General features: G+C 42.1%; 2 protein-coding genes across 4 annotated transcripts; one reads left to right on the top strand and one right to left on the bottom strand.

Annotated features, from left to right (window-relative positions):
- Positions 1-11,111: 11,111 nt before the first annotated feature.
- AKT1 (AKT serine/threonine kinase 1) lies at positions 11,112-86,009 on the top strand. Of its 3 annotated transcripts, none has more exons than XM_032690600.1 (14): positions 11,112-11,129; positions 18,003-18,179; positions 50,297-50,425; positions 56,990-57,101; positions 59,874-60,021; positions 61,793-61,924; positions 62,091-62,156; positions 64,051-64,119; positions 64,836-64,961; positions 66,240-66,368; positions 70,635-70,849; positions 78,852-78,939; positions 83,590-83,692; positions 84,392-85,808. In XM_032690600.1, the coding sequence occupies exons 2-14, from the start codon at positions 18,134-18,136 to the stop codon at positions 84,469-84,471; spliced, it is 1,443 nt and encodes a 480-aa protein (XP_032546491.1). In that variant the 5' UTR covers positions 11,112-11,129; positions 18,003-18,133; the 3' UTR covers positions 84,472-85,808. The 3 variants fall into 3 exon arrangements, with proteins under 3 accessions (XP_032546491.1, XP_032546488.1, XP_032546489.1); XM_032690597.1 differs by lacking the exon at positions 11,112-11,129 and adding an exon at positions 11,347-11,550 and having other exon boundaries at positions 84,392-86,009; XM_032690598.1 differs by lacking the exon at positions 11,112-11,129 and adding an exon at positions 14,176-14,493.
- Positions 86,010-102,562: 16,553 nt separating this feature from the next.
- On the bottom strand, positions 102,563-104,709 carry SIVA1 (SIVA1 apoptosis inducing factor). Its single transcript, XM_032691144.1, has 4 exons — positions 104,380-104,709; positions 104,094-104,273; positions 103,271-103,427; positions 102,563-102,801 (listed from the first exon to the last, which is right to left on the bottom strand). Exons 1-4 carry the CDS (start codon positions 104,495-104,497, stop codon positions 102,744-102,746), a joined length of 513 nt encoding a protein of 170 aa, XP_032547035.1. The 5' UTR covers positions 104,498-104,709; the 3' UTR covers positions 102,563-102,743.
- Between the last annotated feature and the right edge of the window lie 12,907 nt (positions 104,710-117,616).

The raw sequence follows: 117,616 nt of genomic DNA, 5'->3' as shown, positions 1-117,616 counted from the left end.
TGGGGAGGGAGGGAATGGAAGATGAGGAAGTTGGGTGGAGAGGAAAACAAAACTCGAGTTTTTGAAAAGTCTAATTTTGTGCTGCACAACCTGCATGTTTTACCCTCTTTACCATTCGCTTTCATTTAGACTCAGCAATTTGAGGAAGCCCCTGCTGTGTAGTCAATAACAGATTGTGGATTCAATCTCAGGTCCTGCAAAGAGCAAAAATAGATGCTATTATTTGTCACATAGCAGCTCTGCTTAAACCTCCCGTAGAAAAGGGCACACTCCTGTCTAGTGAGAGCAGGCTGGCAATCCCAAAGATCACTTCAGGTATGGTGGATGGAGTGGTACCTCTGCAGGTAAGAGGCAGTATCATTCCAGCGTGAGGTGCTCTTTGTCAGCACACCGTCATCTGCAGGGGTTCCTGAGAGGTTACGTGGTGACTGGAGAACAGGCCGAACGAACGTCAAGGAGTTCAGATGCTTCTTGAGTGGTATTCAAATGCCTAGAGATATAGGGATGGGTGCAGCCTTGGCAAGATCTTAAAAGCAAGATAAGGAGGAATAATTAGGCATCTGACTGGAGCTGAAAATTCACATCTCTCCTCAGGATTGGTGAACAGCTCTGGCTAAAATAAGATGCAGTTTGAATCTTTGCCAGTTGCCTGTATTAAACTGAACCCTTCTTTTTTTTTCCTTTTTTTTTTTCACTTAAGATCAGAGATTGCTTTGTTCAATGTTGGAGCACGTCAGAAATTCTTCTGTGATCCTTGGAAGTCTAAGTCAGGGGAGCGGAGAAGAAGGAGTTCCCATGTTGCTGCATTTGGCACCGGGTGCAACCGAGTGAATGCTGCCTCCAGGTCTGGGTCTGTGATTCAGCAGGGATTTTGATAAACTAAAAACGCTGCATAGATGCAAGTACCCACCTTGCTACCTCTCCAGACCTGCTTTTAGGACATTTGTCTTGGTTAAACACAAAATCCAAAGAGAGGGGTCCTCTGCTCACAACGGGACTGGCTGTTTTCAGAGGAGTTTGCCCTTCAGGCCAGGGCCTTGCACAGAGATCAGCTTCCTTCCGTAGGCACTTGCTGGCTTTAAAATTACTTGCACCCTTCCCAGATGGGCCTGATAATGGCATAGATCTGGCTGACCCCAGGCCCACGGGATCCTAAAAGGTTGCAGGCACCATCACTACAGCCCAGAGCAGAGCCAGGAGAGGAGTTACAAGAAAAATTCCCTTTGACTTCAGCAGGAAGTGAGATTATTTGGATAATAAATGAATACAGCAAGTATAGACTAATGTGGCCAGATCTGAAATGAAAATAAAGACAATTTTAACATTCCTTTACAGTGCATGATTGAAGAATTTGGTCACATGGCAGGAAAGAAGGTCACTAAAGAGAGCTCTTTTAACAGAAGCTCATTCGTATTTTAAACTAGTCACATGCCTTTTAATTTGTATCTTCTCTGATGTGAGTCCCCACTTCCTTCATCTTTATTTACATTGATCTGTTTTCATAATTTGCTTTGAATTGCAGGCAGACTTTTCTCTATTAGCCAGTTTGAAAAGGGCAGCAGAAGCATCCCCACTCAGCTCCCGTTTGCCCTGTGGAGGAATCATTTCTCCTAATGAAAGAGCATCATGGCAATCACATTGACATGATGCATTTTATGCTGACTGGTCAAGATCAGTTTTAGAAACAAACTGTAGCATACAAATGTTTCTGCTCTTCCATTTACCTCTGCAGTCAGGCACACATCAAATGCATTCCACGTCATGTAGTGGACGAGAAAAAAGGTTTGCACCTAAAAGGGTGGGACCCACAGCCAACATTATCAGAAGTGTTTCACAGTGATGCCACTGTGGCAAAACACAGATTTTGATTGGAGAAACATATATGATGCTCGGAAGGACAGCAGTGTTTGTAAAAGCATGCAGTACCTAACGAGGAGAATTTCATCATGCAGAGCAAGGAGATGTGTCAGCGGCTACAAAGCAATGATTTAATTCATACGTGAGAATAATTTGATCTTCAGTTTTCCTCCACGTTACTTACTACACCCAAACAGCTTGTACAAGCTATCAACGGGCAGAAATTGTCAAGGAGTTATGGCTTTTTAAGATCTGACTTTCTCAGCAGTTGCAAATGCAAGAGCAGAATGCTGATTAGCTCCAAGATGACACAGGCATAAAAAAAAGGACCACAGGAATATAATAATTCAAGGCTACTTAAAATGAGATGTGTTTTTGTAAACATTACGCAAATAGTGATTTGGGGAGTCTGAGCACCGAGCTGAAAGCCAGGCTGGATGCATTTCCAGGGAATGTGCAGTTAGCACCTCGACCGTGATAAGATTACAATGAGCATTTTTGACTATTGCTAACTATAAATTTGAGCTGTGTGGGTCAACGTGGTGACTCAGCAATCAAAGTTACTTCATCCTGCTGCAGAGGACTGCAGTTTGGTTTCCAGCACCACGTTTAGGATTTCCAGGGGGAACAGGAGATGAGTCAGGGAATTAGAGCAACCTTGCATTACTTAACTAGTGCTTGTGGCTTGATCAATGGCACTGGGAAGGCTCTGCTGTAGGGAACCCCTGCAACAGTGTCGCAGTGTGCTCGCTGCTACAGAGCACTGTGGAGGCTGCCAGTGCTGTCAGATGAGGGGGGGAAATAGATGAGAGAAGAAAAAAAATATACATACAGTCAGCAAACAATGTGAAAATTTACTGTAGCATCACATGGCAGATATTATTTACCTTATTGTGCATCAACTGATGCACACGGTATCCCATCTGTGATGCAGGCAGACACAAAACTTTATATCCCATGGCTAAAAAATACTGCTATTTTCTAGGTACAGCCAATCCCTGCTAAACTGGAATGCACACAAACCCCACGACGTTCCTTAGAGCGGGAGCGTGTCCTCGCCGGTCAGCTGCAACATCGGGCAGGTAATTAACAAATGCCTGGATAAAACGAGCGCAGTCTTGTTTATCAATCAACATCCTATTAATTAGCTCACGTGTCAATTTTAATTGAAGTGATTTGTATTAATAATGGTTGTCTATGCAAGTTGTGTGGCATACCTGCAGGGATCTGTGCTTGCTCCTGGGCTTAACTTTCGGCAAATATTCTATCCTAGGAAATATCTTCACAATTTCAGAACACTGATTTTCTGAGAGCTAAATACCTGTGTAACTGATGGCTATTTAATAATAGTACCTGTGTCTGGGAAACCATCACCTGATAACTACATCCAAAATGAAAACAGAATAACAGTGTTATGTAAGAAACTCTCTGGCTGAATCCATGTAATAAAAAAGCTCCAATGACACACATAAGGGGGTAACATTATTTGCAAATTATAATAATAGCTTTCCACATCTGTTCCCATGAAGAGGGAAAACTGTGTGGCTGCTGGTATTTTATTCAAGGTTTGACTCGATCTGTACTGCTTTACATTTTGCAAAAAAACCCACAAAACTCTATTACTCTCATCATTTTACCTTTTCTTATCCTGTTCAAGGCAATGCTGTAGCTCAGGTTACTCAGAGGTTGTCATCATCCCAGGATCAGGCTGAGCATCTTCTGGAACTGAATTATCCCAGGTGTGCTTTCAATTTAAAAATGACTCTACTAGGACAAATATTAGGACAATCACAGCTGCTTCTGTGCTACTGAACATGATTGTTATTTTATCATTTATAGGCTTGTCAGAGCTCCCTGGTGCTGCGCAGTGTCCTCGCACATCACAAGAGGCAACATCTGCCCCAAGGAACTTGTAATAAAAAACTGCAGAATGGGCTGGGAGAAGGGAATTAATCAATGATTGACTTTCTCTGCATTAAATACAGGTGTGTCTGAGGTTTGGAGATTCAATGACTTGGCTAGGTTACGCGGAGAGTCTATAAAAGAACTGGGAATTGAAAGTAGCCCTCTTCCATCTAAATCCAGACATGTTGAGTCATCAGTCAATAACAAGACTGATTTCCATGGCAGTACTGTTTGGAGGCTTTAATCAGGTTTCATGTCCTATTATGCTGGGTACTGTGTAAATATAGAATAACAGATACTCTCTGCAGGCATGTCCTTAAACAGATCCCTGCTGATTTCAGTGGAACTCTACACGTCCAGAAGGATACCCTGGGGTAGATCTGATTTTCTAAATAGGGATGAGACCCAGTAGGTGGGAGTAGAACCTGCAGGATTTATGGGGAACAGATTATAGCTAACAGGATCACGGGGGTGCCCGTGTAAGGTGCACAGTTAGCAACTTCATTGATCCCTTGTATTATTTTGGAAAAGGGTAAATCACAAACGGAAAATCACAAACTTTTTCAGTGGTACTCTGGTACCTATATTCTTTGAAGTATCTCAGTACTGGTGTTTTACTGAAATGCAAGGTTTTCCTGCCCAAGCATAAATCAAAACCACTTAAAACAACTGCAGCAAAGCTCTTTTCCATTTTTTTTTAACATGGTCTTTAGCAAAGAGTAACCTCTTTGCTGACTTAAAAAGTGGGACTGTGAAAGGTAAATGGGTAATAAAGATGCTATAATGGGAGAACCGTGAGCATGTTTGGAGGACATCTGCTGAGATGTTATCGGCGGCAAAGAAGCCCTGCCCATTCGGTGACATCATTCTCTCCGGCTGCCAGCCTGTCCTGGCAGGCTCAGGGGCTGCAGCGGGAACGCTGTGTGAGAGCCAGGCTGGATGCGGCAGTGGGCTTGATTCCCTCTGGGCTGGCAACCCATAACTGGCTGAGGAGCAGCCACTTCTCCAGCCGAATGCAGATGACAAGGCTGAGGCCAGTGGAGGCCGCAAGGCCGGTCAACTGGTTGATTTCTCCCACAGTTGCCTTTGTTATTTGAAAATTTAGTGTGTATTTTAGATGAGCACCAAGAAGCTCCTGCAGAGACTGTGCTCAGCACTGGACATGGACATGCCGAGAGGCAGGTCCTGTCCCACACAGACCCAAAGGGATGGTTGTGTCCTGGTTTATACAGACTCTCGGTGGACACAGCTTAATGCGTGAGCCATTCTGGTCAAGGTTGGGATGGGAAGATCATCAGACAGGCAATGTTTGACAACTCGAGGTCAAAGAAAACTGATATTACGTGCCAAGTATGGTGAGGGATGGGGTGGGCAACCAAGAAGGTACTTGTTATATTAGGACACATGCAGGGTTTTTGAGCCTGAATTTTGCAGCCGATGTGTCTCTGATTCTTATTCCTAATATCTTCTCAAACTTCTCCCAAATATCTTCTTAACTTCTGGATACCATCAGCTGATGTGGCAGCAAATGTTCCCAGTTCCTGAGTCTACATTAGCATGCTTGAATCAGGACTGTGCTGTTGAGGCAAATCTCCAGATTGTACCGATTTACTGTAGTTTGGTTTGTTTCACAGATCAGTCTGGGAGTGCATGAACTGAGCTCCCTTCCAGTGAACCTAAAGCAGTGAGATCCTCCAGAGCAGTCCACACAAACTTTGGCCACCACTGGGCATATAGTCCATGGGACCCCATTACAGTTAGCCTGAAACACCCCCACTTCACTAAAACACCTCTAATGTGGAGATGGGGTCTTCAACATCCACTGGATCACTCCAGAAAACCACTCCTCCAAGGCCACTATTGCTCACTGCTGAGGGCAGAGGAAGAGGGTTTAGGCTTGGAGACAAGCCCAGCCCCTCAGAGCAGGATGGACATAACTCACTCTGGCCACAGAGCGCAGCAGCCACCAGCCTATCTGCAGGCACAGCTAACAAAACAAGTGTAGATGTAGCCAAAGGACAGTAAAAGCACTCAAATGTTTTGTGACAAGAAGAAGTCAGGCAGAGAAGAAGAACTCAGTGATTTCACTGAGGGCAAGTGACAGCATAAGCTTAATCCTGATTAGAAATCAAAGAACTACAGGAGAGAAATGCTCAAATAGCAGAAAAAAATTATATTTAAAAATATATAAATAAATATTTATATAATATATAAATTATTACCAGGGCTCCCCTATCATAGGACTGCTTCTTGTATTATAAATAAAGCAGGATCTGAATATAAATGAAGACATCAGTAAGTACAATTTTGTGGCTGCAGTAGCCAGAATGATGCTGAAATGGTCACTTCTGCCCTTCAAAGTTTCCAAACTATACAATTTTAAGCAGGCGATTCAAAGCGTAGCAGATTGTCGCATGCATGCAGATGCTATTAAAAACACACTGAAGAAATTAAAAGCAAACCCTTCTCTTCTAATGTTACTATACAAATAATAAAAACACTTGCCAGTCCACTGGATAAATATCCTACATATATACATATACATATTTTAAAAGATATGGGAAGCCCCTCTCACCATAATGCTTAAAACCTTAAAGATTCGATTCCAACTCTTGATCTCTAGGAAACTGCAAATCTCATGAGGAAAACTTGAGCTGCTCTGTGCTGGCTGTCACCTGGAGCTCAATGCAGCCAGAACCAGTGCTCCAAGAACCCATTGCTGTGCCTGTGTCCTCATCCAGCAGCACGGCTGCTGCTCCTAAACCCAAGTTATTATGCCCACACCATGCTTAACTGTGTAATTTTAGGTAAAGAACATAGTTAGCATTAGGTGTGTGAGGGTTGGGAATGCAACAGGAATGTGAAAGTTTTTATTTTTCTTTTAATATGTGTCTGTAATGCCAGTGTTTCAGTCTCAAAGGATCTGCCTATCTGACTGTAGTTAAGATTGTGATGTTCCCTCACACAGATCATTGGAATTTCAGCATTTTCAGGTATCTTCCCAGACCTAAGAACTCATGACGTGCTACTTTTTAAGGAGAGGGGAAAAGCAGCAGTTTGCAGCAGACTTCAGTCCCTTCAGATCAAAGCCCAGGTCTTCTGATGTGTGTCTACAGCACCTAATGGTGCCTGGTCCAGGCTGGGACTTGTGGTTATCACTGTAACAACAAAAGCAACTGCAGTGGTGTATGGCACAGAACCGATATATTTGCTATTTTTGTTTGTTTTATATATAACTAGCCCATTTTCTATGCAAACCAACTCAGTTCCTGTTTATATACCAAACTGCCCACAGCATGTTTGCTGCCCCTTGTCATGGCTGTCATTATTCCTGGTGAAGAAGACTGTACTGCTCTCACTTTGGGGCTTGTCAACAGCACTGACACCCTGCCATCCCAGGGCTCTCCAGCTTTGGCACCTTGGTGACCAGCAACAGAAGCTGGAAACCAAAGCTAGGTCTTCTGTCTGACTTCTCCCAGGGATTTTAGCAAGCCATCAGGAAGAGCAGCAAACAGGCCCCATTCAGTTCTGCTCTTCCCATTACCAGTTTAGCTGACACTTAGCCTGGTAGGAAATTCATCAGAGAAGGACAAGCAAACTCATACATCTATTTATTCTCAAGAGGAATTTCTAAAAAGCAAACCCACAATGTTTCAGCATGACTATATTAATTATTTTTTCCAGAGAGCTTGCTGTTGTTTTGCTATTGAGAAATACACCTTCAAACATTGGATTTGCTCAGTTTTAGAAGCACAACTATGTTTATTATATTTGGTGCTGTGAAAAGCACTTCTAATTTGTATTTTTATTGAGCTAGACTTTTGTTTCAGACCAAATCTGAGTTGATTGTCTAAAAGCTGTTAGTGCCTAGACTGAGGTACTAGCTCAGTAATTCTAATAGGATGTCATATAGTTTCCTTTGAGTACCTCTGAGTACAGCACACCTTTTAAAAAGGGAGGAACAAATTCTGTTGGCCCACAAAGGTGCTGTCATTACTTAAAATCATGGAACAGAGCTTGTTCTAGTGGGGGTTAACTCAGCAATTCCATTTCATCTTACCATGCTAGTCTTTCTTCTTATGCCTGATTGGATAAAACCCAATTTTATCCAAAGCTTCATAGATTAAACATTTTAAAATAATTTTTAAAAGTGACACTGAACTACATGCTACCTTTATATATGCTCAAAAAGGATGGGAACAGGACTGCCTGCTCTTCTGGCGTGTTATCAATACACTATCTGGCAATCAACTTTTCTTTGCCACTAACTCCTACATTCAGTATTTTCAGGTAATGTAATACTAAGGCACCGTGGATGCACCTTATCCTGAAGCACTTAATAAACGAGAGTTAACAGATGTGAAATCTGAGGAAGCGTTCAGGGAAATCTAGGGACTTCCCTGAAAATTAGGGTTTATAGACTATAATCCTACTGATGATAACTGAGTGATAAAACCCACATTGTTTGTATTTATAAAAATTCTTGAGTGATTTCATTGTTCTCAAAGAAAAAAAAAAGCTGCTTTTGTTCACTGTTGATACAAAGTCACTCTTGTTGTTGCAGACCAGGCACTTCCTACTTTACCTGGGTATTTTTATCCACAGTACTTTGCTGTGTTTGAGAGATAAGCCCTTACTCCAGACTCTGAATCACACTTCCCCCTCAGATTTGGGGAATGTCAGATCCAGATCAGGATCCAAACTTTCTAGTTTGGGCCTGTCTTTCATCATGGTAAATCAACAGTCGGCAAATCTAAACAATAAGTTTGTGTTGAAATTTGGATTTTTTTTTAATTGTACTTCCTTTCTAGCAAACAACAGAGGTTTATTTTCTTCTCTTCAGGACAGAAAACTGTTTACTCTATGATCTTATTTTTTAAACCGCTGCTTCATTTGCAGGGGGAAGTCCTAATGACCTTGCTCACCACACAGCCTGGGAGCTTATCAATCAGGACAAGGTTTGGCAGGAAGGCAAGAAAACTCTCCTGCAATCAGATCTATTACCAGAGATCCCCCTGCCTGGACAGAAGTGTCTTACAGCCACTGAACTCCTGTACCTACATGTCCTTTTTACTTCTAGGTGTAACTGAGGCCTGAAGGCTCAAAATTAGTTCATAAATGAATTTTCTCGTTGTTTTTGTTAAGTAAGATACATGTCCTCTGAGCTGCCTGCAAGCTTTGCACACTAATGATTAATTTAATTTTAAATATATCTTCAATGAGTACCTACATTTTAATATACACTAAGTACTTTGTACACAATACATGGCAGGTCAAAATGTGATCACAAACCCAGATTTTCCCTTTCCATTACCTTTACATCTTAGAGAGTTCCCACAGCCATTCCATTCTGCCCTGGCACCAATAGAAATCTTTCCACTGACTGCAGCAGATGAAGATCTGACCCTAAACTAGGTAACTGGGCCAGTGCCACAGGGTCTGATTACTCTGCTAAGTTCCCTGAATGGTACATTTTAAAAACTGCACTGAAATATGCCCCAGTAAACCTAAAGGAGACACACAGAAAATCCTGCACTGGTATAGCTGCTCTGCCAGGAGGAACTGGTCTGTTCTCTGGTGGGAAAGGAGGCCTTGCTCTCTCTGCCTCCCCCATGAAGAAGAGTAAAGCCTTTTCTCCTCTGTGTCATTGTTGGCTCCTCTAGCACACTGTTGTACCCAAAATCCAGCGATACATTTGATGCTCAGGAACCCTGATAACAGATATGATTAGTCAGAGCTAGTTGATCAAAATGAAAGAAGAAAGCAAATTTCACTGAATGCTTATAATCATTCACATGATGTCGTAGAAAAGCCTCTTATTATATCCAAAGGGTTTGATACCAGTGTAAAGGCAGAGCTGTGTTTCCCATCTTTACTGCTGTAAGTGCATGTTATGCACTTTTATGTTGCCAATAGAGCAAAGCTGTGGGAAGATGTGCTGTTTCCTAAATTCCAGCCAGCTTCTAATGGCAGAAATGCGATCACTGGTGATTGTACGTTTCTGAGGAAATCCAGTCAGTTCTTACAGCCCAGTTAACGTTTATGGCACTGTCAATTACAGAATAAACAAAATCCCTCAGTGACCAAAGAGGACAAATTCTGATAGCGGGAGGGTGGAGAAATGTAAATCTGTCATAGGTGTTTCCACAACATTATTTTTCAGAGCAGAACAGCTCTCAAAAACATTACCAAAAATACTGTCATGCTGTAAGCAATAGTTGAAGTAATTTGTGATGTTTTGAGCCATTCCTGCTATGAGAGCAGGACGGCCTCAAGTGCAGCATCCATGGGCTGCCCTGGCCCCTCCATGGGCAATTCCTTAATGCCTTGCAGACCATCTGCTGTGGAAAAGAAATATCCTCCAAGGTACTGTGATACCTCATTATTTAATCAGCTGGTATTTTGCAGGACCAAGGGAAAGCTCCAAGCGCAGAGAAAGCAGACTGGCACCCCATATTTTTGGGGGAGCTTGCTGGAAGCGCTCCAAGAGATTTAAAGGAGCTTGGCCTTTCCCAGAGTTCGAAATGCCAGGGCTGACAGGTCTTCTTCCCTATGGTGGGGTCGGGTGCCCGTTTTTTGGGGTTGCCGTTTTTCCAGAGAAGGGCAATGAAGCCTGTGGAGGGTCTGGAGCACAAGGGTTATGAGGAGCAGCTGAGAGAGCTGAGGGTGTTTATCCTGGAGAAAAGGAGGCTCAGGGGTGACCTTAAGGCTCTACAACTCCCTGAAAGGGGGTTGTAGCCAGATGAGGGGTGGGCCCCTTCTCCCAGGCAACCAGCGATAGGAAAGGATAGTGTTAAGCTGTGCCAAGAAGGTTTAGGTTGGACATTAGGAAGAATTTCTTCACAAAAAGGGTGATTAGACATCGGAATAGGCTGCCCAGGGAAGTGGTGGAGTCATCGTCCCTGGAGGTGTTTAAAGAAAGCCTGGACGTGGCACTTGGTGCCAGATCTGGTTGACATGGTGGTGTTTGGTCAAAGGTTGGACTCGCTGATCCCAGAGGTCTTTTCCAGCCTAATTGATTCTGTGATTCTGTGAAACTGTCCACGCTCCAGGCACCCGGCCCTTAGGCCGAGTCAGGAGAGGCCACAACCCTCGCGGGGCTCAGCCACCCCCAGCTCCCCGACCCAGGGCCGGGGGAAGGGGGAACACGGCCCGGGGCCAGGAAACGCCGCCCTCGGGGCCTGGGGCCGGGCCGGCGGGTGGGCGGAGGGGGCCGGGCCGGCGGGCGCTGCCCCGCCGCGCGGAGGGAGCTCGGAGGGGGGCGAGGCCCCGGACCCCGAGCGGGGAGCGGCACGGAGCGGAGCGGGGCGGCCCCTCGGCACGGGCGGGAAGCGGCGGCGGGACCCGGCGGCCGCTCCGCGGAGGATGTGAGCGAGCACCGCGGACACGCGTGCGGGACAAGCCCGGCCCGGGCGGCGGGATCGCGGCCGGGGGCGCGGGGGGAGGCGGCGGCGGAGCGAGGCGAGGGGCGGCCTCGCAGGGCGGAGCGGCGGCGAAGGCGAGCCGGCAGCCGGAGCGGGCGTGCGAGCGAACCCCACGGGCCGAGCGCCTGCGAGAGGGGGAGGAGGAGCCGCCCCGCCGCCCGGGGATGGTGAGGAGGAGGCGGCGGCTGCCGGGAGCCCAGTGAGGCCTTCGCTCGGCGCCCGCCGCAGAGCCCGCCCGCCTCGCCGGCCGCCCCCTTCCCCCGCTCAGCTCGCTGGCTCGCTCCCCCCTTCCCTCCCCTTCCCCTGCTTCCCTCCCCGGCTCCCTTCCCCTGCTGCCGCCGCCTCCTCCCGGGGCTCCAGCCATGTAAGTGACCCGCTCCCCGGCAGGGAAGGGCTGGGGGAAGGAAGCGCCGGGGCCGGGGCCTGCTCGGCGCGGCCGCATTGTGCGGGGCCGGGAGGGACGGGAGGGCACGGGGAGGGGGCGGCCGCCCTCCCTCCGCCTCCCCCGGCCGGGGGCTGCCCCGGCGCCCCCCGGGCACGGCCGGGCGGGGTGGGGGGCGCGGGGGCCGGGCTGCGGGCGGCCCCCGGGCCGGGCGGGCGGTCGCGTCCTGCCGACGGGCCCGGGGCGGACAGGAAGCTGTTGGCTCCCCCAGGATGCGGTGGGGGAGAGGGCGGCGGGGCGGGGGGCTCCCCTCGGGCCTGCCCCCGCCCCGGCCCCTGCCTCTGCCTGAGCATCTCCCGGGGAAACGGCGGTGGGGGCGACCGGGGGGGGGATGATTTGTGTTATTTCTGAAACGGCGACGAGCGAAGTAGCCGAGGCCCCCCCCCGCCTTTTCCCACCTCCCCCGCCCCCATTTTCTCCCCTTGTCTTCTGCGGCCGCGTTGTTCAGCCCAGCTCCGCTTTGCGGACCACTGAGTGTTTGCCGACGGGGGTGTGATTCTCTCCGTGGGCATTTGGCGTGTGTAGGTGGCTGTGCAGCGCTAGTGGACTTGATTTTTTTTTTTTTTGGTTTGTTGTTTGGGTTTTTTTGTTTGGTTGGTTTTGGTTTTTGTTTTCTTTTTGTTTTTGCAGAGCTGTCTGCAGATGCCTCCCCCGACCCCCCCCCACCCCCCAGTTGAAATTCTGCAATTGCCGAAATGTTCTTAGAGACTTGTAGGACTTTTGCTTCTGTTTCGCTTGTAAAACACATAATCAAGCATATAAACGTGCTGGTGCTTTTTATATATTTTACTGACAAGACGCTGCGAATGCTAATACAGCTTGCACCTTATCGGTAGTGTGTCCCTCCCCAACCCCGCTGGGGGAAGCATTTAACTATTTTGCTTTGTTTTTGTACCACGTTTAACATATTAGAAGCAAATCCACGATTTGCGCTTGTTTGTTTTATTTATACCACAGGAGGGATGTACATTTCAAAATACAGTTATAAAAGGGAGTTACTAACACTTAACGCTGAGGAATATTTGTTTGCAGGTAAATAAATTTGACATACTGCATGACTAGTAATTACTTTTATGTAGTAGTTAATTTCATGATGACAGCCACAACATTTGTCTGACTTAACAGATTTAAAGACACTGTGGAACTACCTTTGATTTTTTTAAATAGGAGGGTTTGTGTTGTGTGTGGTGTTTGTAGAACTGATTTTGGTGTACAGCAGTGGTAAATCAAATTTAAGAATTGATCCAGTGTCCACAAGTCACTTTTAGCTCCAGCATTCACCTACAGTCTTATAAAAATGTCCTGTAAGTGATTACATTAACAATTAAATAGGCTCACGACTGACTTTATTTCTTGGGGCACAGAACAAAACTTCCATCATAAATACTTTAAAATGGAATTTGATTGAATGCATCTTAGGTTGGTACAGAAGTTCTGAGCAGCACAGTTCTTAAATTATATGAGCATAAACTGTAAGAGGACTTGTTCAGGAACATAAAGAGGATTTTGTCTGGGCTGCAGAGGGGGCATGAAGAAGTCACTTTTCTGCCATCACTCAGTTTTGAAATAGGCAGCTTAGTTTGTCCTGTCAAACTGTAGTTGTGGTTGCAGCTTGGATGTCGTAACTCTGGCCCCTCACCTGAACGGTATTAACCTCCTGTCTATTGATCAGCAAAGGCATATGAGCACAAATATTTCAGGTTAGGGTTTTGTAAACCTAGATTAGGCTAACGGATTGAAAAAAAAAATGAAAGTAGCTGTAGAGATTTTTGTTTTCTAGTTGGCATTTTCTCTATAGCTTAGTATCTGAGAAGCCTTTCTGAACCTTGTGATAAGCTGCACTTGCTGCCATGCAACTCCAGCAGATGTGCTGTCGTTTGACACACAGCACCGAGTAGTAAATTCTGGTGACCACACCTAAGTTGCGGCCCACAATGCCTTTTTGTAAGGGAAGCTGAGATGCTGGAGCAACCTGGTCCCTCTAAGCTTCCTTGAAAGCTGTCTGCCCAGATTTGGTAACTGGGTCATGGTGCAAAGCTGCTGCGGGCTCAGAGGGCCTTGAGCACGTTGGAATCACTGCTGCTCCCGTGAAACACCCAGGGCAGGATTTGCGTAACCAGGAGATGTACTTCGCTGGTCAAAGCCTGGTGGGGACATCTATCTGTACGCTCCACTTGAGGTGTTGGCTGGAGCCCCAGCTTGGTTGTGTCTTTGCTGTTTAGGTGCAGTTGGCTGTCAGCTGTGAGCTTACACTGGGAGGAGAACCTGGGTTGCTCGTGGCATCCCATGTAATGGGCCCAAACACACCCCCCTCTGCTTCAGTCTGGTTCCTGTGTCTCATCTGCTCTGATGACAATGTCATGTGGCCATGGTAGGCAAACATGGGCATCTGGATCCCATTTTGCCTGGTCCTGCTGCTGTGCATTATGAGAACATGTAAGGATGTGTAGCACATTTGGACTCAGGGTGTCCTGGGAGTATCAGGATTATGCCACACCAGGGCAGCGGACATCGGTAACTGGTGGTGTGACAGGCAAAGTATTAGCCCAGGAGAATGCTTTGCTGTAACCTGCTTTCTGATCTGGGCTAACCAGTGCATCGTGGACACTGTCTGACATACCAGGACTGAGACTGGTGAATCTGATTCTCTTTTAGTCCCTTGCTTACTCTCCCTCATGAAGATGAGGTGATTACTGTAGATGCTCCTGTATCCCGTAAGCTTAAGTTTCAGCTTCAGCATGATGGAAAATTTCCTTTTCTTCCTCCTCTGCTTTAGGGTGTGAGTGGAAACGAATATAAAATTTTATACTGGAAAGAGGACAAGGAGGACAGATTCATCTCTTAATTTTGTAGAGACAAAAGAAGGTGAGCATAACATAAAGAAAAGAACAAGAGAAGGAGCTCTAAGACGACTCTCCCAAATACGGAGAAGATGGTTCTGCTCCACCTTCTGTTGGGCGGTTGGTTTGACTGACTCCTTAGAGCAGGTTTTGCTGCTGCAGTGCCTAGGGAAGTGAGTTATCTCATTATTTATGAAGAAGTTAATAACCTTTAAGGAATTAATATACACGCAAACCCAGCGTCACCATGATATGATGCTGGTGTCATGCCATTCATGATTTACTTAACTTCAGCTGCATGAGGAATATTTGGGTGTTAAATAAAGTATTATAGAAATGCATTTTGAAAAACAAGCAAAGAGAAGGCTAAGAGAAAGACCAAGTTGTTTAGCTTTTGACAGTATTCAGTCCTGTGCAGACACAGACTGGAGCAGCCAGGTCATACTTACCTCAGATGCCCTCTGTTCACTGGGAACCATTCCTAGATGGCCATAAATGAGGACTGTAATAATTCTTTTTTTTTTTTTCCCCTCTAAGGATTTTATGGAAAAGGAACTTTCTCTGGTTTACGCATCTTCAGTAGTACGTTGACCTATAGTTAACTTGCTCCTCTATTCCGAGAAATTCCTCTTGCTTGCTGCCACTGTCTCCAATAATGTCTTTTACTAAGAAAGATATATTAGGCACAGCTTGGGTGTGTGTTTTAAAATGCATGAGATAGAGCGGGTTTGCTGCTGTTGGAGCTGTGTCTATGGACATCTTATTAGATAGTGAGAAGGGATCCCTGGCTCTTCACAGTAAAAATAGCTCAAGTTTCCCCCTATGAAATAAGTGCTCTCACATGGCTGACTCAAGGACCGAGGTGGAACCCATGCTGCAGGTTGCTGTCAGGGAATGTTTGATGTTTTCCCACTTGGTTGTGCCATGCTGCCTCTGCATGGCTTCTTTATAACACCCTCACCCACTTCGCCTCCCCTCTTCCCTGGAAGAGGATGGGCAGGTAAAGACATACCCCTGAGAGCAGGGCTGCAGTTGCCCAATGTTTCTTGGGTATAAATTGTGGGGGAAAGGCAGTCCAAACTGCTTGGACACCACAGAGAAGAAAAAGCAGTTCCTCTGAACTTTGGATTTCTTTGTTGATCTGCTTTTTTTGGCTCTGTTGTCATTCAAATTCAGATTATGAGATGACAGCCTAGCTGATGACAAGCAGGAGGCTGCCAAGTGGTAATCCTGGCAAGTGTTAACCCAAGAAAACCTGGAGTAAGTTAGTTGCAGATTGCAGAATTTTAGTCCTTCGTACTTTTTTCTGTTTTTAATAATAGGATTGTCCTTTCTACAGACTATTTTGGCTTGTAGCTTCCTTTTTTATGTATGGTTATTGAAAAGGGTATCAATTGTTCAGTGCCACTAAATCGTTGAATTCAAGGTGCACGGGGAGGTTGCACAGTCCCTGTGCTCTGTGACACGAGGTTAGAAGCGTTAACTTTCACACCTGGGTGTTGCATTTCCATATGCAAGTTGTGATAATCTTAGGGGTTTTGTTCAACACTTTGCAAATTGCTCAATGCTCAGATGAAGCCTCCAAGCATCAACAGCATAACCTCCTGACATCAACAAGCAAGTCTAGCTTGCATGACTGTTGTGCATGCAGTTCTGAAAGGAAGAAGAAAGCCTGCCATGTTCCTCAGGTTCCATCCTAATAGCTCTGCAACTAAAGGAGTTTGTTCCTAAGTAACTCTGGCAGCTCTGGGTTGCTGGTCTCTATTCTGCAGTGTATTGTGTTCTCATATTTATTTATGAAATTAATGAATTCTTACATGTCACTTGTTCCAATGTAATTTTGTGTGTGTTTTCCCTCCCTCATGCAAACATCTGTTTCATGGAGTTGATAATTATGACTAGTGAGATTGGCAGATTAGTAATTTGGGAAAAAACCTCAAACCCACCTTGTTTCTGGGGAGAGCTAGAAAATAAAGTGTTAACTGGAAAAGCTGAGGAATAGTAATAAACAGTGTAGGTTCATAAACAAAGTGTCAAGGGAGTGACCTTCTTTCTCCCCATGCATTTCTGCTGGCAGCAATGGAGCTTGTTCAAATTTGAGCTCTGTATGTTGAAGGCTGCCTGTTTCAGAGCACTGTGATGTACAGCACAGAGCCCTCAGCCCCTGCTGGGGTTTTATTTCTAGGTTGGATTCATTTTGACCACCTGTTTCTTCCATCCAGTGTTACGTCTTGGTGAGTTATGGGGAATTAGTTGCTTTTTAATCTAATTTCTGATGGATGGCTATCACCTGCACACTCAGAGATAATTGATGCACACGTGCCAAATGCATGCAGCGACAGTATATATTTGTTAGGTGGTAATGTGATGTCTCTAGTTGGAGAGATACTCCAGTAAGAGCCAGGTCTTTGGTGGGAGGTTGCAAATGTTGCTGGGTTTTGTTTTATTAAAACTGGTTGGTTACTGCTGGGAATTTGTCACCAATTAGGCTTTTTGATCACTCAAGTAATACCAAATTGAATGGCAGCATGGACACTCCAGAGAGCGCAGAAGACATTAAAGAAAAACAGGGAACATTTGTGCCACAAGCAGAAAAATAATCAGATTCAATTTAGAAGAATAATAAAAGCTAATGCATTTGGGAAGAGATTACTTTGAATGAGGGAGAGAAATGCACAGAACATTTCGGTGGTAGTCAGCCATGAGCAAGGCACATTTTCAATAAGATATAGCAATTCTGAGCTACTTAGATAGGGACTTTGTCTCATAAAGCAGAGGGGTAAAAATCCCAAATTGCACTTGGGTGTATTTCAGTGTGAGAAAGACAACAGCAAACTGCAGTGCTGTTAGGGAAGAGCAGTAAAATTGATCAGGGCGCTATAAGGGCTGATTTAGGATAACAGAAAGGTACATGAGCTTATCTGTGGTTGTTTGTGCTCCTCTAGGAGAGGTAGAAATGACAAAGGTAGACAAGATGCTTTTTGGGGAGTCGAGGAGATTTGAGTGGGATTAATGGGATGATGATGAAGGTAAGAAAATCTGAATCAGCATAGGAATACTTACTCTCAAAGGTTTATCTCTAAGATATGCCATGTGCTGGTTAATAGAGTGCTATCATGCTGTAACAACTCTTTCAGAACAGGTTCTGAAGGTCTTCCTTACCAGGAAATATTGAAAACTGGACTTTGTGAAATTTCAGAATTTTTATTGTTGTGAAGAGTGAGGTGTTGTTGCAGAGATGGAGGTCTTGAATCAACCTGTAATTCACTCTGGTAATGCTGTGAGTCTGTCTGTGATCAACCTACTCAGTGAAGAAGCAGGACTTCAGCAAGCGCATACCTTGGCATCTCCACCTGCTGAGATAGAAAAATCCTTGTGAAGAGCTAAGCCTTTGTTTAGGATTTTTAATAATAATAAAACAAAAATATCCCAAACCAACACCCCAGCAGTGAAAGCTGATTCCTCGCATATCCCTTACTGTACGTCTGTGACATGCTTTGAGATGATGGTGTATTGTTCTTTTGATCCTTTTAGAAATAGCTGGGAAGGAGAAAAACGGAGAAAAAGCCCTCGTCCCTCTTGTGGAGCCTTCTGCTGGAGTTCAGGAATTTCAACAGAGTGATCTTTTGGCATAAACTGGTTTTTCAAGAGACATTCCTGCCATTATGAATGAAGTAGCAATAGTGAAGGAAGGCTGGCTTCACAAACGAGGTAAGTGACTCTTCCCTCCCAGACAGTGGATTGACTGTCTCCCGTGCAACGATCTGGTGTTTAGCAGCATGTCTTCAAATAATCCATTATTTTCCCCTTCACCTTAGTGGGAATATAAGGACTGTGTGTGACTTTCTTTCAAGTTTTAGAAAATGCATGTACAAGGAGTTTTCTTTGTGTGTGTGTGTGTTATCACTGAAAACCTCTTTGAAAATGATGATAGAGATAGCAACTGAAGGAGATGCTACTTAGTGTTAGAGGTTAAACCGTAGCAAATTATTTTGCTTTATATGTAGGCTTGGAGCTTTTCTTTTTGTGTTTGAAGGGAGGATTAAGGTGAATCTTTTTTGAACAGTGAAAAATACGCCTGTACTTCGTGAGTAGTGTTGTGCTCTTGAAGAGACTTGCTAGAGAATGTGCTATTCTGTTTGTGTCTGAACTGGTCTTGGTACCAGTGTCCTGGATGGGAAGAATAGCCTCGAGTTTGTGCACTCTCTGCATTTCTGTTCGTACCACTAATGCCGTTTGATTTTTGTAACAAGTCTTTCTTCTTGACAGAGTGGCAAAAGTAATAAAACAGTCACATGTACCATTAGGCATTTACATTCTTAAATGTTTTCTTCCCAAAACAGTGAGTTTGTTCTTTTCTGGGGAGGTGTTCATTTTCAAGTACCACAGCATTGATCCTATATGGTACCTCACTTACATGTTTCTTTATATTCTACTATCATTCCTTGGAAAGGAGAGAGCACTGACAGGTACTTTCCATAATAACGTCATTTTTTTTGGACCAGCAAGAGAATCTGTGTGCTCCAGCAGTAGGGAAGCTTACATGGTTCTGCAGACTCAGGATTTTTCTAGAGGGTTTGCAGCAACTTGCCTGAAGGTGCAAAGGTCTAGCATAATTATTTATGGAAGAAATTATAAATATGTTATCGTAACCTGGATAAAGGCTGATGGTTCTTCTGCAACAATAAGAAATATCTAAGAATTTAGAAAACATGTTGATGATCTGTGTTTTAAAAGGGTGGAAGCATATATTTCTAACAGCTGGATATGCAGTGTAGTTTAGCAGATTGTTTGATGCTTGATGTACGAATGTTTTGATAAAATTTTTTCTGTTTTGTTTTTTTTTTTTTGTTCCGGTTTATTTCAGTTGGAAACCTCTTTGCACTCATTAGCTTAAACAGCTCATTCAGTAATTCTGCTGTACCCAGGCTGCCTTGTTCTGATAAAGTATTTGAGAATTATGCTGTGTTTGGATTAAACTGGAGAAAAGAAACACAGAATTACGCTTCCCATTACCATTTATGAATCTAGAAGCTCTTCAAATCAGAAAGATTTTTTTAGTTTAAACAGTGTTTTTAGGCTGAGGGTTTTTAGCCGTCTTTTGTTACAATTCTTCCTGCACTTATCTGTAACTTAAAAAAAAAAAAATTGTTATTTTGAGGAACACTGTAAAAAAATCGGGGAGAAACATTTACTTTAGAAAGTATGAAAAAGGTACTGTCGGGACGATTCAGGGCAGATGTGTCTGAAACTTTGAAACAGTCATGTTGTGTTTCAAGCTTGTCTGTGTTTACTTTTGAGAACTGAATTTTTGTTGTTTCTTGGATTATGATAAAGCTACTTTCAAGTAAGGAGACCTCTGGAGGAGATCTCAGTAAAAGATGCCCAGATCTCCTGATCTTTTTTTTTTTTTTTTAAATTGCCTTAGAGAAACAGATTATTATCTCTTATAGTTTGCTGATAATACGATGAGATTATTTGCTGAACACATTTCTATTTCCAAAATGTTACTCTGCACGTTCTGCGTATTTGATACAGCAAATTTGTGCCCAAACGCCCAAACTGTTAAACATGTCTTGGCATTTCTTGCATGCCAGGTTTCCTAATCTTTTTAACCTGTTTCCCAATACCTTTTTACCCTCTCGGTATGTGCAGTGACACCTATTTCATTCCACTCATCGACTTTGCTGTTATTAATTCAGTGTTGTCCATGCGAGGAGGTTTTCAGAAGGCAGTGCTACATCTTAGCCTGCCAGCGTGTCAGATCTGTTACTCTCTTGGTTTTGTAGCTGTTTTGGAATCAATTGACAAATTCAGTTCTTTTGGCTGGGTCTTGGTCAGGGGGTAACTGATCCACTTGTGTGTGTGTGTTTTGTAAAGGATCTTTCTTTTTGAATAATCTAGACTTACTGCCTGACCCTATCAGTGTGCTGGCTCTGCCAGATCAAGTGCTTCAACCACAGGATGTTTCCAAAACTGATGTCTGATACCATGAGCTTCTGAAGTTGAGGTGTAAACAGTAATTACTGCAGGGAGGGACTGCTAAAGGGGGATTTTTAGATATAGGAAACATATATTGTTTGTCTTTTGGATCATTTATAAAACCAAAGGTTGCACTGCAAGTGTTCTTTAAAGATCTTAGGTCTTTCCTCATGCAAATATTTTAGGTAGTGACTGTCTGAAATCCAGATTGGGCAATGATGTTCTAACGTTCCCCACAGCTTTGGTTGGATATGGTGTCTCTTAGTTCACGTCCCGAGCCGTTGAACAGCGTGGCTGTGTGCAGTGAAACAATTGCTACATCTCACCCCAGCAGTGGCTTAATTTTGGTGGTTTTAATGAGTTGTGTATGTATAAATCAGGCAGCGAAGTGCTCTGGAGCCCTTCTGGATGGCAGGTGTAAGTAAGCATAAAGCCATCATTAGCAGGAGCAGGTGTTTTGGCCTGGCGGGGAAATAGCAGGGCTTTCTAGAACTGTGGGGTAGTTTTCTTCTGTCAGCATGCTTTACATTTCTGTTTTTGTTTCCAAGATTAAAAATACAAATGGAGAAACGGAATTAAACATTGCTGCCTGGCTGAGAGCTCTTGGCAGTTCTGTAAGTCAGTTGCTTAAAGGAAGCTCTACTTCCAGTAGTGCAGATGTTTGTTTGTGCAGGGGCCAGAGTCATGTCCATGACATGTCTAACCTCAACCAGGCAGAAATAGAAGGATTCATGAATGAACTTCTTCCCCCCTGCCCTCTTCCCCATTGGCAGTGCTTAGTGCATGTTACTCAAATCACAGCAAGGCAACAGACTCTTGTGTGAAGTAGTTTCTGACCACTCTTTGTGTAACTGCACGGCTGAACTGTTCCAACACACACATAGGACGCATGAAGGAACTCAGACATGGGGTTGGTGTATTGTACATGTACATCCAGAGTACGCACTCCCTGGCTGTGTTATGCTGAAGGTTTGTTTAGTGGGAAAGGATGGGGGAAATGGTTTGACCCAGAGGTGCCGTAATTGTGATTGAATATGAGGGGAGAAGGAGAAAATTATCTGCCCAAATTGCTGCTTGTTGAGCTCTGAGATTATAGGTTTTCTGAATGTATGTCATGAGTATCCTTAATTTTGGTTGTGTGTGTGGAACTTTTTGGATAACCGAGGTGTGCCCAAGTGTATTTTGCTTGTTTTACTGATCTATTTTAAAGATCTCATTGGATTTCTTGCATCTTTCTGCTCTGGTCCCTGTTTATAAAGGTCCTTCTATTGTTTTCAGTCTTCATCCTGTGTTTTTTTTTTTTTTTTTTTTAAGTCTTTCTGCACAGCTAACAAAGGGGGGATTGTGTGTTTTGATACTCTGTCATCTCTGTCCTCCCTAGTATGTCCGGTTTTCTTATTAGGGCATAAACTCGTATGAAAAAAAGGAGTCTTCTGGAGGCAGGGAAAGAGGGGGAGGGAAAAATGTACATTGACATTTGAAAAAGGAAATAGAATTCTTGATTTCTCAGTCTGAGAAATCTGAGGCAATTATAAGGTGCAGGAAAGACCTGTGTATTCATCCATTAATAATTAGCAGGAAATGCAGAGCTATTTTGTTTTTAAATAGTATATAAGCAACACACAGTATTTTAACCATGAAAACCGGAACATTTTCTTGAAATGTCAGTTTTTGTGGACTCCAAACAGGTAAAACTATTCAACTGATTGAGTCTCTGGCTTACAAGCTGATCAAAATTAGTAGAGGCCCTTAAATGAGAAATTATACAAAAGGTACTTACTCCACTTCTGGAAATAATACTTTTTTTTTTTTTTTGTTTAAGAATTATTTCAGTAATGAATGGAGGGATACAGACAATTGAATAAATAACCAGTGGTCTCTTGTGATTTGTCTTCCTATAGCTTCATTGCAAAAAGTGAATGCAGGGTTCATATGTAAAATACAAACCAGGAATCGAATGCTGATTGTTGCTCTTTTAACTTTCTCTGGCAGAATAGCACAGATGGTGAACTTTAGCTTTGTTATTTTGAGCACAGGTTCATACTTTCAGTGTTCTGTTAGTATGAATCAAAGCAGGATCTTACAAGATATTTTTTAAGCCAGTGGGGGGGTCTCTTGTGTTGCTGTTTTTCTTCACCTCTTCTTTCTTCTCTCTTTTCTGTTCTCACCATGTTCCCTACCTATTTTTCTGTGTGTGTGTGTGTGTGTGTGTGTGTGTGTGTGTGTGTGTGTGTTTTATTTTGGGGTGTTTTTTGTTTTTTATCTTGGCTTCTGTCTGTCCCTGGGATGTAGTGATGCACTGTCTTGATGACCTGTGTAGCCAGAACCCTCGAGGTTCAGATTAGTTGGAGGATCGTCTGGCTTTCATGGTATTTCAAAGGAATGGCTGTGGCACTTGATACAAAGGATCCTAAGAGCCATCTGAACTCTGAAGATGCCAGCTATAGAGGGCACAGCTGCTTCAGAGGAAAAACTGGGGGGAATGGAAAGGTAAGAAACAAGATAGGGGCTGGACAAAGAATGGAGCGGGGAAGTTTGTGACAGAGGGAAAGAAGCTGATGCTATTTCTAGAGCTGAAGGGTTGGGTTTATAGGGAAATCTGTTGCTCTTCTTATTGGAAACAAAAGATAAGCTGTGTCAGTTTGTGGTTTTCCTTGTGTGTCTCTTTTTCGACACAAGGGGCAATAGTTTTGCAATGCTTGCTCTTGGTTGCTTTCATTTTGCTTGTCCTGTTCTGGGAAAAGAGGACTGGGGAGGAACCAGGAAATTGTCAACCAATAAATCTGACCTTGGTGGTAGGCAAGATGCTAGAGACATTAAGAAAGGATGAGATCACAAAACATCTGGAGAAATATGAGCTGATAATGGCTAGTCAGCTAGACTTTTGGAGGGTAATCTCATCTGATGGAATTATTTGTGGAGAGATCATAGGAAACAGGCTGGATCCAGCATACTGTAAAAAGTCTGCTTTGGATGACAGGGAAGTCAGAAGCTGAGAATCAGCTGGTACAGTGTAACAATACTGAACCTCATCTCTGAAAGAGCGTAGCCTAGAGATTGCTCATCTTCCTTTCACAGAGGAACTACTTGTCTTTGACTGGCTTTGTTACTTTCTGGTGTCCTTTCAGAGAAGCCTTTCTTCCAGAACATTTTTGCATTAAACCCATTCTTCAAGACACAAGCTTCACATTTTTGAAGGCTGAATTCCAAATGTTTCTTTTTTCTGTAAAAATGACTCCCAGGAAGTCTTTATTCCAACGTTTTCACAAAATACTTTCAGTTCTTTAGGGAAGTGATGCTAGGTTAGATGTTTTTCTCAGTGTTTGTAAACTGACTGTCTGGAACTTACATGCGAGTGACACTAAGCACTCTCTCTTTGAATGGCAAAGAGGAAGAGCTCAAATGTTGATGGTGCCCACATTATTTATGTCAGTCCTGGAAGTTTACTTGCCTATTCTGCTTTATTGTACATCAGAAATGAAACAAACTAGGTCTCAATTTTATCTCTAAGACTGGGAGAGCATCATAAATTAATGTTACTTGTTGTTAAAAGGGATTTGAGAATGAGGGATCTAGGACGTTGCAAGCCCTGTAAAAGCGAACCTGGGAATGCTTGGTACAGTGGATCATGCAGAAAGCATCTGTATTGGCTTTGATCCTCTTTTTCATGGTTCCTTTCTTTTCAAGAAGGGAAAGGGAGGTAGGCCTGTGCAAAAAAACCCCCAAAAGTTGTCTATGTTTTCTATTCTTTTTTTTCTCTCAGTAGGCATATTGAAAAGTCATCAGGTTTGGATGTAGGAAGAAAGAGGTACTGAGTGAGTATGCTGTTCTGAGGTAAAGAGAGAGTAAGGGAATAAAGCTTGCTCGTTGTTCTTGCAGGAGAGGTTTTAGGCATTTTAGATTTGGCGCTTTGTCCTCACTTGAAAACGTCTTCCCCTGCAGCCCCTGTGTGGGTGCCAGAAGGTTCCTTCCCTTCCAGTTGATGGTGCTCCCACTGCCTGAGCACCATCAGTTGCACTCCTTGCCTGTGCCTGTGGCTCCACCTGCCCAAACTTGCTCAGGGATAGCACTCGTAGCCTGAGACTTTACCATCTGAAAAAGCTGGTGAAGACTTTGGTGTCTTAGACCAGTACATGGTGACATGTGGTGTCTCTGCTTTTATACACTTTTTATGGTACTAATAATTTTCTTAAAAATTGGGGTGATGGTTGGTGTCAGATTCATCTAGGAAACAAACCTTGATATATGCTGGAAAAAAGAAGGATTTGCTTAATATTTCAACATTTAATTTTAATGTATTTTAAAAGACAGAGCATTGTAAAAACCAAACAAACATCTGTCAGCCGTGCTGGCTTTTTCCTCCTTTTACATATTGGAGTAACTGGTTTGCTAAGACAAAAAAAAATGAGTTAAATCTTATTTAAAAAGTCATCTCTCATGGGGGGAAGACAGAGGAGGGATTATTATTTTCAGATGCATTATGTTGTAGGTACATTGTACCTCTCGAAGAGGGAACAAAAACCAGGAAACTATGTGAGGAAAGAGGAAGAAAAAGAATGGAGAAAGAATAGCACCATATTAGGTGTGAAGTAGTGTGTTTTTGTGAGAAATATTTACTGCAACTGAAAGGGGGAAATAATGAAGACCGACTTTGAGTGCAGTTGGAAAACATGTTGTGGATGTCTGGGATTATTCTCCCACCTCTTCAAGTTGAGCCAAAAATGTGAAAAAGATAGCTGATCAAACAGATTGAGAAATTTGTCAATTTATTCAAAAGTGCATGGTCATATTTGAGGACAGCTGAGGTAAACAATCATCACAGACTGTGGGCAAGTCAGTTACTGTTTCCCTGAGTCTCTTGGATAACTTGGGGGAGCATGTTTTGAAAGCCCAGGCCTTTGGTGAACTGTATGTAGAAATAGCCCTTGGAGTCAGTGGTTCTCTGCATGACTGCAGTGGTATTTCGTGCTCACATTGAGACTGAGGGCAGCATCTGAGTCATTTCTGAGGCTGTCAAATCAGTCTCCTCTGCCTGTGCTTTGCTAATGTACCCTAGTCAGAACCACAGAAAGTGCATGTCAGAGAAGTGGGCTCTGTGTTGGTGGTGAACCACGGCCTTCTTTGGGAGGGAGCTCCAGCCTTATAATGGTTTGGGTTGGAAGGGACCTTTTAAAGATCATTAGTCCAACCCCTGTGCCATGGGCAGGGACACCTTGCACTAGACCAGATTGCTCAAAGCACCATCCAGCCTGGCCTTGAACAGTTTTAGAAATTGGACATCCACAGCTTCTCCAGGCAACCTGTGCCGGGGCGTTCATAGTGAAGAATTTCTCCCTTATGTAGTCTAAATCTACTCTCCTGCAGTTTAAGGCCATAACCCCTTGTTTGTCACTTTAGGCCCTGGTACAAATACAAAGCCTCTCTGAGTCTTTCTTAAAATCCCCCATTATGTATCAAAAAGCAGCAGTAAAGTCTCCCCAAAGTCTCCTCCAAGGTGAACAGCCCCAACTCTCTCTCAGCCTGTCTCCGTAGGAGGGGTCTTCAAGACAAGCGTTGTTATGCTGATAGAAAGTCTAACTCAAGAGGTTGACACTGGTGTTACTTGAGTGGACTTCAGGTGCTGATGGAGGACAGGGCTGCTTCCTAATTCTCAGATTGTAAGTGCAGCCCTTAACGTTTATGGTGGCTTTATAAATCAGTTTCCACATGTAGAAATCACAAGATTTTGCAAGTTTTGCCCCTTTTTCTTCCTGAAGCAGAGAAGCTTGCTAGTCCTCATGATGTTGAGAAAAACTAGAAAAGATAACCTGGGTACCTGCTTCAGGTTTAGACTAAGCAGAAGAAAAAGGGCTGTTTAATTACTTGTAACAAGAAAGCTCAAAAAATGGAGGATTTAAAGTAGTTTATAATGTGTGGTGTTACTTTTCTGACCTCCTAGCCTTAGCAGTATACCCTACTATTTCTACAGTTGTGTCAAAGGATCTGGGGATCACAAAATACATCCTGATTGCACTTCAGAAAGCAAGCAATATGAAAGAATAAATTTCTTGTCAACAAGAGGCTTGACCGGTCTAATATTTAATAGAAACATCAAAATGAAATTATATTTGAACTGCTTTTTTTATTCATCAAACTCAAATCCTGAGATTTAAGGGAAAAAGTACTTAGTTAAAATTTTTTCCATGTGTTCCTATTTAAACCTTTGTATGTGCCAGATCACAACTGCCAACGTAGTGCTGCCTTGTGCAAAATGATGTAGTTACACTGCTGTGGAAAATATTTGCACTAGGTAGGGTTTGTGCCCTGAATTACAAGGTTGTACCCACAATTTTTTATATTTTTGCCATTATTCCTAAGTCGGAGCTTCACAGCTGGAGTATTAGTAAAAAGCTACACCCTTGAACAACCTGTTAAGCAGTTCAAAATCCGTTGTCAGGTCTCTTCAGAGCTGCAAAGTGGAATATGACCTTCTGTTTGCTGCTTGCTTTTCAGGGGCTTCCAGGCGTGGATTGTCTGGACTGGTGTTTTTACACACGTCATACGTATCCCCGCGCCTGTCTGTGGTCAATAAACCTGCAATAAATAGCAATCATTTAACTAAGTGAAAGTGTTTTCTCTGTAATGTAGATTTTTTTTTTTTTAACTATTTTCAACTTTCAATCATGCAGTCCCCTTCCCTTCTATGTTCACTAAGTAGAATGAAATTTTGGGAACACCAAGGAAAGAGAAGGCAATTATTTCTTAATTCAAGACTTGACTGAAATGTGTGGTTGCATAGGTTTAGCTGTATTAAATGTTTATTATTCTACTGCGAGTTTATGCATGGAGCGATCTAGAATCCAGTTGTGATTCTCTGTGATGACAGTGCTGGTTCTGGGGCTTGGAAGGAGCTTTATAGGTGGAAACTGATTTCTGGACACAGGATAAGAGTCCTTTGCCACTACAAATTCACTAATGGAGTTACTCTGCGGGAAGTGTTCTTTGTGCTGCTTAGGCAGTGTGTGGAGAAAGCCGTGCTTTAGATTGGGGGGGGCTAAACATCATTAATTGTCATGTTTCTTTATTTCCATAAATTTAAAAAAAAAGAAATCCTGCCTTTTTACTTAGTTGTTAATAGAAAAATGGTCTTGCTGCTTTAATTATAGAGTGGATTGAGTTGGCATGGACCTTAGATATCATGTAGTTCAACACCCCTGCCACGGGCAGGAACACCTTCCCCTGGACCAGGTTCCTTAAAGCCCAGTCCAGCCTGGCCTCAGAACACTTCCAGGGATGGGACATCCACAGCTTCTCTGGGCAACTTGTTCCAGGGCTTCACCACCGTCACCCTAAAGAATTCCTTCCTAACATCTAATCTAAATCTTCTCTCTTAGTTTAAAACAGTTGAAAACTCTACAGTCCTTTCACTATTTGCCTGTGTAAGAAGTCGTGCTCTCTCTTTAATCCCTCTTAATATTAAAGAATGCAATATGTGACTTTCATGCTGCCTTTGTGTTATGTTTCAGGCAGTGAAAGAGTAGGATGGTATTTGACTTTTTCATCTTGAAATTTTCTTTGCATCAGGGATAATTGTAATTCTGGTCTTCTTTTCTGATAAAGGTACATTTTAGTGTAGCAGGAACATTTGAAAGGTGTATAACTGATGTATCTCCTGGTGTGGAAGTCAAATTTGCCTTGTTATTTGCATGATAGCAAAAGTATTTATTCTAAATAAGAATTGGGGGAAAATTGCTTTTTCATTTGTGGAAAACCACTGCAAACTTGCCAGCAACAGCCTCCAGCTGACTTGCAGTATCTATACTGTCTATTGAACACTGTTGTGACAGTTTGTTTCTGTCGTTTCTGCTGAAGTTTAGCCTGTAAAGTCAAGATATCTTGATCTGGGAGAGGGGAGATAGTTAAATTACATCATCATGGAAGAATACCAGCATACTTAGCTTTAAAGCCATTCACGACTACATTGGCACCCCTTTGTTATACAGTGTAGCTGAAAACGAACTGCAGCAATAATGAACCAATCCATCTAAATCACAGCAGCTGAACAACTGACTGTTCTATCTCAAAATGCAAATGCTTTGTGCAGAATGGATTTAATTGTAAATGTTTGCTTAGTAGGGAATATGAGCCTTTTAGTTTGCGACAGTAATCGTGATTACAAAGACCCACAGAATTTTAGGGTTTACATAGCTTGTCCCTGTTCTCATAACAATATTTCAAAGTCAGTTTTTTAAAATGTACCATTTGGCTTTTTTCTAGCTAGTGAATAGAACTCTAAATGCCCAGTCTCTAAGCAGTGTTTTGGAAAGTGAAAGATAAATTTAGCTCTATGTACTTAGATCAGGAAGAATTTTCTGTTATATTTCTTTCAAATCTATGTTAGGGCTTTTATGTAGCTTCAGATAATAAGAGGAAAATGCTGACTTTTAGAGCTTGGATTTGTTTTGCTGTGCAGAAATGCCAAGTGTAACTTAGAGTATTAGCGTTTTCTTTGAGATTCTAGTAAGGTACCTCTCAAACAATTAAAAGGTTACTGTGAGGAATTTTTTTTCTAGTCAAACTAACAAACAAAACCCCTCTGTATTAAAATCATCATTCTTTCTTAAATTCCTGAAGCCTGGCTGCTGAGTGCAACTCAAGAGGATGAATCTCTGTCACTGGTTTGAATGAATTAAAATAAAGCAGCATTGTCATTTTTCAGGGAAAGGAAAAAGCTTACTGAGCTTCATTAATAAAAAGAGAGAAAGCAGGAATACCTGCCTCCAGGCTGTTCTTGGGTATCTGTGTAAGGAAAAACAGATAAAACTTGGAAAACACACACACACACAAAATAGCATGTTTGTGCTTCTGCTGGCATTTTGTGTGTTCTTTAATAGCCTTCACATGTGGATTAGTCCTTCTGAAAAAAAGGCAACCAAGCCCCCTGAAGAATAGGCCTTTGTGACACTGGAGAAGTTTACTGCGCCAGAGTTATGGTAAGAATTTGTAAATTTTGGCTGCTGAAGTACTTCCTTCCCCTGCTATGTTTTTAACGTTGGAAACTTGTAAGTGTGGAATAGTGGGTGTTTTTTGGTTTGGTGTTGTTTTTTTTTTTTTTAATGACAATGCAAACATTCATTTCACAAACTAAACCACCCGTTCACATGACGCCGCTGCAGTATATAAACACCCTGTTGATCTTGTTCTGCAGAAAGTGTTCGCTGGGCTTCCTGAGTCACACGGAAATGCTCCACTGCTCTCTTTGGGGCTGTGCTGGGGACTTAGGCTGTATCTGCTCAGATTTAGTTTGCCAGATTAATGTCACTGAAAGACATGTTTTTACTTGGAACAGGGCCCTCAAAGCCAGGATGTTTTTCTACGTCTCATTTTCTCTCTTGTGTTTAAAATACTTCATTCTGCTCTCTTGGGAATGGGTTTTGTCTTGCCTGTACTCCTCAGTTCAAGCTGAACCTGTTGGGAAGATGTTTAGTATTTCATAGTTGCAAAACTGTCTTCCTGTTCTCTGTGATGCTGTTTCTTCACACGGATCTCAGTTTGTGGTAGGCAGTAGCTCAGGCTGCAAGAGCCGTGCAGAGCACAGAGGGCCGAGGGGACACCAGTGGCTGCACGTCCAGGTGAGCCTTCCCAGCAGCCCAGGACAAAACCATGAGCTGTACAACACAGTTGACTTCACAGGAGTTTTCTGGAGTAACCAAGGACAGAATTTGAGTCCAAGGCTAGACTGTCATGGTGACAAAATATTTAGAAAACAATTTCTTGCTTGAAACAAAAGCTTGGGATTGTGCAACACAAAGTACAGTCCCAATGTAATAAAAGATGTGTATTTTTGAAGGGTTCTGTGTGTTCCCTGACAGCTCTTGCCAGATTCAGCAGCACATTCAGGTAAAATGAGGCATTTTTTTCTCTGGACTGTTGCTTTTACTAGCTGGGTTAATTCTCCCCCTTTATGCAGTGGGATTGCAAAACCGTAGCAGCCAAATCTGACCTCACATTTTGAACACAGTGGGACAGCCCTGTTAAAGACAGATGCAATGGAGCAGTGTCTTCTCTTCAGCCATGGTGGCTCAGCTGCATTAAGAGCAGTTGCTTAAAATTTACACCTTGTCGTTGGCATAGACTCATCTGATCTCTAGCATGCTCTAGGACTAAGTTGGTGATTGCTTTTATTGGGTTAGAACATGCTGTTCTTGCTGCAGTAGGAACCTTTCGTTCTGTAGGTGTTTCATCCTTCTGTAATAACTCATGTAACTTTTTTTTTGTAATGCCTGAGGTTTTGTGATGCCCCAACCTTACTGATATCTACCCTCTCACTTGAAAGGAAGCCACAAGTCTAAGTGTCTGTAGAAGTTTGTTCATCAGGAATAATATGAAATGATTTTTTAAGATGAACAGACCTCTGACAACAGAATGAATACTGCTAACCAGCCGTGTACAGCTCAGTTCAGCATAGCTGCACCATTTGGAATTAATGCATGTTTTTCTCAGTCTGCTCTGTGTTTCCTTGTAATATCAGTTGTAATTTCAGAGAAAGCGTGATTTTACATGTACACCACTTTCTCTGCTTAGAGCAGCAGGTGGCCAGATTTCTTTCTGAAATAGTGACTTGTCTCAGCTCTACAGCAACTCTAAGCAGATTGGCTGCAGAGACTGTATTTTTTAATCTTCAAAGAAGTTGATTTTTTCAGCGTGCCTGTAGTTGGTGGACTATGCATTTATTCTTGAAAATGGAAAACAAAAGCAAAACATGGAGGGGAGGAATATACTTTGCTAAGGTTTGCATCATCTTGCATCTTTGTATGCTTGGCATGTAACCTTGTCCTATTCAAAATGCTGCTCTGAACAGTGCAGAGCTCGTTCTTTGGGCTGCTGCTTTGTTCCTAACGCTAGTTCCTCTGTTGCATTGAGCTACAAAACCAGCTGCTTTTGCTTTTCATACCTATTTTTACCATCTCTAATTTGCTATTAAGATGTTGACTTCTGCCTCCAGTTAGCCTAGCATGTGTCTATACTGTGACTACAACGTAAGGCAGGAAAGCACTTGTGTGCTTTCTCTTTTGCTACCCTTTCACACTTGGGAAATGGTCCCTGTAAACAGCTGCAGTGCTGCTTTATTATCCTCTTCAAAAGCTCTCGCTCCTTGTGTTGCTTATAAAAGGCCCTGATGAACTTGTAATGTGTGTGCACTGCGACTGCTGTTCCCTGTGATGCCCAGTATTGGTCCCCTTTTTTTTGTGTGTGTGTGTCTGGCCTTCCATTGTCCCTGTCCTGTGACAGTCAACTCCACAGAACAGGGACTGTCTCATTGTTCCATGTGTACAGCAGGTGGCTCAGATCCAGATGTGTGCCTGAAGTTGCTGTGTACTGCAGTAATATGAATCATTATGTTTTAGAAAGCTGTATCTAAAATAGGGGGAATAATCAGGTTTACTTTGATAAGTTTTCTGCATTTTTAAGGGTTGGGGTTTGGGGTTTTTTTGGTGTTAATCTTCTGATGTGTTACTGGTGGGATTGTGTAAAAATCAGTGTATATGAAGCGTTCTTCACATTTTAAGGAATCCTCCCTATGGCCAGAGGAAAGCTTTCTTCTCAGGAACTGCTCCAGGCTATTAGGAATGGGCACAACAGCTCTTGTTGGTGTCTCAGAGAGATTTGTTTACTCCCATGAGTACATTGGGTGTGCTTATGGCAAAACCTCATGGTTCTGGAGACTTTCCTCTTTTCAGGCATTATTTTAGAAATGGAATGACACACAACAGGATGTGTGGTTGTAGATACATGTTCACGCTTCAGAGGCTGTGCATAGCTTTGTGACCGTGTACAATCCTGTGCTATTTCTCTCATCATTCATGTGGTGAAATAAGCCATGGAGGAACACTGAATTCATTTCTCCTTTTTATGCCCAGCACACACAGAGAATGTATTGATATTCATCTTTATACTGACTCCTAGAATGCTCAGACCAGTTACTGGAGGCAGAGAGATTAAAATGAAGGCACATGGCCAAGCAGACCTGAGATTTTGTTCCTCAAATTTGATTTGAAAGTTGCAGTTTGATAAAGTTGCATTCATTCTATTTCTTGTGTTTGTATTTGTCTGATTCTCTTGAATTACCTACATGCACTATTAGTGTTAGGATTTCTTTTGTAGCATTTAGAAAGGCCCTGCTTTGAGTGGCTGATCAGACCAGATCACCTCAAATGGCTCTTTTCAGCAAAAGTGTTCTGTGATTCTTGACCAGTTTGATAGTGGGATGGTAGGAATCTCTTGCAAAGCCCACCTTGATTTTGGAGGAGAATAACAACCCCGTTTGTAGAGGTGTTTGGTTTTAGTTTTCATATTCCCTGTGATGACCATCAAACAAAATTAATAGCAGTAACTCAGTTGTCAACAGGCCTTTTCATTTTTCAGTGTTGGCTGATCTGTTCAAATACAGAAGTTGGGATTTTTTAACGGGAAAGGTTCAAAACTTGGAATAATAAACTTTGCGTATTTACTACTTGTTGTTAGTGTTCTGCGTCTGCTCTGGACCCAAAAGTTGCTTTTTGCTTTAACTACTAGAATGTCTGGTTTACCATAATTGCTGTGTAGCTGTGAAGCTGCTGGAAGTTTTGCTTTCGTTTGTTTGTTTGTTTGGCTGTTGTTGCTGTGAGGCTCGCTCTCAGAAAGTAGAAATATTTCTAACCTCATCCCAGCCTTTCTCCTTCACTCTTTTGTAGTCCTAGTATAAAAGAAGGAGGAGAAATAGGATTAGAGGGATGTGTTGTAGAGCTAGCTCTGTTCTTTTGGTCCCCTCCAAGCAAGGTATCAGTTATTTTGTCACTGATGGAAGTTGAATTAGGTGCCTGATGGTACAGTCTTGTTCAACGGTAGCTGGTTGGCTGCAGCTCCTTCAGACTCTGTCTTGGCAGAGGAGATGTGCTTTAGATGCCCCTTGTGTGGCTGGTGGCTGAAATGTACAACAGCCTGTTGTAAAAGCGGAGGCCTGCACCATGAGGTCCAGCTTGTCAGCAGTGATTGTCTATTGATAGCAGTGGTGACCTGGAAGCTGAGTATGGCTAATCTGGTGCCCTCAGCTACCACCAACTCACAAATTTCTTTCTTTGTCCCCATCAGTGTGGTGGCTGTGTCCATCATCAAGGCCTGTTCATGGTGGTTTAGAAGCAGTCTGTCATCCTTTGGCCGTTAGGATGAGCAGTCACCTTTTGGAGTCAGATTAGATAAACCCGGTGATCCATAGGGTGATGGATCTCTGCTGTTTTCTCCAGGGTAATAGTCACCTCAAACAGTTGACATTAAATACTGCTTTATGAATGCCCTTAAGTTGTAGAAGCTTATTTCACAATTAGTTCTCTGGATGGCTGCAACCAGAGTCCCAGAGGATAGAGTAAATTTTGGACCTGATGTGCCATTTCACTTAGAAAAGAGAGCAGGGTTGAAGCCTGGCTCAGCCAGAAATGGGGAGCCTGGAGCAGTGTGGAGCCTCTGGAATTTGTTTTATCTGAGACAAGATTGTTGTGTGAGGTCTGGAGGCAAGGTCTCCATATGAAACTACATTAGTTCGGTGTTTAGGTCTCTGTCTGAAATGAGATAGCTGTAGTACCAAAGGGATTTTTTGTTTAATCTCTTACTGTTCTGTAACCTAAAATATCCAGAGCAGGGAGGTTCCTGAAGGATGTCTAATGCCAGCTTCCTGTTAAAACTTTCACTAATTATTTCAAAATTGTACTAATGATCTGCCATGGATTTTTAAATTTTTATACTTTGAAAACTTGATACGTCTTCCTTCCTCTTCCCACAATACCAGGATAGTGCTGGCTATTTTGGAAATGGTTTTCCTTGCTCAGGTTTGGATTTCTGAATGCAAACAGAACTTGCATCTGATACCCTCTTTCATTTTTCTTGGGCTGGAAATGCTGTTACTAAAGGCATATGCATTCCCCATTCCTTGTGGCCCAGGGGAGCTGGGTGGGTCAATCAAACTGAAGGCAGAGCATCTAGAAGCTGAAGAGGTGTCTGATGAATTCGAGTGCCATCCTGGAACTGAGAATCGAAGTCAATCTTCCTCTGCTCTGCCACGAACTTCCTCCTTATACGATCACCTCGGACAGGGTTATTTTTCTCTCTCTGTGCCCTAGTTCCCTGTCTGTAAAGTGGCGATAACAGCACTTCCCTACTTCACAGGGATGTTGTGACGACAAATGCAGCTCAAGCTGTGGGGCTCTTGGATACTGTGGTAACTGGAAGCACAGATGGAAGAGGGGAAATATTCCGCAGAAAAGCGTTCTATTCTTTGAGCCCAGTGGTAGATTACAGCACTCCTGTGAGTCTGGCTTCCACTGAAGGCGTGGTTTGACTGCTACCATGTCTTTCCTATGAAGGTTTCCTTGCTCACTCCTGTGTGCCTGCAGGCAAAGCAGTTAATGTTTGGGTCCTTGGCTGCAGACTCTGCGAGACCAAGAGCCTGGGTAAGTCTTGCTATATGTGTGTTTCCCAGCATGGCCTGCTCACAGTGCCTCAGTGGAGTCTGTGCCACCCAGGGCATTTCCCAGACTAACTCAGATCCTGGAAGGAGTTAAAAATACTTATGAATGGATTTTCACTTGTGAAATCCAAACCACTGTAGCAGTTACTCTGAGCAAACCATGGACTGCAGTGTGACCAGAAGAAAGCAATTGTCCTTGACACAACTGGTTAAATTTCATAGAAACCACATCCTTTGTGTTGCCACTGACAACATAACATTCCTTAATGTTTGATTTCAAGCGATGCTTTATTACCCAACTGTACATGCAAGCATACTTTCTTCTGAATAATTTCTGTCCAGAAACAGCACAGAGGAGTGTGAACTTCTTTCCATTTTAATGTGGACTTTGTGGTCTTGTTTATATCTAGTATAAGCAGGTAAGAGACAGGAAGCCTATCTGCTTGCCATTTACATTGTCACATGTCCGAAGGGAAGGCTGTGGTGAGTTGAATGTTTGTTCAATAGAGTCTTGTTCGTGCAAATGAGTGTGGTTTTGGGAGCTTTTTAGGCCAGGTTGTAGGAGTATGCTTCATTTATTTCTTGCTCCTTGAAACATGGGGCTCATGTCATCTTTCTTGTTCACCTGCTTTGATAAATTCTATATTTAGTTGTCTCTGCCCATCCACTTGAACGAGACAAAAATAACTTCAGTGTAATCCATCCTCTCTGTCCTTTCCTCTCCACCCCTTCCCTCCCCTTTCCTTTCCTGCTGCTAGGTTTAGGGCATTCAGTTGTTTGGGAAGCAGTGGATTTTTTGTTTGTTTTGCTTTGTTTCCTTACAAGTAGGGTTGGAGGGCAGGAGAAAACATTTATACTCTGGCATAAAATTGGTGTGAAGAGTCTGCAAACTGTCAGAAACACTTCCTCCTCTCTTACAACATTTACTGAGGGGTCAGAGTGTGTGCAGAGTGTGTGGAGGGAGGTGGAGCAGAGAGGTTGGGAAATGACTTGCATGTGGCATACATCTGTCTGACAAAAAGCCAACCGTGCCAGGGGATAAATGGACAAACAAATAGTGTTTCAGTTCTGAACTCGGAGGTTGAACCTAAAGTTTGCGCAGGAGCAAGTCTTCAGATAAGTTTCCAATGGACCTTGACTCCTGTTGTGCAAACATGTAGTAGCTAGCACAGAGGAGTCTGTCCTCTAAATCCCTGCCCAGAAGAGGATCTGTGCTTAGGCCGTGCTTTGCACAGCTTCTGTTGCCATATATAAATATATATATATTTATAAAAATAAAATTATATATATATTTGTAGAGTCTAATACAAATCAACACTGGCCAAAACCCCTAGAAGCATTTAAACCTTAACCCCTTGCCTTTATCATGAATTAAGCATGAAAGTAGCAGCATGTCTGTGGATGTTGCCTGTTTTTATCTGCAAATTGGATAAAGAGTGTCCACTGCACTTACCAAAATGCTTGCTGTCTGTGTTACTGAAATATTATTGTCTTCCACTATTAAGCTGATAGGGATTTGAGGGAAACTGTATTGTTTTGGTGAAACTGCTTTGAGATACAGCCTGCCAAGTTCTTGTATCTTGAGCTGAGTGTTGGGTATGTTGTTGTTCCTGACAGACACATTGTCTGGAGATGTAGGGGGACTGTTTGTTCCTACAAAAAATGTCACTTTTTGTAACTAGAGCGTTTTTTAGGTTGTGTTAAAGATGGTGATAAGAAGCTGAAAGATTGAGGGAAAACCTTTTAGTTGATGCCTAATAAAATCTAAGTTGTTTTTTCATTAAATTTTTAATTTCAGTATCTGCTTTTCAAAAGAAAGTGAGATTTTAAATTTTTTTTTTGCTTGTTTTTGCATTCAGAGAATTACTGCAGGAGAGGAGGAAGAAAGAGTTGGTTTTGAAAACTGGGCATTAACTTGAAGATTGAAATTCTTTGTTCTTCCTCCTCTTTTGCCTGTCTGCCAATGAAAGTACTGTGGCAGTGTCAGGGTGTCAGCGCGTCAGCGCAGCCCCATTTTGACTTTCAGCACTGGGTGGTGCAGGTGTGAAGGACAACTAATTGGAGGACACTGGATCACGGAGGGTCCTCTGTGATGTGAACTGTGTTGGGCAGTGCAGTGGAACCACTCGCCAAACCTGGCTTTCACTTTGGAGACAAAATCCTGGTTTGAACCCACAGGCTATGAATTTGTAACAGGGCTCACCACCAGAGCCCACCTCACCTCTGTGCGGTGGTGTCTGATTGCCTTGGCCCCTGTGCTCCGTCCTACTTTTAAAGCAAAGGGCACTTTAGATTCTAGGAATGTTAATTCCTTACTTTGCAAGCACAAATACGTGCTCTGGGTGTTTGGAAAGGAGTGGGCCCCAAATTCAGAGCACAGCTCCTGTGCTTGCAGGCACAGTGTAATCCTGTTAGTACTCTGGGTTGCCGTGATGGTCCCGGGCAAGCCAGGCTGCCATGCAGGCATCTGCTTCTCTGCCTACTGAGTCAAGTCAATCCCCTCAAAACTGTAATTTACACTGTAATGATGGATTGTGCTTGTCACGGTGTACAGAATTGTGTGTTGTGTGTTTAATAAAAGAAAACAGATTCTAATGCTTATTATTTCTGAAGTCCAGTACATCTGAACTAAAGCTCAGTGCATGCAAGGCAAACTATGCTTTAATTTTACAATTGTCTGATGGGACTTTGCGATTTATTTGTTGTTACTTCCTTAATGATGTTGCAGTCAGAGGCACTGTTTTGCTAAATGTTGTGTAAAAAGTAAATTGTAGCACAGCAGATGTTGGTATTTGGATGGATGTCGGTGCAATGGGGGGACAGCAACAGTCATCTCTGTCAGCTGTCTTCAGGCTCGGCAGGCCTGCTGCGTGGTTACTTTGGTGTGTAAAAACAGCTCGTTTTGCAACTGGGAAGTTTGGCATTACATTTGGCACCGAGCCATGTAGCTGGGTTAACACAAGTGTTTATCCGGTGATTTTCTCAAAATTGGTAACTTGGAGAGAATGTTTATTAAACTTCAGTACAAAGGAAGGGGGAAATGTGGCTGGATCTCTTCTTTCTGAAAGGCATTGATGTTCGTAATTTAAAAAAAAATTCCTTTATTTCCCTCGGCTCCCTTGCTTTTTCATCATCAGCCTTTTTGCAGCTTACTGCTTACAGTTTCCTTTTTAAAGATTAAGACAGGGAAGCATACCTGATGAAATGGAAAGTGTATAGAATGCCATAACCACGTTTCTCTGCATCCTGTGTACTGTCATGAATTAGGTGCAAAGAACAGAGGACTGCAAATAAAGCTGTTGAATTGCCATCACCCCCAATTCAGTAGAAATTCCAACTGCAGCATGGAAAAGGAGCTTGCTGGTATGCATATCTGCAGAGCAGTTGATTTCTGTATGATAAATTAGGGCAAATTTTACCTTTAGGTTAAGCAGAAGAATCCTTGCAGGTCATAAGGAATTATTGTATTTCTTTATGGAAATAGCAATTTAGGCTGCATTTTTAGTGAGGAGGGGCAGGAGACTGTGATAGTTTTGCAAAGCAGCATTTTCAGTCAGATTTTGTACCTGAAATTGGAAACCTGTTGATTTAATGTTCATTGGGAAACTTTATCATAATGGAGACATTTAGTTTGGATTAAATTTTTGAAACCATTTTAATCTTGTATTGCCCCTGTGATTAAATAACTAGATATCTTCATTGCTTAAAAAGGCTCCCAATTTCTTTTGGAAAAGGGAAAAAGATTAAAGTAGGAAATTTGGATTCTTAAATGAGGCGAAGAAAATTTGTGTAGAAAAACATTTTCTCAAACCAATGATGGTGACCCAGTAGTGGACTCTTTCTTAGTTAATTTTGTAGCTGAGCTGCAATTTTATCACCAGATATAATACCAGAACAATAACTTTGATGTGGATCCTTTATCCTGTTTTATTTCTTATTTTTTTAAAGGAGAGGGTGTTATCTGTACCTTCCAATTTCTGTAGCTAAGGATGTCTTTGTTTAGAAAACTGTAATTTGCAAAAAGTCTATCCACAACCAAGGTTCATTTGGTGTTCTGTGGATAAATGAAAATTGCAAGTGTGCAGTGACTGCTTTTTGGAAACATTTTTGTCTCTTAGCTTGACACACTTGTAATCTTGATGTTAAAAAGGTTTTGTCACAGAGGATGGAGAAATAAATGCACAAAAGCATTAATTAGGGAATAATCTAAACCTTACAGCTTCCCCAGATCAGAGGGTGGGCTCAGTCTTTGAGGCCAGTGTGACTTCCAGAAGATTTCGTTGTGAGCTTTGGCTGTGCCTGTGAAGGAGCAGGGTCAGCACAGTGATACTGTGAGCTCATGGCCAGATCTCCACGTTGTCTCTGGTGTACCTGCGTGTCTGTATCTAAAGGATGTAGCTTTGATATTTAAACCTACTGGATTTGGCTGTTTTTCAAGAGCAAGGTTCTGAGAGAGGAGCTAGGTGGGTGGGTGGCGGCTACACTTCCAGCAGCAACAGAACCGGGACCGGTACTGGTGATGGCAACTGGCACAGCTGGCATGGCCTGGGGTGGGGAGTCAGGCTGCCACCTCTCCCTGCCCTGCCTGTACTCTCAGTCCATCAAAGACCCAGCTTGTCCCTTTGTCAGCATTGTCCTCTGATGCAGCAGACTCCAGCCAGAATTGTGGGAGCCACATCTTGGCTCATGTTGGGCACGCTCTATCCCCTCCTCAAGGTGCCTCTGTCTTCCCCCTTTCTCCTCTGGTTTCCCTCCCACCTTGCTGAGTTTGCAGGTGGCACTTGCTTGGCTTGACCCCTGGAGTGGCAGAGGAGCCCCCAGCAGCTGCTGCCTGAGCTGGAAGCATCAGATCAGGGAGCAGTGGCAGGAAATGCTGTAAGCAGAGCGTGTGCTGAGCACTGAACAGGGTTTGCATGCAGGGTTTTCTGTACATGTGCCTGTACCTTCCTTTCCAGAAGTCCCTGAGGCACGAGCTTGGCCCCAGATGACCTTCAAGAATGTTACCCCAGGTGACCTGTAGGGTTTTTTTGCTCTCCTTTTTCTTTTTTTTTAAATTATTTTACAAACAGGACAGAGCAAAAATCATCATATGAATTTAAAGCTTTATGTATGGTTTTCTGGTGTTCTCTGGCTTAAAGTGTGGGAATCTGACTCCTCTGGACAGCTGCTGTGGTTGCTGCAAGTTCTACACCTGACTGGTAGCTGTAACCCAGTTAGGCAAGGGATGTGTTTTGGTGTTCGTTTTGCTTCTGTCCTTTGGGGACATCCTTGTGACAGTGGGAACAGAACTGCAGAGCGTGGACTGTGCTCAGTTATGGGATGGGGCTTTTAGGATTGCAGTGGAGGAAGGGATGTGTGTGGTGAGGAACAGTCCTGTGGTGTGCTGTGCTTGGAAAACCAGCTGTGGAGGAAAGGTGGGGCCGATGTAGTAGTCCCTGACCTCAGAAAATCCAGTGGGGCAAGTGCCAGGTTTGATGCCTACAGAAACTGGTGTGAGTTCAGGACAGGCTGTGGGTAGGGGATACTGGGGTTTTTTCCCTTGGTAATAGGATCAGTTTGAATAGAGGAGGCTGTTTTGGGAAGACATGGCAAAAATTACAAAAGTATGGGACACTGCAGGCTGGAAAGTGTAATTCAAGCTCCCATCTTCCTGTGTCCATCTGCTTCTCACTTCTGTGTGGTGTATACCTTTCATTTTTTATGCTATTTTTAAAATGAGAAGTGACTTTAGTGTACCAAGATGCTGTTGGCAACATGAAAATTAATTCATGGGAGCAGTGTCAAGGTAGGTCGGTCTTTATTGTATCTTTTTTTGGGTTGGTCTTTATTTCATTCCTCCTTGTGTAAGAAACAGATTTTCATGTGACTGACTGAAATGCATCTATCCTGGAGCTTGGAGTTGTTAGGAAGAAGTATAATGAGCATAATATAATAGATGACTTCGGGGTTTAAAAAACAGTTGTGATTATACGTACGTGTTTTTAGTCCCATTTTAGTCATGTTGCAGTGTTACAGGGCTAAATTGTGGTACCACTGAAATCCAGCAGGAATTTTGCTTTTTGATTATATTGAGACTCAACATTTTGACTCTCTGTTACAAAAATAAATGAAATTTGGTAGTGCATCTGGCTGGGCTTGTGGCCCTGTTGAGGCAGCAGTGTGGATTGTGCTCTGCTTTATGGTGACAACACACCTAAGTCCGAGGCACAGAAATCCTTGGCAAAGTTTCTTACGCTTGTGTTACTCAGCTAAGCTTAGCACCAGAGCTACGGTGGCTGTTTGCTCTCGTGTTACTCAGAGGTGAAGTTGCTTTAATAAATTCTCAGTAGGCAATTAAGTTACTTTGCAAAATTCCTCTGAAGTGAGGCAGCACTCCTGTTATCTGGAGGAGGTTTTCATTGCTGAGTTTGGGGTAGTGACTCAGTAAAAGTTATCTGAGGAATACTAAATTTGGAGGCGTAACCAGGAGGTTGCCATGATAACAAATATTAGAACTTGCTTTCTGGGAAGTGCTTGTAATTTTTCCATTGATGGCCATTAAATGGCTCAAGATAAATGAAACTTTTTATTAGAACTAACATGGTCTCCATGTGCTCCTCCAGGGTTTTGCAGACGTGCTAGTGATGAAATGAAGAAGGGAAATCCAAATTAGCTCCAGCCATATGAAGACAAAACCCCTTTTTTAATGTTACTTCTTATTTTTGCCATTGAATGTTTGCTTAACTTAGCTTTCATGCATCTTTCTATGAAATATTTACCCAGTAACTGTTTGTATAAACATGTTTAAAATTCTGCATTGATTTTTTTTTCTTGGCACTTTCAAGAAATTTCCTGATGCACAGCATGATCACACAATTACTGGTAGAGCTTTTATTGTAAGTGGCCTAAAACAATTCTGTATTTATGTTGAAAATTAGGACTCAAACCCAGAAGCTAAAGGATAACAATACAATGTGTTAATTTCTTACTCTCCATAAATTGCTTATTTATTAAAGTCCATGTTCTGCAGCTTAGTTTTTACAAAGAGAGCGGTTTTTTTCCTTTTCAACTGCCTCTGAAGTTGGTCCATATCCTCTGTTTTAGAAAAGCTGCTGTTTCCATAAATCTCTCCTAATGTCCTTTAGTTTTGTTTTGCCTTTTTTTTTTTTTTTTGCCAATTCTTTACAATTCCCCGAGGTTTTGATTCACTTTGTGAATGACACAATGATCTGGTAATGGGAGCCTAGAAGAGCGAGGCGGGGACTCACCAGTCCTTGCTGCGGATGTTTTCTTCATGCCTGTGTCCTGCTTTTTCCCTCCCCTGCTCTTGCTTTCTCGTGTGCACACCCCCCCCCCCCCCAAGCTACGAGCTCACCTCTCAGTCTCACTGCCTTTGGGATTTTGATGGGGAGCCTCTGCTGAGTACTTTCCAGGTTTAATGTTCGCGAAGCAAATAAATGCATCATAAAAATCACTCTTGCCCCAGTCTTTGACTCACCTAATCTTTTTTTAATGGGGCAGAGTAGGGGAAGAGACCTAAAATAATTTTTAATCAATTAATGATGCTTTTCCTGAACATCCTCTATGTTTAGGCAGCTTGAGGAATACAAGTTCAAACTGTGATTTCGGTCTTACTTTGTTTAATCTCTACAAGGGCTTTGGTTTGTTTCTTTGCTTTGTCCCCTCTGACACTCTCTGTCAGTCTCTAGACAGGATTTACTGAAGAATAAAACTGGGTTTGTGGTACTCAAATCAGGCATGTGTTCAGATAAGCACGAGAGTCATGGCTAAGGATTCTTAGGCGAAGAGGTAAAATAATTGAATCAGGTTTTAGATGCTGTCTAGAAAAGCCCATCCTTGTTCAAATACACCGGGGTGTGGCGGGTTTGGTGTTTTTGGTTTAGTTTTTGTTTTTCTTTGTATTTGTAGTAGACATAAATTCTTTGGAGGATTAAGTCACACTCTTTTTATAAACACATGGGGTATATTTAGGAGCCTGATTTTCAGAAATACTGGTTGTATTAACTTCAGATTGAGCTTGAGGAATAGTTGTAGCTACCTCCCTCCTCTAAGGGAAGATATTTAAGAAGTTGAAGAGGCTTATTAGCTTAAGTGGCTTGTTAGCTGCTTGTGCTATTTTCCATCATAGTGTCAAGGTAAAAATTACTTGGGGAGAAATAATTGTTCTAAGCATGCTTAATTCAGTTCAGTGAATCTGACACCTCCTCTGTCATTTTTATTTATTTAAAAAAATGAGAGAGAGCTGGGCACCTGTCAAAAGCAGAGAAATACATGATGGTGCTTTCTGCTACAGGAGTGCAGCGTTTTGGTAAAATGCTATAGCTGCTTGCAAGCTTGTTACAGAAAGGATCTCTCTAATTCTGTTGGACACCTCATGGTAGTTTTAAGTCCTTTTGCTCACACCATGAAGTAGTGGAGATGCAATTCACTCTGAGATTGCTTTCAGTATAGCTTAAGGAATCACTTTATATTTTCTTGTAATTTATATAGCTATCCTTAAAACTGCTGGTTTTAATGAAATTTCATTTACATCTTCTCCCACTGGAGACAGCTGTAGGTTAGGACTAGCCTGACTAAGCTGTGCCAAAGGTAGGAGTAAGGAGTTTTTTACATGCTGATTAATTCTCTTTTGGTCCTTTGGGAATATCTGGTATTGCTTAAATTGATTGCTGTAAGCAATATGGCAACATTTTTGACCTTCTAAACTGAAATTCAGCAAAAAAAAACCAAACAAGAAAAAAGATAAACCTCCATGTTTCAGTTTTACATAACCAGACAGTTGAAATACAGTGGTAAAAAATGGAGGTGTTGTCTTCTGCAGTGGTGGTGTTGGCTGGTGATCTCAAACCCTTTGGCAGAGATGGAATCGGAGAACGTGGTAGTTGTCCATCCCCTGCACAGAGAAAGTATTGGGCGAGAATCTGTTTTTCTTTCTTCGTAATCTGACTTCTGATCTCTCCCATGGCCAGCTTTGTGAATCAGAGCACCCGTTCCTTGCCTTCCTTAGGTGTTTCCCACCTGCGCTGTTGTGTAACTGAAGACGGGGCAGCTTCCAATACGCTTGTTTTTCTATACAGCTTTGTGGGAAGCAGTAAGCCGAGGCTGTTTGCTGCTTTCTGAAGTTAATTTACAGATGTGGGGTGCCAGGTGACCACGAGTTGTCCTCGCGGGGCTCCCTTTGTCGCTCGAAGGCCAGACGGCTCAGCCATCCCCCTTCGCCCCACCTCCAGCTCCCCTCTCCCTCCCTCCCTCCCCATATTCCCCCAAGATATGATAATGAAGCAGGTGCCCTGTGTTGCAGCTCTCTGCGAGCGTGAGAAACGGCAGTAGGTTTAGAAAAGCAGAAACCGGGGAGGAGGAGGCATTTCTTCTGAACCTGTTGGCAGTCATGTCAGTCAGGGCCGTGTGGGCTGCTAGTGCACCGTGCAGCCGTACAGCTGCCCGTGGGACACGAAAGTGGGGAGTGGGTTTGTCATACCCCAAATTAGCCCATTGTGACCGTGGGACCCCACATTAGGGCTGTGCCAGGCACGGAGTGGCCGAGCTGTTCAGCCTTGGCCTGGTGCAGATGAGCCAAGCTTTGGAGCGTTGGCCTGGCGTGGATGAGCCGAGCTCTGGAGCATTGGCCGGGCATAGTGGCCTTGGGCTGCAGGTGACCTCCCCACGGGGGAGCAGCCCCAGCAGCAGGCCCGGCCACCTCATTGAGATTCCAGGCACAGGCAGTGCCTCCGCAGCTGTACACTGGAGGCGGCGGCCGAGGAGGCATCCAGAGAGGGGCCCAAAAAAATCATCAAAGAACTGGCCCCTTCACTGCGCCTCTGAATAGGCAGACAAACCAGAGGTCCTTCTCTCTCCGCCAGCGCGTTGGGAAAGACATTAGCATAACCTCTTTTTTTGTTCCCTTCTTTTTTTCTTTCCCCAAGCTACCGAAAACCTGGCACCGTGTTTAAATATCTTGTTCTGACAGTTTGTTGAGGGGAGCGAAGAGCGGTGCACCAGCCTTGTGGGTGTCTGTGCAGTAATTTCTGTAAAAAAAAATGAACGTATTTGAGCTGAGAGTTTTCATTCGGGTCACCCTAGACTTAATTGTTTGGTGTCAGGTTGTTAAGATCCAGAATTAGCTCCCTGGCTTGGAAAGGGCTTGCTTCCGAGTGCTTTAGAAATGCAAAGACAGATTTTCAATCCGGCTTTCTTTTTCCAAATCTGTTTTGATTTCAGCTGGTTTTGAAACGAGCGGACACTTACCCCATTTACTCAAGCAGCAAAAACTAACTGTAAATCCCCGTCCCACTCCCCAGCACACATGAGATGGCAGCTCCTGAAAGCTTCACGTCTTTAAGGAAACTGGCATCTGTTTTGCCGAGACCTTATTAGGCCGACAGGATGCAGACCACTTCTCGGGGCCATTGAGGCTCGGGAATGAGTCATTCCGCCTTTGACTGGTGGCACATTAGCGCTGCGATTGGCATAACTTTCGTGTTCCCTCGGACAGGAACTGGGGCTGTACAATCAGGGAGTGTCGTTACATCATCGGAGCGTGTGGGAATGTAGAGAAGGCTTGCATAACGCAAAAGCTCTAATTTTTTGGAGCGTTAACCTTAATGGCAATTAAAGCTGATACTTCTGATGCTCAGGACAGAAAGTTTGATGCACTGTTTATCCATAGATTTGTGGTAGCCACTTGAGTGCATTTCATGTAACTGAGACCTTGTTTTCAGTCAGTGCTCCTGGGCATGTTACTTGGTTACTTTGGGCCATAAGAAAGTTAATAGTTGGTCTGGTGCTTTTCTAAATATCAAGGGTATCATTGGATGCTGACTTGGTTAACCTAATGATTTTTTTTTCAAACCATCGGTATGTATGAGTTGATTAAAAAAAAATAGCAGAGGCTTCTTAAATATAGTCTGTTCTGAATTAAAGGGTGTGGTGTTGGCTTTGAATGAGCTTGATGCAGCAACAAGCATGCAGCAGTTGGTAAATAAAGATGGATTTTCTTTTGTTCTGCTGGTGCTTGCTGCTCATTATTCTCCACTTACCCCGTGAGCTTCCCAGGGAGTGGCAGCTGTTTCTGATGTTAGACACTCTATCAGTGGTAGACAGCTCCAGATTCGGTGAGATACTGTTGTGGGGAGGAGAGGAAAATAACCTAACCCTGCATTATTGTAAATCCTCAGTAGAATTAACTTTTCATGAACCAAAGGAGTTTTGTGTTTAACTTTTTCTGAAATATTCAGGCATAAGCATGCTTTGCAGTATGCATTACAGCGAGAAAGCTTTTCTGGCATGAGATGGATTTACATTCTAAGTGTGTGTTAAGTATTTTAATGTGCAGTGTGTGGGGGCAGACACAAGGCAATAAAGGGAAATCAGTCTATAACTATCTTTGTGTATGTTTCCAGATATATACAGTTTGGGATTCTTTGCAATTTGGAAATTGCTTGGAGTAAACAGAATGGTACATAAAGATTTTAAATAATAAAGCTAGCAAGCTACAGAGGAGTCTATTTGGTTCCAGGATTTTATATGTAGGATTTATAACCCATGCTTTTGCTTTCCTGTGTCTGCAGTGTTAGCATTCTGTTACTGAAAACAAAGAAGGCTCTGCCAGGGCATTACACAAGCAGTGAATCACAGAGGAAAAAATGTTTTGCTTTGTAAATTGTTCACTTTTCCATGGTGGATCTTTTTTTTTTTTCTTTTTTTTAGTGTTGTCTGATAAAATTTGCCACACATGCTTGCATTTACTGTACTCGGTACAATTCTTTCTAGTGTGACTACATAACTGCTAATATTAGTGAGTTCAAGTAACTTCTTGCTTGTGATTCTTAAAAACAAAACCGCAACAGGAACAAAAAACACAGGGCACAAAATGAAACAGCTCAGTTCACTCCTCAGGCATGACAGCTTGCTGAGTATATCGGAGGAAGGAAAAGGTGTTGATGTTTTTCAGACAGCTTTGTCCCAGCAGTTCCACATAATTATTTTTTATCTGTATTGACAAACTCCTTTTCTGCCTAAAGTAGTCAGTTTTGCTGTCACGATTGATGTGGTCCTCATGGGTTGTAGACCATTTTTATAGTGTTTTGGCTAATCATAAAAATATAAACTTGTTTCTGAAGAATACACACTTTGTACATTTTTTTAATGACTGTGTTTGTGAATTTGTGTGTCCAAACTTCTGTAGAGGAACTATAGTTTGCTCAGGTTTGAATGTAAAATTATACTTGGAGGTTATCTATTTGGGAAGTCACACACCAGGCAGTGTCTTACCACTTTGCTGCAAGATGCAGAAGTACAGCCTCAGTGTGTTATATAATAAAAATTTATACCACAGATGCTGGACTGTGCCTCGTACTGTCCTTGGCAAGAGCAATAACCAATAATATGTAGGCTTCCATATTACAGGATTCATTAAGCTCCAGACATGTGGAAAAGAAGTTTAAATAAAATCATGTTATCTATTTGCAAATGAAAAAGGTGGTTCAGGAACTAGAACCAGCTAAAAAGCAATGGTTAAGGGAAGATACAAGTAGAACGATCCTTGTAAAAAGCCTGGCAGTAATGAAATCCTTGATTTTTCACAGAGAGAGAGTGAGTGTGGAGGAGGATGCTATATATGTATGGAGTGCACCAATTTAAAGACTGTGTGATTAATCCTGTTAGATGATGTGTTTCTAACAGAGAAACAGATCAGTGGGGATAAAGCTGTAAGAAAGTATGAGAGCCAAACATAAGCATCTAATCTAAGAGGAAGAGTCTTCTGTGACAGTACAATGTAATTTTGTGTAAAATTATGCGTGCTTCACTGAAAATAACCAGATAATAATTTCAGAATCTGCAAAAAATAAATGTCCCCTCTGTAAATGCCAATGGGAAAGATGTGTAGCACAAATTAGGGAGTAAGGGAGGTGGAAACTCTGTCTTGCCTCTGTTCAGATATTTGATGTCCCCTCAAATCTGTATTTAGTCTTAAATGCAAGTATCATAAAGGGTATGTGGTGGTTCCTAGGTCTCCTGGGTGTGCTTTATGCAAGAGAAGAAAATACCAACGGGTCAGGTATGTAACAGTGTGTTCCAAAATTGTGATAGCCTGGACAGCCACCTCCCTGACCTGCTTACCTGGCAAACCTCTAGTCGAGGACTGGGCTGAATGTGCCACGTATCTTCTTAGCCCTGTAGTCACATCTGTGGTGTAATAGTAATGAGATTGGAGTAATCTCACTGATCTGAGCTGAGTTGAACTGATAATTTAAATGTGGAAGGCTTCATAATCTCCTACTGATCCCAGAAAGTTTTCAGCTTTTAATTAAGGTCAGAATTAAAAAGATGCTGACAACAAAACCTTCTACATTTACCTCCTTGCTAATAAATGTTAAACCATGACAGCTGTAGGTGAGTTCTGAAATTCCTGGAGCAATGATGACACTTTTGTAAACCCCTTATAGGTTAGTGTAAGACTTATAGCAGTAACAGACGTCTCTAAAAGAAACACTGAGAAGGTTTGTGCGCCTTCCTTTTCCTCTCCCCTTTCTTGCCCCATACCTGTTTCCTCAGTGCAAATGGATGTTTTCTGCAGACATGACCACTGCAAAGGTAGCTCTGTGCAACTCTCTCCAACAGTTCGGTAACTCTTAGTTTTTTTGCTTTAAATAGAAAACGAAAAGCCCAACAAGGACTAAACAGGTGAAAGCAGCTGGTGGGGGTGTGTGCGCCTGTGGCCGCGTGGTGTGGGTGTCGGGGCTGCTTCAGCTTCGGTGTGCAGGAGGGGACGGGATGGACGTGAACAGAGAAGTGACACAGCTGGTGCCCAAAGCAGGGTGAAACTGCACCGCAGACGGAGAGGAGGACTGTGGGGAGAGGAAGGAGACAAAGCAGCTGCAAGGGAGTTCCTGGGGCAGGGTGCACTTCGCTGGGAAAGAGATTACTGGCAGAGGAAAGCTGAGCAGCAGGAAAAGAGGGTGTGAGAGGAACCTGGGAGAATAGGAGAACAGCAGAAGGTTGCCAGAGCCAATAAGTCTGGTGAACCTCCTCCTCTCACTGCTCTGGGTGGTTGTTTGAAGAGCTTGCCAGCAGATGAACCTGTGGGCACTGGGCACCAGGTGCTTCAGGGCAGCACCATGGGGTGCACAGACTGGAAAAGGAGCTTGGCTCCTACTGTGCTCCCTCGTCCTCTCACCAGTGTTGAACAAACAAGTGAGAAACCATACTCAGGAGAGGAGGGATAGCTGATGCCCAGCTGTGGTGCTTTGTAGTGACCATTTGTTTTTAATTTTTTTAAAATCAGTTGTTGGGGTGAGCAGAGTTGGAAAAGTGTGGCCAGTAGTGTGATTTGAATAACATCTTGAGTGAGGTTTTTGTGACTCAGTTGAATAGAAATGCTACTGCAGGACCTTGTAGGACCTAGAGGGGCAGCTTGGCACCTTGAAAAGCTATTTGAGGTTCTTGAGAGACTGCCTGAGAACACAGTCTGGTCAATAAGCAAAAAGCCAAGGCATATTGACAGTCATCCAGAAGAGCCACAGGTGGAACCTCTCTCTTCCTTACCTGAAGACCAGTGTTTTACGAATAAATCCCGTAAATAACTGAGGTTTTGATCATCTTTTTTCTTTTTATTCTGCTGCTGGACATTTGGAATGTGGCTGTAACACAGTCACACACCTATGCAGGTTACTCAGACGAGCAGTAGCATGGTGTGAGCAAGGGATATTTTCTCTGGCAAAGAAAGGTGGCATATCTTTCAAATAGATGTTTGTTTTCTTCTTTGTGGTGGCTATACATCATCCAGTGTTTTCCCCTTCATATTGTGATATATCATCTCATGTTTCACGCTTGAGATATTGTGAGAGGAGTGAGTGATGTTATGTAACATAAGCAGAGAATTATCTTCTTATGGTCTAAAAGTGACTGTTGGTTTGATAAAGCAGTTGACTAATTAGTAAATTACCCATTGTTGTTTAAAATACTTGCGCTGCAAAATGTAAATGAAAAAAATTTCTCCACTTGTCAGTATGAAAAATGACAATAGCAAAAATAATACATAGGACATCTGCTCTGATTTTTTTTAAATTTAAAACGCATTTAAGGCAGATGTTGCAGAATTTGAATGGAAATCGGCGTAGATGGAAGAACAAAACATAGCTGTTTACCTTCTATGAAGTCCCATTTTTATGGTTAACATTGCTAGCAGTATCTGACTCAGTGCCTGTATTTTTCCACTGTTTGTATCAGACTGAACTGAATGTTCTTAAAACTGCTGCTGTCAGAATGACATGTAGTTTCAATATTAACAAAAAAAAAAATTATCGGTGAGTCAGTATTTTGGGGTGTTTTCTGATGTTCTCACCCTTTGCCCATCCTGTCTCTCCAGGAGAATACATCAAAACATGGAGGCCGCGGTATTTTCTCCTGAAGAACGATGGCACGTTCATTGGCTACAAGGAGCGACCGCAGGATGTCGACCAGCGGGAATCACCTCTAAATAACTTCTCAGTAGCTCGTAAGTGTTTTTACCTGCTCCCTCGTCCAGTTTGGGGGGCGATGTTTTCTCATAGTCGTAGCTGGTAAGCTGCATCTGTAACATTCAGGTCTGCCCCGAGTGATGTATCTAAACACTGTAGGTGTTTATTTGAGAAGATAAACCCCGCTGTGTTTGTCAGGAATGACTGTGATGTGGGGGTTTGACGCTCTGCTTTTTTTTTTTTTTTTGCCTTTTTTTTTTTTTTACCAGTTTTCTACTAATTTACCATTTATAGTTATCTAATAAAATCAATCTGTTTGTCAATATTTTGTATGTATGTTATTCAGCAAGTTGCTTTAAAGTGGAAATCAACCTAGGCACGTGTCCCAGTACTTGGCAAGTAGGCACAGCCAAAAGCATGTCAGCCTCTGTTCTGCCACCAGGTCTGGATTCCAGCGGCATTGACATAGGTCAAGTTATTTAATTGTTAGCACAAGAGAATGCAAAGTAAGCACTGCTTTTAATGAAACACGCTTGATTTTTCTTAATTTTGAACACAAAACCATGTTTCTTCTATTAAAGCCAACAAAAGGGTTTGGAAATAATAACATCTCCTAACCTCTGCACTCTCTCCTATGCAAACATTTCCGACTTTGCTCAGGTGCTGCAGCACAGGATGTGATAGAAGACTCTGAAGATAATTTCCTTCTTTTGCTCATGTTTTTAACCTTTCTCTGTATACTTCCAGCTTTTATTTTCTCCTGTTCTTAATCTTTCCTGTCTCATGATCTGCCTGTGTCTCGTTCCACCACTTAAAAATAGATCGTGGCACCTGTTATTAACAACGATCTGTTCCGTGTTCCTGGTGTCTAGTGGGAGCAAAGCTCTGCAGCAAGAAGGGTGTAGGGGCTTTCCCTCTTCATTACAGATAGCTTCAAGTACATGGGATTCATCTTTGTAGTTGATCATTAAGCAGATTTTTTGGAACACCCTGGTCCTAAGAGGGCTGGGCAGCACTAGGAATTAATGCAAATGTTTGTTATTTTTCCTCTGGTAGCAGCATATACCTGTTCTGACTGATGATGGGAATAAATAGTGGACGTGCTGTTGCCTGGTGCCTCTGTGCAGGATGCTAAGAGTGCTTTGGGGCTTTTTGCCTCGTTTTAGAGAGAGAGAATTGTCATAGTGTTTTCATTTCAGTAATGACAGTACTTTCCTCTTTAGTCTGGTATCTCCTTACAGATCAAGAAGGTAAAGAAAAGCAGTGGAAAGCCATTAATTCATAAATTAATTCAGTACTTGGTCTATAGCCAGAGGCTTTTAACAAATGCACTTTCTGCAGGACACTTCCATCCTCTTGCTGCTAACTGCATTTACTTGGGCAGCTCAGTGCTAAGGAGTAAAAATGTGTCCATTGCCTTCTCTTTGTTCAAGTTGCCTTCAAAACTAGTTAACTTAAATAGGTTTTCACAACAGGAATATAGTGCTTTTTCTGGCAGATTGAGCCCATCAGTCTCAGCATTTATAGATAAACAGGTTTGTTACCATGGCATCAGAGCATGGTCAGAGAAGATGCAGCATGTGCCTGTGGATAAGGTGTAGCCCTTCTGAGAGGCGTTGCAGGCTGGGTGGTGGGTGGGAGGATGTTCCTAGACTGGCTCTCGCCTGGTGAACTAGTGGCAGATCAGGAAGGTCTTGATGATTGGAGTGTGGCCTCCTTGCTAGAAGTCATTTTTGTGGGTTTGGGCTCACAGAAGCAGCTGTTTCCCCACCAGGATTTAATTTCCCACGTGGGAAGTAGCACGTGGTGCTTCCAGCACCTGATGTGCAGTTCCCTTCTGGGTGCCCTCCACACCATAAGCTTTCCCTTTGAACCTGCTTGCCTGATACATTCATTTGGGTTAATTTGTTGAGTTAATGTGAGTGAACTCAAGCTGTCTCTAGAGGAAGGCTCAGGCCAGAGCACCTATAGAAGCCTTCTGCTAGTGAATGGTGGGGGGAATTTAGCTTAAATATTTTGTAAAAATTAATCCTTCTGTTTTCTTTTCTTCCAAGAGACCATGATAGCCCTGACTTTTTTTCTTAATTAATGAACTAGATTTTTTTTCTTAATGAGATGGCAGGCTGTCTCTGTCAGTCTGTTCTTTGGAAGTGGTCCCATGTCTCTGATTAAAATCTTTACCTCTTCTACTGTAATATAATGTAGGCATTTTTATCTTTGCAAGTAAAAGGAGTTTTTTCATGAGTAGGGGACTCTTCTTACTTATAGTGTAAAATTCATATTGAGTGATTTTGGCAGTCCATGAGAGGTAGAAAATACTCCATTCATGAGAAAAGAGTGATAGAAGATACCAATTACCTGTCTTTTTCCTTAACAGATATGAAGAAAGTATTAGCAATAAACAGAGTGTACTCTCCATGTGTTTGACAGTTTCTTCTTTCTGCTACACTAGCCTTTTCCTTTCAGTCTGTGAGGGTTTTGATAGTACATTTTTGAAAACTTGTTTCTAAGCCCCTCTAGGTAGAGAGAGGCTCACTATTTATTTAATTTAACTAACTTTTTCTCCAGCTAATTCTCCATTTTAAATAACCATATATTTATGTTTGTAATTTAATGCTGTGTTTAAGGAGTTTATTTTGTCTGGAATTAACCTACTGGTGATTTATTTTAAAAAAAAAACACAACAACAAACAAACAAAAAGCAAACCCCAAAAAAACAAAACAGAACTTCTGAATGATGGTGCCTGAGCATTTAACTGACATATTTGAGTCTTATTTGTGTTTGTGTTCTGTACTTCACCACTAATAAGATAGAAGGAAAAAGGAAGCCTGTACCTAAAAGTTCTGCTCCGGAGCGCCTGCAGATGAATAACCAATAGAGCCTGTGTTGTAAATCTGTGAGATAAGTAGCCTTCATACCGATTGTAATCTCGGATTATCATGTATGTCTCCCTATTAGGTTATAAGCCTTTAAAACCATATAGCTGAGAAAAGCAGTATATTGTGAAAAACCACATGGAGAGAGAGGCTGTTCCTGTTAGAAAGGGATTATTTCTCCCGGCTGTCAAAAAGGAGGGTGGACTGTGGTGGTTTTGTTGTACAGCTGAAAACATAATTGCTCAACAATACGAGAGCTCCTTTTGGGGCAGGACTGTGTGTCTGCAGTCAAGCATTTATCTGAGGGCATGGGATGGCCAGATTAGTGGCTGGATTTTTTGTCTGCTGTTACTAAGGGCCACCTTAGTGCAGGTCTGTAACTTTGTGCTCCTGGCTTGTGCCATGCTGAGCAAGGCACAGCATGAATCTATCCAAGGTGAATCTATCCAGTGGTGCTAGCAGAAAACAAGAACTTCAACATAACATTCCTGTTTGCCTCTCCAAAGTTTTGTTTCTTCATCATTCTTCTTTCCTCATTTACCTTTTTTCTTTTTTTTTTCTTTTCTTTTCTCTTTTTCTCCATACCCTTCCTTAAAGAAACCAAAGCAGGAATGGGAAGGATTCTTCCTTTACATTATTGTTTCAAGTGTGATGTCATTATATAGGGAGCAGAGTTTGACACTTTCATCGAAAGTAATCTGCCTTTTAGCTTAAGTGCTGGGAAAGCAAATATTGTGACATTTTAGAAAGTCACCGGGATAATAGTAAGTGTCTTTCAAATACAAAATGGTAATTTACATTTGAATGCCTTGGTGTCTATTCCTGTTAGGAACAATTTCTCTGTCCTACTTACTTTAAAAGACCAAACGCCAGGAAAGAATCAAGAGGTTCTTTAGAGCAATTTAAATCATTTTTAACAGGCTGCTGTTTATAGTACTTACTTTATTGCAAATGGGAAATACTTACATTTGCCTGTTTGACAGGAAAAACTGTCTTCCAAGTGGGTGAGTGACCCTCGGCCCGTATTTGAAATGTGAATGTTTTTAAGCAGAACCTCCAAACATGCTGTAAATCAGACCTCATATTGCACTTCGTCCATGTCTGTGCTCTGCTGGTGTGGTTCATGTTGCAGTACATGGTTAGAGGAGGCAAGTTTGGTGCTTTTGTAACTTGTCAACTACAGTAAAGAGCACACAGTTGGGTTTAAAAGTAAGAAAAAACCTACTGTTTATTCGTTTTGTTAATAAAATCCATGTGATTGTCATATGCGGGGAGAGCTAAGTGGTAGTTTGAAACTTTCTGGAACCTATGTGGTACAGCACTTTGGTAAAGCAATTTAAAAATAAAGCCTTCTGTATTACTTGATATGTGCTGTTATGATTGAGCAGGGTAATTAGATAGCATATTGTTCACTAAACAAAACACTTCTGTGTGACATACTTGAATTATAGTGGTTATTAACTGACAAATCTCTATTATTCATCTTGCTGTATGCCTTAAAGATTGCTGGATCAGCAAGCTTAACAAATATCAATGGACAGTGCTGATTTAGGGGAAGAGTGACGTTTAATTGGTCCTCTTTTATGACAGAAAACTCCTCGTGTGGTTTATTTTGCTGAAATTAAATGGTTAAAGTTTAGAGTTCATGGCTAATTTAAATGTCTGTGCTACTTCTTCAGAATCCGAGGCACCTAATGTGAATGTAAAGTCTGTTTTTTAAATGTAAGCAAAACCTTTCAGTTTATTTCTTCATAATGTTGCCCTTCTGGATAAGTATGGGAAAACAGCTCTGGATTAGCACGAGGTTAGAAATAGCCTGATGTTGTTCGAGTCTTCAGCCAAATTCGGTGTCTTAGGGCTGCATTGTGCAGAGGACAACCCTGGCCTTAATCTAATCACATTAAGCAGATAAAAATGGGAGGCAGAACAAACAAACAACAGAAAAAGAAGAGCAGCTAAACTGCGGTGGGCGGTCTGGGAGCAGGAATGAGATCTTTTGAGCTGAATTTATCAGCGCTGGGCTGCGACAGCCCGTGCAGTTGTTTGGCTTTCATTGCCATTCAGTGAGAGAGGATGGAGGTGACCGGGAGGCTGAACACGGCGCTCGGCTGCGTCGCTGTGCGGAAGTTGTTTAATCTGAGTGAATGAAGGAGTGCCGTTTATCACACTAAAACCTTTTCATGACTCATTAATAAACTTTCTCTTATCTAATTGCAGTGCTTTAGTAGGATGCAGTATTAACCTCAGCGTGCTATTAAAGAAAAATTAGGTTTTTCTTGTCATGAAAAATGCAAAGTTACTCATTGAAAAGCTTATAATTCCAGCCGCAAATGAGGCATGAAATATATTGCCAAAAATACGGCGCCTAAAAACACTGGCGGTAAATATTTTATCTTGGTGCTAATTAATAGCTTGAATTTAAAACTGAGCATTCTAAATTTTCACAATAATGAAATTAACCTAATGGTACCAGTGTAGCCTTTAGTGACATGTATGAATTCTGGTGGATTCTGTCCTCAAGTTGCACGTTTCTGAAGGTGGAGGATGTTTGTAGCTCTAGCAGTAAGCAGAAATTTCTTCTTGTCTTCATAGTGCCTTTTTATTTACTTGGAAAGTGATTTAGAACCTGAAGACCAAATAATAGCCAGCTTGTGGTTTCATTAACTGCAAGGAAAAGAGTTTAATGCAAGAAAAAACCCCACAATTATATTTTATTTCTTTTCCCCCTGCTCACTTGGTTTCTTAATTTGACTTTCCTCCAGCAGGAGCTTCTTAATTAATTAGATTTTCTATTAATGTTAATCTAAAAAATATGGTGTCTTAGCTTCTGTTGGTATTGATTTTCTTTTGGTTTTCATCTCTCTGTTAGTATAGCATTAGCTGTACTAGTGCACTAGTCAGGTGCATTTTCAGGCCCAAATTGGAAGGATAAACACTCGTAACATCCTATGAAGCTTAAAGTAGTAGATGTGATTTTAAAATTAAAAAAAAATAATGCTCAGCTCTCAGTAGAGCATTCTGATGAAGGAAGTGGTGGCTTTGCATGTAGCTGTACTTCTGTAGCCTTTTTAGGTTGTGCTTGAATTCTGGCAGTGATGGGAGCTGTGAGCCGCGTGTCCGTACAGCATCCGACTGCAGCAGCTGTCCCGAAGGCGTTTGGAATGGGGTCTTTTCAGGGGGTACCTTTGCAGTTTGATGTTCCCTCTAGTGTTTGAGGACTGGAAATGCTGAGTCTAATCTTCCTCAGGTCGGTGCAAAGTGACCAAACGTGCTCTCTGGCAACTGCTTGGAAGCCACGGACAGGGTTTTATGTTGGGAAAGTCAATTGGAGGGAATGTGGGGGCTTGACTTTAGTTTCAGTGGATGTAATTGCTGCATTATTAAATGACTTTGGCCATGTGCTCTGCTCTGGATGACCTTTGGAGTCTGGGACCTGAGTCTGAATGGCTTCTGTGTTATCACATCACATTTCTACTTACCTCTATGGGCAGACCAAATGCGGAGCCTTTCAAAGCAGAATTTGATTTCGGTGCTGCTTAGATGGCTATCTCCCAAGCTATTTATTGGTTTCATCAACACAGTAAATTGTCTCAAGTCTCCTAAAGAAGTACTTACAGAGATTTCTATGGCTGATTAATCACAACAGTTTGCTAGATAAGAATAAAGACAAATGATTATTTAAACCTTCTTATGTACCATGACTCTTTCTTCCTTGATTGTGGTAGAGTGCCAGCTGATGAAGACAGAACGACCTAAACCAAACACATTTATCATTAGATGCCTCCAGTGGACCACAGTAATTGAAAGAACATTTCATGTGGAGACTCCAGAGGAGCGGTATGTTTCATTCATATTTAATGCATAAACTCCTTGCAAAAGCAGATGCAAGTCTTCAGCATTAATAGCAAGTCTTTTGCTGAAGCTCTTATTTATCAGATGATGTACGTCTGGACTGAAAAGCGGCAAATGATTTTTGAGCGCCTCAGTTTTAGTCCATGTTCCAGTATAAAAGGTACCCTAAGGGGGGGTTTCAGGGAGTGGATTTTGAGCAGTTTGTAAATGAAGAGTTGCTAGGTTGGGTATCCAAAATGGACAGGTGCAGGTGTGTACCAGCACACAGGTAGTTATTTCTGGAAATGTAAGGTTCGTTTCTCACTGGAAATGTTGTGGGTATGTAAAATGAAGGGTTTCTGACCTGGGAGTTTCTGGAAGGATGAGCACAAGTGAAATAGAGATTCAGGCAAAGTTGAGTTGTATCAAAATACTGACCTTTTAAAGTCTATTTAGACACCTTGTTTCTAGAGGAAAAGTTAGTTCTGTCATTGCTGATTGCTAATGTTTTATGCAAATTAGATAATAAAGGTGATAGTTATCTGCTGCAGGTGCAGATTTCTGTTTCAGCTGTTAGGAAACAAAGCTAAGAGCTGCATCCTGTGCTCTCATCATTGGAGAATTGATCTCTTACCTCCAGAGAGAACAGTTTTCCAGCACAGCTATTCTGCAACTACTGAGTATTTAAATATTTACTCGCTCTTCAGAAACAGAATTTAAATTATTCCAATACTATTGCCCTAGGGGAATGAGTATTTTAAACCCCTGGTATTCCCTAGATATGATACTGGCACATGTTTAGTTTAAAGATCGGTAAATTCTATCCAATATTATTTGCCTCTTGTTTCCATAGACTTTGCATGCACTGATTTAAAGAAAGTTTCCTGTTATTGCTTTTAATTCTGTTACAATGATCAGAAGAAGGTGAAGTCAAATTAAAAGCAAAGAAAAAGAAACTGGTCCTTGTTTTCTTTAGTAGCTTTGTGGTCAGTGACCCTAAAGGGAGTGAATAACAGTTTCCACTTGGAAGAAGATTGTATTTCAGTCTTGTTTTGTTCCCTCCTACCCAATTAAGTCAGCTTTGTGACACTTCGGGGCTCGGAGTGTTAGTCACCTCTGTTGTGTACTCTTGAGACATAAAAGCTGAGGGTGAAATTCTGGTCTCTCAGAAATCAAAGATACTCGCTTCAGGAGGACCGAGATCTCAACCAAGTCAGTAACAAATCTTAGAAGAGATATGAAGGTAGATATGCCTTCAGCTTCCTCTGTGCCTTTAAAACCAATGTTTGCTTTTTGAAAGAGATGGAAAGAGAAAAATACAGAAGAAAAAGTTCTTATTGTAACCATTCTGAATGTGAAAAATATGTCTAGCAAATAAGGGAATGTGTTTGTGATGGTGGATGGAATAGTCTGTGCTGGGAGTATAGGGAGAATGTTCAGAACGTTTGGCATTACCTTGCTGCCCCAGACAGGGCTGGAGGGATAGTGCATATTGAGGCAAAATCCAAAATAAAAAATGAACAAGGCAGGAAAGCCCTGAGTGGTGCAGTTTTTATTAGAATCTTGTGTTGGGCACTTTTTCCTATGGACTTTGCTTCCTCTGACGAATGATGTGCCTCTTCCATCCATCACAAACCGAAATCCACATGTTCAGATATGATTTTTTAAAAAAAAAGTCATTTCATAGAACCAGTGGAAAATGGGGCATTGATAAGGATGGCACAACTGCACTGCAGATTGCGTGTAGAGCAGTTCAGCACTGGCTGCTGCTGTTCCTGCTGTGGTAACAAAGTGTTTTACCTGGGCTGACCTTGGGAGAAGAGTTTAACCACCAACTAAACTAAAACACCAACTAAACCACCACATCTCGTTCCCTACAGATACAAAAGACAGTAAAACATCGTAAGTTCAGATAGTCCTTCAGCCCCTGTATGTCTTAAACCCTGTCCTGAAACCCTGTAAGCCCTTACGAGTTGTATTCTTTATGTTCAATAAATTTGCAGTGCAATCAAGTGAAGGCCAAGAACTTTCACTTCAGTAGTTTCCAAAGGTGTGAAATTTCCCAAAGGACACTGGAGTGGAAGTGGTCTCCATGGGAGTCAAAGGGGTCACTGTTAGAGCACCCGTTGCTGAAACAGCTGTGGAAACTTTATCGTAACCAAGACCTAAGATGAAATGTCACTGCTTTTGCTGACATTCTGCTAAAGTTTACACAGGAATTGCTGTACTGCTGTCATCATCTTTATAACACAGGAATAACCTAAGTATCCTGAGATTTAATACCTTCTCCAGGAACACCCCTTGCCATTAAAATTTGGGATATGTGTGCAAAAAGGTGGCATAGTGTCCCCAGGAGTTGGATATGTGTTTCAGTGCACCGTAGAAATGTAGAAACTGCTTTTAATTGCTTTGTGCTTCATGGGAGCCTCTTGCTTTTTGGTTTTGGCAAGTCTGTTTTTGTTATGTAAGTCTCTCTATCACCAGGTCATATCAGCTGTTGACTGAATTCCTATTAAAAGTTCTGTTGTGTGAAAAGCCTTGTATTACATCCAGACTGGGAGAACTTCAGTTGTCTTTTGTTTCTAGTACTATTAATAAAGATACTTGTTGAAAGTGGTCTTAAAAATGCATTTTTGCAGTGCTTGAAAACGCACATAATTCATTGTATCTTCCACTGATTCCTCAGAGAGCACTAGTTGCTCTGTATTCCTTGATGATCTTTGCAATAGCAGATGGTAAAGTCACAAGTAATGAATGTCTTTGCCTATATTTTGCCAGGGAAGAATGGACAAAAGCCATCCAAACAGTAGCAGACAGCCTCAAGAAACAAGAGGAAGAGATGATGGATTTTAGATCTGGCTCTCCCAGTGATAATTCAGGTGCCGAAGAAATGGAAGTTTCTATGACAAAGCCAAAACACAAAGTGGTAAGTGGGCATAGCAGGAATAACTGGTTTTTTTAGGTCTTCTCAAATGTAGACAAGAAATAGCCATCAAGCCACATCTGTTCCCATAACAATTACACAGTTGGTTGTAGATGCAGCTTCTGCAGGAAACAATTGTCTGAGCTGAGCAGGTACCAGGCAGAGCCTAGCTGGGTCCACCAGAGTTCTGAGTTCAGTTTCCTTACTGGATGACTTTCAAGGCCAGCTCATGTCTGGGTTTGGTTTGCCTGTTTTCCTGTGGTACAGGGCCTGAAATCATAGCTCCTGCTAGACCACATGACTCTGTAAACTCTTTGCAGGCGGGTACAAAGGTATTCCAGTGGATTTGCAGGATTTAGGGTGGGTCCAGCGAATTTAATTGCTCTGGATTAAGGGTTTAGGCTGACCCCCTGCAGCCACGGCAGTGTCTGTCTGTAATGTTCCTAGAGCTTGGGGTTTTGCATCAGGCACAACATAGTCTGAATGCATAGGGCCAGTTCATCAGTGGCCTTCAATGAAAGGAGTGTGTACCAGAGGAGATCTTTAGCCTTTTTAGGTGTGTCTGTCTTTAGCCTTCCTTCACTTCTTTCTACCTCCTTGTGGTCTTCTGTTTGGATTTTTGTTTTCCAAAGTGATCCCACCTGTTCTTGCAAGAAAGAATTGATAGAAACTTCCCAAGTGAATGCAATGTTTGTGGATTTTAGCTGGGCACTTTCTTGTGTCTTCGTCTCACCGTTGTCATCCCCACCTACTTTCATAAGTTTGTTTCAGTTTTGGGAAAACTGATGAAGTTTTTCTATTAAAAGATAGTTATCCACCAGTTTCTTCACTAAGTATTTGTTACCCTTGTGTCATGTCAGTGCTTTCAGAGTGATGGGGGTGGCTACTTACATGTCTCTCTGAATTAAAGCTGCCATTAGGCCTTTAGATCCTTGGCTCAACAGATCCTGCCCTTGCTGGGCACCTCTTCATAGAAATGCAGTGAGAAATATTGGTCAAACATTGGTCAAATATACCTGTTTTTCTGAAACAGTGACTGTCTCTCCCTGGGTGTGTTAGTGACGGTGATAACTGAAGTCTTGATATCAACTGTACTGAACAATTATCAGGAAGTCTCCTGAGCCAGTTCTAGGGAAGACTATTGAGGAAGTTTGCTGTCGCTGTCGAAAGTGTCTTAATTTTTTTCCTCAACTGGGGCTTGGGTTGTGTAAGTCTGATTATTGCCACGTTGGCAGCCATCATTGATCTCACAGAGAGAGTCCTTAGCCTGCAACATGGCTAATCTGTGAGGCAGTTATTTGTCCTGTGGTTTTGGTACTGTTCAGTGAAGTACAATGAGGCACAAGAAAGCACCCTCCTAGAGATGTGGGGAACATCAGAAAAAAGGTGTGAGTTTAATCCCTGGAATCAGAGCAGCATGTGCCTTTTAAGGAACGTCTGCACTGACAAAGAGGTCAAAATATCTGGATTAATGTATGTTGAGTGTTACTTCCGCAGTTGAGTGTCGTCATGCAAAAGAGCGTTCACTTAATTGAAAGCTTATGGTTTTCCCTAAATAGTTTGATTGATTATATTTGGAAGTGCACTGGCATTCATTTTTATGGAAGAGTCATTTCTACTCCTGAATTCTACAAAACAAAAAGATTAAAAAAAAGACACATGTGTAACATATGCGATGTAACATATTCTCACGTGAATGAGCACTTCTGCTGAGAATAGTGTACTTCTTGTTAGTTCATGTAATTCAGTTCTTTTTTATCTGTATCATTAACAGACCATGAATGAGTTTGAATACCTTAAACTACTGGGAAAAGGCACTTTTGGAAAGGTCATCTTGGTTAAAGAAAAAGCAACTGGACGGTATTACGCTATGAAAATTCTGAAGAAAGAAGTTATTGTAGCAAAGGTGAGTAGATGGGAAACCTGGGCATGTGGTTCACCCTTGATACAGCCTTTGGCAAAGTCATGCCAAGGATTCTCAGAGAACTTGTAAATAATTGCTCTGTTAGTGTTTTACATGGAGCCCTGATCTGGGGAACCACTTTGCTGATTTCCTTCTGCTTGTGTTTCAGGATGAAGTAGCGCACACGCTGACAGAAAACCGTGTTCTACAGAACTCTCGGCATCCATTCCTAACAGTAAGCATTTCTGCCTCTGCTGAGTGTTACTTGACATCATGACAAACAAGGCTTTCCCTGTTGTGTGGTTTTGGGTTTTTTTACTTATATAATGCATCTGAGATCTATGTTTTCAGAGTGGCTGTGTATTTTTGTACCCTTTCCATTTTTGGGAAGCACAAATTAAGATACTTTTTAAAGTTTTCTGATTCTTGCAGAGCAGGTCCTCAGTACCTCTTGAAGACAGTGTTTCAGGGTGTGGTTTGACTTTACAGCTCACCCATTTAATGACTTTCTATCTCTGAGAGAAATATCTACTTCCCTTGTCCTCCAAATGCTTGGTCTCCTCTTTCTAGCAAAGATCAGGGTGACCCTGATCTTGTGACAAACAAGTTCAGGAAGATAGAGTGGGGAAATACCCTTTAATTTTGTCTTTGTTGTTATTTTAAGCTCCCAAAAACTGTGGAATCAGAACACTGGTAATGGCAGCCAAAGAATAGTGGTGGGAGCATGTGGAATGGGGCAGGGAAGAGCAGGACTGTGCTTTAACCACTGCTTTCCTTTTGGATTGGCTTAACTGCGTAATCAAACCACACTCTCAGTTTAGACTTTCAGTGCCAGCAATCTCTCTGTGCTGAGTTCAGATATCCAAGTTCCATCTCAAGATTTTGTTTCTAATATTTATTACAAGTTGTCTCTGAGTTGTTTACAACTGCTTAAACCCTCCAAGAGACTGTATAGGATTCTGGTTGTTTCCTTTGGCCAGGTACAAGGGCTTAACTGGAATTAAGCCCTGTTAAGTGTGACCTCTGGAAGTAAATATTGGCTGTATTGAGTGTAATCATGAATGTCTAAAACCTGATCCTCCTTTTCTCTGCAATAATATGAGTAGTTTAAAAATGTCACCCCTAGTGATGAAGACAGTGATACGACATGTGATATTTTCTCCTTGATGCTTTCATAAACTCAGATACCCAAAACAAGGTCTCTTGAAGTCAGCTATGAGACTGGATTTAAGTTGGATATTAAGAAAATGTTCTTTACCCAGAGGGTAGTTGGGCACTGGAACAGGCTCCCCAGGGAAGCGGTCATGGTACTAAGCCTGGCAGAGTTCAAGAATTGTTTGGACAGTGCTCTCAGGCACATGGTGTGTGACTCATGGGGTTGTCCTTTGCAGGGCCAGGAGTTGTACTCGATGATCCTTGTGGGACCCTTCCAGTTCAGGGTATTCTATGGTGCTATGGGTTATGACCAGAAATCTCAAGACTGTGGCAAACAAGTTGATGTTACTCTTGCCACGGGAACACATGTGACAGGACTGTACAAAGGCACCTTGTGACACTCCATCACACCCTCCATCCGGTCTGTTTTTGCGAATTGCTCACAAATTGGTATTGACGGTGTTGCTCAATCCTCTGGCAGACTGTCAGCAGGGAGCAGTTGCAGGCAGCAGGGCAGAGACCAGGGGGCTGGTGTGTGTAAATATATACGTGTTTCATGTAAGAGGACCGCTGGTGCCGTGAAACCCGGTGCTCTGGGGTTTGGTCGGAGCCTCTTGTCTGTGAGGTGGAGCCTGTGGGAACTTGTGGCCTGAGAAGGAAGCTTCACAGCCACTGTTGTACATACATTTTGTGTCACTGTTAATGAGCCAGGACTTTGTTTCACAGCTTTATAGGTGCTGATTGCTTCTGCAAGGGATTGATTTAATGTTTAATTAAATTTATTTAATGAAATAAGTTGGCAGTGGATCAGTCTTCAGATGCAGCGGGAAAGTGTAGGTATGATATAAGACTCAAGGACAAGAAGTTCACTAAAATAGAAAATTTCATGTCTGTTTCTGAAACTCTATTAAAAAATGCTTTTTATAATTGTCACTATGATCTGTCTTCTAAATTTTGGTTTAAATCTCTTTCAGGCTTTAAAGTATTCCTTTCAGACACATGATCGCTTGTGTTTTGTTATGGAGTACGCTAATGGAGGGGAGGTAAGGGAAATATAATAATGTTTAATACTCTAGGATTTTCCTGTACTACTGCTAATTCTGCTTGACATTATTTAGCTGAAGTCCACGTTTGCAATTCTAATTAATCCAAGTTGTCCCAGTTAAACAGAGCTGTTTGCAGGTTTAACTAATATTAAAAATTAAGACTCTTAATTTTCTCCTCCATTTTTAGAACATAAAGGTTTTGGGCGTAGGTTCCTATTTTACATGACAGCAATATATTGTAATCTGACATTTAGAAGTTCAAGAAGGCAAGGTTGCTTTCTAGTTTTTCTTCAGACAAGTTTTAACACTTTTTAATGAATATTGTGAGCATATGTTACTTTGGAGGGAGAACTATGTTACTTTGGAGGGAGCTAACTACTGTTACAATCAAGAAGGAAAAGTGAGAATATTAACATTCCTCCAAATCACACTGTAGTTTTAGTATGTAATTGTAGTTCAGTCAAAAAGAGTTTTTATAATTTTCTGAACATACAAGACTGCAGCACACAAGCTCGTTATCAGTGTGCATCTGTGAATAAGAGATATAATTGTAAAATAATTTTATTTATGGTGCTTTTTAACACATTTGGGAACGCAGCTGGGTGAGGAAGGGAAGGGATTTTCTCTTAGGTAGTAGCCCATTCCAAGCAGGATGTCCTGTGCAAGACATGACTCAGAAACATCTGAAGTTAAACAAATTACTGTTCTTGCAGTTGTTTTTCCATCTGTCAAGAGAGCGTGTCTTTTCTGAAGACCGAGCTCGGTTCTATGGAGCCGAGATTGTTTCAGCGCTGGATTACCTGCATTCAGAGAAGAATGTGGTCTATAGAGATTTGAAGGTATGTAGAGAAATAATTTCATAGGCTTTCGGTGTTTGGCTTTTTGTTTGTTGTTAACAAAAGCAAATGAGCTTGAATTATTAAGAAATGCTTTCCTGACTGAACTTTATCCTAACTGTTGTTGCAGCTGTTGGGCACGACTTTATAGGATGTCTGTGCACTTTCATAGTCTGTATGAGGCATTTATCGGGACCCTGGGGCAGCCCTTCAGAAAACAGGAAGGGACACTGGGCTACTTGGGTTTCATTTTCACTTGCCTGCTTATGTTCTAAGAGAAACTTTGCTGGTTCTTTTGCACGGTGGAACATAATCCTGGTCTTATCAGATAGATGCAAATTCACGCTGTGTGAATGCTGCTCTTCCTTGCAGTGTGCTCACAGCACTATCTTCATAGCACCTTCTTCCAGTCAGAAAATTACCTTAGCTTCATGTTACTTACTTATTTGTTTGGTGAGCACAAAAGGGGAAAAAAAACCCCAATGAAACAAGATATCTCAGGGCAAACAAACTTGAGAAATTCTTGAGGAAGCTTTAAAAAGAGTAGCATTTTCTTTTTTCCTGAGAAGAGTTTTCAGGAGAGTGTGAGGGTATACTGGTAGTTTATTTAGGAGCAATATAGAATGAACATTGTGTGTAATGTTTTCAGGCTATGTCAGAGTAATTTCAGGATTTCTGCTGGGATTTTGTCTCCCATATCACCATGATACGTTTGAAAGTGCACCTTATTTGTACATGGTGGACATGTGATACCTGGGTAGCTTTCTCAAAAATTAGTGGCCCAAGCTAAGATGAATACCATTTGCTGAGTGAATGTATGTAGTGATTCTCATTTAAAGGGTCTCTTTGAAAGTGGTTCCGTAGCCTTGCAGATGATTTCTGTTTGATTTGTTGTTATTTACTGGTACAGATTATTTCATAAAATCACAGCAAAAGCAGGGATGAAGTTGTGTGAGGGGGGAATACTTAATATATGTTCAAAATAACTGGTGTTCTGTTGGGGATAATATTGTAGAAGCATAAATATTATGTCTGCGTTCTGCATTCTTTCTGTTTATACCATTGGTTACTGCAAATTAGTTACCTAATGTTCCCTAAAGAACTAAGGAGAGTGTTACAATGTATATTTACATTATACATGCTTTGGCAGCTACTATTGTTCTGACCCCAGTGAGAATGAGGTTTAAAACTGATCTGGAGAAATTCATGTCTTTTACTGTCCTGCTCAGGAGCAGTGTATGTTATACATAATCATGTCTTTAATTTGGATTTTCTTCCCAGTTGGAAAATCTTATGCTGGATAAAGATGGACACATAAAAATAACAGACTTTGGACTATGTAAAGAAGGCATCAAGGATGGAGCAACAATGAAGACTTTCTGTGGCACTCCAGAGTACCTTGCGCCGGAGGTATGTTTATGTTGGCTGTTGTGTTAAATTATCTTCTTATATGCTGTCCATGATAGCAGTAAGAATACAGAATAATTCTTGTACCATTATGTGTTCATGCACTGACTGCTATGACACATACTGAGACTCCTTTTTTTCATCATGATCTGGAACGTATCTTTAGCATAATGATATATGTGATAATTTTTCACCAGGATAGTATCTTCCATCCACTTCAGGGAGTATTTACATTTTAGTGGAACAGTGATTGTTTCTTGTATGTAATTTAATATGTAATATGTAACTTAATATGTAAAAGATATGTAATTTAAAAAAAATCTTTTAAATCACTTCAAATATTATATGCTGTATTACTTGTTTTGCAGTATGGTATTTGTTGTCCTGTTGAAAGTTATCAACAGGACTTTGCTTAAGAAGTGAAAGTATTGTCCAATTCTTTTACTCTTTGAGGACAGTATAAGGTGACATGTTTTCAAAAAAAGTACAGACCAAGCTTTTTCTGCAGTATTTAGCATGGTATGCATTAAAAGTGCCGACTGTTTTATGACTATAAAGGCACGAGATATTTCTCCATGTTAATTTGAACATTCCAATTTCAGAGGAAATAAATCCAGGCAGGGGATCTCAGCCCCCAAATGGTATGTTTGGGGGATTTTTTTTTTTTTGTGCGAAAATTTATTTTTTTTTTTTGTAAAGTGTAAAATGTAAATGTGTTCTTGCAGCTTCCCTCCTGGAAACACTCCGAGAATTGTGCAACACAGGTGGTGTTATAACTGTGAGTTAGTTACGGGCAGATCAAAAGTGGAATTGTGTTATAGGGGATACATGTACACACGGTGTTTCACAGGCAGACGCTGGTTTCTCTGCCCACGCTCTGAGCTGTCTGGAAGCAGGCTCCCTGTATTAGTGGGGCACAGAGCCCGAGCTAATGTGGTGTGCCTTGCACAAGCACTGCTTCCCTTGCAGTGGGAGCTTTGCAACCCGTGGCGTTTAGGTTTCTGCACAGGCAGAAGCAAGTCTTGGGCTGCTGGCAGATTATTTATTGTTGACACAGCCAGGATGTAGCCTTCCCTGAGCTGGGAGACTTGGGCATTGCAAACCTGCCTCGAGTTGAAGTATGCAGGAGTACAGATTATGGAAAACCGAAGTGGAGGAGGAATATTTCTGCTGAGAGCTGGTGTCTGCTGATCAGCACTTTTGTGCTCTCTGCTTGCATGATGGTGGCAGTGTGCTCTTGGGGTTTTTTTGGTTTTTGGTTGGGTTGGTTTTTTTTTAACTCCCAGGTGCTTTCAAGGGCCTCCAGTCTCTTTGTAATAATGAAGAACGTGGGCACCTGTCAAAGTAGCTTGCAGCAAGGAGGTGGAGCCAATCTCATGATAACTGCCAGCTTTTCCATGGATCACCAGAAGTCTTCAGTGAATCTAAATTGGGGGCCATGCACTACAGTTTGAGATTTACTGATGCAGAGAGTAATTAGCAGCATGATGTAGTGTTAGCTTTTATTTTAGCTTCCTTCAAAAAATCAACTGCTGAACTTCAGTTTCTTGTCAAGGGTTTTTTGAGGAGGCTGAAAATATTTATTGTTTTGGTTTTGTTTTTTCCTAACTCAGAATGTGGGGATTCCCTGTGCAGGCATTGTGTTGTTCTTTCTCTTGTGGCATTTGCTATTATTTTTCTTTTTAATATTTATGATGAGTTGGCTCATCCAGAAACCCTGAAGGACAAATCCTTTTGATTAACCCAGTTCTCTCCCCTACTTGCAAACCCCATCTGTGAGTTGGAGTGTTAAATTCTGGAGGCTTTTGTCATCTGGTTGATAGCATGCAAAAAATCTGGAAATTGTGCGCGAGCGATATTCCATGCGTTTGAGGTCAGACATCCTTAAAAGCGGGGGTCTTGAGCCTCTTGTCTGCATTTGTAACTCGAGTCCAGCACAGCGGCGTGTCTGTACAGTTGTTGCATCGTTGTTTTTAGGTTCATACTGGAATCTCATGCATGGATGACAGTGACTGAACCATGTCAACTTTGATGTGTCAGATGCATCAATGGCTGTGATGTTTACAGCTGTTCTGCCTTCTCTTTCAAATTCCATCTCACAGCAGTCCAGAGCTGCTCATTAGGAAATGATGATCCTTTAATTTAAGTGAAATGACCTTGCTACTTCACTGCTCCCCAGCTATCCAGTGTGCTACAATAAATCGTGGATGAGCGCAATATCTTTTTTGTTACGGTGTATTTTTGATACACCGTTGCTCTCTTTTATGCAGTCACTAATATGAGGGTGTGCTCATTGTGATAAAGAACTTTGAAGAAATAAGCATTTTATATTCTTTTTAGAATTAATGGAGGTGAAGGGAAGCGTTGCAGTTAGTAATACAGCTTATAATACGTCTTATAATGCACTTACTAAAGTAACATTTGAAGTGTTTACTGCATTTCTAAAGCACCTATGACATTTATTAAGTGCACAACAAAGGCCATTGTGGTTTTCTTTTTCTCTCAGTATCTCCTATTGCATCTCTTGTGCGGCAGTCTAAAAAATAAAAATTGGAGGCCCTGTGACTGTTTTATTTTAGGCAAGCCAAGTGTAGGGGAGTGCGAACAGGAAGCGCTTACTGAACGGGGGTGACTCAGAGAGCGGTAACTGCATTGTCACACAATATCTCCTGCGAGCCGAAGGGCTGCCATGCCTTGGGAAGGACGGGGCCGGCTCCTGGAATCCTGTCCGGCCGGCAGCTGTGTCGGCCGTATACATATACGGGGCAGCTGCACAGCCAGCTGTCGTTTGGTGTGAATCATACGGCCAGGGATGCTGTAAATAGACCGACGTGGGGTAATCTAATACCTGGCAGCCTTTTGATTTTTACTGCAGGCCCTCTCCCTCGTTCAGATAATTAAGGGGAATAATTAGTGAATGCAGAGAGCCAGAGTGCAAACAGTTGTTACGTGAAGTGTCCCGATGCTTCTTTTTTATTTGCAAAACCTTTCTCAAGATCCATAAGAGGTTCAGATCTTGCTTTTGTTAAGCTTGCGTCAACTTTGTTTGTCTCTTTCACCTTTTTATTTTTGAGTGTAAAGTGTTCTGAATCGCAGGAATGTAAAGCTCACACGGACACCACACAGCAAGAAAACACGATGGTGGTGCAGTTGTGGTTTGTGCTCTTAGCAAGAGTAAGCAGCTCAGTGCAGACCCGTGAAAGGAGTAAAGATGACGACTAAAACCTGAGGACAGACTCTGGAACATGAGACTCTTGGTGTCAGCTACAGACAACTGCATAGGAGACACCAAGTCTAGAGAAGTCCTTGTAACATCCACTGCACAAGGCACAAAATTCTCCCTGCTCCCTTCAACAACCCACTGTGCAGAAGATCAGAAATGCACTATGGCCCAGCTTCTCACCAGTGAGCAGGACAGGTGGAGGGCACTGCTGGGGTCCTAAGTCCCTGCACCAGCCACAGCTTTGTTAGGTAGAATTTGCCCGGGGAAGAGAAGAATGAACTGTGCTGGACTCATTTTGCTGTGAGACCTGGCGAAAGTCCACCCCACTGACAGTTCCTGGGTTTGCAGCTCTCTAAGCAGAGGCAGGAGTGTCTTTAGAGCGGGGCAAAGGGGTGGAGGGGAAGCATTTCCAGACAATTTGGCTGCCGTTTTACAGCCTTGCAGCCGGTCAAATGTTAGGAGTGGTGTTCTGGCTCTTAGTGTTTAATGTAGATTAGTCATTGAGTATTTGTGGGTGGTCTTTTAGCATGGTCTTTTAGCAGAGCAACCCTTTGGTGGTGGGCAGGCTGATATGAAGGTGATGGATATGTTTGGCTTGTCGTTTGTGAAGGAACAGGTTGACGGTCTCTTCTCCTCATATGACTCCTCGGTGGTTTGGGGTTTTTCTAAAAATTTGGATTCCATTTGGAACAGTTTGTGATGAATAAGTGAGAATTTAACAGCTGGCTCTGTAATGTGAGAACAGTTCTCAGCCTTTGGACTTTCAAAGGTTGTGCTTATCATGACCATAATGTGAGGGAGGGTGGGAGGAAGAAGGGAAGGAGACTGCTGTAGTGTACCTGCTGCCTCCTTTCCCCCATTCTGCTCACCTAGGATGGTGAGCATGGATGCCAGTTCTTTTCACATGGATACTCTGCGAGTACTTCTCTGGTAGGTTCAGCTGTGTCACGTAAGACGGGCTTGCTGAGTTAAATTTTGCTTCTCAAATTCTGTGTTCGTGCCTGGTTTGGGAGTTTCTTCTGAAGCCTTTTCCTTACCTTCTGCAGGTTCTGGAAGATAATGACTACGGTCGTGCAGTGGACTGGTGGGGTTTAGGAGTCGTGATGTATGAAATGATGTGTGGCCGGCTCCCTTTCTACAATCAGGACCACGAAAAGCTCTTTGAACTCATCCTTATGGAGGAGATCAGATTTCCACGCACATTGTCACCTGAAGCAAAATCTCTCTTGTCAGGTTTGCTGAAGAAAGATCCTAAGCAAAGGTGAGACTGTTGCTTAATGGTTGCACTTTTAAGTACTTGTGCCCTCAGAAGTGCCAAAAAAACCACAGAAAAATTCTGCCACAGGCTTCACAAGGAAGTTAATAATTGTGCTATGTGAATGAAAGGGAACTGTCTTTGAGACAGGTGACTTAGGAGTAACTATTTCTACACTCCCATATGAAATAACCTTATTGTCATAACTGCAAAATAATTGAAAATGGTACTGCACAAAGGCCTATTGCCTACATGGACACATGCCAGATATTGTTCTTTATTTAAAAGTTGAGGAAGGTGTTTCTGACAAAATTGTAGTTTTATTTCTAATCTGTTTAAAGCAATCATCCAAAAAGATGCAGAAAGCGGATCTACTCATTTATTTTTAACTTTTGACATGAGCTGACACCACAAATAGTGACATGAAGGAGCTTTGGTGCTGAACTTCAGAGTAGATTGGCTGCCATTAAGCAAAACTATAGCTGGGGGAAAAAGGAAGTTAACCCTGCTTTTGGTCATAACAAATCCAGTGGCTGCTGTGGGTTATAGGCTGCTCTACACTAAATACTTTCACCTTCTGTCCCAGCTGAGACTGCTGTCCCTTTTCTGAATTTTTTCTTTAAATATGTGCCAATGATATAGTATCCTGCTTTGGACAGTAGGTGGTGGTGTTTGTACCATGTTTGTGGTGGAGTTTAAACCATGCTCAATTGACTTTTCTTATTTTGTCCTTTTGTTTTTGTTTTTTTTTTTAATTGCTGTATTATTTAAAAAATAACCCTTGATTTTAAAACAGAAAAAAACAAACCGAAGAGAAAACAAAAAAACCCAAGCCACTAATGGCTGACAAACAGTATAGAACTAGATCCAAAAAGGATGTTGACCTTCGCACAAAGATAAACATCAGTTTAAAAACCTGCCATCTTGTCAACCCAGACGTTTTAAGAACAAATAATATTGTGACTCTGCCCCTGATCTTCTGTCCTGAACCTTCCACTGTAAATGGGCCCCAAATAGGAAACCTTTCATGTGAGGTGCAAGCAGAGTATTCCCGTTTGCTTTCTGGTGTTTGTTTATTCTCTGTGCACGTGTGTGCACACAGCAGGAAAGTGGGTTTTGCCGGTACATGGATACTTGTAGGAACGATTTCTGTCATCACTGTAGGCTATTTCCATCACTGTTTTTGATGGAAAATCCTGTTGGGAGGTCTTGTAATGCAAATCCACAGTTTATACCGCTGGAGGATTCAGCTTGGCGGTGACGTGGGGAACGGGGCACAGTTGCAGCCAGGAACGTGGCCAGCCTTGTACAAGGTGGCAACAGCTGCACCCCCCTCCTGAACCCGGCGCCTGCAAGGGGACCTCCAGGAGAAGGTTGTGTAATTGATGAGCAGCCCCCCAGGCACTGTGCTCTTCGAGCCTGGCTGCAGCCCCTGGCAGCAGGATTCCTGTCCAGTAAAGTGCTGGGTTAAATGCAATTGTGACCCTTTTGTAGCTTATTCAGGTGGGGCCTTTCAATCACTGGAAAACACAAGCAGCATCTGCTGCAATTTGTTCTTAAAGGAGCATCTCTGATGAACCAAAATGCAATTTGTTGATAAACAAAGAACGCCTACTCGTTTCTAATTACAAGATTTTCCCAATGCCAATAATTACTCCACAATATGCTCACTTTATACAAATAGCCACTTCTTCACATGTATCTTCTGCAGGCTTGGAAGCGGCGCTGCTCTGATCTGTTGGACAGATGATTTTCATGCTGCTGATAGAAATAACTATTGACTAGACAAGCCTGCACACATGCCTTATTGTAATTATGCCTAATTACACTGGTGCTTCCCAAGCTTTTTGGATCATGGACTGTTTTAAATACTCTAACCAGTCACCATTCACACAACGTTTTAACTGAGGTTGTGATTCGGCAAATCCCTTGCACTTTGTGGCGTTTCAGGTGGCACAGAGAACTGATCTGGAAGCATGAGGGGTAGAAGTCCTGCATCCTGCCCTTTTAGTGTTACACTCTCTTTTCTGGGTGGTCTGTATGCTGAGGTTGGGAGCCTGACATACTTGGTGGTTGACTCACAGTGAGCTCATGGAACCATATTGACAAAAACCGGCCAGAGAGCTACAAAACTGCAGTCACTGAAAAGTTAAATAATGTGCAGTAGTCTGGTTGACACTGGCCCCTTGATGGTGCTTTGGGGAGCCACTGTGTAATTCAACAGAAGTCCCCTCTTTCATAAAGCCCTGGGGTGGACAGAAGTCAGTGTCATTGTAATGTTGTATGTGGTAGAAAGCATTAGAACTGGCAGCATTTAGTAACTGCTGGTGAACTTCAGAGTGGGATGGAGGAGATGGCCAAATTCATGAGAAAAATGAAACTGGGAGATGTTGTCACTTCCCGTAAAATCATTATCAGAAAAACCCCCAACATCAGTAAAGGTTAATATAATGAAGCTCAGTGATGAGGGTAGTTTAAATATCAAGGATCTCAGGAATTGTGATCTGTGTCAGTGAGTAAAATCTTAAAAAGGACCTGTTGTACCTGAGCTGGGTTTACAGAAGCAGGGTTAGCACTCTGTGTTCAGTCATACCCATTCAGTCTCAAACTGACAGGCATGTGGGGAAAATGTGAAGAACAGTAATTTGCATTCTGCTTTTAATCATGGCTGTTTTCTAAATTTGGTCATATGAAATCCATTTTCTAAGAGAAAAGGAATTTTGAAGTTTCTTTTGGGATTGATAGAAGTTTATTAATCTTGTAATGTGAGCCCTAATTTTCCTAAGAAGGAGCAAAACTATTCTGTAAATATTTCCTGTTAATGTGACCTGAAATTCTCCTTTGCTGCTTTGTGACATGGATCAAATGAAAGGAGCTAATCAGAGCATTTTTTCACACATAAAACAACAAAGTTCTTAACTTTCATTATTATTCCTCTGGCTGTGGAGACTGCAGCCTGTGGAAGTGGGCATGGATCAGAGCGCTCCATGTAAATGGGCTGAGTTCAGATGGGTGGGTGGGTTTGTTATCAGCAGTGTCTCAGAAGCTCTGAGTCTTGGCAGGTTTATAACTTGAGAGAAGTTCAGGACGGTTTAATCTGAATTTTGATGTGTTTTCACTACACGCCTTGGTGCTCCCTGTCATAGGTCAGGGTTGTTCAGCCTCTCTCAGATGGGGTTTGTTCACCTGCTTCTGTCTCCTGTGGTGCTGTTGGCCCTTGCCCCTCAGGAAGAACGAGAGGGAGAAGATGTAGCATTTTACAAACACCTGTTCAAAGATTTAGTGACTTCACGACCAGAGTTGTGGTTGTGCTTTTGGAGAGCTGAAGGTCACTGAGGCCTGCTAATCAGTTTTTGCAGCCACACAGATTTCTGGTACTTCATTTTTTCCTGGCAATGGTGATTCTTTCCACATCCAGAGTGCAATTTTGGCCACAGATGCTCAGGAATATGAGAGTCAATCAAGCCTTTACCTGTATGAAAACCAAACTCCTTGGGTTTTTTTCCTTGTGAAAGGAGTTAAGCTGTGTGTCTGTGTCCTCTGTTTGTGATGTTCTGCTATGGGAAGGTTAGATGGCTCTTGAGCAAACTTGCTCTCAGGCACAGGTAGGTCTGCAGCCCACACAGAGACTGCTGGAGTTGGAAGAGTTAGAGGTGACACTAATGGGGTCTGCAGGGGCCTGGAGGTGGTCCCAGCTAAGCTGATGGCTGGCAGGAGGAGATAATCTTGAATAGCTGGTCCTCTTGGACAGCAGACTTTGATGCCCTGTGGACATGCAAAGTTTTGAAACCACACGTGACAAATGTTTGTGTTTACTCTGAAATGTTCCTGGAGTACAAAAGTGCCTCCAATCAGCTCCAGTGTCCTGCATATCAGTTCAACTGCAAAGTGTTCATCAAGTGTTCATGTTTCACCAGGTGCTTTGAGACAGACTGAGACTTGACTGTTGGGTATGATAATTTTAGCCTAACTTGGTTCTGTCCAAAGCGATTTGGACAAACTGAAACAGTTCACCCACAGAGATCTAAATTGAAACTGAGAAAAACATAAAAGGCAGATTTAAAGAGATTTTTCTCCCAGCTTTCTAGAAACCAGTACTTTAGAGACTTCCCAAGCTTCAGCATCTTCAAACATGACTCCTTTTGATTACTAATATTGGGGAGTGGGGACTTTTCCAGTGCTTCTGGATCTACTGTGTTTGTGTCACATGCATATAGTTAATGAAGAAGTGGGGAAGTAAGGCTCAGCACAGAGCTGGAAGTTAGCTGCATTAGGCTTTCCAAAAATCTTAATCTCTGAGCAGGAAAGCCCCCAAAGACTCTGTGTACAGGGCTTTAGGAAGAATGTGGCCTTTTCTTTCCAAATCTGGAGCCATCAAATCATGCTGTTCCCAAAGCCATCCAGAGCTTCTCTGTGCTGATAGTGCCAGTCACAGGAAGGTGATGTAGATGCAGTTCCCAAATCCTTCCCTGTGGCTATTGGAGGCCTCTGAAGGTGAGGGACATAGTAAAATATTACTTTCCATCTTGACTGTATCAGAAAAGGAGAAATATGTGTCTATGTGCTCGGAGCTGGTTGAACACCAATAGCTTTTCCTGAGCTGCTTTTCTTGAGCCTGGTGGGTATGTTTGTGCTGTTGTAAAACCAGGTTCGGGGACAGGGGTGACTCAGACAAATCATGTGAAGACAGGGTGACAGCAGAAGTGATGCCTAAAACTGCGTCCATCTCCTCAGATGAGAGGTAGTGCACGTGCAGGTCTGCGAACAACAGAAATGTGTCGCCTCCAAGTATGACAGTCTCTTCAGATGGGGATTCGCCCACAGTCAGGATCTGTATTGTGGCTCCTAATACAGCAAAGCACGAGCTCATGGATGGGATTATTTGGCAGGGCAGAGTGGAGGTGGCTGCTCCCACTTTCCTGTGCTGCAGCCTGGCTGTCCTTACTGTAGAAATCTCTTAACTATAAAACTAGAAGCTTGTGGGTTTTTTCTTAAAAGAGCTGGGAATGGATGAGGCTGCTGAGCACTGTTTACTTTTGCATGGATGAATTTTTTTTTTTTACGTGGACAGTATTTTTCATGTGATCCAGTAATTGCAGTCTTCTGGATGGTGTTAATACTGTCACTGTTGACTGTCTGTTTATACATTATATTTATATACGTATATTAAAAACATACAACACATAAGTTTTAAAAATTGTTTCTGCATGATATATCTGTGGAATGATGGCTGATTGCCCTTGATCTGTGGAGCACAGACATTTGTCATTAAACGGTTAATGGAACTTGAAAGCAATACACAGTTTCATAAAAAGCTAAAATGTGAAAATTCTTTCAGTTTAATATTGATGTCACACTTTACTAATAATTTTCATTTTTTGATTTAACTAAAATAAAGGGAAAAAGTCTCTCAAATGTAGATAGAAGTTGAATGAATAACCAGAGTTGTTTGTCAGGTGTTTCTTAAGGAGACCAATTTAGACAGACGTTTAGATTTTGAGGTGTTTGTTTGTTCTTAAATTGCTTTTTGGCCTCTACACTTTCTGTTATATTTCTTTGTATACTGTAAATTTCCATAGCTTTTGCTTTTCCAGTCCTATTTATACTATTTTTGGTTCTGTCTGAAGACTTAAATGCACAGAATTTAACTTTATTGTTCAGGAATCTCCTCAAAGCTCTTATTTCTGCTGTATTTTTCTTTATTTATGAAAGACAAGCCTGCTGCTCTTTCCATTCTCAGTGGTGCTTAAGCATGATTTTTGTGTTAGTTGTCCATTTAATTTTGTTCTCCTTGAGAGTCCTTTCATAATAATTCTGGAAAACCGAAGTGTATTTTGGAATAAGTCCATGTCCAAAACAGGAGGTTTCTATCGTTTCCCCATTTGCTTTGACTGGATTTGTTTAATAGTATAGATTTTTGAAAGGTAAGTAAAGCATCTGGAGTTTTTTTTTGGCATTTCCTGGAGTATGTGTTTGCCCTTCATGGAACAAAGGCTCATATTAGATAATATATTCTGCAAAGCACTTGTACGTGGCTGCAGCCAGCCAGCCTTCCTGCCTGCTTCTGCAAAACACCATTCAGGTGCTTCTTAGCTCATAGTCACTCCTGAACTTCGTGCCGTCTGTTGGCATCTGTGGATAAAGAGGATTGACTCCACCCTCTCCATCAGCCATTATCATCTGTGCTGGGGATGTAACAAGGAGTCTGGTAGAGACTTGGCAAAGCCACTGGACCTGGGGGGAACCAGCCGAGAGATGATTACTCACAGAGTTTGTTTCTGTTCCCAGGCTGCCCCAGAGCTGGGCTCTGTTCCAGGCTCTTCCACAGCTGTAGAATGTGCTGCCAGGCAGTTGGGAGAGCCATCATCCAGCTTGGTTTGGCCTCTGGGGTGAACTTAGGTTGGTCTTAGAGCTTACCTTGGGAAGGAGAGAGTCACCCCGCACTTTGGTACTGGAAGACTGGAGAGCTGTTCCACTGCACATTTCCTGAAGGAATGTGAAGGAGCAAACCCCTTAGGTTGCTGTGCCACTGAATGGAAGAGGGCCAGGAAGCAAGCCCAGACTTTGGACTGCCAGGCACCTGTGCTGCTTTGGTGTCTCTGGTACAACCAATGTGCCTTCTTTGAAGATGGTGCTTGGGCATGGCTGAGGGGGTTGCATGCACCAGGATTCCTTCCCAGTCAACACTGTGAACAGTGTCACCGTATTTGACTTTTCTATGCTGAACTGTCATCCAGTGCTGTCCCAATAACATTGTGCCTTCACACTGCATCCCAGAGCTTGCAGTCTCAAGCTGTAAAAATACCACTTCAATGGGCTTTAACACAGCCTTCATGTTATCTCTGATATTTTGAGATATTTTGAACCAAACCTCTCCCCTTTATCCCCAGATAACCGTGTATTAGGGCTGAGGGGTTACTGCATGTGGCTTGGAGGACATGAAGGGCCAAATGATGTGCAGCATGGATGAGGCCTCACTGGGAATCTTGACTTTAGGCTCAGAGAACAGGCCTTATCCCTGGTTTCTGTAGCAGTATAGCTCTAGCCTTGGCCACGTAGAGTCATTATTTTAAGCTCTGAAAACAGTGGTAATATCTCAGTTTGCCTATGGCACTGGGCACCAGAGAACAGGCAGAGATCCTGGAGGTGAGCCTGGGTGAACATGGTAACACCTCCTGTACTTGAAATCCTGAGCGTTACCTTAACCTTGTTACCTGAAAGAGTCTCCTGCTGATTACCCAGTATCTGTTTTGCTTTCTTGGTGCCTGCCTTTGCTTGCAGATATGTGGTTCAGTCTTTTAGAGAACATTTTAACCTCCACAGCAAAATTTAAGCATCTGTTAGCTCAAGACTGCAACTAAACTGATTGCATCTGTAAGCTGTGTGGACAGTTTTATTTTGGAATAAAAGTGCTTTATCTTGATATACCTCAAGTCAATAAAACACCCTTTGTGCTTTCCTGAAGCCAAGGAGGAGGAAAGATTTGCATACGACGTGATATTATCACTGCATTTGTCAACTGTTTTCTTTAATGGAAATTTAAATCAGGTTGCATAAATCAGGTTGCCTTAAAAAGCCTTGTCTCTCTTTCACTTCAAAATCAAATTCGGTTTTACTGCTGGCATTGCTCTGCTCTAGAAAATTGTAGGGGGTAGTCTCCTGTTAGTGCAGAGAAAAGGGTGTGTGGCTCAAACCTTTTACTTGTAGGATCTGCTGTGGTCCCCAGGACAGCACCTTTCCTGAAGAGCAGGTCTTTTGAATTGTGATCATTATTTTTTTTTCTTTGTCTGAGAGAGACCTTTATTCTAACTCTGTTGTTAGCATGGTTTTAAATCTTTTAGTGAAGCCTAAAATAGTCCGTGCACAAAAAACCAAATATGTAGCAAATGGTGGAACTGCTCCCAAATGTATTATATAAACTCAGAATTTCTTCACTACCCTATAATAAAAATTGTATGAGAAAAATAAGTGTACTCAAACATTTAATTACTTATTTTACCTCCTACAGGTTAGGTGGTGGTCCTGATGATGCCAAGGAGATTATGCAGCACAAATTCTTTGCTGGCATTGTTTGGCAAGATGTATATGAGAAAAAGGTATTTATACAACTGTTCATCCAAAGTGAACTGTAGCTGTGAATATACTGAATGTTGCAAATTTTGTTGCCCTGTGTAATGTACACAGAAACACTCCACAGAAAAGGTTTGCAGTTGTTTTTAACAGGGCTAAATTGCTTAGTGTTTCTTAAAATACTGTAACTGGATTACTTCTGAATTTTTATTTTGCAGTGATAGGAGTATCTCTCAGTGAGGTAGTTGGCTGAATAAATAAGATGTAATGGAAATTGCTTCCAAATTTAGACAATATGTTAAGCTTTTAAAATTGCTTTTCCTGTGAATTCTTGTTGCCATTTCTTCCTATCAACTGATGTATCCCTTGTGAGACCAGGATTATTGTTGGTTCCTGAGCATCTGAAGCAAAAATTCCTAGAAGCAGTAGTAGAAGATGGGCTGTTTTTTCCCATTGCATTTTTCCTGCCTTTTCAGTCTAATTTCAGCATTCAGGACAAGTGCAGACAAGTGTGGGCTTTTACATCAATCCAAACCTAATACTATTTTTCTGTGTGTGACAAAGGACTGATAGGAAGTGTCTGCACTTTGTGGTGTTTCTCATTGGTTTTCCATGAGACCCACTGAGCCTGTAGGCTTTCCAGTGGAGCCACTGAAGTCAAAGAGCCCAGCCCTTTCCGTAGGAGTGTGTTTCATCATTTCTATGTCTCACTGCCCCTTCCTTCACAGATAAGTATTTCACTCCTCCAAGGTGTCCTGCTTTGTGCTCTCATAGTGATCTGCTGTTGTCCTCTCCCATTTGATTCTCATCAGCCACATTTTCATAGCACTAACATGAAATGCAGCCAACTAAAATGTGGGTCTGGTGATTCAAGGTTCCCATCTACTGGTGCTATATGATCTCATTCAGTCCTAGCCTTTCCTGATTTCCCTCTTTCCTCCAGCAGCCCCTTGTGGTATCAGATCTCGTTTGATCTCTAAGTACAGTTTAGTTCTCTCTCCAGTTGGTGGGAACAGGTAAGAAGCTTTGCAGAAACTGAGTTCCTGTACCGTAGTAGGGGAATTGTCCAGTTCCTGTATACAACTACAAAGAGTCCTCTGTTTCCTTCCCTTCTTTCACTTCCTCACAGATCTTACGTGGTTAAAGGGAACTGAAAAATCATAAAGTAAGTTTTTGTGCCTTGAAAGTGTAGATAAGAGTTTAGACCTCAGCCCTTTCAAAGCATCCTTGAGGGAGAGCTGCATGCAGTCATGAGGGCAGGAGGGAGTTACATGGAGTCTATTCGGTATAATATAAAAAGTGGATCTGAATTCCTGTTCTAAACAGGAAGTTGTCCCTGTTTTCACCCAGCTGACAAACTGAATACTTGGTGTTTTGCTATTTTTATGCAGTTTAAAGTAAAAAGCTGATATTGGGGCTCAAACTTCAAGAGTGAAGTTGTTTGTGATTTGATGGTAGTCCTGATTCCCTGAATGGAAAAGAAATCACACAAGCTGGAGGCAATTTATTTATCCATAGGACTCGGAAAGACTTCAGAGGTTGTCCCATAGTAGTACTGATTCATATTGTTCTGGAAACCACCAGGAAATTTCAGATACTTACATGTTTTAGAGAAAACTGTGTTGATTGAAACCACTCCTGACTTTGTCCTGTCCAAGGAACCTAGATCCTGGTTTTGCTCGTGTCCCACTAGCATCTGAAGTTGGCATGCTGTGTAAGTGGAAAGATTTTAAAAAACCTGTGAGTAATTGCTGCCTACGTTCTGGGTGGTCCAAAGAGAATCTTGCAGCATTTACCTGAAGTGCAGTCTCATGGATAAAAGCTGGATTTTGTCAGCTGCTGAGAGGTGTTTGTGTGCTAAGCTTGGTTACACACCATCTCCAGTAATGCTGAATATGTGCATGAATATGGGCTTGGGTAATCGAGAACACTTGCTTTGTAATTAAGCTTTTTGGAAGCATAGCTTTGCTTTGAATTATAAGGAGTTTTGAATAACTGGGGTTGTCCTGAAAATTTAAAATGTTCATCAGACTCTCCTGGAAGAGTGCTATCTGTCTCTGGTGCACAGAAAGGTGCGATTTAATTTGCAGTATTTTGCCCACCGATGAGCAGAACATAGTCAATGAGATTTTAATCACATGCATTTTTTTCCTGGTACTTTTTCTCTCTTAAACCAGCATAAGCCTGCAGGATTCATGCTGGTCTGCAGCCATGGGAGGCTACAGGTGGCACCTCTCTGCCAGTTGAACTGCAGAGCTATTGCAGTGACAGCTTTTCAGTAAAGTGACATATTTGCTTGTTAAAGCCAGTGTTGGAGCTTTCTGCGGCTTTCCCTCTGTTTCCAGCTTAATGTTCAGAATTTGACAGCTAGGGGGAAAAAAATGTCTTGTGGGTGCATCATAATCTGTCTCAAATTGCTTCTAACAGATACTAAAATAAAAAGGAAAATGATACAGGCAGCGCTAGCCCATTCCACATGTGTTCTCACTTGGGATCGCTGCTCCGAGTCGTTCCGATGTGCATAGTTCAGGTGTCTGCTGCAGTGCCCAAGTCCTAAATCACTCCATGCTGTGCACAGCAAGCAGAGCAACTGGGGGCACTCCAAGTGCCAAAACCACCACTAGCTTAAAAGGACAGATAGAGCTTCACACACGTGTGCATGCACAGCCTGTCAAAAACAAAGCCAGGTTTGCTCTGAGGAGTAGGCAGAAACTTCTGTAAGGAGAGAGAGAATAGAGTTAAAATGGGAGAGAAAAATTCCTTATCCTCAACAGGACTTTAACATATAATTATGTTGGTGTGATTTGATTGAGAAGTGTTATTAACATTATAATGTGAAGCATTTAGTCTTCAATAGCTTCAGGGGGACTGTAAGGCTCAGGGTGACTCCTGACTTGGGATATCCTGTTTCCTTTTCCTTTTTAAATTCAGGACATAAAGACCACTTCTAAGAACCTAGTATTTTTTTGATAGGATCATTTGCCCAGCTCTTTTAAGCCATCCTTGGGCACAGAGGATTGTTAGTAATTAAAAAAAAGAAAAATGTATACTGTAATTGCACTGTCCTATTTTAAACAGAGTGTTTATGTCCCCTAGTTTTTAAAGATTGATTTTAAGCAGTAGATGTTTCTTTGTATTTGGAAATACTGCCATATATAGAGATTACATTTCTTAAAGTCTTTACATTGAAAATGAAGGTGGCTCATTGGATTGTTGTTTGTAAGACAGGACAACATGCTGTCAGGTGCTCTGAAAACAGATCAGAAAGATGATCCTGGTGATAGGGAGCTTGAAACTAGTGCTTTTCTCATTTACCAAATTGACAAGCAAATGATTTCTCCACATCCAAGCAGGAGGAAAAGTTTGGGGTGGGGAAGAGGTGTTTCGTGCATCCAAGATTTGCTGATGTTTTCCAAGTGTAGTGGTTTCTGTCGGTGTCGTTCTTATTTGTGCAAGCGCAGGAGTGCAAGTCTTGGGGTCACTGTGTAATTCCAGTTGGAGCAATTTGCCATTTGCCTTCATAAGCCTTTCCCTGCAGTTTCAGATTGGAAGCCATATACTTCCTCAATCACGCTCCCAAATTGTTGCCTGGTGTGGCTCTGTGCTATTAAAAGATGGCCATGTGTAACCCCAGTGGTGGGCGAGCGGGAGCCCAGCGCTGAGCGCTATTCCATGTCCTCTGTGGGAGGGCTCAGAACAGTGTTTACATTCTGGCTCTGCTGCACTGTGCAGTGGGGAGGTGAGTGAGGTCTGAATCCCAACTCTGTTGCCCTCCAAAGTTGTACGTGTTCCAACCCTGTGCATCTGTATGCATCCAGCTCTGTCATCCCGCTTCCCAGGCGCGCTCCTCCTCCAGCCCCAGTCAAGCAGCTCCGCTCCATCTGGAGCTGCTCTTGCCAGAGCTTGCCTAGGTACACATGGATGATTTCCAGCCTGTCTGCCCGAGCGAGTCTCAAGAATAAACCCCAAATAGTGCAACTCCTGGTGTAACAAGAGGAGGATTTCACTGCTGACTGGACTCGGGTTTTTGTAAGCACTTCGGTTTTTTGAAGTTCAGAGTTGACATCAAACTGCTTTTCAGGACCAGGAATGTAAAAGCTTAACGTTGCTGCTGCCTTGGCCTAAATTCTCCCAGGTTGGTGAGACCTCCAGCACATTTCCAGTCAGACTTGCATGGACACAGTAGCTCTGTAGCTGAAATTTTTGGTGAATTATACAACCCTTGTGGTGATACAGAAGGTTATTGATCAATTTGGTATCACTGAGCATCTTTCTTACACATTTGCATCCTCCTTAAGCGTAAACCTAACTAGATGCAGTTGACAATTTCCATATAATTAGGTGGGGAACCAGTACATAATATTATTTTTATACATTTGTAAATATGCTGTTACTTGAAGAAATTTTAGGATTCTTTGTGCAATTTTAGTGCTTCTTTGTGCATTTAAATCCTAGAGAAAAAATGCCTTAAATGCCCCATAAATAGGAAGTGCACACCTAAATATATATTTTTTACTGTATATGCTTCCTTCTTTGTAAACTGATGTTTTATAGACATTTTAGGAATGTAGGAAAAGACACTGTAGCTTATAACTATGTCAAATCCTACTTGTTTCACTTACAACACTGCAAGAACCTGTAAATGGACAGTGTTTGGTTTTTTTTGTTTTTCATAGCTTGTACCTCTGTTCAAGCCACAAGTTACATCTGAAACAGATACAAGATACTTTGATGAAGAATTTACAGCACAGATGATAACAATCACTCCTCCTGACCAAGGTAAAGTTTTCCCAAATGTTTCTCACTGTGTTCTCCAGACCACTATAAATAATTTGCTGTGATGTTACCAGCTCTCTTCAGCTATGTGAAAAAGCATCAGTTTAAACTTGCTGGTTTTCCATATATACTTGACCTAGAAGTTGGTAAATTGTTGTGAAACTTTCCACATGTCTTTCCAGTTCGGGAAATTAAAAACCTGTTTTATAAGAGTGAAATTATTTGTACTGTTGTCTTTTCCAACTCTGCACATTCCCACTGGAAATTAATTCTGATAATGAGTTCTGCACATGTCCATATCCACACACACTATGTATATGCAAGCAGTCAATTGAGCATGGACTAATGTCCATATTCAATCAAAATATACTTTATTTTCTTGGTAACTGAGCATGTTTGTTGCTGTCAAATATAAATTTCCAGAAATTCAGAACAGTGAATATGGATTTAAGCTATGCAGCTTCTACCAATTTTTAATGGACATCCAAACAACTCTGTACATACACTAGTCAGGATCTGGTGTGATCCCCATTTACTGGGGGGAGATTTAAGACTTTCTCTTTCTTTGTCCTTTCAAGTTGTGGAAGAAAAAAGGCAACACTGAAATTTTCTGAAATAACTTTACTGTGCAGTATCTTACTGTTTGTTTACTTAAAATCAAAAAGGTAGAAAATATTGTCTAATGTTGTTTTCCTCTTTCAGATGACAGCATGGATTGTGTAGATAACGAGAGAAGACCTCATTTTCCTCAGTTCTCCTACTCAGCCAGTGGAACCGCTTAATGTTTTGCCATTCAGAAACAAAACAGACTGCATTTTGGGGACCTTACTTCAATGGACACTAGAGAACTTTCTATATTATCTGAATTACAAACTGTGTTTGTATTACGATTTAGATGACTTTGTAGGAAGCCTCACAGATTCTGTATTTAAAACAATTCTTTGATGCATTTTTGAGAAGGAAAACGAATCCATTCTTTAAGTATTACGTCAAGGCTTTTATGCTGAATGACCATAGGTTTTTAAGAACATACACCAAAACTGTTTACTTTAGAAATAATTAAGGTATTCAACATATCAGCAACTCTGACCAGAAAATCCCCTTATTTTATTTATTTCATACAGTTCATTATCTAAATATAGAATCTGCACTCTGAACAATTAGATTTATATAGGAAGATATAAGACTTTAGTAGCTAGTGCAATAATATAAGCAACAAAGTGAACAAACTCTGGAGAGTCAAGGTTCAAACTCATTTTGGACAGCAGTGAAGCATCATCTAACTCCAGAAAACCAACTATAGGAACAGCATTAATGGCCTCAGTGAGGTAAATCAAAAAGCAAAAGTTATTTTTGTTATAACATCTGCTACAAGACATTACATATCAAACTGAAACCAGTGGGATTGCCACATCGTACAGATGAGTATTCCATTCTAGACAGTGCATTTAATTATTCCATTTGCATAGAGCTTAGGAATACTTCATAGGATTGGCTTCTCAGAACCTAGAAAATGCTTGATTTACCAATCTAATATGAAATGCAACAATGAAAAATCACCCACTTCCACCACTGTACAGAAATACCACACAGGTCTAAGTGAGAAATCATCTTAATGAGCGAATCAGCCAGACACAAGTACATTTTGGCACTGAAGTAATGACTTGTTGCCGCTTTTTTTTTTTTTATGAAAAGATATATGAATATATATAAACACTTAATGATTTTTTGCATCATGCCAGATCATTTCTTCTTTCTTGAGTGTGCATTAAAGGTATCAACCAACAGTTCATGGTGCCTTCTCACTCTTGAAGATTCACTTTAACAGTGTTTTCCCATGTAAAAAAAAAAATAGGTTGAAACTTCATATGTGTTTGAATAATAATGGTGTTCAAAAAGTGAACTTTTTTTTTTGTTTTTCATTTTTAATCTTAGTGGAAAATTCCCCTCACCCTATTTTTGTTGTATCATGTTTCTTTGTAATTTTCATAAAAGCAGTCTTATTCTGTCTCTGCTGCGAATGAATTTATTCCATTGTAGGTTGCGTTCTTTAAATTGCGCTTTTTTTTGGTTTTTTTTCATTCTCTTGACTGTATAAAAAATGATGACATGTACTCCAGTTAACTAGCATTTAATTTTTTTATTTGAAAGGGAGTATGTTATGAAAACCCTCGCTTCTCCTTTCCATCAGAAACTGCTGTGCTTGCACAGAGAGCCCATCATCTTGACTTTTTTTTTTTTAACAACATTCAACTCTAGTATTTTTACTCATGATATGAAAATTTCCCTCCAAATACTTAAATAAAATTGCTTTAACGAGTTAGGTTCTTATTTCTTGTGGTAGGAACCTTCTGAATTTGTAGAGTTGCAACAACTGCTCCAGTTTCTCGAGTTTAATGTGTGTATCTCTGAGGGATTCAGGCTGTTCTGTCCCTCCTCAGTTGTTTCATCTCTGTGCTGATCATTATGCAAAGATAATTTTGGAAAATGTTTGTTCGAAGAAGTGCACCCTGTGCCAGAAAGTTTGTCTTGAGGTGAATGAGGACAGGCCTCATTTTGCTGCCTTCCTGATGCCAGTGAGAGTGTGTTACTGAGGTCCTGATCTGCAAAGATGTTTCTGTTCCATCACTCAGGCCACTGTACAGTCTCTAAAACTATGTTTCCTCTCTTGGGACTGACGTTAATCACAGGAGGTGGTTATAGGAGGCTGGCATGTCCATTTTCAAACAAGAATACAGAGAACAGTACCAGAACATGCAATAACAACTGCAGTGTGCTTCAAACTCAGCACAGAAGCTGCGACTGTAGTAAGCCATTAAATATCCAACACATGTTTTGGTTCGAGGAATAAGCTGTAATTCCCGGTGCAATTTACTGCATATTTTATGCAAGGAGGGAAGGGGAAGGAAGGGATCTGTGTCTCTCTAGAGACTGGACAGCCTGTCTTATTCTGCTGGTCTGATCTCGTAACTGCTCTCCTTCCTTTGCTTCCAAGCCTTCACCCGAGTCTCCAGCCAGCCCAGGGACGAAGTCCAAGGAACTCTTCTGCAAGTCTACAAGTACTGACAAGTTCTGAACTAACACACTTCGTGCATCCAAATATAGGCAACACGAGTGAGCAAAGGTTACTGTAATCTGCCCCAGGAAAATCTGGTCTTTCAAATGCAGGAGCAGACATGGAACGGGTTGTTCTGCCGAGGATGATTATGTCTCAGAACAGTATTTTTCTGCCAGTTGTTGCTAATTGTTTTAGTTCCCGTATATAAAACATAACATAAAAAAGCCAAGCTGCTAAAAATCTCTGTGAACCTTAGTATTGTTGGCAACCAAGAACTGTGAGGGCCACACCTGAATGCCAGGTCTTCTGGATATTTTCCCTCATTTTGCCAGTGATTATTTAAAACACCTTACCTGTTGTCCATAATTGAATGATTACAGGTGTATCAGTTGTCTATCTGCAAACATAAAATGTGTCCTTTTTGATTTAGCACAGAAAATCCTATCACAGAAACCTGTGACTTGAATGTCATTCACCTCAGGTTCCTTTTCTACCATATATGCAGAGACTTAAATCTTGCACGTTTCTTTAACTCTTTGATTTGAAAACCCAAAACTTTTCGAACTTTCTTCACAGCCAAAACCTCCTCATTCTTCCTTCTGGCATTGAAAAATGTCATCTTGCTCTGGTGTTACACATTGCAGCAAAGATGGTGCATCCCAGGTTCTGAACACTGGTAGTATACGTATGTCACAGCCCAGGAACTTGGTTGTAAACTCGGATTGGGAGAAAAATAGGGAAAAAAAAACCCTTGGCAAGAGCAAGTGAGTAACTTGCAGTTAGTTCTGTGTGTGCCTCTGAGTGCAGTCAGGAGTTAAGGTCAGCTGAGCAGTGTTTGAAACAGATACACAGCCCTGTGTGCTGTTTGGGGTTAACAGACATGGGCAGAAGCCAGGTAATTCTGCAAATTCCATTTTATATTCCCTTGTGTAACTAAAACATCCAGTACAATCACATTAGGATATGGCAGGCTGTTCTCCCTTTAAACTGGGTGAAGATAACCGTGGTTTATAGCATTCCCAACTCTGCACAAACTGTGACCTCTCAGCCCCCCAGTAAAATAAGTTGCTTTTTCTTCATTTTTCTTTCTGCGCCATCACCCCTCCAGCAGGTGAACTCCACCTGCTCTCCAGCTGCTGCACTGCTCTCATGCAGGCCTCAAGTACCTTGGCTGCTGTTTGAATTTGCTCCCAGTTTTCCACCTGAGAAATAAATTATGGTAGGTTTTGGAAGTTTGAGGGCAAAAGCTTGCCTTGATTGTTTGAATTGGATGATCTTTGCCTTAACCAGCGGTGAATTTTCTTGTCTGCTACTTTGTATCGCGTATGTGCATTGAAATGCTCAGTGCAAGAGCACTGTATTCTCATACTTTTGAGTGTTTGTGGGTAGCTTGAAATCTTTGTCAGAGAAAATACCCTTTGCTTTTAAAGAACATATGCCAAAACAAGATTTTTATCTCCAGTAGCCGGATTTAGGATGGTGGTCCCAGATTAGAGGCCACGACCTACAATGGGAGTGCAAACTCCAAGGAGACAGAGTTGCAGAAGAGGAGCCCACACCCAGAAAGTGCCTGTGAGAGTCGTATGGATCTTCTGCCTGAGAAATATTGGGGAAATAAATTAGAAGGATTGATTTATTTCAATATATCTAGAAGGGGTTCAGAGGTAAAAACACATTTGGAGAAACAGGCGAATGTAAAAGTATCTTGTTTCTTCAGTGTTGCAAATGAGTGTGTTTGTCTTCCACTTCCAGTGCAATTTTTTTAATAACAGGGAGGTTAATTGCCATGAGGAGTAAAATGCAAAGAACACACAGTGCCTATAGCAAACAGGAGCTTATTATCCCCACTGCAGCTGAGCGTGCAGACGTGTGGTAGCTGTCTGGTGGAGCATATGTTGCATTCTAATCAGGTGATGAGTAGTTGCTCTGTGTCTGAAACCATTTTAAACAAACCCATTTTGTTACAGTAGCTCCTGCTTGACCCTTTTTTTTTTTTTTATTTTAATTTTTATAACTGCTGGGTCACCATCCTGGTTTTGTGAGCGTGGTGGGTTCTTTTTTAAGGATCAAATCAAAGACTTCATCTGTAAAAACTTAACTTCCCTCTGTGGTTTTTCAGTGTGCTCGTAGCTCAGTTCTGTTCCTCCTTCACTGAAGTGCTGCTTCAGTTTTTTGCCTGTTAGCGCTCACTACCTGTTCTCTAGAGACAGGCTTTCTGAATTTCTTCCTGTGTTAAATGTAACCCTGGTCTAAGAGGCCACTTCTAGGAATTTTTCCACACTGTTTCTTCATGTGTGCTGTCAGATTACTTTAACTGCTTGTATGTTGCATCTTCATCAGGGCTTTGAGTTTGTTTCAAGCAGATAAATGGCAACACAGCAGTTGCTGTATTTTCTGTATTCTGAAGGTCTCCCAAATTCTGCACATTGTTAAAATAATACATAATTTTCACCCCGCAGAAAATGGTATAACTGTTTTGATACAAGAGTGAAAATTCTTCACAGAGAGGAGAGACAGACCTTTACCCCAGTTGTTGTGATCTTTAGTTATTTGTAAACTCTGCCACATCTATTTCTTTGCACTGTTGTGTCCTCACAGTACTGATGCTCTCAGCCAGAAACCTGTTGTGTAGTACTGAGAAAACCTGTATCAGAACAAAAAATAGTGACTGTGATCTTAAGCAGAATGCCTGGGAATTCACTGAAATTGGATTCAAGTGAGCATGAAATCCATGCTTAAACATACAGTTTTGGAGAAAGGCAAAATCAGTAATACTATTCTTCCTTCATTGTGTTGAAGTGCAGCAGTTTGAACAAATTGAACTCCTTTGGAGTTCAGTGTTCAAAAAAATGGGGTTCAAATTGAGGTCTTGCTGACCATGCTTGGAATAGGGGCATGGGGCTGGACCATCTCCAGAAATCCCTGCAAACCACAACTAGTCTGTGAGTCTCTTTAATGATTTAGTCTCTTTAATGATTTGAGAGCATGTGCTTTAGTGAAGGAGGGTCTTTGTGGATTTTTTTCTGTCTTCTCTGGTATAGATTTATACTTCCAGCCTGATACAACCTGCCTACTGTTTTCATACAGTCTGTGTGACCTGACACCAGCCTTTCTTTGAGATGCTTCCAATAGTACAAATTCCCCATTTGTGTCATTTTCTTTGATGTCACTGACCCTGGTCATCCCAAGTTTGCTGCACTTACTGTTTTAAGCAAAGCGCATATCTTTTGTTAAATTCATCCACATTTTATTGCATTATAGTTTTGTAAGTAATTTCCTCAGGGATATGAAGAGTACATTGTATTCTGGCATATTGTCACTTACTGAACTGGAGGATGTCAGTGCATTCCTCTAAAGCAGGAGCACCAGGCACTTGCCCTTACATTCCTTGAGATGAACCAGGTGATCTTTAAGGTCCATTCCACCCCAAACCTTTCCATGATTCAATGGTTGTGTGGGTGAAGGCAGGCTGGATACTCTGGGCTTCCTTCTGGTGTGGCAAAGGGAGAAAACCCTGAGTGATACTTACTCTTCTGGGAGAAGGATGATGTCTGCTCTGCATTAGGACTTGCACTCTGACAGGATCCCTGGGCTGTTTTTGGGAGGCTGCAGTAACACCAGCACCACCTGGCACTTCCATCTCTGCTTGGTGTTGGTGGTCACAGCTTTTCCTTTCCACAGTGCCACGCCTGAAACAAGTTCCTGTACTGTCCTTTTCACCTGTGTGATGCAGGTTGCTCAGAAATTGTTCCTCATGCAGGCAGGAGCTGCCAGTTTCCCAAAGGTGGCTGACACCTGTAACTGCACAGCTGCACCCTGTGGATTGGCATATGCTTCCAGTTTGCCAACTGCTGCAGAAAATGCCAGTTTGACTTGGTTCTCCTGATGGAAGTGAATCCAGCAGCTCAGCACATGTCACTAGGCCTCAGTCAGGAGCCCTGGCTTGGCTGTGAGGGTAAGGGATGCTTTAGAGGCTCCTTACCCTGAAATTGGCTTTTCATTTTAATTCAGTGAGGTGCAGCTCTGACTTTGGAGAGCAATACCAACACCTTCTCCCACACACAGGCCTGGAGACGATACAGCATTTGAGGGATTTTTTTTTTAATAGCTAATGGACTTTTCTCACACATTTGATAAATTGCTCCAGTGACTTTTAAAGGGTTTATGAATGTGTAGAAAGATCAAAATATGAGCCCTTCATTGAACTTCAATAATGAAAAATGGAATTATACTATTAAGATGGTTGCAGCATATAGTAAGTTTTCCATATGGTATGTTTAGCTGCTGCAATTGTTCCTTATTCTGATATTATTGGGAGAAATGAAACTAAACAGGAAGACAGGAATACCTCCAATAATGAGTATAAAATGAAGCTTAGTAAAAACAAAGTGGAGAGAACACGGTCACTTGGAGCAACTGCAGACTGGAAAGTTGCAGGGAAGGGAAGTGGAAGAAAGCAGAACAAAATGTACTTATTTACACAGGTGAGGTCATAAATTTAATGTGTAACTAAGATAAGGGGATTAAACTTAGTATTTCCCTTTACTTGTTTGTAAAACTTGTAATCATGTTACCTTTCAAAGTTTTACTTTCTGTGCTGATTTGTTTGGCATGAAGGAAGTAGAGATCAAAGGTTGCTGCTTAGTATTTAAAATTATTATTATTTTTTTTTTTTTTTTAAATTCCAGTAAGCAGCTCACTGAGTTGCAATGAGAGTGATGCTTCCTGGACTGCCCAGTGGTTCTTCGGGTAATTTTGAGAAACTTGTCACACCCGTGCCTTGTTTGAGGTAGGAGAGGCATCCCAACGATGCAGGAAAGCACCAGTATTGGCTGGTGAAGTCAGTGTGTGACACGAGGTTGTCTGGGGTTCCTCTGCAAAACAATTGCGTCACCTTTCTTTTCAAGTCACTGATAGTAACTCGGGTTTTATCAGCAGTCTCTCAATAATGAGAAAACACAGGTGCGTGTTACAAGAAAGGAAAAGTCAACAAGGACACTTCTCAAAGAGGAAGAAAACCCTCGATATAAATACTTCTATTTTCCTAACAGGTTCAGCTGAAATCTTCTCAGTGCTGAGCTGCACATGTCTGAGCAGCATCTGATCCGGGTGCACAGGCTGGTGGAGCCCCGAGCACTCGAGGGCTGCTGGAGAGGAAGGCTGTAGCAGCACAAAGAAGCTTCCAACTCCCCATCTGGAAAAAGCCCCCACAGGAGCACAGGCAATGGTAATGCCATCTGTCTTCTGCTGAGCAGATCTCCTCTCCTGGGAGCAGGAAAAAAGCTGGCACATGGAGGTGGGCTTTCACTTCCCTGCTGCACAGAGGTTGGATGCAGATTGCTGGGTGGTACCTGCAGAGACCAGGCTGCACTGTTGCTGCACTTCCCCTGCCCCTTTTTTCAGTAGTTTTGTCAGAATTCCAGTTCTCTTTATTTGCCTTTTGCCTTGTGACATCGTCCTCCTTCCCCTGTCTCTTCCCAGCAGACAAGAAACAGTGGATTCCTTCCTCCTCTTCTCCCTTGCTTTCATTTTTTTTGTACCTTAGCCTGTTTCTTATCTTCTGCAGTCCCTTCTAGAGGGTGTGTTATCAGCTGACAGAATATGTCTTTAAATAAGTATTTTCCTTCTGGATGCTCGTTGGGTCGCTGTGGAGACTTCATCTGACCCAAATCTATAGGAGCAATTTACATTGTCTATACAGACCCATGTCCTCAAGTTTCATGTGGACTCTTGTCTGGTTTATTTTGGCATGAAATACTGGCCTAACCAAAGAAAAGAGCAAGTCTCCATTGAATTTTAAAGTGATTTCCTATTCCTATTGATATTTTTAATATCAATTCTGCTGCAGGTAAGAGGAGGAGGTAACAGCCCAGTGCCTTTATCACACACTCTTGGTCCTTTTGTAGATTTAGGAAAAAAAAATCCGGTCATCCCTTACTGTCTGGCAGACATTTCTGTTCCAAGGCATCCCTGAATTTGTGTGGATTTCCAGCTGATAAATGTTAAAAACCCAGGGAAAATAGAACTTTGTCTGCCCATTATCTGGCTAATCTTTACACTGTGGTGTGAACTATCAAGTTTAACCTATCTAGAGTTCTTTAGAAACATAAAGTACCTGATAAGACATTAACCGAAAATTGCTGATGGAAAACATTTACATATTCTCTTTAAAACTCTTATAAACTTTTAAGAGCTCTTTAAAACATGGGAAACTAGCACCAACCTTCTTCAGCATCCTCAAGTTCACTGCATCCGTCTGCAGCCTGAGCATCCTGAGACCAATTTATCCACTTTTCTAGTGGTGTGAAAGGCTTGCAGTCCAACTCAACACTATTGATTAAACTCTTGGAATCATCTCTTTTCCCATCCTACTGCAGAACTACCAAGGCTTCCCTTCTCTGGCACCCAGCCTTCATTATCCCCTGGGTACCCACTGATCTCATTTTCTAAGAGAAACTGAGGGGGAATTCCTGCCAGGCAGCTCTGTGGAAGTTGCCCAAGAAGTTTTAACACCCTATTCCTGGATGATACTGTCCATCCTATAGTTACCCTGCTTGGCTCCAGCTAGTCTGCAGATGCAGCTTCAAAATAAAATCAAGACACTGTAATCTCCATATTGCTCCCTCCCCCCCTTATTTGGACAGCTAAGTGAAATACAAACATATGGACTCCATAAATTCTTTGTCAATGGCCTCATGTTAAATACTCAGCCAAAGCAATGGTTATCATTAAAAAAATAATGACACCACTAGAGCATAACACAAGTCCTCAGCTGTGTAGCCCAGTTTGCCCATTGACACCAGGCTGATCCTGGTCTCTGGACACTGGTCCTTTGGGCTTGGTGTTGGTGCACTCAGCTAACTGCTATGAAACCCACAGGGAATCCCCACAGTCCTCTTGCAAACCTTAAAGAAGTGCTCTTACAGCTTCCTAAACTCTGAATGAAATTATGTTCTGTAGCGTTTGTGGAAGTGCAGTATGTGAACACCTGGACAGGCTGCCCAGGGAATGGTGGAGTCACTCACCATCCCTGGAGGTGTTTAAAAGCTGTGCAGCACTCAGGGACGTGGTTTAGTGGTGGGCTTGGCAGTGCTGGGTTAACAATTGGACTCAATGGTCTTAGAGGTCTTTTCCAACCTAAATTATTCTATGGTTCTATGACAGCAAATCTTGCAATAAACACGGATCATAATCAAGAATGCATCCAGAGCTAAGCAAACCAGACTAAAACAACTGAAATAAAATACTGCTGGAGACTGGTTTAAATATAGACTGAGTCAAAAGCACGTGAAGAGCACTTTACTGCTGGAGCAAACTGTCTCTCAGTAATATGAAATGCCATAGGGAATGTGTCAGAATAGTTTGCTATAGCAAATAAACACACACACCCCCCGGCCCACTGAATTTCTTTTGTAATTGTAAATTCTTACATGCAATCCAGGGTAGTCCCAAAACTTTCTGAACAGCAATGAAACTTTAGAGCATGTTACATTAAAATGTGTATCAAAATAATCATCTTAAATTTATGTCACACCTTCCAAGGAGCTCAGTTCATCGCACTTTTGCTTGTGTGACATCTGACCAGATTGTCAAAACCCATTCTTACAGGGTGCTGCAGGGTACTATAACTTAAGTGATTCATGCATGCAGCTGTTAGAACTGCTTGTTGGGTTGTGAAAAAGCTCGTGGTGCCAAGTGCTGATCTAGGAGAACTCGGATCTCCATCAGCCGTCTTGGCTCCGAGTTGTCACCGAACAACAGATGGTAGCAGGAGTTAAGCAAACTAAGAAAATATTCTAAGTTAAAGGCCTCACAAGAAGTGAAATTCTCGAGAAGATACAGAGAACAAGTGTTGAGGTTTGAACTAGTTTTCATGTCCAAGTGATGTATGCCACTAAACTTTAAAGGGCACTCACTTCTGACAGTGCTCATTATTATGGAAGTTTTCATTTAACTTGGGGAGAAGAGACCACATGTGGGATTAATAATAGACAATTCAGGTACAGCTTGAAGCCACGACTCCTGCGTGTTAAGCTGTACTTGCCACAATGCCTGGCACTAAGGAAAAGATGAAAGACCCCCAAACCATGTTGTTTTGCAGTAGGTTACAAGCAGCAGCAGCAGCAGTGAAAGGGCAACATCATGAACACTGATGATCTCTTCAGCAGAGCAAGGACACCTCTATACTTCACCAATGGAAAACTTATTAGTGCTGAGGTGAACAGAAGTGCACAGGCTCTCATGGTGTCCTTATCAGTGACATCAGCACAGAAGGGACAAATTCAGTGCAAGATGTAAGAAAGATAGTTATAGCAATGATCCCAAATACAAACAGGTGGGTATAGGAGCAAACAAAAGTGGAAGTCTTGTCCCAGTGAAAAAGTCCCTCTAACTTGATGTACAATAACTCCTAGTTCTGGGTTTCACCAAGACAGTGTGCTCCAGTATTGGATAGGTCAGGAACAAAAGATATGTTCAGGACTTACAGATGCTTGTGCTCAGCTGTGCTCATCCAAAGTCACAGGAATGAAGCAGTTTTCTTTACTTCATGCCCTGGCTAAATAAGAAAGCTCCTGCACTCCTGTGACCCATCTAAATACACAAATATCTTCAAATCAGCTCTGTGAGCAACAATACTGCGACGACAACCAGCTGAGACGAAGTGCTCTCACTTTTAGAGAAGTGAGGACTTCCAGAACAACCTGGAGTTAAACCATTCAGGTATGAAAGAAGTATTCAAGCTGGCTTTCTTCTTTTGACATTTCTGGGAGGAGACTGTGAAAATTTGCACATTGACTATATATATTTCAGCCTTACATTTTACTATATGTTAATTCCTTATCCTGGTCATCCAGACTGACCACAGTCCCAGGTTTCTAAGTTTGTTTTTACTGGGTTTAAAAATACTTTAAAATCGATTCTGGGGCAGCAAATAATCTTGCTATCATGGAAAAAGAAATCAGAACAATCAGATTACTCATTTGGGGAGGTATTACTCAGTGCAAGAAAGTGTGGGAGAATGAAGCTCCCAAAACGAAACTCAATGGGATAAGATATATAAAAGTGCATTAAATTTTGTATGTAAACTATTTGGTTGAAAACTGAATCATTTCTTTAGGCTCAGAAATCAATATTCTGCAGAGTGCGGCACTCTACAGCACATCCCACCAAAACACTTAATGAGTAAGTTTTATCATATCAGTAGTTCTAGCAGAGTAAACAGGATGTAAGAGTGGACATACTCAGACCACATAGCCTTTTACTAGTTCCTCATTTCTGACAGCAGCAATCACTGCTTAGGAGAACAGAAGAAGAATGTAGCAGGTCTAAGAGTGTTGAAGGGTTTCAACAGTACTATAAATTGTTAAGTGTATCCATATGCACCCCACATGAACACACAGCCTTGCAGCACCCAAAAAATCATAAAATACTTGTGCTTTTGATGGACTCTGAAGGCCACAGACGTGACCCATCTGTGAATTGGAAGTCACCAGGCTTCTTGTTCACTAGTGTTGTCTCTCTGCACTGGAGGGTCACTGGAGCACCAGTTCCTGTGACAGCCCCCAAGCAATGCTACTGGTAATTTGCTGCTGGTTGACCTTGCCCTGCCTGTCACAGCCCTTTGTATCTGACAGTCCAGCAATGCTTGTACCCACCCTACAGTTCACCTGCTCAAACCCTACCTCTCCAACAGAGCTCCCAAACAGTGCTTTGGGGACTGTGCTGAAAGCCTTGCTAATGTCAAGGTAAATGACACCAATTTCTCTCCTCTCATCCAGTGCTGCTCATCTCTTCAGCAAAGCCAGTTACCTTGGCCCTTGATAAATCTGTGTGACAGTTCCCAATTATTTTCTTGCCCCTCATGTGCCTGAATGTAGAGCTGGGCACAGCTTTTGTGAGGATTCACACTACAATCTTCCTGTGGACTGAGGTCAGACTGACTAGTCCGTAATTCCTCAAATCGTTCTGCTCAAAGAATGGCACAACCCTCAGCTTTTCTCCACCAGCAGGACCATCCCCCAGGTGCCACTGCCATTCAGTGCCCCACTGTACATTTCCAAGTCCAGATTTACAGCCCTGCTCTTGGCAGGACTCTTTCACATCTTTATAAGAAGCAACTTGAGTGGGGTATGTTCATTTAATGCAACCAAATGTGGAATGGGGGTATTTGGGTTTCTTTTTTTGAGGGGGGTGTTTTAAGAAGAGTGACATAACTTACATGTTGTCTGGCATATAAACACCCTTGTTTGCTATATTGATACCTTAAAATTAAAAGAAAAAATAATGTGATCAATTTATGCTTTTGCATATGATTTACATTTTACTTTCATCTTTGCAGGCAGCAAAATGGTCCTTTTTGAATTTCACGCTATATTTTATGAATGGTACAAAAAAAAAATCTGTTTTGGAAACATTTGTTTTCGACCCACAGATTTTTGAGGGGAATATTCTAAAACACACTTCCTCCCCAGACTAGCAGTCCAGTTTTAACAGTATCAATCACGCTGTGAGGACTTGAGAAAAAAAAAAAAGAACTTGGGTAACCAGCGACACAAAACCAACATCGCGCTGCCACCCTGTGGCTTTAAGATGAAACTTCTGCTACAGAGGTCGGGTGACTGGTTATGTTTTACCTTAAGCCCCTAATCAAAGTACATTTCTGGACAAGAAGCCACTGGCAGCTTTCAGAACAGTGCGAATTTAGGAGCAGTTGTATGTAAAACAGATCAAGGTAGTACCTGGTGGTTCCATGGGGATTCTGACATTGCTGTGCAGGTTATTAAGTGGACATCTGTCCTTACAACCTACAACTGTCTTTATCAGGGGAAGAAGAAACAGAAAAACATTTGTATCTTACAGAAAAAGTAAGAAGGGGACCATTTGCTGTTATCTAACCAAACTATTACACTTGAGTCAAACAAGGCAAGAAAGTACAATTAAATAAATCGTAAAATATGAAGTAAATCCTACAATCACAAAATGTTTAAGCAATAATAACCTCTGCAAGAGATAAGTAACATAACATCTAGAGCTAGGTTTTAATGCAAATTACAACCATGAGAACTAAAAACTTGCAATAAATGTGTAAGCTAGAATAATTTGATTCCAGCTGAGGCTTTTAATTCCAGCTTTTTTCCAGAAGAAAAAAAAAAAATGAAATAACAAAAGCCCAGAATACACAACACTAGGAAATATTAAAACTTGTATTACAATGACAGCAGTTCAAAATGCAATCAACTGTAAAAAGTATGATATTTCAATATCTGTCAAAATAAAGTATCTATAGAAAAGAAAAAGAATTACTGTGTTAACCATTAAAATATACAATATATAGTGTCTGATCACTTTTGCTCTATTGCAATTTTAATAATGTAAAACAGAAAGTAATTTACAATAACTATCTTCCAATTTTCTATTCACAAGAAGTGTTTGTTTTTAAATGACATAGCTCCCATTTATTTTTTAAAGAAGCGTCTTCTCAAGCCTCTCGGCTACTTTTAATAGGTTAACCAATTTGCTTCACTAAAAACAATGTTCAAAGCTTTGCTTCCTTCCTCCTTTTAGTAATGAGAGTGCATGAAAGAGCACAAGGTAAATCAATATTGGGGTATATGTGGGTACACGAGGCTTTCTCAGCCTCCCCTGTCCTCCTGTAAAAGCCTCCTGAGAGAAGGATGCTCTCTGGGAAGAGCCTCCCACCATCCCTCTCATTTCCTGTTTGCCAAGCTGGCACACCCATGATTATGCTGCAAAGTTTGGCTCTACAATCTTTGTGCTGCTGTAGCAGTTTTGTTTTGCACATCAGCTGAGTGCTGCTCATGGGTGGGTCGAGGTTTTCCTCCCTCTGCTTGGGATCTAAGCTCTGTCTGACAATCGATGGCAAACCACCACATGGAGCAGAGGACAAGCTTGACTTACACAGAATGAACTGTGGAGATAAACTGCCACACTAAACTAAATGGAGTTTCCCCAGGCATTGAGGACTTGATGCCCAGGTACTCAGCACTGTTGGAATCTAGACAGAAGGGAAAGGCAACACTAACAGCTTATACAGTTGCAGAATCTGCCGTGATGAAACAATATTACAACTAACCAAAAATTACACTTACATGTGGTTCCACAGCAGAGGTGGGAGTTCAATAACAGTTACATTTTGCTAGGATTCAATTTTTTAATCCAGTTTGGTCCTGTCAAAACCCAAAGCCATCATTGTGTAGGGAGCATGGTGAGAGAGAAATATGTATTCTGTGCCCAGTGCTGGTATTTGCTGTTTTCTAACCCATCCAGCCAAAGGCCAGTTGTGTGCTGGCCAAACCAACAGACAAAGATGATACTGTTTCCATTTCTACTTCTTGGTTGCATCTCTTCAAGGAAAGATTCAGAAGATTTAAGCCATTTGTAGATTGCTGACTTCTTAGTGTCTCACAGCTGATGGCAGCAAATACAGCACAGGGGCAAAGCATGAATGTCTTACCCATATTGATAAAGAAAAAAAAAGACATTGTCTTGCAGTCACACCCATGAAACTTGGTTTGTGCCCTGCCCTGAGACAACACAGAGTTTCATCTAGTTATCACCTGCTCAGAAATAAACAACTAAAAAAAAGGCTATGAATTGGTTAAAAGTCAGGGTCCAAATGGGTAGGACATCAAAACAAAAGGAGGGGATGAAGGTGAGATGCTGGCTGTACTAAACAGAAGACACACCAATCACAGAATGGCACTGGTTAGATCTGCGAGCTAAGATTTATTTATTTTTATTTTTCATGTTTTCTGGATCATCTGTGGAATGGTTCACTTTTCTCTGGAAAAGCAAACCTGAGCTGCAAAACATATGGGAATTGCCATGTGAACAGGACAAATGCTATTGAAGGAGACAATTCAAGTGTATTTGTTCTTTTCACTGAGCTTCTTTATATGTTGTGGGTTTGTTCTAAAGTAAGGTGTAGATGCTGGAGACTACTGAAGTCACCACCTTAGACAGTCCTTAAATATCTGGCATCTCTGAAACCACACATTTCTAGAATTTACTCACATATTAGGCTTAAAAGAAATTATTTTATCCTGATCAGATCAGTTGACTTCCTTTTAGATGTAAAACTGTGCTCTTTGAGACATATGTCACCAGTGATGATATACAGGCCTCAGAAGTTTCTCACCCATCTGTAAAATCATTACTGCAGGATATTTTCACCCATCAATTTGCTGGCTCCTCGGGGGATTTCCTTCCCTTGGAACAGCAGGCAAACTTTGATTTTTGACACTTTGCACTCAGTATGAGGGGAAGAACATATGATAATAACAAAAAAGCACAGTATTACACCCAATTTCCTGCTCAATTAATAAAGCAATTTCTCTTGCTCTCCTATGCAGTCCTAGCAGTACCCAATGTACAGCTCTACGATTGGTGGCAACTGACCAATGTTGTAAGAATTAATTAACCAAAGAGAAAAATCTTTGAACCTCCCACCCAAGGATTTTTCCATTCACACAGGTTTCTTTTTTAGTGTAGGCAATATAAAGATTTACAAACAGTCCCCAGCCTTACCTCCCATCATTTATCTGAGACCTACAGGACTAGAGCAGGAACTTTCCTGAATAATATTTGAGTTTTTTGTAGACAAGGGCAGTTTTCACACCTTCTGAAAGTAGAGAAGCAAGTGAGTGGTAACCACTAAAACCCACTTCTCATGTGAACAATGCACCACCACCCCTGTGCAAGAGCTGACCACACTGTTCTGTGCTCCTCCTGCCCTGCTCCTCCCAGCCTCAAACCTTCTTCCAGCCCTCCTGCTTCTTTCTTCTCCCAGCTCTTCCCGCCGCATTGGGTATCTGCCTGAATGCACAACCATCTTTCAAGCAGCTAGAGGATAACAAATAAGAACATTAAGCCATGAAATCCATGTCACTGTTTACAGGGGACAGCTTTCTATGAAATACAGCAGTGACTAAATGAGCCAAAAACCCATATCTATCAACTACTTTGAAACACGAATCATCTGTAAACAACATGTCTCATCTCTCCCTGAGCCTGGAAGCAAAACAGTATTTTCAGTCTCTCACCCTCAGGAGAGAATGAGAAAAGGCAGACATATTTAAAGGTTTCAGTTTGAAAAATATACTTGACTGAAAAACACTTTTGTTCACTGCTTAAATCTTCAAATGAAATAAAACCAAGTTTTAAAACTCTTCCCTAAAACTAACATCTAAATGCAGTAAGCCACAGATCCTTCCCATTCATAAAGCTCAGCTTTGTAGTTTAAAATGATTGCCACAGGAGCAACATTCTGGAAACTGCACCAAAGATCTGCCACCACCCTGACTTCATCTGTAACGGCTTTGAAAAGACAGGTACTGCTGTGGAACTGCTGAATACAGATACATTTTACAGCTGCTCAAAATCCAGACTGGAGTAAGAACTAGTAAACTCTCCCACTTCAACTGGCACCAAAGCCTGCAGAACAGGGAAAGTAACCAGATCCATCAGCCAGTCTAGGATGACACAGGTGGTTGACCCAGTAGTGAAGGGACATCCCCCTGGATACCCTAAAGCCACAAATGCTTTTCAAGTGTCTCTGTGTAGTTACACCAAGTGCTACACTGGGGCTAGAAAGGATGTCATCTTGCACCTCACTGTGGTCAATACATCCAAAGCCATGTGATGTGCAGCTAAGAAGTGCAGCTATTCAGCAACAGCCACACCGACCCTTTGCTAAAGCATTTACTGTTCTCTGGGCAGCCGCAGTATCCTGACAGGTAAATACCCAGAATGCTTTCAACAGAATGTCAAATAAAGGGACCCCATGAGGGAGAAGTCTCTTCAAACAGAAAGGAGAGGATCAGGTAAAAAAAAAGATTACTCCACCCAAAACATACTAATCACAGTTGAGAAGACTGGGAATCATGAGTGGCTGACTTTGCTTTGGGAATTCCAGGCAAAGAATTCGAGAAACAGACCATTAGCTGTGAGTGCCACGAGAATTTCTTTCTTTCTGTCAAATCGATTCTTTTTATCCTACAGTCCTGAATCAGGCACTTAAGTCAGCATTTTCCTGAGGTAAAGACCACTGTAGTTTTGCCTTACGTATAGTTGGTAAGATGAAAAGCATTTTTTTAAGAAACATAGCAAAACCAGTAAAAGAAAACTACTTTGAGAGGCTATCCAGTAGTACTTTACTTCACTCCTACAGCACAAACAATGCCAAGCAAACTGGTCTCTGCAGTGATGTGAAAGGAAAACAAGGAATGAGCTGGTTTATGGAAAGGTACACTTGAGTGTTGACCATTTCTCAGACCACTTCCTGAGCTATTTTTGAGTGGGTATTCAGGACAATATGAAGTTTATAGTGTAGATGATCAACTCACACAAACAAGCTGCTTTCCAGTAAAGACCTTGCAAGGAGGGTACTGGAAAATTAACTACTGAGAAAAGCTTTCCTGCTCCGAGCCTGGTATACTATTGCTTTTTCTATCAAAGTTACCATAGAAAGATTAAAACTATTCAAGCTGTCAGTAATCACAGTGTTTGTGATAGCTTAAAAAAACAATTAACCAGAAATCAGCAAATTCTCTATTTGGAAAAACCTTCAGGCCTGGCTGATTTTCCTACTTAGCTCACAAAAAAAAATGTTGTGTCCAGAATGGATTCACTCCCATGTGAAAACACAGAAGGAGCAAATTATTTCTATTCTGATCTCACAAAAGTGTGTCCTAACATGAGCAACATATGGAGAGAATATTCTGAATTCTTTATCACAGCAGGAACACCAGGCATACCACAACTAGGGAAAAGGAGAAAGCCAACTCAAAATAATCTAGAAAGCTTTAAAATATACATGTTTATTTAGCTGCAATATTTAAAAGTACAATATAAAGATATAAAACATAGAAATTCCGTAACTAATTCACATGCTAAAAGGCTTAATAGACCAGCTGTAAGGAGAAGACTTCATGAAATTCATGGACATTTTAGCCACAAGGGTTATTTCATCAAGTTTCAGACTTGAAATATTGAACAACCATTGCAGAGAACTTGCTCTCCCACATCAGCATAACTAGGGGAAAAAAAAAAAGAAAACCAGAAGAAACAAAGTCAGTGTGTCAACTGTTTCTGGAACACAGCAATAAATGCCATCCTATTCCATTATCAACTGTAACCACGGGACTCCCACACAGCACATTCAGTATTTCTTTATATCACAGAAATGTCAACAACGAGGACAAAAACTTAGGATTATTCCTTGGGAGTGCATTCATTCATCATTGGTCAGCACACTACATTGCTGGTGGGAAAGTAAGGGGAATTTTTGCCTCCTACAGCATTTAAATAAGAAGCTAAACTAGACTTGCACTCATAATACTGCTTCATACAGGCATTTTGGTTGGCATGTTTCAGACAGTTTTACTGCTGTTGAAGTTTAAAAAGAGTTTAAGTCCTTTACGTGGATGAGCTAGATATCTGTTGGGTCCAATTTTTAGGGCATATATAATTAAAATAAGCTTAGAAACTCGAAAGGCACTTACTCAACAGTGGAGCACAAAGAGCAGGCAACTCTGTTACAGCAGCTGCAGAGCCTGCTGCAGCTCTGGCAGACAAACCGGTCACACTGTGTACACACCTCCTTGACATCAGTGGTTCTTACACACGATGAGCAGGCTCTGGAAGCTCCCACGGGTGGAACTGCTTGGAAAAGATACGATTAAGAAGTGACCGTACTTTAGAGCAAGACAGAGAAAGCACCTGGAAGTCCCGAGAGCTGCGGAGCCTCCGCTCACAGCTACAGGTGGCAGCACTTCGCAGAACACACGGGCAGGTACCGGCACAGCGAGCGCTGCTTGGAACTTTCTTGGTTCTTTCTCTGCTCAGTGGCAAGCCACTAAAGGATTCTAGCGCAGACCATATATGTGACAGCTTGCAAATCTGTCAGCGAAGCTCAAATCTAACAATTCCTTTGAGGAAAATCAATAAAGAAGAACTATGCAGTCTATAACCACTCATCGCAGTCTATAACCACTCATGGCAGTCTATAACCACTCATCGCAGTCTGCAGCCTCCTCGCGAGGGGAGCATGAAGCTGTGTCAGGGGAGGTTTAGGTTGGATATTGGGGAAAGGTTCTTCACCCAGAGGGTGGTTGGGCACTGGAACAGGCTCCCCAAGGAAGTGGTCACAGCACCAAGCCTGACAGAGTTCAAGAAGCGTTTGGACACCGCTCTCAGGCACATGGTGTGATTCTTGGGGGTGTCGTGTGAAGGGCAGGAACTAAACTTATGGGATCCTTGTGGGTCCCTCCCAGCTCAGTATATTCAGCGGTTCTGTGACCTCCCCCGGGCCCGGCGGGCACCTACCCCTCTCCGCGGGCCGCCGCAGCAGTTTCCCGTCGTGGCCGATGAGGAGCTGCCCGTTCCAGCGGGGTCCCCCTCCCTGCGCATCCCCGGGCGGCTCCGGCTCCGCCGGGCGGGCGGCGGCGGGACCGGCGCCTTCCATGTACGCCTGGGCCCCCCTGAAGAGCAGCCGCCGGGTCCTCTCTGCCAGCGGGAGAGGAGGAGAGCAGAGTTAGGGTCGGCCTCCCCATCACATCCCTCCGGCTCTCGGCCGCCCCGGCGCTCCCCGCCGCCCGCCCCCCCGGCTCACCGAACACCTCCCGCCGGTACTCCTCGCCCCGCACGCCGCGGCTCAGCTCCCGCAGCCCCACGCGGGTCTTCAGCTGGAGCGGGGCCGCATCCCCGAAGGGGCAGGAGCGTTTCGGCATGGCCGGACCGGCCCCGGCCCGCCCCCGCCGCGTCACCGCCGCGCCGGGCCCGGGCCGACCATTCCCGACCGGGCACTTTGGGAGCCGCGGTACCGCTCCGTTCTTCCCGCAGGGAAGGGAGGGCGTCGTCCTTGTAATGTCGCTTCCCGCCGCGTCCCGAGCTCCCGGCGCTGCCCGCCCGGGTTGGCAGAACCGCCCGCCCGGCCCCGCCCGCCGCCACCGCCCCGCAGGCGTCACCTCCCTGCGCCCGCACCGGGGGGAACCGGCGGGGCGGAGAGAAACGAGCTTTGGAACTCGGGTTTGCCCATAAACACAGACTCACAGAATCACAGGATATTCTGAGTTGGAAAGGATCCACCAGAATGATCCGGTCCAAACTCTTGAGCTCTGCGCAGGACACCCCAAGAGTCAAACCATGTGTCTGAGAGCGTTGTCCAAATGCTGTTTGAACTCTGTCGGGCTTGGTGCTTTGATCACTGCCCTGGGGAGCCTGTTCCAGTGCCCAACCACCATCTGGGTGAAGAACCTTTTCCTAATGTCCAATCTAAACTTCTGACACAACTTCAGGCCATTCCCTCGGGTCCTGCCACCGGTCACAACAGAGAACAGACCCGTGCCTGCTCCTGCTCTTCCCCTAATGAGGAAGTTGTAGCTGCAATGAGGTCTCCTCACAGTCTCCTCTTCTCCAGGCTGAACAAAGTGACCTCAGCTGCTCCTCACACACCCTCCTCTCAAGGCCCTTCATGATTTTCGTTGCCCTCCTTTGGACACTCTCTGATGGCTTAATGCCTTTCTTACATTTGTGGTACCCAGAACTGCCACAATATTCAAGTTGAGGCCGCCTCAGTGCAGAGCAGAGTGGGACAATCCCCTTCCTCACCCAGCTGGTGATGCTTTGCCTGATGCCTCCCAGAACATGGTTGGCCCTCCTGGCTGCCACGGCATTGCTGACTCATATTCAACTTGCCATCGACCAGGACCCCCCTCAGGTCCCTTTCCTCATCTATCTGTACGTCCAGGGTTGCCATGTCCCAGGTGCAGAATCCAGCATCTCCCCTTGTTAAACTTCATACCCTTGGTGGTTGCCCAGCCCTCTCATTCCTCGAGGTCTCTCTGCAAGGCCTCTCTGCCCTCCAGGAACTCTACAGCTCCTCCCAATTTTGTATCATCTGCAAACTTACTTAGTATCTCTTTAAGTCCTGTGTCCAAGTCGTTAATGAACCTTGTGTCCCATCAGTGCTTTTGGCCTCGCCTTCCCTCTCCAGGTTATGTTGTGCTCACCGAGTTCTTCCTGCAGCCTCAACCCCTGCCCAGGTTTGGGCGGTCTGAATGCTGTGGAACCAAAAAAAATGTGCGAAAGCACAAGAATTCACTTTAAAAAAAAATTACTGAGGAGGCTGGAGACCCGCTGTCTGGCAGAGGGACTCCAGGGGGGCTCCTCAGAGCAGCCAAGAGCAGGTGTGGGTTCACCACTGTGGGCACAGTGAGTTTTTGGGGTCTGGCAGCCAGGTTCAGCTAAATCCAGAGTCCCCTGAGACTTTCTGCTGCGACAGGGGATTATTGTAATTAATTTGCCATTTATAGGTAAACTCTATAGGTGTGGTTTCAGGGGCTAAAAGCCTCAGGCACCGTTCCAAGCAGCAGTTGGACTGGTTACTGTGTATATTTTGAAAATACATTGTTTTCCTCAGGGTGAACAAGTTTAAAACTGGGGGCGATGTTCCGGTGCAATGTTTTGTGTCTTTTGAAGAACATAATCATACAGGACAGTCGTAGTTCTTCCAGAGAGGTCTCTGAATCCAAAACTGCCCCTGTATGGACTCTAGGACTCTGGAAAGAATCACAACCAAGTACAGGAGTAATTTTTCCATGAATAAATTCACAATCTGCTGAGTCCAAAGGACTTGTGAACACTCTTGGTTTCTTTGTTTTAATCTGGTCAAGAACAAGTTACACAAACAGATGTACATTTCTTTCTGAAAAACAAACAAACAAACAAAAAACCAAACACCAAAACCCCCAAGCAGTAAACACCTCCCCCCAAAATAGTGACAGAATCAATATTTTTAAAAGGGTTTTCTCTCATTCAGAAACTCATAAAAGTTTCTGTGTATGATTTCAATACTAGCACAAGATTTAGAATGGCAATCATTTATATGAAAGTGCAATATGCAAGACATACAATATAGACCTATGTGTTGAAAATGGGCCACAATACCTAACGGACTAACCCTGGTTTCATTTCTCAAATTATTCCAAAACTATTGAGACACCAAGACCAGTACTGAGCACAGTGTCTAACTACATCTATAGAATCACAGAATATCTTGAGTTAGAAGGGACCCATAAGGGTCATCGAGTCCAGTTCCTGGCTCTGCATAGGGCAACCCCAAAAATCCCACCATGTGCTTGAGAGTGTTGTTCAAACACCAAAATGATGTTTCCACCATTTGCTGAGCTACTGACAGTTTGCAGGTACAACCACAGTGAATTGACACAGGTTAATGTGATTTTTTTTTGTGTGTCTCTGCAGCTGATCAGCCCATCCTTGTGGTCTGTGGATTGGAAGCTATGGTTGTAACTCACAGTAATTCACAAAAACCCTTCCTGAGCTCCAAAGTCTGACTCCTGCCGTGCTTTCTTTAGCTGTAAAGGTTTCTACTCTGGATTTTTCTGCACGTATTTACAAATGTATGCTTAAGGATGTTCAGCAGACAATTTTTATTGAAAACTAATTGTCTTTCCTTTCTCTTTAAAAAAACTTCTCTGTAAATATTCATTAGATGTACATTCTGATGTTCCTGAAGCTCTCTGGGGAGTATGTAGTATGTAATCCCAGTAGGAAGGAGCCCTGTTGGGATAGAGGGCAGCAGATCACACATTTCATTAATATGGCATAGGATACAAGTGGATGGAACTTGGCTGTCTGAGAACTGGCTGAACTACAAAGAAAGAGCTAAAAGCACTATTCTGCTTGTGGAGAAGGAGTGCTCTGGAACACTGATCTCAAATACGAATTAGATTTGAAAGAGAGCAGCTCATGCTGCAGCAGTGCCACTGGTGTTGTCACTAAAGGGTAAATTTAAGGGCACTTTCACAGAATCACAGAATATTCTGAGTTGGAAGGGACTTTCCCCGAGGGCTGATTACATTTGACGTGTGCCACCACCCCCACTGCAGGGCAGGTGCAGAAATGTTCTGTTGCAGCTCTCTGAGTCAGCCTTGGGTGGTGACATCTCTTAATTGCTTTGCAAGACTCAACCTCAATAACATCTGCCACTGATAAGGTGTCTCCTATTTGTAAGCTATGAAGGCAAAACAATTCCATCTGCTCTGCACCAGCACACCTGAGCATCCTGCAGGAAGGGAATTGAGTCACCTGCCTGTCTGATGACTTGTTACCCAACAGAATGGTGCTGAGTGTTTTATTAGTTTCAGAGCAGTAACCCTTGAGGAAGGTCCACTGGTGATTTGTAAGTAGCAGAAAGGCTGAGCTCTGATCTGGCAAAGCTTGAGCATTCCCGAAAATTAATGCTTATGATTTTTCAGGTTAGTTAATGAGACTCCGAATGTGAAAAAACAATCCAAACAAATCCCAAACCACCAGAGGTAATTGTGAAATACAATGATTTTGGTTTATCCTTGAAAACCTTTTTGTGAAAAAAGCCCAAAGAATAAAAATTACAGTCTTTTTCTTGCTACTGTGCTTCTCCTGTGCCCATGTGAATATTACAGACAAGTTGCCTGGTTGATAGCTTTGTCACTTTCAGCAAAAAGGAAAATTGCATTTCATTTTTTTTTTTCAGTGGTTTCCATTTTCAGTAAGCAAGTTTAAGGAGCAAAATGGACTGCTGTTGTTAAGTCTGTCTTTCCTATTTCTACCAGTGCTTCAAGAAAGTCAGGGCACGCACAGAAGGACTTTGGCCATAATTCATCACTTCTACATTTTAGAGGTCAGAAATTTTCTGAGCCGAAATTTCCATCTCGATCTTAATGTTTAACAGCTGTCAGCAGGCCCACTCTTCAGGAATTTTTCCAGTCCCCTTCTCAAAACCAGTAACATTTAATTTCTTATTTTGTCTAGCAGGATCTAGAACCGAGCAATATATTATTTATAAAAACATATCTCATCAAGTTTGTTTTCAATTTGCTGCCTGTTAATTTCTTTGTTTGTCTCCTATGTCTAATATTATAAAAGATGATGAATAACCATGCTCTACTGACTCTCTGAATAACATCCATGGCTACGAAGATGTCTATCATCCTCCTTCATTTTTCCTTCTAGCTGATGTATTTTGTTCACACTGAAGCATTCCTTTGCAGTGTGTCCTGATCCACATCACCTCTGCCACATCCCAGTGCACAGCAGGGAAAGCCATGTGGGAAGGGAGGGAGCCCTGGGTGCCCCAAGAGCTCTGTGCAGTAGGGATCTGTGTGGCTGAGAGCACCCAGCACATCTAAGCCTCAGATGTCCTTTTCCATACCTCTTATAGTCCCTGACATCCTTCCTGAAGCTGACTGGCCAGTGTATCAGCTGCAGGTATGCTACTCATTTGGACAGCATGAATTTAACGGTGTTTTCTTCTTGGTCCCTTCCCTAATAATTCCTGACATACATTTTGCAATACTCCAAAATATGATTAGAAATAAACAGGTAGACTGCAAAAAAAAAAAAATCACAGGCGGTGTAAGTCACAGACATTGCAACTCAATACTGCATGCTTTCTTAAAAGGAAAATAAAAGCTTGGAACAGAGCAAATTGAGGAAAATTCTGCCTGCTGTTTTAGGATGGATCAGAAAAAATATACAGGATAGCTGATTTGGCTTTGTGAATCTAAATATTCATCAATCTTACTTCTTCCTCTCCATGCCTTGCTTTGCAAGCAGCCTTTACCCACCTACAGTAACAAGTCAAAGTATTCCATGTCAGGAACAGGTGGGACATAAATATCAATCCAGGAGATTATATTAGCTTTTTGACTGTTCCAAATGCCTAACAGTAGGGTCTCATAAGCATCAGAAAGGCCTCCAATATACTTAATCTTTCCCTTCAGCTTCACTTATACCAAAGGCTTCCCCTCCCCGTGCTTGTAGTAAAAATTCCCCACTTATTCTGTTCTTTCATTATTAAGCCATTTAGAAACAAACTGAAACACAATACCTAGAGGTGGAACTCTGTCTCTTACACCTCTTCAAATAACCAGTTTCCTTGATTGTATTGATATAAAATGAGCGGATTTTGGCCAATTCACTGGTTCTTCTGTAATGTTTTCATGCTAAAACGGTCAAAGGAATATTATGGAATTTTTTTAAAGTATATTATAGAAGCTGATGTGGTTGGTCATGTGCCAGCATGCAGCCTGTGTTAGGTTGGATGGGGTATCAGGATGCACACACATCCTCTGTCAGGCCTGGGGTGAAGCACCGCACCCCACGGGCTCAGTCCCACTGCGCTGTCCTTCCCGTGCTCTGCAATATGGATTTGAAGATAAAAAACCCCCAGACCTCCTTGAATAAACTTGCTTTTTCTGAAAGGGTTCAGGGCCCTTTCCTTTCTTCAGTACCTTCCTCCTGCTGTGTGGTACATCAGCCTCAAGAGACAACATGTGTACAACTCGGCTCAAAGGGCTGCACCCAGACCAGACATTGTCTGTTCACAAGAGCAAGTAATTTTACAGGGACTCGATAAAACAGAGTTCATGCCCTCATCTTAATGAGTTAGTTTATGCATCAAGATAATTTTTGATAAACCAGTGATGTGTGGGATTAAGGGCTGGCTCTTGAGGAATGCTGCTGCTAAGCCGAGGCTCTGCCATGCTGCCATGGTCGCTCTCAAATTAGCACGGTGTGGTTGAATTTCATAGCGTGTTTCTGTCCTGCCAGCTCTGAGAAACACCAGTGCTGCTCAGGAGATCACAGCACCCAAAGGTCCTGCTCACACTAGAGGGCACTCTCAAAACTGTAAATTATTTTTGCTGTTGTGAAGATGTTATTGTTCTGCTGACAGGGTTTACAAAGGGGCTGTTTTCTCCAAGATGTGTTTCATGTTTTGTGTTGTTCCTGGCCTTTCCATCAGTAGCGTGCCTTCATTTCTGTTGCCACGCACTTTCTTTTCATTTTGCTTCTTTCCAAATTATTTTAATCTGTCAAAAAAAAAAAAAAAGAAATTGAGCTCTGAGAGTGATAACAGCCACTCCTGACCTAACGTGGTGCCAAGTGTTCTGCTTTCCTTCTCTGCAGGCAACGATGTTTTTCATTTAATACTAGGTCGTTGTCCTAGGAATTCTTTAAATCTGTGTCCAAGTCATGCTATTACATTATTCAGTGTGGATATACTTGGAGAGGCTATGAGAGGTAGCTCTGCCCTTTCACTAGCACTGCACAGAACAAAACATCCTCTCCCACACATGGCATGGGAACAGCTGGGCAAAACTTTCCTCTCTCCACACTGCAGCTGCATCCAGCCCTGTTCTTGTCATTTTGTTGTGGAAATGAATCCTTACTTTGAGACAGCTTCATATGTTGTTCCTCACATGTTTGCCTCTGGAATAACTCAGGGTACATCCATTCAGCTCCAGGGGGCTATGCCAGGCTCTCTGCACTCACCGTGTCTCACAAACCATCCTCAGCAGCATCTCACAAAGTGTGTTTATTTTAAATATGTGCAACTATGCTGTCAGTCCTGGACAGAGAAGATGTCTGTGCAGAAAACAGAAGCTGCACAGAGTCAAGCCAATTCCCTGAACATTGCCAGGATAACATGCCACAGCTACAGGGACCATCACAAGGGCTAATGTGGAAATTTTCCTAGCACAGCCCTTTTGGTTGAAATCTGTTTATGCTGGGAAGTCCTGAAGGCACTCATTCTCTTGGCTCTCTGCTGAGCAGTTCGCATGAGTGGTGTGGTATGAGCTGTGAAAGCAATGCTCAGTCCTAACCCTACCATCCAGGGTGCCAATTAATAGAATGAGACTTTTTCATGCTGCTGGCATGTTTCCCCTGCATGGAAATCATCAATGCATTTTGCATAGGGCCCCGACTTCCATCAGTACCAGCCTTGGTATTTTAATATGTAGTGTGGGGCAAATCAATCTCTAATAGACAAAATGTCTTATCCCATTTGTAATGCCTTAACTAGACAACATCTCTTTTATTTCTTTCACTTGACCTCTTTTTTGTGTACATTAAAATGCATCATAACTTATTCTGTATATTTATGCTCAGTAGGTTCCTGCCATGCATATGCATTCATCTTTTTTTTTTTTTTCTGCATGAGGTTTTCAGAGAAAATATTGGTGTGACACAATCCTGTTCTTTCCTCCTTTCCTGTCTCCAAGATTTAGAAGATCTCAAGATTGCTGGTGAAGGTGCTCAGTACTGGCTCTGTTTCTAAAACTGATTCTTTATCACTACCTAAACTTTAGGATGAGCTACCTACATAAACAAATGTATCACCACTGAAACTGGCTTGAATATAAAACTGTGATATTGGCACTGAATAACCGACTGAATAATGAAGGTAAGCAGCCTGACATTCCTCCTAGCTCATAAAAATTTCCAGCCACCCCCTAGTTTGTCCCAGACACCAGCTGTTCTTTAGGCCAAGTTCAGCACCCAGCACACAAACTTCCTGCTGTTTTATTCCCACTCCAACCTCAGTTCTTCTGGCAAAGCTGGAGATGCTACTTATTTCAGTACCCAGTATAGGCAACCAGAGATCACTGAAGGCATATTCTCATTTTTTCTGCAGAATGTATGTACTTAAAGTCAGTGGACCAAATCCTCAGGGAATGGGTTTGATGTCTTAGTTCCCTTTTCCAGTAATCTCCTTTAGAAGCTATAGATAGAAACTTAATGCTGTTTCAGAATGGCAAGGAAAACCTTTTGTGAACTTAGTAAATGTCTTCAAGCTGTATTTTATCTCACTTAGATATGAGTGAGGCCCTGTTGGTCCAGCTACAAACTACATTCCTGAATTTTGAAAGAATGGCTCTATGCAATATCAAGGCAGGGAGAAATGCTTTTAATAACCTTTTGAGTTGAGAGTGGTATTGTATTACCTGAGAACTGAAAGTGAGATATTTTCACAGGAGGCAGGGAAAAAAATCAAGCTGACAACCAGAGGGTTAACAGCCTAGACCCAGTAGTTCATAAGACTTAGCAATATTTTCAAGGAAAGGCTCACTAAAAACATGAAGGTAAATGTAAAATGGGATAAAATGTAAAATAGACTTAACAATAGATGACCTCTGAGTATCTTGAATAATAACTGATATTATGGATAAAGGAAATAAGGTGGTTATAACCTATTTAGACTTAATTAAGCATTTGATATAGAAACACATAGAAAATAATTACTTATTAGTTAGGGATCAGTATAAAGTGGAAAAAGAACTGGATAAGAGGAGATGGAATGGCTGATGTTCAAAATCTGTGTCTATATTAGCAGGCAGTGCAGCACTACATGAATACACAAAGCACTTGGTGCTCAGGACCCAATATCCACACTGTGGGTGGAGGGTGGCTTCTGACCAGCTCTTGTCAGGTCCCATGGACTGAACTCTGAGTAGTATCTGGAGCATAGCAGGGGCACTGTTGGAGAGCATTTCTTGTTTGGTTCCATGGGAAAGGAACCCAAACTGGGTGCAGTACTTTGTAGAGCAAACCAAAGTATGAAACAGTGATAACGGTCATTGTCAACGGCACCACAAGGGCACAGCCTCGATGGCTGGAACAACTGAAGCAGAAGAAAATTGGAGCATGAAATGAAAAGCTCAAAATTTGAACTGCATTGCCTGGTTTTGATGCTGTGGGGTGGTAACTGAGCAGCAAAGTTGTAACAGTGGTACTGACATACACGTGACTGTGCACTGGGACCGCAGCTGGTCTTCCCTGTTGCAAGGCAGATTCTTGAAGAAGCTAGAATGTCACATCATCTCCTCAGTTCTCCCTTTCTTCTTCATCCAATTCTTAAGGATATAAAACATTCCATTACAATGGATGCCCATGGATGTGCAGTAGGAATCAGTGGTACTACTCACCAATGTGAGTAATGGGAAACACCTTTCTTCATCTCCTGACCATTATTCCCCCAGTATAGCCCAGTAGGACACTTGCTTTATTTAAGATGCAAGTGCATCATATTCACCCTGGCATCTGTTGTAAACCTCAGATCCTTTTTAGCAGAGCTTCTCCACAGCCAGCTGATTCCCAGTCTGTACTGAGACATGGGGAACCCTTCACTTCTTCCTGAGCTTCAGGAGCTTTCCATTGTCAAGCTCTCAAGCTTACCAAGGTCTTTGCCATTTGTTGTCAGCCATCTAGAACTCAGAACTCAAAGGACAGGTCTCCATTTGTGGCAGAGGGCTGCACTACTTTAAGAATCTCAATGGAAACAGGACTCTAAATACAGTAGGTTTGACACTGGCAGTTTCCTGTTCAGAAGCAAAGAACACCATGAAACAAGCTTTTATGATTGTGACTGTATTTCCAAGCTTGTCATTTTGTCAGATTCACCAAAGGCTGCCTCCACTTGCATGGGACCATCTCCATTTCCAGGCCAGCCAGGCTTCCACAAACCTCAGCAGCAAACACTGTTTCCTCACATTTGAAGAATTAGGCCCAGTTAGCACGGAAGGTTTTGTGTCCCATACAGGAAGATGGACACTGACACCTCTGCTGGAAGGGCACGTACAGTTGACTGTATCCTGCAGCCCACAAGAAAACATGTCTCCAGTGCCTCTACCCACTTCATTTTAAGGATTTCAGCGGCCACCTAAACTGTCTCAAGTGCTCTGCCACTTCTCAGGTGCTGTAAAGGTATCACCTGAAGCCCAACACTGCTGTCTGAGACTCTACAAGTCTGCAGAGTAAACTTTGGAGTACGTGTTCAGCTCTCGAAAGGTGATGCCTGACACAGGAAAGATGCATTATCTTGAGACCGTGAAAACATTCAACCAGTGTTGAGTTTATTTTTTCTGACAAAGACATTTTCTTGCCAAACATATTTATTTAGACAGTGTTAAAATTTGTACTGTTTTCAACCACTGAAAAAGGCTGCTGTTGGCCAAAATTTTCTACATTAATGGAAGCTGTAAAGTGTATGTGCTTACAGAAGATCTCTCCTGGTTTTTTTTTTCTTACCATCTATGACTGATGGGTAAATATTTAACAAGCAGTGACTACTCCACAAATGTACAGATATTAATAACACATGAAGATATTTTAGAACAACTAATTTCCTGTAAGTATATGGGAGATAAAATGGCAAAATCTTGCAGTCCTTATGTAGGATTTCTTTACTTCTTTAATGGTTCACTTTATGGCTGACATCTACATGGATAATATCTCATTTTAGATTTGACCAATGTGCAAAGGTGCAGCCAGCCCCATCCAAGGGTAAAACACTTTCATATCAAAGCTCGTTTGTGATGGATCAGTGATTCAGGAAGCAAAGATCCAGCTTCCTACCTCCCTGAAGCAGCCTGTGCTGTACCACTTGTCACATGCCATGAACCCATGTAGCACTGTGGCAGTCCAGCAGGCTCCATGCCTCAGGCATCCTCTTCTTCACTGGCAACATGGATCTAATAAAGAGATGAAACAAGCACTAACACACTCACTTATTAGTAGCCAACAAATGCACAGGTTACACCCCTGATGGAGTGCCTGTACCATGAACAGGGACTTCTAAAGATAAGATGATTGGAGCTGGATTTTCTTCCTTGCCTGATGCCCATTTAAAAGGGTGATGTCAGCTTAACCTTCCAGCACTTGAAACCAGCTCTCTGATGGACATGAAAAGTTGCTGCACAGGAAGCTGGGCCATTTCCACGAGGATCAAGGAGTGGGCTGGAGCTTGACCCCATGTAAAGTATTACTAGAAGAGGTTAGGGGCAGGAAAGTCTATGTTTTTCCTGCCTCCCAGTCATCAGACTCAGCTCTCCAGGTGACAGACAACAAACACACCAGTAACAAACCAAAGAACTTTCCAAATGGGCAATTTTGGCAGAGAAACTCCCCCAGAGTTTTTTGGTTGGTTTTGTTTATTTTATTCTTTTGTTTTGTTTTGTTTGTTTGGGGTCTTTTTGGGTGGTGATGTGCTGGTGGGTTTTTTTTTGTGTTGAGCAGTTCCAGCTCTATGTGGAGTTAGATGAAACTCCTTCAGGTGCTTCAGCTACCAAAAACCATTCTAGGTGCAATTATACATACCAAACTAATGCAAAGGAAATGAAGAGACCGTAGTTAATTAGCAGAGTAATTCTCACACAGCTCTCAGGCATTGCCCTGAATTGTGTATTTACCTGCTGTTGTTTACGGGACAGGTCCCTCACCTGCTCTTTCTGGCTCCTTCTACAACACATGAGAAAAAGAGTGATTCTGTAAAGGCTTCTGGAAGCCCTAACAGTACTTGTCTAAAGCTGACTCACATTTTAGAGGTGATATTTATTTATCTGAGCCAGCATCTGCCTTTCTTTTCTATCACAGTGATGCTGATAAAAAGTTACATGGAGTTCACATCAGTTCCTCTGAGCCAGCTGTTCTAGCAAGAATATTTTTGCATAATTAGAAAACGTGTTTTTCCTTCATAAAACCATTGGTCACTCAGGCCAGCTAACTGAAGATAACCATGAATCTCAGTGTTAAAGGTGGATCCCTGCTCAGTTTGTAAATGGGAAAGGGTGACAAAGGTTATAGAACATGTAAAAAAAGGCCAAACGATGAAAATCTGTAGACTGAAAGAAAATATCCATTCATTCACTAATGCTGCTAGCTATTTTCTAAAATTTATGAAATGCTAAACCAGGTTTATGTATGAAGAGTATTTTGTTAAAAAATAAAAGAGAAATAGAGACCAAGCACTGTTAATTTAAATTTGTTTTAATACATTTTTAAGGAGAAAATAAACAGGTGTGGATCAAAAATCATCCGAAAAATATCTGCATAAAGTGTAAGTATAGATTGCACATTTACTATGGAAATGCTTAATTTTCTTTCTTTTTATAAAGTGCATTATGCCAGAACTGTAAGACCATATACAGCCAAATTAAAAAATTACAAAATCTTCAAAATCCTATCCTGCATGTGTTAGGAAGTGTACACCTGACTAGAAGGCCATATTGTAAGGGTAAGTGTGAGAAAATATGTCAAACACATTACTGTGCAGGTGTGAAACAGTAATTGCTACTTTTAAAAAACTATAACCTTTTTCACAAATTATGGCATTTTGGTAAATGTTTACCCTTATTCTTCCATCCATATACTGAACAGGATGATGCATCAACCAGTTTTAGCCATTATTATTGCATTTGGCTGGGGAGAAAGAAGTAGTTAAATTCAACACAGTGATTGTTATTAAATGACATTCCAAACAGTACAAAACAATATACCTGGGAAACAGCCAAAATGAAGGGAAATCTACATTAAAATGTTCTTATTAAGCATTGTGTCACTCAGTAGATTAAAGAGCTTTTTGATAAAAGCCCGAACTTATTCACATTTAACTCGATGACAACACATATGAAATTTAATAGGAGTAGAACTTTCATTTAAAATATCTATGCTATGAAATGAAATGTATATTACTTTTAGAGTCACAGAGTCATGGGATAATTGGCTATTACATCATGCCCACTGACAACCTCACTGGGTTTTTGATGAATCCTTGGAAGCAAGGACAGGCCATGTGGATCTAACAGATACTTAATGGAAAATGGAAAATGAAAAGATTAGGTGAACAAGAGAAAGTAATCCTGTGAAAATTAAACTATAAAACCTATTATCTTCAATATGCCAAATACTCAGTTTAGAGTTGATCATTTAATCCAGTTATTCAGCACACGGAGTGGCTTCTTAGTCATTGTGGACTTTGCCTATAAATCAACCAAAGCTTAAATACAGAGGAAACCTCCCAGCACAAATGCACTGATGAAGATGGGGCCAAGAAAAGGAAGAGCTCTAGATCATTCAGAAGGCAAATGTCACAAGGTTATGCCATGTGAAAACAAAACTTAATTACTATACCTCCAAGCATCTTTATGCTTAAATTACCTCATATAAATGAGGCACACTTCACAGTGCTTGTAATAATTAGCACTTACCAAGCACCTTTCAGAAGT

The sequence above is a fragment of the Chiroxiphia lanceolata genome, chromosome 6, assembly GCF_009829145.1.
Source record: "Chiroxiphia lanceolata isolate bChiLan1 chromosome 6, bChiLan1.pri, whole genome shotgun sequence".
Taxonomy (NCBI): Eukaryota; Metazoa; Chordata; class Aves; order Passeriformes; family Pipridae; genus Chiroxiphia; species Chiroxiphia lanceolata.
This window is presented reverse-complemented; position numbering and strand designations above follow the sequence as displayed.

Excerpts from the sequence above, each read along its gene's own strand:
- AKT1 (XM_032690597.1), top strand. The coding sequence starts at position 18,134 with ATGAATGAAGTAGCAATAGTGAAGGAAGGCTGGCTTCACAAACGAG. Across the intron at positions 61,925-62,090 it reads AAGAAGTTATTGTAGCAAAG|GATGAAGTAGCGCACACGCT; the intron begins GTGAGTAGATGG and ends CTTGTGTTTCAG. Across the intron at positions 83,693-84,391 it reads AATCACTCCTCCTGACCAAG|ATGACAGCATGGATTGTGTA; the intron begins GTAAAGTTTTCC and ends TTCCTCTTTCAG.
- SIVA1 (XM_032691144.1), bottom strand. The coding sequence starts at position 104,497 with ATGCCGAAACGCTCCTGCCCCTTCGGGGATGCGGCCCCGCTCCAGCTG. Across the intron at positions 103,428-104,093 it reads GCGGCGGCCCGCGGAGAGGG|TTCCACCCGTGGGAGCTTCC; the intron begins GTAGGTGCCCGC and ends TTTTCCAAGCAG. Across the intron at positions 102,802-103,270 it reads TCTTTGTGCTCCACTGTTGA|TTATGCTGATGTGGGAGAGC; the intron begins GTAAGTGCCTTT and ends TTTTTCCCCTAG.